Source organism: Panicum virgatum, chromosome 6K, assembly GCF_016808335.1.
Source record: "Panicum virgatum strain AP13 chromosome 6K, P.virgatum_v5, whole genome shotgun sequence".
Lineage (NCBI taxonomy): Eukaryota > Viridiplantae > Streptophyta > Magnoliopsida > Poales > Poaceae > Panicum > Panicum virgatum.
The window spans coordinates 13,295,498-13,439,676 of record NC_053141.1 but is presented as its reverse complement, the minus strand read 5'-3'; the positions used below and the strand labels follow the sequence as shown (position 1 = coordinate 13,439,676).

The 144,179-nt window shown below is 46.8% G+C and overlaps 5 protein-coding genes and 2 pseudogenes across 10 annotated transcripts; 5 read left to right on the top strand and 2 right to left on the bottom strand.

Annotated features, from left to right (window-relative positions):
- The first annotated feature begins 7,760 nt into the window (after positions 1-7,760).
- Positions 7,761-9,263, top strand: LOC120713934 (BTB/POZ and MATH domain-containing protein 1-like). The gene is made up of 2 exons (XM_039999888.1): positions 7,761-7,850; positions 7,944-9,263. The coding sequence occupies exon 2, from the start codon at positions 8,038-8,040 to the stop codon at positions 9,106-9,108; it is 1,071 nt and encodes a 356-aa protein (XP_039855822.1). The 5' UTR covers positions 7,761-7,850; positions 7,944-8,037; the 3' UTR covers positions 9,109-9,263.
- A 25,397-nt stretch (positions 9,264-34,660) lies between these two features.
- Positions 34,661-37,868, top strand: LOC120713255 (annotated as a pseudogene).
- Positions 37,869-54,101: 16,233 nt separating this feature from the next.
- On the top strand, positions 54,102-54,808 carry LOC120713254 (BTB/POZ and MATH domain-containing protein 2-like). The gene is made up of 2 exons (XM_039999247.1): positions 54,102-54,131; positions 54,461-54,808. Exons 1-2 carry the CDS (start codon positions 54,102-54,104, stop codon positions 54,806-54,808), a joined length of 378 nt encoding a protein of 125 aa, XP_039855181.1.
- A 651-nt stretch (positions 54,809-55,459) lies between these two features.
- On the bottom strand, positions 55,460-124,847 carry LOC120711821. 5 transcript variants are annotated; one of them, XM_039997478.1, is made up of 19 exons: positions 124,503-124,847; positions 123,843-123,997; positions 123,482-123,737; positions 122,867-123,089; positions 122,653-122,773; positions 79,072-79,327; positions 78,504-78,726; positions 78,290-78,410; positions 77,681-77,911; positions 70,874-70,926; positions 59,363-59,519; positions 59,001-59,256; positions 58,618-58,840; positions 58,381-58,504; positions 57,709-58,050; positions 57,381-57,627; positions 57,016-57,292; positions 56,757-56,874; positions 55,460-55,890 (listed from the first exon to the last, which is right to left on the bottom strand). In XM_039997478.1, the coding sequence occupies exons 3-19, from the start codon at positions 123,717-123,719 to the stop codon at positions 55,708-55,710; spliced, it is 3,393 nt and encodes a 1,130-aa protein (XP_039853412.1). In that variant the 5' UTR covers positions 123,720-123,737; positions 123,843-123,997; positions 124,503-124,847; the 3' UTR covers positions 55,460-55,707. The 5 variants fall into 5 exon arrangements, with proteins under 5 accessions (XP_039853412.1, XP_039853416.1, XP_039853414.1 ...); XM_039997482.1 differs by lacking the exons at positions 122,653-122,773; positions 122,867-123,089; positions 123,482-123,737; positions 123,843-123,997; positions 124,503-124,847 and adding exons at positions 79,434-79,605; positions 80,984-81,245 and having other exon boundaries at positions 55,506-55,890; XM_039997480.1 differs by lacking the exons at positions 122,653-122,773; positions 122,867-123,089; positions 123,482-123,737; positions 123,843-123,997; positions 124,503-124,847 and adding exons at positions 79,434-79,605; positions 80,276-80,937 and having other exon boundaries at positions 55,506-55,890.
- LOC120711823 lies at positions 87,428-89,416 on the top strand (annotated as a pseudogene).
- Positions 108,596-109,925, top strand: LOC120711824 (BTB/POZ and MATH domain-containing protein 2-like). Its single transcript, XM_039997486.1, has one exon. The coding sequence runs from the start codon at positions 108,665-108,667 to the stop codon at positions 109,769-109,771; it is 1,107 nt and encodes a 368-aa protein (XP_039853420.1). The 5' UTR covers positions 108,596-108,664; the 3' UTR covers positions 109,772-109,925.
- LOC120711822 (probable serine/threonine-protein kinase PBL11) lies at positions 110,250-121,945 on the bottom strand. 2 transcript variants are annotated; one of them, XM_039997485.1, is made up of 11 exons: positions 121,169-121,945; positions 114,355-114,511; positions 113,993-114,248; positions 113,634-113,832; positions 113,428-113,499; positions 113,168-113,297; positions 112,498-112,839; positions 112,180-112,426; positions 111,818-112,091; positions 111,555-111,672; positions 110,250-110,702 (listed from the first exon to the last, which is right to left on the bottom strand). In XM_039997485.1, exons 3-11 carry the CDS (start codon positions 114,216-114,218, stop codon positions 110,520-110,522), a joined length of 1,791 nt encoding a protein of 596 aa, XP_039853419.1. In that variant the 5' UTR covers positions 114,219-114,248; positions 114,355-114,511; positions 121,169-121,945; the 3' UTR covers positions 110,250-110,519. The 2 variants fall into 2 exon arrangements, with proteins under 2 accessions (XP_039853419.1, XP_039853418.1); XM_039997484.1 differs by lacking the exon at positions 121,169-121,945 and adding an exon at positions 114,705-117,854.
- Positions 124,848-144,179: the final 19,332 nt, after the last annotated feature.

The following is a 144,179-nucleotide window of genomic DNA, read 5'->3' as shown; positions in this document are numbered from 1 at the left end:
CTACAATTGTGAGTGAATTTCTTATTTTTCCAATGCACATCATGCTTATTTCTCTACAGAAGTATACATATATAAATTAACGGTCCATTTCTTTCATTTTAAAATAGGGCTTAGGTTCTACATTCATAAAGGAGGAGCTCATCCCGCCGAGAAACCAAGGGAAATGACTATGCGCTCAAGGTTCCTGTGCCACAAGCAACCCGTGGGTTCCGTATTCTGTGGGTACTACATGTGCGACCATATGAGGGTGCAAGGGAGATATACTACTGATACCGAATGGGTAAAGGGTTACTCTTTATTAAGGATAGATGCATATGCGTTCATTGATACCGAATGGGTAAAGGGCTACTCTTTATTAAGGATAGATGCATATGCGTTCATTGTTTTTACTGTAACTAGCACTTTGCTTAATTTTACCATTGATTCAATAATTGCATATTCACGCGGAGAAACACAATGGCTAGCTCCATGAGAAAAAACTTCAAAATGTAGTCGACAATTTGTGTCGTTTCATTATGCATGTGAGGGGCAAAGTTTTTCATGAAGCACAAGAATTGGAAACAGAAGATAAATATATTTGACTTCGTGAGTGGGACAATCAAGTGCACTGTGCCGCTTCTAGTAGCATTCCTAGAGAGGAATAGGAGAAAAACATATATTCAATATGCATTTTAATAATGTACTCTAATGATATTTTATTTCCATATAATTTAATTTTGTATGCGTAAGTATTTTTATCGAACATATTCAATGTCTCGATCGCGAACAAGCTTGATAGATCAAAATTGGTGGGAATCCAAATTTTAAAAAATAGCGGAAAACAAAATTGAAAATTTCAAATTTGAATCGGTGAATTTTTTGGCGAGCTGGGAATCCATTTTTAGGGGCGGGCCACCCCCTCACCTGCCCCTGAAAATCCATTTTCACAGAGGCGGGTGAGGGGATGACCCGCCCCTACAAATGCATTTCCATGGGCGGGTCAGGAAATGAATTTTCAGGAGGCGGGTACGTTATCTGCTCCTGGAAAAAGTATTTTTAGTTGCGAAAACTAGGGGCGGGTGCGCAACCCGCCCCTAAAAATGCTTTGTGTAGTAGTGTCCATCGTTTCCATGGACGCTTAAGGTAGTAGTGTAAAAACGTGCACTAATTCTCACTGTCTTTAGCTAGCTCGATTAATATAATCCTCGTGTGTTTTAAAAAGCAAAAAGGTAGCTGGATCTCATTTGAAAGCTGTCTATTACTCTCTTTATTCGCGCTGCGCTGCGCTCATGAATTTCGTGCGCTTTTGCTTTATTCTTTTCTTTTGGTGAAGAGAATATAAGCACATGATGTTCAGATTTAGCTCTTTTGGGATTTTCATACTAATGATGCCAGGCCATGTGCGTCTCAAATATACATTTTGTTATCGACAGACAAAGACAATCATATGCTGGCAGCAATATAGGAGTATCGCATAAGTAGAGAACGAACGAACGCGGATTTTACGCCCAACCGCCAGCAGGCACTCACGGGAGGAGAAGACTGCAGCAGCGTGTGCAAGACCGGCTCATCTGGGTTCCGGTGGCTATGCTTGGCGCGCTCTGCGCTGGCACTGGTGGTCACCATGCTCGCCGCGGTCGTCCTCGTCATGGGGCTGCTCCTGGTACTCCAGCCGGGGACGACGATCGAGCTCAACATCGCTCAGAGCGACGTGTTCGTGCAGAGGTACGGTACCACCACCTACAGCTACAGTTTCAGATTCTACCTGGAGGCGAACAACCCCAGCAAGGCCGTGTTCATCAGCTAGAGCAACATCACCTCAAGCTCTACGACACGTCGCCGCCGATGAACGAGTCGCTCCTGGCCGAGTTCGACCTGGATCCGCCTTCCTTATCCCTGTCACAGATGGAGGAGCAGGAGTATTTCGTGCACTCGTACGATGTTAATGTGACCAGCAAGCACGCCGAGGAGAAACTCTCCAATGTCGCGACAGTAGAGGGCGTGGTCGTTGAAGGCGTGGTCATGGTGCTGAGCGGCGAGCTGTCCGTAGCCAACTACATCAAGCTGGGCACCGCAACCTCCCCCGTTAAGTTCATGTGCGAGCCGGTGAACGTCAAAATTAAGTAGCGCCCAGCTGGCGCAACCGTCGTCTGGGAACTTCAAGGTGTACTGCCTGAAAGCATGAATTTTTATGTTATTATTGGCTGTATGTATGTACTCGTTCGTATTAATTTCTCATCACACGAATTAGTGTTAATCATCGTATCTCGATGTAAACTAAAACCAGTCACGTTGTGTTAAAAAAATGCAATTGCACGCACAATTATCAATCAATAATATTGCATGGTTTTCAGTCCGTCACAACTGATCCATCAGCTAGCAATATATATCCCTAGTTTTTACGGCGCATTTGGTTCACGGAGGCGAGACGGTTCAAAATTTAATCCCTATTCTGATCCGTGCTATTTCTAAAGCAAAAAATGTTTTCTTGGTTCATCAAATCTGAATCCTTATCGGAACCCGAGTAAACCAATCGGAATTCTAATAGGAACCCGAACAAATTAATTGGAATTCCAATCGGAACCGGATAATCAATGCCTCCTGCGGTCATGGCATGACTTGTACATAAAGTGAAAGTGCATAAAATTGATAGCCCTATATAGATCCTGATAAAATTTATTCTCACAGAACACTATATAGACCGATAAATTGATAGATATTACCGTAGCAATGCACCGGCACCATGCTAGTAATCATCCAAAAACTCAACCTGACCGATCCAGGTATATATCCTCCACCAACTAGAAAGCAAGTAAAAGCTCATCACCTACACGTTTCACCAAAATCATATCGGACGACGCCGTCGTCCCTTTCTCGTTCTCAACTCCGAGGCAGCAAACCTGTTCTAGCTCTCTATCACTTTCTTTCTCTCTCTCAGTTGACTCGAACTTTTCTCTGCTGGCCCATGATCCCTTCCCCTTCCAACAGCTCCCTTCCACGCTCATCCAAGGGAGGCAATGTTAGAAAACCAAACCCCTCAGCAAGATATGTTGTCTGCCAATCATTCCAGAGACAATCACCGACCGAAAACCACTAGACAACCCTGCACCTCAGCGCTCGCCCCTCTACACACACATTCAGATCCCAAGCACCAATGCAAATTCTCCCTTTCAAATTCTTGTTTTGTTTCAAACCGTTGCTCCGCTCTAGAATGGTGATTGAGCTACTGTGCACCAACCATTTACACCAAAAAGATTAAATCGATGGGAAATAAAGGATAATTCACTTATACTTCAATAGTGTCCTCATGTGGACGTTCTCTGAAGGCGCATACGAGGAATAGGAGCCAGATATAATTTAATTTAATGGAAAATATTATACTTTTTTAGGTAAAATTCACTTGTACTTTATTAACGGGGATGGTTATAATGAATGGAGTATTATCCATGCATGCAAAATACGTACCTGAACAAATAATGAATATTGTTAGAAATCATGACAGCTGGAATTACACAAGAATCAATTAAGCTTTTAATTGGATGGTATTACACATACGCATGACCCTCTCTGATGCATGCCACAATGCAAGCACACACACTGAAATCCACATCATCATCAGGTAGTAAAATAGTAAATACAACACACGATATATAAATGCTAATTATATCTGTTTCACACTGAAATAATCAAACCACCGCGCGCACACATGCTTCTGAATTCATGGATTGATCGAGGAATAATCAACGCGAGGGAACAAAGCAAGCTGGAGGTGGATCAATTCACGCAGCAGAGCAATCGGCAATTTTTTGGAGATGGTCTGCGCAGTGGCCGTAGTGGCGTTATTGGACGATCAGTTCTACAGATTCTACAGTATCAACGCGTCTGCGACGATCATGCTCTTTGCGCAGGCCAGGTTCAAGGTTGGGAGTTCCTCTCCGGTTGGAGCTCCGATCCGTAGTTCTGCACGCGCGCTGGCACCGACGTCTTCCTCACGCTCGGGTTCCCGTTGTGCTGCAGCTGTACGCTCACCGAGATGTAGCGATACACCAACCCGGCTCGGTGGCTGGGGTTGTGGGACGTCAGGTTGAAGGCAAAGACGTTATTACTGTTGTCTGTAGCCTTCTGGAAGGAGAAGTCGGAGGCGGAGGAGGAGATGATCGCGGGCTGGAGGATGATGGAGGTGATGACAATCAGGGCGCTCGCGCCGAGGATGACGCCCATGCCGACCAGGACATACTTCCTTGGCCTCCATGGCGCGCTTGCTTGTTTGCTGCTGCTGCTCTCCATGGTATCTCTCTCTAGGCTCTAGCTAGCTGCAGAAAGGAAATGGAGACGAAGGGTTCATTTCCTTCGTGTGTGTGCACAAACCCTGGCCCCATATATCAGCATGTGTAGGATCACATATTAGTACAAGTGAGTTAAAGCCACTGTCAGAGCTAGGATTAAAATCTACCTATATGGCCAATCTACTACTATTCATTTATATAAAACACATAATATGATGAACGGTCACAATTCAATAAAAATATGCATAAATTTACTATACATCAGCTCATGAGTCGCAATTGTATGAAAATATTAGGCACAGTAAGTAGACGATTAGATGAGCATACTGTACAAGCATTAAGTGCGGCAAGCTGGCGAGGAAGATTCATCCTCCAAATTGGCCTGCTACCGAATTGCAGCAGGGAATACTTGAAGGAAACGCATACCGCGTGGGGGCAGTCTCAAAGCACCCCATCAGCTTTCGTTCCCCTTTAGCTTTCGTTTGGCAAAGAGAAGAACATGATCCCTCCATCTTTAGCTTTAATTTGCCTGTTTCATATATAACTAAAAAAGGTATAGATGAGATGCTCATCGTGGCCAGCAAAATGCAAAACTCTCATTCATGCATGGCAAGCCAAAGTATAATTGGAAGGAATCGGAAGCTTGTAGCCTACGAGGAGAGTGGTGAACTAGGCAACTTAAAACGTTAACCTAAAGCTACAACTAGTTAGCACATAAATTTAAACTAGAAAATGCTATCTAGATATGCAACTACATTTCGTCTAGTGTGAAACCCTCATCCCCAAAAGAATTTTGTAACATATAGACAATCCTAGTTTGATCTACACTAAGAAAGTAAAAGCACACAAGATGCAATACAAAATATGAAAAATGTAAGGAGGTGATGAAGGGAAGCAAACTCTTAACACAAGGATGTATCCGGTGGTATCAGTAGGCACTAAGCCACCCATAGTCCACGTTGTTGAAGCACTCAATCAAGAGTATTGCTTCTCGGCCACCAAGTCTCTTCTGGAGACACCTTGACCTGCCACTAAGGCTAGGCCACCAAGGCTCATGCCAAGTTCCCGATCACATTGATCCTGCTTTCCACTAAGGAGTTTCTCCACAAAGGATGGGGCAGTCCATGTCCCCCGAACAAAGCCATCGGTGCCGCTGCACACTAAACCGGAGGGTCATTGACTTGCCGGCGAGTCACCAAGACTCCAAGGGGCCGGCACACCAAGATACAAGCTTGAGTAGCTCTCAAGCATAGCACACAAGGTACAACACCTTGCTCTCACACTCAATCTTGAGCTAGCCTAGCTCTCCCACTCACAAAGCATGTGCTAAACCTAAGTATTTGATCAATATGCTCTTCCATGGCTTGGAGACGTTCTTCAATGTGTATGCGGTTTCTCTGGACTCCAGCAACCTTGAAATGCACGGGGTGAGGCCCTTATATATGATTCCAACTCAATAGAGCCGTTACTAGCCGTTATCCACTTTTCTGTGCATAGCGTCGGTTTAACCGGTGGCTAGTGGTGGTTCAACCGGTCACACTGAGTTCCGAGCTAGCCATTGGACCTCTGACAACTGCCTGGAGCTCACGTGCCAACCGTTGGTTTAACCGACACTTGAGTAGCGGTTTAACCATTCCTATAGGCATGCTACATTGCTATTTCACTTTGTCTTCTTTTGTTGACGTCATTGCACCGACGCCTTGTACCGACACACCGTCGGTTTAACCAGTGCTGAAGACTTTGCTCCTGATCTCTTGACATGCTCTCTATACAATACCAAGGTCAATGCACCAACGCTTGCTGATGTACCGTCGATTTAACCTGAAGGTGTTTCTTCACTTGTTATCCATATGCACTGTCCAATGCACCGACACATTGTTTTTCCATAGCGTCGGTTTAACTGGTTCTATGACTTCAACTTATACTTATCCAATTCATTGCGGCTGTGAATTGAACTCGACTTTTTTCACTATGCTTTGGATATCTCGGCGGCGAATTGGACACATTTGATTATATACATGGGACCTAAAAATTCTACAAACTTGAGCTTGCAACTTATTAGTCCCATTGATTATGTTGTCACACAATCAGTAAAATCACAAACTATGGTTTGATGGGGCCATGTTCCTTACACTAATCATACCTGCATGTAGTCATTCATCAGTTTGGGGATTCGCGCTCAGTAAAGGACGACCCTGAGCCTGCAATACACCCGGCCTATTTACCCGCTTGAGAATAGACATAGGGTGTCCTAAAATAGTAAAATACTGACAGGCATTTCCCACAAGCAGGCCCCACAAGTGGAAACAGACCGAGGAAGATGAACATTGGTTTGGAACGGAAAAAGGACAACTGCCAGTACGGATTGATCTATGGTTTCGCAAGGTTCGGTTGATCTTATTAGGACTAGGGTTTTAGAGAGATAGTGCTGGTCACCAGAGCTGGCAGTGATGACAAAACAGTATCATTGAAAAACATCAAAACTGAGATAAGGCTCTGTTTCGAGCATGATTTGATCGAGGTGAATGGTTAGATAGTAGAGAACTCGATGGGGGGCAAAACCGGTTCAATCCAGTTCGGGGAGAAAAGAGAAAGTATTTCAATTGCTCAGAATATATTTTGACTTAAAATAAATCTAGAAAAGTCTAGATGAATCCTTTTATCCAAAAAACATATATACCAAAAATCCAAAAAATAATTCCAAGGAAAATCTTGGAGATAGTTTGGGATACAAGGAGTCCAAATAAAATACTTGAAGCTCCCGAAAAAAATTCTAGAACACTCCATTAAATGGATTTAGCTCACTATAGGATACAGGCTATTTGCCGAGTGTATAATGTTTTCCATAAGTTTTTTATGCTAAACTTGGCAAATTGATTGTTTGTTGAGTGCCCAAAGGATTGCACTAGGAAAAGAGACAGTTTCCGATAGTGGCTGTAGGGAAAATGAGAATAATTGCCAGAAAATTCTAGAAAATTCTTAAAATATTCAGAAGATGGACAATTATATTCAAAAGAATATTCACAACCCAAAATTGAAATTTTGGTGTGTGACACATATATACTGGAAGGAGTAGTTGTGCTGCACGAGACAGTTGGTGAACTTAAAAGGAGTAGTTTATAAAAGCTGTTGAATCTAATGTTAAAATATTTTTCAAAAAATATTGAATCTAATTTAGATCTAGTGGATTTTATAGATGCACTAGGCAATTATGCCCGTGCATTGCTACGGATAAAGTTAGTATAACTATCGGATACGTATTGGTGACCGCTCATTAATTTGTAGGTATTTGCGTTATCAAGTTGTGGGCGGAGGGGGTTGGCTCGACTCGCATACAGAATGGATTAAGGCCTAACTATCAATAATACAAGACGGACCAAATCAAACTTAGATGAAAACTTTATTCGCTTTAAAAATAAATAAAGATATAGATAGATTATCCATCTTCCGGAAGTTACATAAGAACCACTTTGTAAACGATCCCGTGGAGTCCTGGTGGAATCCTCCTGGCGTCGTCTCTTCGTCTTCTCCCGGCCCCGCGATTTCTCCGCCGCCACCGCCGCCTTCTGCTGCCATCTGCTGAAGGTTGGTCGCATCCGACAAGATTTCTTCTCTCACTCTCGCATTCCCGTCTGAAACATGGCTTTTCTTTTTTCCTTGTTCCAATCGGATATCTAGGGCACGCCGGCACTGGAGGCTTGCCGCCGCCACCGCGCCGATTCCTCCGCTCGGGCCTCCCACCTTGTCGCAGTCCCGACACCTCGCCGGCCACATGACGGCTCCCACGACAGTGTCGACGTGCACCGCGGTGACGGAGCAAGGCAAACATGTCTTCGAGATCTTTGATTACAGCAAGCATCGGGGTATAGGTAACGGGGAGTTCATCATGTCAGGAACATTCTCCGTCGGTGGATTCGACTGGGCCATCCGCTTCTACCCCGACGGATTCCACACGGCCAGCATGAATTACATCTCAGTTTACCTCGAGCTCCTGAGCAAGGACACCAGAGCGCGGGCCAGCTGCGACCTGAGCCTGGTCGACCAGACCACCGGGCTGCCGACGTCAGTGAGCAAGACGGATCTGAGGGTGTTCAATTCCGGTGATCTTAGCAGATTTTCTCCACAGACTGCCTCTTTCATGCAGCGGGGCGTGTTCGAAGCATCGCCGTACCTTCGGGATGATCACCTCACCATCCAATGCATTACAACTGTAAGGAGAGGACCACATGTATCTGCGCCTGTGTTACTGAATGAAATTGAGGTCCCGCCATCCAACATAGGGGAGCATCTTTGGAACTTTTTGGATGCAGAGGAGGGAGTGGATGTCAGATTCATTGTTGGGGGAGAGACATTTGCAGCGCACAAGCTGGTGCTTGCGATGAGGTCACCAGTTTTCAAAGCGCGGCTGTTTGGGCGAATGAGGGAGGCGAAGGAACAGCTAGTGACCATCGAAGAGATGCAACCGGAAGTTTTTAGAGCCCTGCTGCATTTCATCTATACCGATTCTTTACCTGACATGGATGCTCTGGATGGAGATGTCGAGAGAGAAATGATCCAGCATTTGCTCGTGGCTGCTGATAGATATGCTGTCGACAGGCTCAAATTGGTATGCCAAAGCATTCTTCGTAAGAATATTGATGTGGAGACTGTATCAGCTACAATGGCATTGGCTTATCAGCATAACTGCGACAGGCTTAAAGATATTTGCCTAGAGTTTATCACCAGCTCATCAAGTGTGATGGATTCAGTGGTAGCAACCCAAGGTTATAAGAATCTGAAGACAACCTGCCCTTCTGCACTAGTAGATTTATTTGAGAAGTCAAGGAAGCTACATAAAGCATAAGGAGCTCATATCTTGCTGCGCTGCGCATCAGTGTTAGTTAGTTCTTATATTACACCAAATAGTTTGAGAGATTCTGCCATAGACGTTTGTTATAATTTTAGCATTGAGCAACTCAGCATTAGATGAATCTAAAAATGATCAAGTTTGATAGACAACTTCATCCTGTGCTCTATCCATATTTAAGTTTTCTAAGCAGTCTGCTTGCATTGCTTTATCTGTTGAACGGCTTGATCTGCGAATTGCTTACTTTTCTCCATATATACTTGGTATTCCCACTGTATAACGTCACTATTTGTGTGCAAAATCTCTCTGTTCTTTGTACATACCCTTTCACGAATAATGGACACATGCAGACAGTAGTCTATTTGCTTCTAATGCTATGGTGCACTAATCATCCATTATAATTCAGTGTTAGCATAATGATAGAATATTATTAATTATTGATGGCTACAATCATTGCTAGGAGAACTTTGACACTCTTAAGGCGTTTATTTTGCCTCCAATATTTGCCGGTACAAGTCTGCGGTATACACTCCTGTTCATAATTCTAGAATGTGTATACACTGAAACGAGAAGTATGTTCATATTTTCAGTTAATGAAACAAACTTCTCGTGATGAATCTATTACGAAAATGAGAATAATTGCCAGAAAATTGTGGAAAATTCTTAAAATATTCAGAAGATGGACAATTATATTCAAAAGAATATTCACAACCCAAAATTGAAATTTTGGTGTGTGACACATATATACTGGAAGGAGTAGTTGTGCTGCACGAGACAATTGGTGAACTTAAAAGGAGTAGTTTATAAAAGCTGTTGAATCTATTATGTCAAAATGTTAAAATATTTCTCAAAAAATATTGAATCTAATTTAGATCTAGTGGGTTTTATAGATGCACTAGGCAATTATGCCCGTGCGTTGCTACAGATAAAGTTAGTATAACTATCGGATACGTATTGGTGACCACGCATTAATTTGTAGGGATTTGCATTATCAAGTTGTGGCCGGAGGGGGTTGGCTCGACTCGCATACGGAATGGACTAAGGCCTAACTATCAATAATACAAGACGGACGAAATCAAACTTAGGTGAAAACTTTATTCGCCTTAAAAATAAATAAAGATATAGAAAGATTATCCATCTTCCGGAAGTTACCCAAAATTTTCGTGCTCCTCCACCCGCTTCCGCTCCAGCGTACCGCTACCACTCCGGCCCCCCGCACGACACCGGTGCCGCTGCTCCGGCTCATGCACCGACCTCCCTGTGCCTCCGCCACGTCCCGCCGCCGCCACCCGGCCTCCCCTCACCTCCGCCTCAGCCCCCCACCGCCTCCACCCGGGCCCGCCACTGCCACCCCGGGACCGCCCCCCTCCCTGCCGGTGCCGCCACCATCTCGTCCTCCCCAACCTCCCCTCCGTGCACCATCACCGGATCCGAGCTCGAGTTTGGCGCCGGCCCTGCTCGCCATGGGCCGCCCGTCTCTGGCCACCTCCGCCCGCCCCGAAACCGCGTACAGGTTCAACTTGACCTCCTCTTGCTCCTCCCTCAGTTGTTCATCGCCACCGGCGAGCCTAGCAACCGGATTGTGGCCGGCCATGACCTCCCCCACCATGAAATCTAGCAAAGGGCCACATTGTAATGATTCAGATCTTTGTAGGGGCTTAAACACAAAACCTAGGGACCCATTTGTAAAACCTGAGTTCAAATTTGTAAAATCAATATAAAATTGTAGAAAAAATATAAAATTGCAAACTAGAATTTGCTAGCTTCTTTGTGACGAGATCTACTACTTTTATAAAGGATGTTTGCTAGTTTTAGGCATGTACTGGTGGTGAATGTTATTTTCATTATAGTAGTTATTTCTTTTTTTCCATTTGAATTTGAGAATGTTATAAAGTTTTATATAATTTTGGAGACACTCTAATGATGTATATATTGAATGTATACTTCCTATTTATTTTGTATTATTAATGAATCACATTCTACTTTATAATGTGTGTATTTCTAGCATTTCTAATTCAAAATAATTGTAATTTTGATGTGAAATTTATATAAGTGGACACTGGGGATTCTTTTTCTAGTTTATAATTGCTAAGTGTTGCAGATTCTTTTTTATAACAAAGTAAGAGGTCTGCACAGTGGCTTAAATGTGAAATTGTTAATGTGTATTCGCAGCATTTCTATTCAAAATAATTCTAATTTAAATGTGAAATGTTCATGAAATTAAATGTTCATTTATCTCTCATTCAAATTATCTTCGATGGCTTTGTAATGTAGAAGTCGGAAATGGATCCTCCATCATCATCTTCCCCACGAACGGATGATGCCGCACATCAAGATGATGATATCGAGCAAATTGCATCCCACATGGAGTGGGACAACGAGCACGACGTCGGCAAAAAATCTAGGGATGCGGAGTCCAACGACATCAGTGTCGAATCTGGGGACGAGCAGGGCCCTAGGATTGGACAAGGGTGCTTGGGTAGGAAACAGGTGGCACGATCCGCTTGATCCACACCCTGTTCCGGCAAGAGAAAGACAGTCAGGGGAGGCGTTTGATTAATTAAAACAAGGAACCACCTCAGGTAATGAATACATGATTAATTAAAACGAGGCAGATTGTACTTCAAAGACTGCGTAATGACCTGCCGATACGTATGATCTGTGTAGGCGGCACCGATAGGAAGGAGTAAGCGTCGACGCCGACCCCCTAGCCCCACAGAGGAAAAAAATGAAAGGTCGGGTTTGGATCCTGCAAGTACAGCCTTTGACAGCCAAAACAAGAGGAAACGAGGTCAGCGAGGAAGAAACCAATACCCCGAATGGCAGTTTACGGTCCATGCAATTAGCATGGCAGGAGAGCCCATAGATCCCCGGAGATTATAGCAAAGTTTTGTAATGCCATCGATGCTATAATTAAAACAAAGGTGGTTTTGGATCCAACGATCCCTAGTTGGACGTTGGTTCCAATGATCCCCAGTTGGATGTTGGTTCCTGAGGGGAAGAAAGAAGCGATGTGGCAATTGTTGAGCAGAACTTTTATTCTGCCCAACTAAAGATCAAGCAAAGAATTATTCTCGAAAGATGTTGTGTGGAACATTTCGCCGATGGTGGAGCCAGCTGAATACCCAGTACGTCCAGAGGGGTCTAACGCCATTTGCTGTTTTCGGCGACATCACACCAGCACAATAGGAAGAGTTTGTTCGATAAAAGACCATTGAAGAAGCTCTAGCCCTAAGTCAGAAGCAAAGTGAACTAGCAAAGAGCAGCATACATAAAGTCCACCTTGGGCCAGGTGGGTACCAAAGGAAGGTCGACCAGTGGTAGCGTGAAAGGGAGGTGGCAATAGCTGCCGGGCAGCCCGATCCATTTGAAGGCTTGGACGAATGTAGCCGGTAGTGGATTCAAGTAAGGAAGCTAAAGCTAGTTGAAGGAAAACCAAAGTTTGATCGACCCATGACCGAAGCAGTGGCAGAAAAGATGTTAGAACTTACCAAGCTTCAGAAACAAGGAAGGTACAAGTGAGTTAAAGCCACTATCAGAGCTAGGATTAAAATCTACCTATATAGCGAATCTACTACTATTCATTTATATAAAACACATAATATGATGAACGGTCACAATTCAATAAAAATATATATAATCATCGAATATGCATAAATTTACTACACATCAGCTCATGAGTCGCAATTGTATGAAAATATTAGGCACACTAAGTAGACGATTAGATGAGCATACTGTACAAGCATTAAGTGCAGCCAGCTACTGTACAAGCATTAAGTGCGGCAAGCTGGCGAGGAAGATTCATCCTCCAAATTGGCCTGCTACCGAATTGCAGCAGGGAATACTTGAAGGAAACGCATACCGCGTGGGGGCAGTCTCAAAGCACCCCATCAGCTTTCGTTACCCTTTAGCTTTCGTTTGGCAAAGAGAACATGATCCCTCCATCTTTAGCTTTAATTTGCCCGTTTCATATATAACTGAAAAAGGTATAGATGAGATGCTCATCGTGGCCAGCAAAATGCAAAACTCTCATTCATGCACGGCAAGCCAAAGTATAATTGGAAGGAATCGGGTGCTTGTAGCCTAAGAGGAGAGAGGTGAACTAGGGAACTTAAAACTTTAACCTAAAGCTCCAACTCTTTAGCACATAAATTTAAATTAGAAAATGCTATCTAGATGTGCAACTACAGTTCATCTAGTACATATAGTGTGAAACCCTCATCCTCAAAAGAATTTTACAACCTATAGCCAATCTTAGCTTGAACTACACTAAGAAAGTAAAAACACACAAGATGCAATATGAAATATAGAAATGTAAGGAGGTGATGAAGGGAAGCAAACTCTTAACACAAGGATGTATCCGGTGGTATCAGAAGGCACTAAGCCACCCCTAGTCCACATTGTTGAAGCACTCAATCAAGAGTATTGCTTCTCGGCCACCAAGTCTCTTGTGGAGACACCTTGACCTGCCACTAAGGCTAGGCCACCAAGGCTCATGCCAAGTTCCCGATCACATTGATCCTGCTTTCCACTAAGGAGTTTCTCCACAAAGGATGGGGCACTCCATGTCCCACGAACAAAGCCATCGGCGCCGCTCCACACCAAGCCGGAGGGTCATTGACTTGCCGGCGAGTCACCAAGACTCCAAGGGGCCGGCACACCAAGATACAAGCTTGAGTAGCTCTCAAGCATAGCACACAAGGTACAACACCTTGCTCTCACACTCAATCTTGAGCTAGCCTAGCTCTCTCACTCACAAAGCATGTGCTAAACCTAAGTGTTTGATCAATATGCTCTTCCATAGCTTGGAGACACTTCTTCAATGTGTATGTGGTTTCTCTGGACTCCAGCAACCTTGAAATGCCCGGGGTGAGGCCCTTATATAGGATTCCAACTCAATAGAGCCGTTACTAGCCGTTATCCACTTTTCTGTGCAAAGCGTCGGTTTAACCGGTGGCTAGTGGCGGTTCAACCAGTCACACTGAGCTCCGAGCTAACTGTTGGACCTCTGACAACTGCCTGGAGCTCACGTGCCAACCGCCGGTTTAACCGACACATGGGTAGCGGTTTAACCGTTCCTATAGGCATGCTACATTGCTATTTCATTTAGTCTTCTTTTGTTGACGTTATTTCACCGTCGCCTTGTACCGACACACTATCGGTTTAACCAGTGCTGAAGACTTTGCTCCTGATCTCTTGACATGCTCTCTATACAATACGAAGGTCAATGCACCGACGCCTGCTGATGTACTATCGATTTGACTTGAAGGTGTTTCTTCACTTGGTATCCATATGCACTGTCCAATGCACTGACACATTATTTTTCCAAAGTGTCAGTTTAACTGGTTCTATGACTTCAGCTTATACTTATCCAATTCATCGCGGCTGTGAATTGAACTCAATTTTTTTCACTATGCTTTGGATATCTCGGCGGCGAATTGGACACATTTGATTATATTCATGGGACCAAAAAATTCTACAAACTTGAGCTTGCAACTTGTTAGTCCCATTGATTATGTTGGCACACAATCACTAAAATCACAAACTATGGCTTGATGGGGCCATGTTCCTTACACTAATCATACCTGCATGCAGTCATTCATCAGTTTGGGGATTCGCGCTCAGTAAAGGATAACCCTAAGCATGCAATACACCCGGCCAGTTTACCCGCTTCAGAATAGACATACGGTGTCCTAAGATAGTAAAATACTGACAGGCATCTCCCACAAGCGGGCCCCACAAGTGGAAACAGACCGAGGAAGATGAACATTGGTTTGGACCGGAAAAACGACAACTGCCAATACAGATTGATCTAGGGTTTCGCAAGGTTCGGGTTGATCTTATTAGAATTAGGGTTTTAGAGAGATAGTGCCGGTCATCAGAGCTGGCAGTGATGACAAAGCAGTATCACTGAAAAACATCAAAACTGAGATAAGGCTCTGTTTCGAGCATGATTTGATCAAGGTGAAAGGTTAGAGAGTAGGGAACTCGATGGGTGCAAAACCGGTTCAATCCAGTTCGGGGAGAAAGGACTAGGGTTTGGAGGGTTTTGTTGGAGTGGAGGCTGGAGTGGGCCGGGCCGAGAGGGAGTGCGGGGGAGGTGCTAGGCTAAATGGTTATGTGGGCTGAATACGAGGTTTAGGTCTATATATATAGGAACAACCGGCAGGAATTCCTGGATGAAATACAGTAACTACGAAAACGGTCGGGAAACGCCCTCTCCTATTTCCGTTCCCGTTTTTCCTGTTTTTTTTTTCTGTTCTCATTTTTCCATGCCGAAACGGTACACGATCGGTTTATATGGGATTCGGTGCTGGTCAGAATGGGAAAATCCTGTTCCGTTTTCAACCCTACTAGGATCTGAGGGGAGGGAGGGAGCCGCAGCGCTCGCACTGCTGGCAGCGCTAGATTCTCTGCCCGAGCGCCGCCGCTCGCTCTTGCCAGCAAGGAGCGCCGGATTTAGGGGGAGAAAGGAAAAGGAGAGGAGATGGGACTCGAACCGCGTCCGATGATGTGGACATCGCGCGGGAGAGAGGTCGGGAAGGGATGCGTTGAAGCCAGGGATGATCCAAACAAGACTAGCCATTGGATCGAGTGCACATCATACAAGGATTATGAACCATAGATTTTGGTAGAGTTTTATTCGTCGGTACACTTTTGGTAGAGTGCACATCATACTTTTGGGTACATAGCGCTTTAGCTACTTAGCGGGGGACGTTTAGTTGGGTGGATCTAGAAAAACTTAATCCGTACTCTAGAGGATATAATAATATATAAATATAATAAATATAATATAAATAAAATAATAAGAATAGATAGAAAAACGAAAAGATGCACGCCAAGAATCAAAGTTAAAGATACCTAGTTCCAACGCCAATAAATGCATGGATAGAACCAATTCTAACGTGACTGTTCCCTTTCTAAATTTTGTTTATTTTATTTTTAAAAAGTGAAAGGTAGTTAGATCTCATTTGAAAGCTCAGGGCTGGTACTCTCTACTCCCTCCATCCCAAAAAACAAGTTATTCTAGGATTCAAAATTTGTCCAAAAAACAAGTCATCCTACCCTATTTAGAAATTCTATGTGCATGCAAGAATCAATTAGCGCTAAATATGGATAATAAATAGGGGCAAACATGATCATTTTACTTTCTTGTTAATTTGTCCTAGAATTTTTAGGATGACTTGTTTTTTGAGACGGAGGGAGTATTTACTTAGGCTGCACATGCCAACAATTGGTTTGCATCGGGTTCTCTCATCTCTCCTAAATAGATTAGCAAAATTGGAAGAAAAGTAAAGAAAGTGACGGTAGGAAGAAAATGGAAGGTAAAGAAAAGTACGAGAAACCAAATTAACAAAACCAACGTATACAAGAAACGGAAGAAAATTGAGGATTTCCCGTCCGCCATGAATGAGAAAGGCAAGCTTGCACCAACCAACAGAGGCTTCAAAAAGAAGCAAACAATCAGCAGAACAGAAAGAAAAAAAAAAGACCTGGAGGCTTGGGGTACCCTCAAGATGAATATATCTGGGCTGACCATATTGGTCCATGGGAAATATTAGTACATTGGGCCGCATATTGAGTTTGCTTATAATAGATCCATTCACTCTATAACCAAGTTAAGTCCATTTATGGTAGTGTATGGTATTAATCCTAGTGCTCCAATTGATTTGCAACCTCTACACAAACTCGACTTTGACTATATTTTGGATTCTAGGACCAGCGTTCACTAAACTAGTCGCCCAGGCCACAAACGGGCTCCGAATTTGGTGATCCACATATGTATGGAAACTTAAAAACGTAAGGCTTCCAATGGCATTGGTTTCAACCCATTTGGACTTCTGAGTCAATGGGAATTCGCATCGCAAGATGATGGACAGAATCTGTCCAGGGTGCTGCGCCACCTAAACAGGCCGTTGGCCCAATTATCGTGTTGGAGTCCCTTAAGGACGCGTCTCTAGGGTTAGCCACGCCCAAAACTCTATTTATACTCAGCCGTCGCTGCGAGATAGAGTTGGGTTTTGCTTAGATTATTTCTGTCATCGAACAATGTCGCCGTTCATCGGTTTGTGAGACCCCAACTCGTAATCAAGTCTGTTTTGATTGCAACTACTGTTCTTGCTTGTGTTCTTGATTGCGCTTGCAGGGATAAGCCTTCATGGAGAGGTCATTCGTGTGACACTGACGATAACCAACGGAGCAGTGGTGTAGTGATTACGAGGAACCGATCGCTCGGAGCCTTGGATCATCAACGTCGAGATCTCCACCCAATCAAGTTTATCATACCTCTCGGAAGATCGGGACACAACCCCTTATCAGTCCTTATACAGGGCCCCAAGCATCCTGGCATCGATATAGATGTTTTTCTGGAGCCTCTGATGCAAGAGATAGAAACTTTATGGAAGGAGGGTATCGATATCTTTGATGGTTTTGCACGGCAGCCTTTTAATTAGGATAGATCAAAGGTAGGACGGGATGCATGGTGTGCGTGGATGGTACCGTATCGTCTTTCCTGGAAGGTTCTCCAAAGGTAGTTTACGTTGGGTACAGGCGCTTCTTGGTGGAAGGAGATAGGCACCGAAGTAAGTTCTATAGTTCTTTTGATGGCAAGTTTGAATTACATTCTGCTCTAGTACAAAGGGACATGCACTATGTTTTCAATATGGTCCGGACCATCCAGGTCACTTATGGAAAGAAGAAGAATGATGGGAAGAAGAGAAAGAGAGATAAGTCACCTATCGATGGCGTACTATTCAAGAAATAGTCCATGTTCTATAAATACTTGCCGTATTGGGCGGATCTTGAGGTCCGCCATGCAATCGATGGTATGCACCTGAAGAAGAATGTGTTTAGTAACACAATTGGGCTCCTTTTGGAGACATTGGCTAAAACAAAGGATACCTTGAAGTCGCATCAAGACTTGGTAGCCATGAATATAAGACAAGATCTTCACCCTATGCATAAATGGAATGACAGATATGAACTCCCTTAGCTAGCTACAACTTGACACATGATGAGAAGAAGGCAATGTACGATAGCTTAAGAGGGATCAGAGTCCCGAGTCGTTTCACGTCGAACATAAGGAAACTAGTCTCGATGAAAGATCTCTCACTATGCGGCTATAACTGTCATGATTGTCATGTGCTGCTGACAGTGTTCCTCCCGATTGCAATCAGAGCGATCAAGCCAGTATATGTAAAGATGGTAATCACTCGGTTGTGTTACTTCTTCAATAGGATTTCACAAAAGGTAATCGATGAAGATGAATTGTAGGATCTCCAAGAATTCATTAGGGAGACTATGGTGCAACTCAAGATGTGCTTTCCTCTAGGATTTTTTGATATAACAGAATACCTAATGATTCATATGGTCGATCAGATATGGGCAGTTGGTCCACTTTACCTACACAAAATGTGGACATATGAGCATTTCATATGCATTCTCAACCAGTACGTACTGAATCGAGCTCATCCAGAGGGGTCCTTTATAGAGGGATACGATACTGAGGAAGTCATCGAGTCTTGCCTAGGTTACCTAAAGGATAATGTGTCCCTTGGTTTGCCTATTCTACGCTTTTTGGGGAGGTTGGAAGGTGTGGGCACAGTTGGAAGAAAAATCTTCATCGACAAAGAACTCAAAGATGTGCAACCAGCATATTATAGCATCTTGCAGCACCTCATGATAATGACACCTTTAGTCAACGAACACTTGAGCACAATTCATGCAGAAAGTAACGACCGCTCGGATGATTGGATCATAAGAGAGCACAAGCATCGACTGACTGGTTGAAGGACCTGGATCTACCAGATGGGGAGATCGTGGAGGAGCGAATGATCAAAAGATTGGCAGCTAGTCCATCTAGCCAGGTCACATCATGTCAAGGATATGATATTAATGGATATCTATTCTATACCGCCACCAAGAACAAGAAGACCGTGTCGCAGAACAGTGGTGCTCATATTGAGGCCTTAGACGAGAGAACTAGGAAAAGTACAATATATTTCGGTATCACAGATGATATATGGAAAGTGCACAATGGTTCCAATATACAAATCCTAGTCTTTCAGTGTCGTTGGGTCAAACACCCAAAAGGTGTTGAGGTAGACGGCTATAGGCTCACGATTGTCGACCTCAACAATATTGGTTATAAAGATGACACATGGGTACTTGCTTCACAGGTCGCACAGATACTCTACATAGCTGATCCTGCAAAGAAGACAAAACACATTGTCATCCCTGGAAAATAAGATATCATAGGAGTTGAGGGTATCGACGATGTGGAAGAATATAATCAGTATGATGAGATGAACCTCTTAACAGACCTACCTCAGAAGATGAAGATTATAGAAGCAGGCATAAGAAAAGAAAACAAGCCTTGGGCACGAAAAGATGGCGAATCGAGAATTGTTAACACTTAAATATATCTTATGCGTTCATGTATTCTGAAATAATTATAAGTATGAGAACTATTAATGTGCGAAAGTAATTGTAGAATATCAGGCTTACTATAATGACACTTGTACTCATTATTTATATTGAAATATATGCTTGTTATTTTTTTAATGTGTTTTCTATATTTTATGTTAGTACATATAATAATTGCGATCAGTACATATAAATTGATATTAATAACATACACTTCAATTCGATTATGATATTTTTCTTATGTTTTATATATCACAATATGATTATGATATTAATGTACAAATTCATTTTTAGGGGGTGGGTGAGGCCCGCACCCGCTCCTACAAATAGTTTTCTAAATTTATTTTAAAAATTTATTTAATTAAAATAAAATAACAAAATACATAAAAAATGTGAAATTTTTACCATAAGCATATATTGACCTATAGAACTAGAGAAAAATACGAAAAATATAATTCAACACCTTTAGTGTTCAAGATTGTGGAAAACATAAAGTTAGTCTTGAGTTGTATAAGATAATAATGTGACATTGGTACACATTGTGGTTTCAACACTTTTATTACTTATATACACTGCAATTTGATTTTGATATTTTTTATGTTCTACATATCTCAATATGCTTATGGTAAAAATTTCGCAAAAAAATGGAAAATTATTTGTAGGGGCCGGGTGGGGGTGTCATCCACCCCTACAAATGACTCTCTATATATACCCTCTTCCTTCCAACACTTAGCAAAATTTTCGAGTTCGTGGCTGAGTACACCGTCAGGCTGGCCAAAATTTTCGTGCTCCACCGCCTGCTTCTGGTCCAGCCTGCCGCTGCCATCCGGGCCCCCGCTCGACACCGGTGCTGCTGCTCCAGCTCATGCACCGACCTCCCTGTGCCTCCACCCCGTCCCGCCGCCGCCACCCGGCCTCCCTTCACCTCCGCCTCAGCCCCCCACCGCCTCCACCCTGTCCCGCCGCTGCCACCCCGGGATCGCCCCCCACCCTGCCGGTGCCGCCACCATCTCGTCCTCCCCAACCTCCCCTGCGGCGCCTCCTCTGCGCACCCTCACCGGATCCGAGCCGCCACCCCAGATTCGCACGCCCTCGGCGACCCACGCCGAGCTGGAGTTTGGCGCCGGCCCTACTCGCCATGGGCCGCCCGTCTCTGGCCACCTCCGCCCGCCCCGAATCCGTGTACAGGTTCATCTTGACCTCCTCTTGCTCCTCCCTCAGTTGTCCATTGCCACCGGCGATCCTAGCAACCAGATTGTGGCCGGCCATGACCTCCCCCACCATGAAGTCCAGCCAAGGGCCACATTGTAATGATTCAGATCTTTGTAGGGGCTTAAACACAAAACCTAGGGACCCATTTGTAAAACCTGAGTTCAAATTTGTAAAATCAATATAAAATTATAGAAAAATTATAAAAAATGCAAACTAGAATTTGTTAGCTTCTTTGTGACGAGATCTACTACTTTTGTAAAGGATGTTTGCTAGTTTTAGGCATGCACCGGTGGTGAATGTTATTTTCATTATAGAAGTTATTTCTTTTTTTCCATTTGAATTTGAGAATGTTAGAAAGTTTTATATAATTTTGGAGACACTCTAATGATGTATATATTGAATGTATACTTCCTATTTATTTTGTATTATTAATGAATCACATTCTACTTTATAATGTGTGTATTTCTAGCATTTCTTATTCAAAATAATTGTAATTTAGATGTGAAATTTATATAAGTGGACATTGGGGATTCTTTTTCTACTTTATAATTGTAAAGTGTTGCGGAATCTTTTTTATAACAAAGTAAGAGGTCTGCATAGTGGCTTAAATGTGAAATTCTTCATGTGTAATCGCAGCATTTCTATTCAAAATAATTCTAATTTAAATGTGAAATGCTCATGAAATTAAATGTGAAATGTTCGTTTATCTCTCATTCAAATTATCTTCGATGGCTTTGTAATGTAGAAATCGGAAATAGATCCTCCGTCGTCATCTTCCCCACGAAGGGATGATACCGCACCTCAAGACGATGATATCGAGCAAATTGCATTCCAGATGGAGTGGGACAATGAGCACGACGTCGGCAAAAAATCTAGGGACGAGGAGTCCGATGACGTCGGTGTCGAATCTGGGGATGAGCAGGGCCCTAGGATTGGACAAGGGTGCTTGGGTAGGAAACAGGTGGCAGCAAGAGAAAGATAGTCAGGGGAGGCGTTTGATTAATTAAAACAAGGAACCACCTTAGGTAATGAATACATGATTAATTAAAACGAGGCAGAATGTACTTCAAAGACTATGCGTAATGACCTATCGATACGTATGATCTGTGTAGGCGGCACCGATAGGAAGGAGTAAGCGTCAACGCCGACCCCTAGCCCAACAGAGGAAAAAAATGAAAGGTCGGGTTCGGATCCTGCAAGTACAGCCTTTGACAGCCAAAACAAGAGGAAACGAGGTCAGCGAGGAAGAAACCAATACCCCGAATGGCAGTTTATTGTCCATGCAATTAGTGCGGCAGGGGAGCCCATAGATCCCCCGGACATTATAGCAAAGTTTTGTAATGCCATCGATGCTATAATCAGAACAAAGGTGGTTTTGGATCCAATGATCCCCAATTGGACGTTGGTTCCTGAGGGGAAGAAAGAAGCGATGTTGGGTGAAACATTTCGCTGATGGAAGAGCCAGCTGAATACCCAGTACGTCAAGAGGGGTCTAACGCCATTTGTAGTTTTCAGCGACATCAGCACAATAGGAAGAGTTTGTTCGACAAAAGACCACTGAAGAAGATCTAGCCCTAAGTCCGAAGAAAAGTGAACTAGCAAGGAGCAACATACGTAAAGTCCACCTTGGGCTAGGTGGGTACCAAAGGAAGGTCGACCAGTGGCGGTGTGAAAGGGAGGTGGCAATAGCTGCCGGGCAGCCCGACCCGTTTGAAGGCTTGGACGAATGTGGTTGGTAGTTGATTCAAGTAAGGAAGCTAAAGCTAGTTGAAGGAAAACCAAAGTTTGATCGACCCATGACCGAAGCAATGGCAGAAAAGATGTTAGAACTAGCCGAGCTTTAGAAACAAGGAAAGTTCAAACCCCATAGGGAGAAGGATGCGCTCAGTACAACCATTGGATCCAAAGAACATGGAGGCTGAGTCAGAGCCCTATCCTCTAAGTTGAGCATCAAGGATGGGTTCGAGAAGGACCGGGCTAGGTACAGGAGCCATGACCACTATAAAGAAGAAATCATGGTAGTAGCAGAGAATGCAATGCACGCAAAGTTTAAAGATTTGTTCATAGCAACATTTGCAGAGCAGCAGTAGATAGGGCTACTTTGGTTCAACCCGTCGCAAGAGGTGGGGCAGCAACAGATGGTGTTCATGCCTCCTCATGTACTTGGCCAAACGAGTGCGGCATGTGCTTAGAGCAGTGCTACCTCGTCCACAGCATAGCCATACCCAATGGATACTATAATGAATATTACTCTCTGCTTGTTGCTGTATCCGATAGGCAGAGCTGGGAAGACAAAGGAAGTTGCCAAGGCCAAAGTGCATCCGACTAGGGGGTTATTTGAGGGAAAACCGATCCCGGCCCTATATGCATGTGCACAAGCGGAGCAACTCTTGAAATCAAGCTACGAGGATACTGAGATAGACACCCCAACAGTAGATGGGAAGAATTGCCTTGGAGAATATGTCGGCAACACCATTCTGTGGCATAAACGATATATCTTACTGGTTGGTTAGGTACCTTTCTCTGCTCCAGACCTTATCTCTCCTGCACCATAACAACAAGAGCAGGGGCAGCACTAGAGCATTCACTACCGGCTCTGCCATCACCACAACCACAAGATGCATCACGAGCGGCTCCAGTGTCACGAGAGCCATCACCACAGGCTTCGCCATCACCAACGGCTCCAGTATCACGAGAGCCATCACCAACGGCCTCGTGATCACCACTACCATGAGAGCCATCCCCATAGGCCCCGGTATCACCACTAGCTCTGCCACTGGCCCGATCACGAGAGCATACTTTACTGGCCCCAGCTCTGCTGGCCCGATCAGAGCTGCCTCGAGTGTTACGGCCTTACCAAAACTACAAGGAAGATTTAGAAATTGTGAATAGATGGCACGCTGCATACAAGAAGTCTGATGGAAGGGCAAAGAAGGATAATCAAAGGATAATCAAGGAAATTCGAACGCCAGTAGACGGTCGGGCATTTCCATGCCCCACAGTGACACGGAGCCCAAAAGGGACATTGCTGTTGATGACATTCAAGACTTAGACGATGCTCCTATAAAGTTTTAGTACGGAAAAGACTTGCTATCGTACTGGGCACTAAGGGATTGTCCTATTTTTATGCAGAGGATGCATAATTGCTACAACAGGGTACATAGATTTGGGCTCAAAACTATATATGCTCCGCACCCTCCGGATGCATTTGGAGTTAAGGAGCAACAAGTCTTTGATATCACGCTCGATTTTGAAGACCTCCAACACATATTCTGCCTCCAAAAACTTGGTGTTGAAATGGTTCAACTCTGGTGCATGTAAGTGTCTCATTGATACTAATTTGTTTTATATTACGGCCTAAAGTACTGTATATGCATAAATATTTAATTGTCATACATTATATTCTACATGATGCAAACAAACGATGCCATTATTTTAAAGAAAAATATCTGGTACCTTGACCCCCTAGCGATTTGCGAGGCTAGGCATGTCGGGCCAAAATGGATGAAGGACAATGATGACTACCTAAAGCCATTTGAAACAAAGAAGGAAAAACAAAAGGAACGAAAAAAATTTCACGAAAAGGCCATGAAGAAGGTTGCAACCTACATATCACTTATGATGGCACGATGGGAAGATATGGATGTCATATTTGCACCATAGCACATCCAGTAAGTCTAATATCAACCATTTGATATAATAAACCATTGCTCTGATACATGCCTACAAATTGTACATAATATTTTTTTTCTGAAATCACTGGATTCTATTCCATCTATAGACAAAGCTTTCAAAAATCCTCGTATTCGACTCCTTGGATTGGTCAACCAAGAGATACAAAGAATTGATAGAAATTCTACAATTGTGAGTGAATTTCTTATTTTTCCAATGCACATCATGCTTATTTCTCTACAGAAGTATACATATATAAATTAACGGTCCATTTCTTTCATTTTAAAATAGGGCTTAGGTTCTACATTCATAAAGGAGGAGCTCATCCCGCCGAGAAACCAAGGGAAATGACTATGCGCTCAAGGTTCCTGTGCCACAAGCAACCCGTGGGTTCCGTATTCTGTGGGTACTACATGTGCGACCATATGAGGGTGCAAGGGAGATATACTACTGATACCGAATGGGTAAAGGGTTACTCTTTATTAAGGATAGATGCATATGCGTTCATTGATACCGAATGGGTAAAGGGCTACTCTTTATTAAGGATAGATGCATATGCGTTCATTGTTTTTACTGTAACTAGCACTTTGCTTAATTTTACCATTGATTCAATAATTGCATATTCACGCGGAGAAACACAATGGCTAGCTCCACGAGAAAAAACTTCAAAATGTAGTCGACAATTTGTGTCGTTTCATTATGCATGTGAGGGGCAAAGTTTTTCATGAAGCACAAGAATTGGAAACAGAAGATAAATATATTTGACTTCGTGAGTGGGACAATCAAGTGCACTGTGCCGCTTCTAGTAGCATTCCTAGAGAGGAATAGGAGAAAAACATATATTCAATATGCATTTTAATAATGTACTCTAATGATATTTTATTTCCATATAATTTAATTTTGTATGCGTAAGTATTTTTATTGAACATATTCAATGTCTCGATCGCGAACAAGCTTGATAGATCAAAATTGGTGGGAATCCAAATTTTAAAAAATAGCGGAAAACAAAATTGAAAATTTCAAATTTGAATCGGTGAATTTTTTGGCGAGCTGGGAATCCATTTTTAGGGGCGGGCCACCCCCTCACCTGCCCCTGAAAATCCATTTTCACAGAGGCGGGTGAGGGGATGACCCGCCCCTACAAATGCATTTCCATGGGCGGGTCAGGAAATGAATTTTCAGGAGGCGGGTACGTTATCTGCTCCTGGAAAAAGTATTTTTAGTTGCGAAAACTAGGGGCGGGTGCGCAACCCGCCCCTAAAAATGCTTTGTGTAGTAGTGTCCATCGTTTCCATGGACGCTTAAGGTAGTAGTGTAAAAACGTGCACTAATTCTCACTGTCTTTAGCTAGCTCGATTAATATAATCCTCGTGTGTTTTAAAAAGCAAAAAGGTAGCTGGATCTCATTTGAAAGCTGTCTATTACTCTCTTTATTCGCGCTGCGCTGCGCTCATGAATTTCGTGCGCTTTAGCTTTATTCTTTTCTTTTGGTGAAGAGAATATAAGCACATGATGTTCAGATTTAGCTCTTTTGGGATTTTCATACTAATGATGCCAGGCCATGTGCGTCTCAAATATACATTTTGTTATCGACAGACAAAGACAATCATATGCTGGCAGCAATATAGGAGTATCGCACAAGTAGAGAACGAACGCACGCGGATTTTATGCCCAACCGCCAGCAGGCACTCATGGGAGGAGAAGACTGCAGCAGCGTGTGCAAGACCGGCTCATCCGGGTTCCGGTGGCTATGCTTGGCGCGCTCCGCGCTGGCACTGGTGGTCACCGTGCTCGCCGCGGTCGTCCTCGTCATGGGGCTGCGCCTGGTACTCCAGCCGGGGACGACGATCGAGCTCAACATCGCTCAGAGCGACGTGTTCGTGCAGAGGTACGAGTACAACAGTACCACCGCCTATTACAGTTTCAGATTCTACCTGGAGGCGAACAACCCCAGCAAGGCCGTGTTCATCAGCTACCGCAACATCGCTGTCAAGCTCTACGACATGTCGCCGCCGATGAACGGGTTGCTCCTCGCCGAGTTCGCCCTGGATCCGCCTTCCTTATCCCTGCCGCAGATGGAGGAGCAGGAGTACCTCGTGCACTCGTTGTTGTACCATGCCAATGTGCCCACCAAGCAAGCCGAGGAGAAACTCAATGTCGTCACGACAGTAGCGGGCGGGGTCGTTGAAGGCGCAATCATGGTGCTGAGCGGCGAGCTGTCCGTAGCCAACTACATCCAGCCGGGCACCGCAACTTCCCGCGTTATGTTGAGCGGATCGGAATTGCTTATTGTTATTTCAACTCCAATTTTCAACCATACATCTCCCAATCACACGTTTGGATTTTTGATCCATTCGATCATATCTGTTTCGTTCACATGTTTGGCCGTGTTTAGATGCCAAAAATTTTTGGCAAAAAATATCACATCATATGTTTGTACACATGCATGGAGTCCTAAACAAAGTCAATTTACTAAACTTTTCACACGAATGGGTGGTAAATCACGAGACGAATCTAATGAACCTACTTAATTTATGATTTACAACAGTGATGCTACAGTAATTATCCGTTAATTATGGATTAATTATGCTCGTTAGATTCGTCTTGCGATTTACAACTAATCTATGCAAAAAGTTTTGTAAATAGAATTCATTAAGTACTCCGAAATAGCAAAATTTCCTTTAAAAAATTTTACCCCTAAACATCTAAACACACCCTGAGTTCCAAAATAGCTAGGACTATCATAAAATTTTAGATGAAATATATATTGTGTGTTTTATAAAGTACATAAATATCCGTTCCATCAATTTTGGCTCGACACTCTTGAGGCCGTCTAAAGCTAAGGGACAGATGCATGGTGATTAAATTAATCAAGTTCCCCACAACGAAGCAGGTTCTAAAGCAAAGGAGTCTAAAGGAAAAGTTCTTTAACTCATGAGACAGAACGAATCGATAGGGACTGGTAATGGAAAAGATGTACTATGTTATCCCAAAGCAAACTCGGTTGGAAAAAGAAAAAGACGTTGTCTTCTTTACCAAAGCACTATATAATAAAGTGATTAGACCGAATGAACCAACCAACGAAAACGAAAAGATGCACGCCAAGAATCAAAGTTAAAGATACCAACGCCAATAAATGCATGGATGGAACCGCAATTCTAATGTTATTACTGTTCCCTTTCTAAATTTTGTTTATTTTGTTTTAAAGAGTAAAGGGTAGTTAGGCGGGAGCAAGGACGCGGACGCGAGAGAGGAATAAACACCGAAATGGAGTAAAATTTTGGGTTTGGAATCTAGTAGAGGTAACGGGCATTTAACATGGTCAGTTACCGATGACATTGGTAACGGGCTTTGTTTAGTGCCCGTTACGAATAACTGATTGGTTATGGGCATTAAAGAGACTAGGTCGGGAATGGGTCTAGAGACCTTATTAGTAACAGACATGGACAAATGCCCGCTACCAGTTAGTGATTTTGTAACGGACTTCAGGCGCCCGTTATCAATGTTGTATTAACTATTTGAGGTTTTCACGTAGTAAAAGAAGTATGCATGCTAGCCGTCAGTTGATTGGCTAAAGCGATGCTGCTGCAGCCATTTGCATGCATGCTAGTCTGCAGTTGCATGTGCGTTCTTTTTTTTCTTTTCCACATTCATTTCTTTTTCTTCTCTATATTTTATTTTATTTTCTTTTTCTTCTTATTTATTTTTTAAGTAACATGGCCCCATTATGCTATTGTTTGTGATTTTGGTGATTATGTGACAACACAATCCATGAGACTATAAATTTGTGAGATCATATTTGTACGATTTTTAGGTCCCATGGATGTTATTCAATGTATCCAATGCGCCATAAAGATGTGTCTAATTCACAGTTGAAACGCCAAACCATAGTGAAAAAGCAGAAATGATTGCACCGGTTAAACTGACGGCCTGGAAGTTACAAGCGTCGATGCATTGGATAGTGCATTGCTGAATCAACTGAAGAAACTCAAGACACACCGGTTAAATACGATACAAGATGAAGGCGTTAGTGCATTGATCTTGGCATTGTCTAGGGAGCATATCAAGCGACCAGGAGCAAAGACTTTAGCACCGATTAAGCCGACGATGCATCGGTACAAGGCATCGGTGCAATGACGTTAGCAGAAAAAGACAGGTTCAATGGCTAGCTCGAAGCTAAGTGTGACCAGTGTGACCGGTTAAACCGGAACCCAAGTGTCGGTTTAACCAACGACTAATGAGTCAGCAGCAGCACCTGTCAAAAGCTTCAACGGCTAGTATCAAACCATTAGTGACTGGTTCGACCGACGGTCCATCACCGGTTGAACCGATGCTTTATGTAGAAAGTCCCCCGGCTACCTTGAGTTGGTGGGTTATTTATATGCCATCCCCCGGCCATTTTCGAGTTGCTGAAGTCAAGTCACACCCACATCAACGAACGTCTCAAAGCAATTCAAGTGATCAAATCCTTAAGCTTAGCACAAACTTTGTGAGTGTTAGTGCTAGGATTAGCTTTTGAGAGAGTGTGAGAGCGCCACGCCCACGCCACTGCCATGCCCGCACGCACCTGCCCCACCCGCACCCGCGCCACCGCGATGAGAGGGAGTGGAGGGAGTGGAGGGAGGGAGGGAGTGAAGGAAGGGAGTTGGCTGCGCGAGAGGGAAATGAAGAGAGAAGTGGATGAGGCTGAGAAACCCTAGCTATTGTTTTATATAACCCTAGACTATCGGGCTTCGTTTGGGTCGACAAATAGTAGCAGACTGGACCTGATTTTAGGTGTCGATCTTAAAAATAACCACCCGGGTTAATTGATTTACCAAGGCAGTCTAATTATCATGACCGCCTTGGTAAATAGAAATTAACCGAGACGGTTATATAACAATGTCTGCCTCGGTAAATCAATTTTAGGAGGCGGTTATTTTCATCCGCCTCGGTTAATAAAAATAAACACCTCAGTTAATTCGCGGCATTAACCGAGGCAGTTGCCTCTGGCTATTTTAAAGGTCATGGTTAATAGTTTTTTTTGTAGTAGTGAGTGTTGGTTATTCCTACTTATCACCATAAGTTATGTTACACTGTTGGTGAAATATTTAACCATTGGCTATTCGGTACATAAGCCAACAGGTAAAATAGTTACCGTCGGCCATGGTTCATTGAATAGCCATGTGTAGTTATAACACCGTTGGTAATTATCTAACCATTCGCTATAACTACTATTTGCCATGTGTAATATTGAGACTAAGTTGCCAACAGGGCACCAACTAACCGTCGGAAATACTTTCTACTGTTGGCCATTGCATACAAAGCCAAGAGGTTAATATGTAACTCTTGGAAACATCATAACTGTTGGCCATACATAATTTTCCCAACTGTTTGTTGGCTACTAGTAGGGTGCATGTGCGGCACACACGTGTTTCAGGAATGATGTTGTCAAAAATGTGATTCACAATAAAATTTAGTTGGAACAAGCACTTTTAAGAAAGTATTTATATTTATATGGTGAAAACAAGCAACGCGAAGTAGACAAAATATTTTGCTTGTATCTTATCATTTTTTTAAGAAAATTCACCTATACATGACACAGCTGTCTAACATCCAATTTATGCAGAAAGTTCAGTCCGTGTCGCAATAAATTGACTTTCAACTAATATCCCATTGACGATGGACTCCAGTGTGATGGCAAACAATCAAAGTACCATAAAAAAAATTAGATTGGCACATCTTCTATTTACAGATAATTCACATGTGACTGCGACAAATATCATACATATTATATTATATTATATAAATTAAATGTTGCAGAATCTTCACACCATACGCATGAATTTGATTTTCAACTCGAATCAATTCGAATCAATCAACACATTAAAAAAACACCGAACTACTGGTAAATGCTAAGAACATATTTTATTATATATCTAATAGAGGTCTGCCCTAATAAATTTCTGGTGGTCTGGATTGGACTACCAATCTAGTCGCATACTCTCAATTTTCACATACATATCCATTATCCATTACTGGAAAAGCCTTCCACCATGAAAGAATATATTAAAAACATCATTGCGGATCTGCATAATATAGCAGTAATACTCCCTCACACTGACATGCAAATGTGAACCCCCACCATCTATTTTTTAAATAATAACAACAGAATGAGAGCACTAATAAAAAATTGACCATTATATTTAAACTATGGGAAAATTCATAAATTTACATTGGACAACATGTTAATATGTAGTTTACCTCCATCACCATCCTCATCCATGATGTTGTCCCGGTCGTCTTCCTCCTCATCCTCACAAACATAAGGAGCTGTAAATTTACAGGGGCATAATAAGTGCTATTGTAAATGCTAAAAAATGTTTAATGATTAATGAATCAAAAGTGATCATATATTGCAACCTGAATGCGTCGTCTGAATGATTGGTTGTACTTGTTTCTGCCTAACACCTGATTTTCTTGCCCTTTTTGAAGGAGCAATATGACTATCTGTTAATAAGTGCATTGCCATCTACTTAAGAAATGTTTAAAATAATTTTACCAACAAGTAATAATCGAGAAGGACATGTAGATGTCATACCATCAGTTTTGCGCTTTGTATACTTTCTTCTAGTTTGCGGAAAGTATATTGTCGGTGTTTCCTCCAGCGATATGCTTTTGTCTTTCCATCCAATCTCACCACCGGAATACAGGATATGGTAAGCTAACAGATCATAATAACCATGGTACGCCCGAATAAATTCTGGACGACCAAAATTTGGATAAATCATAATACTATGTTTAAATTTATTTCTTTCATCAGAGCCATCCTGCCAGATAGACGCAACTTGATCTATAGCAGGTGCGTTATATCTTCTTTGATCAACCGAAATACTGGTGCTCAATTCAATTTTCAACTCGTCCAAATTTTGCATTTGTCCAACATTCCTGAAGACACGAACATACGGATTATTCTCAAGGATTCGAAGAATAGTCCGAATTAATCTTGAATCAAGATGGGGGTGATCTTTTGCTTCTGTGTGATAGGGTCTCATCCGTGTCATAGAAGTACAATTTCATATGACACAGACCGTCTTTTTCAGGTCTCAGCTGGTCCAATCTGTGATAAATCTGACCATGCACTTTGAAAGTATAGATACCAGTTCCTACATATATACATAAATAATCAAGGTCAATTCTTTATTAGAATTTATAAAACACAAATAGCAATGTGCATAAACACCAAATGTATTTCGGCACGAAATAGTCACCAGCTGCAGTAGCGACCCGACGATCCACGGTAGCTCCAAAGCTTGTGAAAGAGAAATGAGAGTTGAAATACTGAATATTTTTTTTCTAAAATACAGGGCATCCCTATCCGTCTGGCTTGTAAACAAGCGTTGCAGATCGTCGGGAACTGGTGTATTCACTATATTAACTTTTCCTTGTCTGCAACAAAAACCGGGACCTTCACTTGGAAACCTTATAGCACCACAATACTCGCATATTGGCACTTTCCTCAACACAAGATGTTCAGCAGGCAGATCGTTGTATACTCTTCCGTAAGGATCACTGTCCAAGATAACCACTTCTGGTTCTCTGATTGTACTGAACTGCACATCTGGAGCAATAAACACGTGTGTGTTTAGATTTTAATAATACATATATTTTAGAATAATAAATCATCTGCTCGATAGACAATCATACCATTACTATGGTAGACTCTTGCTTCGTCATCCGTGAGAACATCAAGATCAAATTCACAATCATCTGGCGCTTTGCAATCCAGATCCTCCTCTGTGTCACATCAAACATATAATTAATTTACATGAAAGAACTATATATATAATATTATACTCATAAATGTGTTTCATGTTAGAAAAAATAAATAATAAAAAGTACCTTCTTGCGCGGCCAACATCTCATCATCGGGTTCCCAAATACCAGAGTCATAGTTTGGTTTCCCAACGTTTACACCTGGTCGCATGAACAAAACAAAACGTTGGCCCACACTATATTTTATTTATTTATTACTGGTAAAAAAGCAATATAAAATATTTATATAATGGCACAAAGGAAAACGCGAGCACTGTACTAATGATTACAAATGTGTATTGCAATATAATAATTATTACAAATGGAACATACAGACCTTTTTTGTTACTATTGTATCTTTCCCTCTGTTTGATATTCCGTTCAGTTCTTTTCTCACTTGACATTGTTGCAAACCTAATCCGCTCCATGTCTCTTTTCCTTTTTTTTCTTGCACTTAGAGGTGAGACAGTAGCACCATCATCTGTCAAAAACAATAAATTAAATGGCATGGGACGCAAGAAATAACAAGCTAACTTTACCTGTGTTATCGGTGTTTCCTTCGAGCATAGCAGGATTGGTACTGGTGTGAGATGTTCTTATATATGAATTGTTGCGAGCAAGACAATCTGACACATCATGGCAATAGAAGAATTTTGTAGGACATCTGCACACCAAGGCCATATAGTATGTTGCAACATTCGAACACGGTCTCTAGTACTTGATCAAATATAATTTAACTATTATAATTACTGGACAAACCAGATTCATGTCGATTAATGGGCACATGCATGGTGGCATTTGTACCAACATAAGCAGTTCCATTAAAAACTGCAGTTTCGTCCACACGCAACAGCGATGAAGGTGGGTTGCCCGACATTCCTGCCACAATGCCACAGTATCAATAATCCATCCAAATAACAAATTATGTAAAAAATAATACACTAACCTGCCCTCTGAGGTGTTTCCATGAAAGATAAGATTCTATCAAGTTGTATCACTCCTGACGGGGGTGTATTTGTCAACCCTGATATCAACAACTTTCATTATTCATTATTTAACTACCACACATTGGAATAAGCTAGAAATATAACATTATCCAAACCTGCTGGATGTTGACTACTGAGCACGTGTTCTTGCTCACTTGCAGCAACACTCATATGAGCACGTGTTCTTGCTCACTTGCAGCAACACTCATAGTCCGACTGAAAATTGTAGTTCCATCCACATGCAACAACACCGAAGATGGAGTGCATGACATTCCTATCACCATCAAAAAGCATTAATCAACCTTTCACCAACCAAATCACAAAAAAATATGACTAACCAGCACTCCCAGAAATGTGGAACACTGCCGACGGAGGTGTATCCATCAAACAAGGAACTTCATGAACATGCACTACTACAGATCGGGCCATTTGTCCCGGTTCCAAAGAGCTATTTGTCCCCGTTTTGGAACCGGGATTCGGCCGCCGGGACAAAAGCCCCCGGGTGGTAGAATCGGGACAAAATGTCCCTCGCGCTAAAAAAATCTTGGCGCCCTGCAGGATTCGAACCCAAGACTTATTGCCTAGCGCATGGCTTTCTTGCCAACTCACCTAAGTAGTACATGTGACTCAGTAAAGAATAACTCCCTTTTGAACTATCACGTGGAGGGGCCTTTTGTCCGGGCTGGTAACACCAACCGGGACAAAAGAGTCCTTTTGTCTAGGTTGGTACCACTAACCGGGATAAAAGGGTCACCCTTTTGTCCGAAAAGGGTTGAGCCTTTTGTCCCGGGTGGAGCCACCAACCGGGATAAAAGGGGGACCTTTTGTCCGGGTTGGTACCTCCAACCGGGACAAAAGGTCCCTGTCCCCTCCCCCCCCCCCCCCTCCCCGCTGGCCTGGCTAGCCTTTGGACCCGGGACAAAAGCCACCTATTATCCCGGGCCCAAAGGCAACCGGGACAAATGGCCTGGAACAAAGGACTATTCTGTAGTAGTGATGTAACACTCCAGACGGGTGTATCTGTCATATCTGCCATTAACATCTCCCATAGTTTAAGCATCACACAATATCTTTGGGCATTTAAATTTCATAATTAATTTAACAACATGTAGCTGACCTATTGATCGTTTCTCTGCTTGCCGTCGATGATAATTTTCTCTTTTCTTTGCATTAATTTCTGCTTTCTTCTCTGGCGGCATATTCGCATAGCGTTCTCTTGCCTTTTGCCGCCTAACAGCTGTTAGATCAGCATCTAACAGACAGAGGTGGACAATTAGTGGTTTGGACAATTATGGACATGGACAAGTAGTCATACAATACTCACCGCCTTCCAATTCCCTTGACCTTTTATTAGAACCAGTTTTCCGATTATATGTGTTGGTTATATCCCCAAGAGGAACACGATGCTCGCCGCCGCCGCATCGCGCCATCGACGTAGACTGTGTTCGTCGGCGTGGTCGATGGCGTGGACGTCCGTCTTCCGGAGAACGGCGCAGCCGCCGCAATTGATTGCTCCCTGGTCCAAGAGCGCGAGGTCGCACAGCGTCCGTCCTAGAGCATGTTCAGCCGGTGATGGCGAATGAAACGCGTAGGCCTGTTGCAGAAAAAAACATGAGGTTAGGGTTTACGACCTCCACTCACCAAGGGCAAGTATGGCTTACCTCTGCACGTTAGGATCCGTGAGCGAGGTACCCCCGCACCGATGCTAGGTGCGGCCTCCATTTGCGCTGCGTCCGACGTGCCGACGCTCGGCGCAGCGACCCGTCGCGAGGGTGGAGCCCGACACGCCGACGCTAGACGGGGCGATCTGCGCGGGTTAGGCGGCGGTCGGGACGCGGGTTTGGAGCTCGACCAGGGAGGAGGCTCGGCGGCGTACGCAAGCGAGGAAGGGAGGACGCTCGGCGGCGGTCGCAAGCGAGGGAGGGCGGACGCTCAGCGGCTGCTCCGCGATCAGGGAGAGAAACCCGGTGTGAAGGACTCCGAAAAAAAATTGCGTGAACGCAAGAGAGGGAGGGCGGACGCTCGGCGGTGGCTCCGCGATCTGGGAGAAACAACCGGCGCCTCCGCAAGAAAAACCGGGCGAAAAAACCGCAGTGTGGGTACAGAACGCACGGTGAGAAAAAAACATCGGGGGGAGGGACGCGCGCTCACGATAGAACTGGCGGGGGCGACGATTTGGGTTTGGCTGGTTACCTGTCAAACATTTGGTGTTTACACGTGCTCCTCAAAGTAGGGTTTGTGAGGTTGGTATGGGGGCTAATTTTGGTGGAAAGTGTTTCAATTTTCATGGATCCTTATAGTATATATTAGTCCTTCCCTGTTGGCCTAGGTTAGATTTCTAGTACTTAGAAATAGAGGAAAAGGAAAATAAATAGAAAAATAAAATAAGACTAAAAAGATTTGTACAATAGATAAAAGAGAAGGCGTGTGACAGAAGGGGAAAATAGATGGGAGAAACCAAACTATTATTGGATGAAAAAAAAGTGCAGAAAAAATGAAACTTGAAACAACAAGATTTACTTCTTGCATGTTAACGTGTGATGGCAGCCTAGCTCCAGCGTGTGCGCAGCACATCGACTGGCAGCCTGTAGCAGACAATCGTGAGGCTCTAGGCTCTGGCTGATAGTACTTTGGCCACGAGAAATAAAAGAGAAAAGCGTATGGTAACCAGTGCAAACATAGTAATGGGCCGAATTTGCCTCCTGACATACGCCATAGATGGCTCCTTATTTTGCCGCATGATATATAGCCTCCGCGCACCAGTACCATGAATGAACTGCCTTTTTTTTAGGAGGCCATGGATGAACTGCCTGGAGCATGAAAAATTAAGAGGGTTATAAGAGGCTTTTTGGGCTACGCCTAGGACCACCAAGATGGACTTGAGAAATAAAATAGGTAAAGATAATAAAGCTTATATGAACTTAACATCTATTTTGTATTTGTTAGCTTTAAAAAATATAATCTGGATTAAAATGTATCTAGCAGGAAGGACTTTGTCAGCTTATATAAGAGAGCGTGTTGTTTCTCAAGTATGATACTTAATCCGTTCAAAATTATTGGTTGTCTAACTTTTTTACCTCAAATTTGACCACTTGTCTTATTCAAAAATTCATGCAAAATATCACTTCTTTTGTTGCGGCTTATTGTTTTAGCAATACAAGTTCATCAATAATAACTTAAATTTAATTATGTTGGCATAAATTTTTTAAACAAGACGAGTAATCAAATTTGATGCCAAAAAAAGTCAAACGGTCTATAATTTGGAACGAAACGAATAACTCACACAGTTCTTTCAGAAACATAAAACATTTGGCAGATTATTGCCCCCATCACATCTTTAATCTTTTGTCGAAAGACAGTCCTGATGCAGATTCTCATATACACACCCCTAATCGATTTGCTCTACCCGCACTTTACCCGACCCGTTGCCATCCCTAAAAGATTCAGTAAATAAAGCTGTAATGAAATAATATATTTGAAACAAGTTCGTTCATATAATCATATACGTATTTGTAAAGCCCAAAAAGGCACCCCGGGGACGGCGCAGGGAAGGCACGTGTTTGAGATCAACGGTTACAGCAAGCACAGAGCGATGGGGATGGGCGACGCCGACGACAACTTCGTCAGGTCCGGCACCTTCTCCGTCGGCGGCCACGATTGGTCCATCCGTTTCTACCCTGATGGGTTGGGGAAAGAAAACGGTCAGATCTCAGTTCATCTCGAGCTCATGACGAAAGGCGCCAAAGTGCGAGCGTCCTGCGACCTGAGCCTGATCAACCAGAGCACCGGGTTGCCATCTTTGGTGCACCGGACAAAGCCGAGGATGTTCAACTACAGTGACGTCAGCAGGTACGCTAGCTCCTTCCAGAAACGGAGCGAGCTTGAAGCCTCAGGGTGCCTTCAGGATGATCGCCTCGTGATCGAATGCGTCGTCACCGTTGTGCAAGAACCGAGGGTGTCTGAATCCAAATTCCTCAGGAAAGTCGAGGTGCCTCCATCAGACATGGGGAGGCATCTTGGCGAGTTGTTGGAAGCGGACGAGGGGGCAGATGTCAGATTCAGCGTTGGGGGGACAAACTTTTGCAGCACATAGGCTTGTGCTCGCTATGCGGTCATCTGTCTTCAAAGCGGAGCTCTATGGTCCGATGAGGGAGGGGAGCACGCAGCAGATGGTTACCATCGAGGACATGCAACCTGCTGTGTTCAAGGCCCTGCTGCGCTTTATCTACACTGACTCTTTGCTCGACAACGACGATCATGGTGGAGATGTTCACATTGACATGATCCGGAATTTAGTTGTAGCTGCAGACAGATATGCTGTGGATAGGCTCAAGTTGATATGTCAAAGCATCCTTTGCCAGAAAATTGATGTGCAGTCTGTGGCAACAACATTGGCTTTGGCTTATCAATATAACTGTCCGAGGCTTATGGAGGCTTGCCTTGAATTTATCACCAGCTCAAATGTGATGGATGCAGTAGCGGCAACCCAAGGTTATAAGGATCTCAAGACAACCTGCCCTTCTGCACTCGCAGATGCATTTGCAAAGGTCATTAAGTTAAACATAAGCAGCTCATGATAGTTTGAACTCAGGGATGAGGACCCAACGTTAGATGAATCTAAGAATTTCGTTTTAGACTAATTTAAGAATGGTTAAATTGGTCTGTTCTTACTTGACTGTGAACTGTGAAGTATCAAGTACCGTAGTTAATCCTAGACTCAATATATTATTGTCCGCAAAACTTGCTATACCTGCTATGCACCATTTACTTTTCATCGAGTACAAAGTTTCTGTTTCTTTTCGGGTTTTGCACACAATGCTACGTTGGACTGATCTATATCCATTACCAAATAGCTTTAACCATAACGCCACAATGCTGTTGAGGGCTATCATCAGAAAGATGAAATAGCTATGTAAATCGCTGTTTGAACCTCCTTCTTTAGTCATTAATTTAGCATTTATATGTGCTGGCAGCAGTCTTCTGTCTCAATATTGTGCTTAATTTTGGAGGTCCGTTTGCTTTAAATAGGATGACTAAATAAAATTAGTACCTTGATTCCTGTTTTCTGGTAATGAAACAAACAGATATTAAATCACAGGAAACTAGGAGTGATTGCTTGTCTTAGATGTTATTTGGATGCCCTGTTGATAAGCAACAATTGATCGACACCCGTGATACTCTGTTAAATGCATTATTTCATAGAAGTTCTTTAGGACTGGCTCCAAATTTAGTTTATCACCCTGACTTGAGATCTTTACATGGCGAGGTACTAGTGACTATCTATGCTGCTGTTTTTGTGTTAGAATAATTAATGTTGATAATTTAGGAAGAACCACACAAAATGAGATGAATTGGCAAGTAAAATATTGGCACTCTATACACCAAGTATTTCTTTTGCGACGGTTTACATTCTTACAGATGTGATTGTAGTAAAAACATAAGCTGAAATCTCTATGTATGTGTATAAAGATTGAGATCTGTTATGCTTCTTCATTTCACTTAGGTGGCTCTGTTTTCTCCATTCAGCACTGTCAGATAAGACCATCCTCACCTTTTTACCCACTGGTACTCGGTGTCGGTGTGTCCTTGATATTTTCCATAAATTACCATCTTATGTTTGGAGTTGTGTTATATTGCCTTTTGGCATTACAGATAATATAACAATTTACATATTTCTGTACTAGGATCTTTAGTGTTCGCGGTTGTGTATATCATACCTATGTAAAATGTATGTACTTGATCTTTGGATTTTACTGTGTGGATTGTTAATCACAATCGATTCTTGCATTCCTGTTATGTAATATGTGGCAGACAACTTGTGTTGCTATGCATTTTTCAGCTTATGGATGGATGCAGACATACTGAGGCTTTGACTTTGGCTTACCAATATAACTGTCCGAGGCTTACGGAGGCTAGCTTGCCTTGAATTTATCACCACCTTCAAATGTGATTGATGCAGTGGCGGAAGCCCATGGTTATAAGGATCTCAAAACAACCTGCCCTTCTGCACTCGCACATGCATTCGCGAAGGGAATCTCATTAAATTAAAATACATAAGCAGCTCATAAATAAAATGATTACCTTGGTTCCTGTTTTCTGGCAATGGGACAAACAGATATTAAATCATCATATATAAGAAACTAGGAGAAATTGCAGGTCTTACTTGTGATTTTGGATGCCCTTTTCATAATCAGCAGTTGATCGACACCCATGATACCTGTTAAATGTAGTACATCATAACCAAATTTGGTTTGATTGTCCTGACTTGAGATCTTTGCATGGCGAGATCTTTGCATGGCGAGGTACTAATTTGCACAAAACTTAAACTAAAACAAGCTATCTAGATGTGCAACTACGGTTCACCTTAGTGTGAAACCCTCATCCCAAAAGAGTTTTGCAACCTATAGCCAATTCTAGCAAGATACTACATTAGGAAAGTAAAAACACACAAGTTGCAATATGAAATGCGGAAGCTTAAAGAGAGGGATGAGAGGAAGCGAACTCTCAACAAGAGAATTTATCCCGTGGTTCGGATTGCCACAAAGGCGTTCCTACGTCCACATTGTTGAAGCACTCACGAAGAGTATCGCTTCTCGGCAATCAAGTCTCTTCCATGGACACAATCACGGTCACCTTGATCCCGATCTTCACTAAGGGAGATTTCCCATGAAGGAGGGGTCTCCGTCCCCCGCACAATATTGTTGACGCCGCTCCACACCAAGCTGGAGAGTCGTTGACTTGCCAGCGAGTCACCAATTGCTCCAAGGGGCCGGCGCACCGTAATACAAGTGTGGTTCACTCTAGAACCAGCCACAAGGATCTCAACCTTGCTTGTTCACTCACTCAAGAGCTAATCTAGCACTCACACTTTACAAAGCTAGTGCTAAAACCTAAGGATATAATCAATGAGCTCTTGTATGGCTTGGAGGTGTTCTTGGGTGTGTGTATGATTTCTAGCAACTCCAGCAAACTCAAAATGGCCGGGGGAGCTCATATATATAGGCCTCCAAGTCGAACTAGCCGTTTGTAGCCGTTAACAGCTTTTCTGCGTGGGCATCGAAACTTCCGGTGCTTCTGCATCGGTTCTTCCGGTCACTCACAAGCTGAAACTAGCCGTTGGCTTCTCTGACGCTTCTGCAGCTGAGTTGGCACCCATCGGTTGAACCAATGCTATGGTGTCGGTTCAACAGGTGACTCTTAATCATCTTGTAGCCATTGCCCTTGCTGACGTCATTGCTCCGACGCCTTGCTCCGACGCACCGCCGGTTCAACCGGTGCTGAAGGCTTGGCTCCTGCGTGCTTGACATCGTCTCTGGAACATAGTACATCCAATGCACCGATGCCTAGCTTGACGCCGTCGATTCGACCGGTGACCTGGCTATCTTGACTTGGTCTTTGCTTAATGTCCATTTGGTGCTCAGACTTGCACCAATGCCAGGGTGTCGCAACTTCCGACAACCATCGGATGCACCGATGCTACAGGCATTGGTTCTTCCGGTGCTCTTGTTTTCTGTAGAACTCATCCAATTCAGCATTTATTTGAGTTCTTTCTTCGTGTTTTACTTTGTATAGCCTTTTTACTTCATCCCTGGGATCTAGATATGTTCACTTAACAAAACCATTAGTCCCATTGATTGCGTTGTCATACGATCACCAAAATCACTCAAAATGGCATAAATGGTGCCATGTTCGTTACCATCTCCCCCTTTTTGGTGATTGATGACAACACAATCAAAGTAAGCATAAAATTTGCACGAATTGACAAATTGAACCACTTACACTTACTTGGATGCTTACCATCATCCAATGATGGTTTGGCCTCCCCCTAAAACCATGATCCCCCTTTGTTCCTCTCCCTATTTGCTACTCTTCTCTCATATGTTGACTTGATCCAATCGGCATGTTTCCCCCTTTGGAATATACTTTCCCTTCTTGGGAACATCTCTCCCCCTTTGTTGGGAATATACCTCGCTTTGATCCACATTTCTCCCCCTTTGGAATCAAATCACCTAAAAGGTCTTGCACCTAAAAGGTCTTGCAGAACAATATAGCTCAAGAGAAGATTAGTAGCCTAGGGAGTTGGTTCCATGATTCATGATCCAATAGTATGATATCAATGAAGATACCAATTGCAAATTTACTACGGTGGATCACAAAATCACGAAACTAGCATGACATGAGCTAAGCTTTCCACAAGTGTGTGCACAAAATGATAATGTGAAAGTCAAGTGTACAACTAGATGTTCCAATAAGAAAGCTTAGATCATATCATGCTCGAAGGTAGCTATAAAATAATAAAGGTTTGACAAATGATATCAATTGAATGAGTTTAGAACCTTGCATACCACCGGGGGTATTTCTTTGTTTACCTTGCATGTACCAATTGAAAGTGACTTGCAATCAATTGAAAGTCTTTAGAAAAAGAGCACTTGATACACCAAGATTAAGCAAATATATGAGCACATATTCTATGAACTTAGATATGAGCATTTAAGTTCAATAGAGCATGGCTCAATATGCATGAATCACAATTTATCTAATCACTCTTATAGAGTTGTTTGTTCACATTGAGCGTGAATAACATTCTCTTAGAGTGTTAACTCCATCGTGAGACTACAAAAGATAAACTAGCAAATATGTTAGTCTCAAAATCACAAACCATAGGATGAACTCCCCCTAAATGTGTGCATTTAGTATTTGAATCATCAAGCAAATGTATACACATAGTTTTTGACAACAATGGGAATTTTATCCTATAGCTTGTGCTTATGGTATACATATGAAATACATACCTCATGAAGTCCATGTACCATGAACGGTAACATTGTGTAGCTTTCTACACACTTATCAAACCATGTAGGTTGCTCATGGGTTAGAGTCATGACACAAGTAACCTACCATATATAACACTAGGAGATGCAAAACTTGCAACCATCCTAGCAAAAGCAATGGAGCTACATGATGCTTGAATTGAAATCTAGCTACCATTACCTTATGGGGGACTTGGGCAACGAATGTCCAAGTTGTGAGCTTAGCTTGTTTTGGCTTGAACCTTCACTTCAACTTGTAAGCTAAGCCTCTAAATCCCCCGAAGCCATTCTTGGCCTTCAAGTCTCCTTTGGAACCCACACCATTTGAGTCCCCTTCATGTTAGTAATGATTTCCTTGGGCACCCAAATGTGGCGGTTCCAACTCCTTTTCTTCTTTCCAACCTTGTGAGCAACCACCTTGCCATTGGTCTTCTTTTTGATCACATAGGAGGTGTTATTGCTTTTGTTCCTCCGATTGGGCTTGGTGTAGATGAGAGAACTCTTGATTGTGAGTTTCTTCTTGTTCTTATCATCCGGAAGCTTCTTCCTTGGTTGAGGACACTAGTTGGACTTGTGGCCTTCTTTGTGGCACTTGGAGCAATTCACGGTGGACCCCTTCTCAAGCTTCTTCACCATGTCTTCACGGTTATCTTGAGAAGGTTGGACATTGCTCTCTATACCTTTGCCCTTCAGTCTATACAAGTTCTTCCTGAGCCTTTCTACTTCTTGCTTGAGCTCATCATTCTCCTTAGCAATGAGATCATTACATGATTCTACAACAACATTCTCATTGCATTTCTCATTGCAAGAGTTAGAGCAAGATTCATCAATTAAATCAATGCAAGAAGTTGAAGCATCTATCCTAGAGATTGGAATTGCACAAGGGATAGTTTGCTTCAATTCCAAAGAGTCATTAATATCATTAATGCTCTCAAATTTTAATTTTAGCTCTTCATGCTCCTTGCTAAGCAATTTGAATTTGCACATTAAATCTTCAAAATTTGTAGCAAGAGAAGCATTTAGATCATTGAGTGCATTAAGATTTTTTATTTCCTTTGATTGCTTCTTAATGACTTTTTAGTGCTCATGAACTAAGTCAAGAAGTTCATCAATTGAAGGAGAGTCGGAGTCATCATCACTTACATCGTTATCCATACCTTTGGCCATGAAGCAAGTGTTGGATGATGATCCCATGCGGGTGGTGAATTTCTTGTTTGATTCATCACTCTAACTTGCACTTGATTCTTCACCACCGCTTACCCATTCACCAAATACGGCATATGATTCATGCTTGGGCTTCTTCTCCTTCTTTTGCTCGTTCTTCTTGAACTTCTTCTCAACCTTCATAAGTTGATGGTGAGGCCCATCTTTGAGGAAGACCATATACCCCATTGAGTTGATTTCCTTCAAGTATTTGTTCATCTTCTTTACTTGCTTGTAGAGGTTGGGGTTCATTGGCTCTATTTCATCATTTGAGGAGCTTCTTGCATCCTCTTCTTCCTCATCACTTGAGCTACCTTTGATGGCCATCTTCTTCAACTTCTTGAGGTGTTTGCATGCAAGTGTGCTATGTGTTGGTGAAGAAGATGGCGCTTTTGCCTTGATGTCATTGCGTAGCTCATGGGCGATCACCTTGTTGAGGACTTGATTTGGTGTTATTGTGTCAAGCTCTTTCTCATATAGAATTGTGGTCACCAAATCATAGTCCGGCCTTCGGAGTGAGTGAAGGATCTTGGGAATGAGTTCCAAATCTTCAATTTGCTTCACACCTAAGAAATTAATCTCATTCACAAGAGTATTCAATCGTGAGTACATTGATTCGGCATTCTCATCATCAAGTTGCTTAAAGCTGTTAAGCTTATCAATGAGAACATAATATCTTTCATTGGCAACATCCTCCGTGCCCTCATGGTTCTCAATGATTGTCTACCATAGCTCTTTAGCATTTTCACAAGAATAAACACAATTGAACACATTGTCATTAAGAGAAGACAAGATTATGCACCGCCCCTCCCCGACCCCAACCAACAACAGGAATCGGTCCCCCACCACCCACTGAAGCCTCCCAACCCAGCCTCGCCCTCTCTCCCTCGCCGGAGCACCGCCACCGCAGCCTACCGTCGCCGCTGCCCACTGCTCGCCGCGGGGAGCACACCTCTGGCCATCCCCAACCTCGTTTCAGCCCACAAACGGGTAGAGCTCAGTCTCCTCTAGCTCCTCCCCCACTTCCCCCTCGCCGCCGGCGAGCTCCCTCGTTGGGAAACAGACCGCCGCCGCCTCCTCTGTTCCTGGGCCGGTCAGGGGTCTCCCATAAAAAGAAACAAAAGAGTCAAGGGTTAAAGTGCAAAATGTACATGAACTTTAGAAAAGAAATCAGTGAACTTAGAAAATGCATAGAAATTTGTAGAAAAATTGGAAAAATGCAAACTCAAGTTTTCTGGAATCCTTGTGACTACATCTACAACTTTTGTTACATGAACTTTTTCATTTGATCACTAGTTTTTGCTTCATTTAAAATACAAAGAATATGTAGCTTTTATTGTATCTCAAGTTATATGCATGTTCTGGTTCTGATTTTTGGACAGTATTGTATTACCAAATAGTATGGCTCTGTGTAAAAGTTTCATGACCATAGGAGAAATCTAGCTATAGATTTAATAGATCTTGATTTATGCCAAGGTTAAATAATTTTATTTATCCAAGTTGTTCTGATATGATTCATGAGCTGAAACTTTTATAGCTGCTCTATTTCGATACAAGTATTCTTCATAAAAAGTTTGGAAATTTTTAGTTAAGTCAGACTAGTCCAAATAAATTATGGTAAGAAGGAATGTACTAAATCATGAAAAATAGTTTCTTTCCCTGGAAAAATCTAATATTTTTACTACAGTCTTTACTTATGTTGGGAACCACTCCTTTAAATTTTGAGGCCCAGAATCTTGGTATAACAGTTTGTGGAATTTAGTTTTCATCCATGCAGCTATATATTGCGCTATTTTTCATGCCTTGTGTAATGCTTAGTTAAATCTGAAATTTTTACAGTAGGTTCATCATCATATCCCCAACACTAAATTAAAATTTCGTTACTAGTACTCGCATGGTTTCGTCTGTACAATTTGATCTTAATTCTAATAGTAGCAGATTAGGCTATTTTTAGTGATTAATCTGCTTGACGAAAATGTCTGAAATTTTGACAATAGGTTTGTGTCTAAGCAAAGTACTCTGTATTAAAAATCTCAGCACCAGAAACTATATTCAACAGCAGTTATGAATAATCCATGTTTGCTATTGAAAAATAGCTTTTTCGAAAAGGCAAAACCCTCACTTACTTAATGAGAAATAGTTAATCTAGATAATATTCTATAAACGATTGCCCAAGTAGATGTAAAGGAAATATTGTACAACTCTATAGTGAATTAAATTAAGTTTGTTACCATCACCACAACTCATGCATGTGCATTTCATACAGATTTGACTACTCTCGCCGATGGTACGTACGAGCTAGTGCCGGAGTCGGAGAGTGAGCAGCGTGAAGCTCAAGTTAATCTAACTGAAATTGCTGAAGACCTGAACCAAAGTTCAGAAGAGCCCAAGGCTAGCTCCGCTCAGGAAGGCAAGCCCCGGAGCATGTCCCGTCTATTTTAAATTTATGCAACTTATTGTTATTCCTATTGACTTGTGCATTTAAGTTTACAAGGGTTGATTGGAACCTTAGTTGCATAATCCTAGGTACCTATGCTTGAACACTAGTATGTGTAGGTCGCTAGTTAGCTATGCTAATGGTTCGGTAGAAGTCGAGTGATTTCCTGTCACTCGCGAGAATTATAGGAGTTGGATGTTTACAACATGCTGCAACTATAAGGTCTACAGGCGGGGCTGTGGTACTTGTGATGCCCATCTGTTTAGTGAAATTTGATAAGGCCGCAGTGTGTGGTAGTGGTGGTTAAGCGTTTGAACGTACTAACCATATGCCGAGAAATATGGTAATCGGTAAGCATAAGTACCTGATTGGCCCGACAAGTGGACTTTACTTTCACCTTCTTTGAACGTCGTTTCTCATGCGCGCACATGCGGGTGCAGAGTCGTCGTACTCTGTAGTCGAGAATGGTGACCCTGATCTACAACCCGGAAAGAAAGGGGAAATGTTTCACGTGTGACTCTGGGAGTAACCACGTGACGTGTGTTTAGGTCTGCCTTGCAAGGTCAACAAATTCGATTCGAATCGTCCGCCTCTCACTGATATTGGGACTGCTTAACCCTTTTGCCACATAGAGTAAGAAGTGGAACAATGAGGATGATGAATATGGTTAAATGATGAAAAATAATTGTTTTCCACCATGTATGCTATTGGATAGATGTTCACTTAGAATGGTCAATTGAACTAGAATTTTGAAGCTAAAATTGAAAATTAAGGATTTACTCTTAGTTGCTTTTCGGTGAAACAAACCCCTCCAGCTAGAAACCTTGCATGTATAGGTAGTGGGCTAAGTATACCCATAGTCGGGTAAGCCTTGCTAAGTATTAGTATACTCAGCCTTGCTTGTGGCTCAACTTTGTTTTCAGGTGATACGTTTGAAGATCAGATAGCTAGCTTGACTTGGCCGTGTACTTTACCTCCTGGTTAGTCGGTGGAGTGGGATACGACTCTGGCCAACGATGACAATGCTGAGTGATGTCATGTACGGGCTTCATCATAACATCTTGTATCATCATTTAGAACTCGCTTTATTTTCGCTGCAGTTGAACTCTGAACCACTTTCAATTTGAATTTCAAGTACCTTTCTGAGATTTTGAACTTGGTTTGTAATAATTAAGTTAAGACCCGGTAATGTAATATATTTGTGAAATATTGTACTCTCTGGACTCACCTTCGTGTGAGTTGCATGTAAGCTTTGGGTTCGATCGACGCTCAGGTGGATTCTTTGGGACTTTACCCGACAGCACTGCCGGATTACTCCATTTGAAGTGCGTGTTAGCCGGGATTACTTTTAGGGTGACGGTTAGCGCACTTGAGCCGGATTAATTTGGGCGGTTCTGCCACAGCTGGTATCAAAGCCGAACAAAGCGCACACCTGAGAGTGCGACAAGATTTCAAAAGTTTTCCTTAAATCTTAGCCACACAATCACGTTTGGAAAATTTGTTGGTTTGCTAAGGATCGTGCATAGTACGTAAAGCCCTAGGGAAAATTATGGGAGTTACTAGGTGGCTATCTAACTTATGGTTTATTTATAACTGACGCACCTACGCGAAGGTAAGATGGTAAGGATCCTCAGTCAACTAAGAGAGCTTGACCTTCCCGTCGGTGATGCGAGCCGAACGCTGCCCTCAAGCAGTGGCTTGCTTGAGGTGCTGCCAATATACCAACTATTATTTGACTATATTGGGAGTAAAGTATACTCAGTCAGCTGAGGGAGTCTGACCTTCCCGTCGGTGATGCGAACCGAACGATGCGCTCAAGCAGTGGCATACTTGAGCTGCTGCCAATATACCGACCATCGGTCGATTATATTGGGAGTAAAAGAAACCGTGAATATGTCACCTCGGTAGCGTATGAGCGTTGTCCATGCAGTGCTGGATGCATGGATGCCGCTTCTATAGTGAGCGGTAATGTATGGGAATGCTTTCATGAGTGCGGGCATGAAAGGTTTAATGAATATATATGCTCTGTCAATTTTCTGCAGGTACACTAACCACTAATATGTAAGTTAAGAAACGGTTAGATATTCGATTAGATATATATAGGGAAAGCCGTAAATTGTGCCATGCCACCGGTGCTAACCCCGTAAGTCCAAAGCTATTTGGCAATTGTTTTCCTTGTGAGGACGAATAGGACCTGCATGCATCCTGATCATAAACAAAAAGCCAATAGAAATGGATGTGGATTAGTTGGGAATATTAAGGTTTGCATCTGAGCACGGTTCTTTTCTCTCGATCAAGGTCTATCTAGAAATCTGTCTTTTCTGCCATATCTAGAGAGATGGGACTTATTGGATATATCAAGGACCTTATATGCAGAAGTGCACGAGGAGAAATTTTCTCCAAAACTTGTCTACTACCTGTTGTTAAAATTTGAGAATTTTTGGACATCGACTCCTTGAGTTATGGCTACTTAGTGCACTGTTCAGAATCTATTTTTATCGTCTTGGTTCACCTGTTTCCCCATATCACACACCATATCATTGCTTCAGATGGCCGACCCCGTCTAAGGGAAAATGTGTTACCTGCCTCTTATATAATTTTGAGCATTTATTGCTTTCTCCGCTTCGAGCTATGGTCAATTTTGTGCGCCTCATTTTTCTGAAATTTCAAAACAAGCACCTGCCAGCCCACACACTTTGTAGCCTAGCTTTGAGTTTGAATCTATTAAGAAGAATATGAGGGAATTATTGGACAACAAGTGGGTAAGATATATATGACTTTTCCTTGGAAGTTGAGATGGAATTTGAGAAGGATATTTGCGGGGATCCCAGGATCCAGCCTGGCTCCCTAGTGAGCCCATCAAGGATGAGTAATGGTATCTCCCTTGGACAAGATTGAGGAAATCTCAATTGCCCTTCTTGCTCATATAATTCTTTTGAAAACTAAAAATGCTGCATACAAATACGAGAATATCATGTAGGATCATTACATGCATGGTTGTGGCATTGCCATTGCCAAATCACCTGCATTTTTGGGGCTCCGTCTCCATTAACATCATATGCATCTAGGAAAGACTTCTGATTATCACCTGGCTCTATCTTCCTTCCTGGCCATGCACATTATTTGGGTTGCTATATTTTCATCTTGTCGTGGTGTTTGTCACTGACATATGGTGCCGCGACGGAACCTAGGGCCTCGTATGCGCTACAGCCATATGCTTGTGTCACTAGGTGCGCGCTGGTATCATAGTCCGCAATAGCAACTCCACGACAATCTAATTTTTCGCAACCTGCATAATGTGTTGACTCAGGTTCTGTTTCGGGCCAACAACAATAGTGAATGCTTGCATAACTTTATGGGCCGCTAACCTGCATTGCAACATGTGCACCATCAGTTATACATCATGAAATGCACATCATCAAGCTGACTCCATGACAAATGCATCATACCATGTGCATCATTTCATCAATGCATGGGTGATCTCATCCATGTATTGTGTCATTGCAAATATACATCCCATGGGTGCATTACCTTATTGCAACAACATTTTTGCACCATAAGTTGCCACATTGTATCATCGACCTCATGGCATGTTTGCATTTCCATAATACATTAGTTTTCTCAAAACAAATATCAACTCCATTAAAATAAAAGCAACTTTGAGCAAGAATGTCTTGAGAAAACCTTGCTTATGCCACAAAATAAGATCTCGGGTTAAAAATGCCTCAAGTAGTAGTAGAGTTGATCCCGTTGTTTTCCATGCTACGCATGTGCCAGTGCAACTATTCAATTATGTACATGTAAGATCCTCAGGAGTCACCATACCGAAGTTGAAGTCACGTGGGACACCGAAAGTTATCTAAACCAAAATTTTCGTGTTTCCCCAATCTCACTCCAAGGCACACGCACGTTCCCCTCTAATTTTACTCACCCGAATCTCGGGACGAGATTCTTTTTAAGAGGGGCAGGCTGTAACACCCCGGGTGTTTAAAATACTAAACATAAGATATTAGACATAGCATCATGCATAATCATCAAGATTGAATTAAATAATTCATTTCTTGTATGTATACAAATGCATGTGTATGTATGTATGTGTGCAAAATGTGTAAAATAGAGTGCTCATGTACCTTTCACACTCACCATGAAATTATAAACAAATTGCATCACTATACACTCTAAGTGATGTTTATAATTTTGCACGAAGAATCAAATTCAAATAAAAGGTGGACACATGGAATAAGGAATAAACTCAAATTAAAGAAAACATGCTTTGAAAATAACTTTTAAATTCTTGATCAAATAAACTTTTGCCCAAAACAAGAGTTGTAGAGTTTTAAATGCGGAACAACTTTCATGTTCAAAGTTTTTCAAGCTGCTACACAAAAATTTAAGAAAAAATTGAATTTGGATTCAAATAGAGCAATAATGCACATTTGTCAAGAATTTAAATTTAACTCTTTAACTACGTTTCAAATGAGTTTGTGCCTGATACAAAAGTTGTAGGATTTGAAATTTTGAACAACTTTTGTTTTTGGAGATTTTCAAGTTCATGTGAAATTTTTTGAGAAAACTTAAGGTCAAATCTCTTTCTCTCTCTACTCTCTCTCTCCCCCCTCCTTTCTCCCTCCTCTGCTCTGCTTCCCTGCTTCCCGAGCGCAGGGCTGAGCAGGGCATCACTGCCGCCTGCCGCTGCTGCCTCGCTTCCTGGCCACGGCCTGCGCCGTCGCTTTGCCCCCGCCTGCTGCCACCGCGCTTGCACCGCCGCTGCGATTTGCTCCGTTGAGCACGCCGCGTCACGACGGCCGATCGGCGACAACCGCGTCCGGTCGAGCGCCGCGGCCGCTGCCCGAGCTGCCCGGCCTCCCTGCCCACGCCATCCACTCCTCCTTCACCATGCCGCCTATAAAAGCCGAGCAAGCCTCTGCTCGCGCGCCCGCGAGCCACAGCCGCCGCCATTGCCGTGCCGCCACTCGACCTCGCCGTCGAGCTGCCCCCTCCGCTCGGCCTCCACCCCTGCCCACCCCGGAGCGGCTTCACCACTGCCCACTCCACCTCCCAAGGCCGCCAAACTGCCCGCTCCTTGCCCCCACCGAGCCAGAACGCCGGCGCCACCGCTGGTGCCGCGCCATTGCCGCCACGCTTAAGCTCGCCATGGAGCTCGACCTCCGGCCCCTCCCGACCCCAACCAACAACAGGAATTGGTCCCCCACCACCCACCGAAGCCTCCCAGCCCGGCCTCGCCCTCTCTCCCTCGCCGGAGCACCGCCGCCGCTGCCTGCCGTCGCTGCCGCCCACTGCTCGCTGCGGGGAGCACACCTCTGGCCATCCCCAACCTCGTTTGTGCCCACAAACGGGTAGAGCTCAGTCTCCTCTAGCTCCTCCCCCACTTCCCCCTCGCCGCCGGCGAGCTCCCTTGCTGGGAAACGGACCGCCGCCGCCTCCTCTGTTCCTGGGCCGGCCAGGGGTCTCCCGTAAAAAGAAACAAAAGAGTCAAGGGTTAAAGTGCAAAATGTACATGAACTTTAGAAAAGAAATCAGTGAACTTAGAAAATGCATAGAAATTCGTCGAAAAATCGAAAAAAATGCAAACTCAAATTTTCTGGAATCCTTGTGACTAGATCTACAACTTTTGTTACATGCACTTTTTCATTTCCTCACTAGTTTTTGCTTCATTTAAAATACAAAGAATAGGTAGCTTTTATTGTATCTCAAGTTATATGCATGTTCTGGTTCTGATTTTTGGACAGTGTTGTATTACCAAATAGTATGGCTCTATGTAAAAATTTCATGACCATAGGAGAGTTCTAGCTATAGATTTAATAGATCTTGATTTATGCCTATGTTAAATAGTTTTATTTATCCAAGTTGTTCTGATATGATTCATGAGCTGAAACTTTTATAGGTGTTCTATTTCCATACATGTATTCTTCATAAAAAGTTTGGAAATTTTTAGTTAAGTCAGACTAGTCCAAATAATTTATGGTAGGAAGGAATGTACTAAATCATGAAAAATAGTTCCTGTACCTGGAAAAATCTAATATTTTTACTACAGTCTTTACTGATGTTGGGAACCATTCCTGTAAATTTTGAGGCTCAAAATCTTGGTATAACAATCTTTGGAATTTAGTTTTGATCCATGCAGCTATATATTGCGCTATTTTTCATGCCTTGTATAATGCTTAGTTAAATATTAAATTTTTACAGTAGGTTCAACATCATATTCCCAACACTCGGTTAAAGTTTCGTTACTAGTACTCACATTGTTTCGTATGTACAATTTGATCTTAATTCTAGTAGTAGCAGCTTACGCTATTTTTAGTGATTAATCTGCTTGACGAAAATGTCTAAAATTTTGACAGTAGGTTTGTGTCTAAGCAAAGTACTCTGTATAAAAAATCTCAGCACCAGAAACTATATTTAACAGCAGTTATGAATAATCCATGTTTGCTATTGAAAAATAGCTTTTTCGAAAAGGCAAAACCCTCACTTACTTAATGAGAAATAGTTAATCTAGATAATATTCTATAAACGATTGCCCAAGTAGATGTAAAGGGAATATTGTACAACTCTATAGTGAATTAAATTAAGTTTGTTACCATCACCACAACTCATGCATGTGCATTTCATATAGATTTGACTACTCTCGCCGACGGTACGTACGAGCTAGTGCCGGAGTCGGAGAGTGAGCAGCGTGAAGCTCAAGTTAATCTAACTGAAATTGCTGAAGACCTGAACCAAAGTTCAGAAGAGCCCAAGGCTAGCTCCGCTCAGGAAGGCAAGCCCCGGAGCATGTCCCGTCTATTTTAAATTTATGCAACTTATTGTTATTCCTATTGACTTGTGCATTTAAATTTACAAGGGTTGATTGGAACCTTAGTTGCATGATCCTAGGTACCTATGCTTGAACACTAGTATGTGTAGGTCGCTAGTTGGCTATGCTAATGGTTCGGTAGAAGTCGAGTGATTTCATGTCACTCGCGAGAATTATAGGAGTTGGATGTTTACTACATGCTGCAACTATAAGGTCTACAGGCGGGGCTGTGGTACTTGTGATGCCCGTCTGTTTAGTGAAATTTGATAAGGCCGCAGTGTGTGGTAGTGGTGGTTAAGCGTTTGAACGTACTAACCACATGCCGAGAAATATGGTATTCGGTAAGCATAAGTACCTGATTGGCCCGGCAAGTGGACTTTACTTTCACCTTCTTTGAACGCCGTTTCTCATGCGCGCACATGCGGGTGTATAGTCGTCGTACTCTGTAGTCGAGGACGGTGACCCTGATCCACGACCCGGAAAGAAAGGGGAAATGTTGCACGTGCGACTCTGGGAGTAACCACGTGACGTGTGTTTAGGTCTGCCTTGCAAGGTCAACAAATTCGATTCGAATCGTCCGCCTCTCACGGATATTGGGACTGCTTAACCCTTTTACCACATAGAGTAAGAAGTGGAACAATGAGGATGATGAATATTGTTGAATGATGAAAAATAATTGTTTTCCACCATGTATGCTATTGGATAGATGTTCACTTAGACTGGTCAATTGAACTAGAATTTTGAAGCTAAAATTGAAAATTAAGGATTTACTCTTAGTTGCTTTTCGGCGAAACAAACCCCTCCAGCCAGAAACCTTGCATGTCTAGGTAGTGGGCTAAGTATACCCATAGTCGGGTAAGCCTTGCTGAATATTAGTATACTCAGCCTTGCTTGTGGCTCAACTTTGTTTTCAGGTGATACGTTTGAAGATCAGATAGCTAGCTTGACTTGGCCGTGTACTTTACTTCTTGGTTGGTCGGTGGAGTGGGATACGACTCCGGCCAACGATGACAATGTTGAGTGATGTCATGTACGGGCTTCATCATGACATCTTGTATCGTCGTTTAGAACTCGCTTTATTTCCGCTACAGTTGAACTCTGAACCACTTTCAATTTGAATTTCAAGTACCTTTCTGAGATTTCGAACTTGGTTTGTAATAATTAAGTTAAGACTCAGTAATGTAATATATTTGTGAAATGTTGTACTCTTTGGACTCACCTTCGTGTGAGTTGCATGTAAGCTTTGGGTTCGATCGACGCTCAGGTGGATTCTTCGGGACTTTACCCAACAGCACTACCGGATTACTCTGTTTGAAGTGCGTGTTAGCCGGGATTACCTTTAGGTTGAAGGTTAGCACACTTGAGCCGGATTAATTTGGGCGGTTCTGCCACACTCACAAGCTGAAACTAGCCGTTGGCTTCTCTGACACTTCTGTAGCTGAGTTGGCACCCATCGGTTGAACCGATGCTATGGTGTCGGTTCAACCAGTGACTCTTGATCATCTTGTAGCCGTTGCCCTTGCTGATGTCATTGCTCCGACGCCTTGCTCCGACGCACCGCCGGTTCAACCGGTGCTGAAGGCTTGGCTCCTGCGTGCTTGATATCGTCTCTGGAACATAGTACATCCAATGCACCGATGCCTTGCTTGATGCCGTCGGTTCGACCGGTAACCTGGCTATCTTGACTTGGTCTTCGCTTGATCTCCATTTGGTGCTCAGACTTGCACCGATGCCAGGGCGTCGGAACTTCTGACAACCATCGGATGCACCGATGCTACAGGCATCGGTTCTTCCGGTGCTCTTGTTTTCTGCAGAACTCATCCAATTCAGCGTTTCTTTGAGTTCTTTCTTCGTGTTTTGCTTTGTATAGCCTTTTTACTTCATCCCTGGGATCTAGAAATGTTCACTTAACAAAACCATTAGTCCCATTGATTGTGTTGTCATACGATCACCAAAATCACTCGAAATGGTATAAATAGTGCCATGTTCGTTACAGACGTTCGCCGCGCACTGCCTCGTGCTCGCCCTGCGCTCGCCGGTCTTCAAGGCGGAGCTCTGCGGCCCCATGCGGGAGCTCGGCGGGGCAGCGCAGCCCATCGCCGTCGAGGACATGCAGCCGGAGGTGTTCCGGGCCATGCTCCACTTCATCTACACCGACTCCATGGATCGCAGCGACGACGACCTCGGGAGGGACTACCACGGCAGGAACTGCGACATGGTCCGGCACCTGCTGATGGCGGCGGACAGGTACGCCATTGAGAGGCTCAAGCTGACCTGCCAGAGCATCCTCTGCCGCAACCTGGACGTCAAGAACGTGGCGACGACGCTTGCCTTGGCCGATTAGCATCACTGCGACAGGCTGAAGCAGGCGTGCGTCGAGTTCATGTGCTTTGCGAATAACATGGAAGCGGTTGTGGACACGCAAGGGTACAAGGATCTCGCCGCAACTTCGCCTTCTGTCTTGGCGGAAGCGATGGTGAGGATGAGCAAGGTCGGCAAAAAGTTAACCAAAAAAGGCCTAGCTAGAGTTTAGATAGATGACTTAATTTAGTGCTAGTAAGCTTTATCTATCAATTTTTGGTTTAGTATTAAGAGTTCGTAACAAGATGTGACTCAACCCGGCCTGATAATAAATCAGTTGTTTCTGTTTTAAATTTTAGTCATTTGCACAATTTATGGATGGTAGGTTCTATTGCAGCACACTTAAGTTTCTACAAGTTTTTTTTTCAGTGCCACAAGTCAAGGATAATCAATGCTCTGCCTTTGTTTTTTTTTATAATGAGCATAGTCAAACTGTAGTGCAAAGAAGGGTTCAGTCTTAATGTATCATTGTATCGTCAGTTCTCACTTGTGAACGAGTACTTCGATATACATTGGCAAGGCTGAAGCACACATGTGTCACCGGTACACGTTTAAGTTATGCCAAATGTTTGAGGGAAATAACTATCCTAAGCTTATTGCAATCCAGAGAACAAAATACAACACCAGAAAATTGGGGATTTTTTCAGTTGTAATAGTCAGCATACTAAAATGATGCAACAGAAACAATGTAACATTCCCATAACATGTAAGCGATAAATGTTGCCACAATCAACAATGCCTCGGTCAGTTGCACTATGTATTTGTGGATTACATGTACACCACAGCATATACTGGTTTGAGCAGCAAATAATCTAGGAACAAAGGTATCCTACTCGAATACAAAGCACAATCAACTCGCCCACTTGTTCTTGTATAGCATGGCTACTGCTCTGCTGGTTCCTCACATTCTGTTTCATCTAGCATCTCGATTATACACTGCATATCTGGCCTCCTTTCTGGGTTAGGGTTTATGCAAGCGATGCTTATCTCTGCGCATACTCTGACTTGTTCCAAGAGTATGTCTGTCAATGATGTACCCAGTCTGGTCCTCCAGCTTTCAAGTACCTGTCAAATAGCAATACTTGGGATTTCAGAGTTCTGTATATGCAAATCACATATTGATGCTAGAGTGCTTCCATGCACGTTAATTGTTTCATCAAAACCATCCGAGTTAATAGCATAAAGTACCCTTGGGAAGAAATCCCATGTCAGACATTAGTTGGTTTTGTAGGAGCAGTGTTTGGAGTTCGAGGAATCATCTCAACCTATGATCTGGCCTTTACTGGTTGGGTCATGGAGTTCGAGGAGCACATGTCATTTTCTTATTGGAGGCATTGTATTTAGGAAGGCTTTCTTGCAGGGCATGTGTCTACGGTGGTGTACAGAACAGAAGATAGGCCATGTGTTGTAATTTGCCAAGGCATGATATGCTTTTCATGTCGTCTTTTGGACAGAACAGAAGATAGGCCATGTGTTGTAATTTGCCAAGGCATGATATGCTTTTCATGTCGTCTTTTGGTCTCTAATAAATTTCATATGTTTTGTATCCTAACTATACAGAGGCCGGGATGGATCTTAGTATGATTCAAGTACCTTAATGTAATTGTCAAAGATTAATAAAGCTTCCCTTGTTGAAATTTTCTTTTCTAGAGCTATTGTAAGCCTCTTTTGGTTCTTTCTCTGTTCTTCTCCCCTAATATTTTTATTTAATTACGACCTCTGTAATAACTATCATGACCTGATTAGTTATCCTTGTTATCCTACGAGATTTTACTGTTAACTTGGAACTCAGAAAACATATATAATTCGACTTCTTCCGAAACAATTTTACTTTGCACTACTGTACGTGCTCTCCCCAGACTAAATTATATGTGCTATATTGCAGCAAGAGGCTCTATTTATCTAGGGAGAGTGGTATAAATTATTCTTACATTCTCTTTTGCTATGTCCTTGCGTCCTGTCAGTATCTCTGTGATTATGATCCCAAGGCTATATATGTCAGACGTGAATGTGATACATCCGGCAAAGACTTCCGGTGCCATATATCCCCTGTAGAAAACAAAAAAATCATACATATTCGTTTTTTAATCACGGTACAAACCTAGAGTCATTGGTTTTCAAAGGAAATGCAGGACAACTCATAACTAAGCAAAGGAAAAGAAAAGCTATGAAGAGGACAAGCTAGCTTACATTGATTCGATTTTGTTTGGCATAATAACGCTGCGTTGGTGTTCGACAAAGCATCTTGATAGACAGAAATAAGCAATTTTTGGATCCATGTTGTCATCCAGCAGCACATTGCTAAGTCTGAGTTCTCCGTGAACAATGTTATTTCCGTGAAGATAGTGTACACCCTCACAGATTCCCTTGATTATTTGATACCTCGCTCTCCATCCAAGACCGCGAGATGCAACTGGAGGCCACAGAAATGTTCTATTTTGTGTCGAGATGGTTGGTTTTCCTATGACTTTAGATGGAAATTCTTGTAGCATTCATGAATCAAATGACGAAACAGAATAAAATAGCTTATCTTGTAGGTAACACCAAATTTATACCTGAAACATGGTCCTTAAGGCTCCCTTTGCTTAAATATTCGAAACAGAGCAGTCTTTCCCGTGTGTCTGGCATGATGAGTTCTCCCTGATACTCCCTCGGCTCTTCTTGGGTATAACCAAGAAACCGTACAATATTTTTGTGCTGAACCAAGATCAATGTATTAATTTCATTATTAAAGAGCCGATCATCAAATTCTTTGGTCGTGGATAGCCTTTTCACAGCAACTCTCGGTTGTAGCAGGGTACCCTGTTTAAATCCACTAGGTACTTGTTAGCATGGCCAATATGAAGTTCAGCTTGGTTGTCAGAAAACTTACAAGAACATTACCCTGTAAGTGACTGCAAATTCACTCCGGCCAATCTCTTGCTGACGAGAAAATTTACCAGTGATCAACGATAAAAGTTGATGCGATAGTATACCCGGCTTCTTGGCTCCCTTCAGTATGCACTCAAGTTCATTAAATTCCATATATAACAAATTTCCCTGTGCTCCAGCTCCGTCTGTCTCTGTTTCAAGCAACATCTCGATTATACGTCCCGTATCTGGCCTTTTGTCGGGGTCATAAGCTGTGCAAGCTCTGCTTATCTCAGCGCATACTCTTACTTGTTCCAATAAGATCAGGTCTGCCGAGGACGTATGCAATAATCCCTTCTTCCAGCTTTCAAGTAGCTACAAAACAGCAACACTTGGGATTAGAGAGGAGAGTATATACGAGACACATATCGACGCTAGTGTGCAAACCTTGAACGTCAGTTCATCCATCACCATCAAGGCATGGCAACATGTAGGTGAGCCAACAGTTTCTATTGAGACGTTAATAACACCTTGCTAAATTGCACGCTTGAGTTAAATTGCATTTGTCTTCTGGAGCTGTTGCTTTCTTCTTTATTTTCATTTCTCCTAATTTTAGTGCAATTATCTCTTTATAAACACTTTGTTGTCTATTATCCTGCGTTAATTCTATCTTCAAGAAACAGAATTAGGCCAGATTATTCTTACCAGATCATTAGCAAAGCGTTTCTTCTTTCCTGTCAGTATCTCGGTGATTACAATCCCAAGACTATATATGTCAATCTTGTACGAGACAACTCCATCAGACAAGAAGTATTCCGGTGCTATATATCTGGTGCAAAAAAAAAGTAGCATATTATGATTGATTATGTGCGAAAGAAATGCAGATAATTCTTATCTAACCAATGAAAACGAAAAGCCATGAAGAGGCCAGCCTCAGCTTACCGTGTTCCAATTTTCTTTCGTATAAGAGTCGTCTTTTGGCATTCGGCAAAGACCCTCGGTAGACAGAAATCAGCAATTTTTGGTACCATATTATCATCCAGCAGTATATTGGTAGAGTTGAGATCCATGTGAACAATATGGTTTCCATGAAGATAGTGCAAGCCATCACAAATTCCCTTGATTATTTGATACCGCAGTCTCCATTCAAGTCCACAAGATGCATCTGGGGCAACAGAAATGTTTCATTTTGGGTTGTGATAGTTGTTTTTTTTTCATCATTAGTTAAACTAAAGGATGAAAAATAAAAGAAAATAGCTTCTCAAAAGGAAATGGAGTTCCAGTTCTACACTTATGTAGGTAACACCAAATTTATCTTGCCATACCCGAAACATATCGATCAAGGCTCCCGTTGCTTAAATATTCGAAACAGAGCAGCCTTTCCCGTATGTCAGCCATGACGAGTTCTCCCAGATGTTCTGTCACCGTTTCTTCGGTATTACTACAGTAGCCTAGAAACTGTACTATATTTTTGTGCTGAGTCAACATCATGGTTTTAATTTGATTCTGAAACATCTTATCATTAAAGCCAATGGTCATCAATAGCCTCATAACAGCAACACTCCGCTGTCGCATGAGACCCTGTATAAATCCACTCGGTACTTGTTAGCACATCAAGTTCAGCTTTGCTGCTGTGAAAGAAACTTCAAGGAACATAACGGTACAAAGGAAAACAAAAGAACATTACCCTGAATAAGCGTCCAAATCTAGTCTGACCAATTTCTCGCTTTTCAGAAAAGTTTTCAGTAATGCACTGTAAAAGTTGAAATGGTACTCTGCCCGGCTTCTTGCTTCCCTCAAGTAAGCATTCTGGGACAATAAGTTCCGCAAATACAGTATCCACCCTGAGTAAACAATGTACGTAAAGTATATTTCAAAATTAGGCTATTGGTAAACTAACTTTGCTTCGTATTAGTCAGAAGAGACGGGAACTGGACTTCACATGGTTTCAGCGCAAATATTTATAGATATTGGTGGAGACCCGTTAGTTATTTTTTTATAAATATAATATGATATATATTAGAGCAGCAGTTTTACAGATAGGCCCTCAATAGAGATGCCAACAATCCACTCCTCAAGAGAGACGCACGCCATCACGTGTCGTGGATCCGGCGATAGAGAAGACCACGCTTTAGGGCAAGTACATTGGTGTCGTCTTAACGGTGGTCTCATGCAATGATATGTAATCTTGAGACGACCTACCAGACAACTTCTACAATAGCTTATCTTTTTAGTCGTCTCATAGTTATACCATACCCATTGATTTGTGGATGAAATAAAGAAATAGTTTGAGTTGCATGACAACAACTCGTATAATGGTGGGACGACCTAAATTTCAGCCTATAAGACAGTTGTTTCGCGAGGCAACTACCTCTTTCTGTCACCTTTCTCTCTCTCTCTCCTCCACATCAACAAAAATCCTATATGGCATTGCATGAGACGACCTCTGAAACCGCTAACTTGTAGCAATGTACCTGCCCTTAGTTATGTGTCAGGAGCAGTTCTACTTGGGACAAGGTGTAGAAATGTACATTCAATAATTTCTACAAAACTCGAGTGTACCCTCCATACTCGTAAAGGAAGTCATTTAGGATAAGATTTGAGTCAAATCTTGGAAATATAAATTATGAATAACTTTCAAGTTGTTGAATTTGAAAACGTGAAAATTATATAAATAGATTTTTCTTAAAAAATACTTTCATAAAAGTATACATATATCATTTTTTGATAAATATTTTTATAGAAACAAGAAGTCAAAGTTGTGTTTTGGAGACTGTATCGCTGTCTAAAACGACTTTCTTTATGAGTACGGAGAGAGTATAAGCTATTTATAGACATACATCAGATCGAACTAGTGTATGCAAACACGGATGCACTCAGACGGTCAATCCACCTCTGGGTATGGACACCCGTGCAGCAATAGGTGCAGCTTGTTTTTTTTTTCTCGCACACGCATGAGAGCAACGTATCATTATATTAAGGTTGCAACACTACTACAGAATAGTACATGACAAATACGTTATCACCGCCGGTTCCATTTGGAACCGTTGGTGATAGTTGACATCACCGCCGTGATAAGTGTTGGCGCCTACCAACGTCACGACTAAGTGAACAGCGATGACGCTCGCAGACGCCAAGGGGTAGCAGGTATTTCGTGAACCACGAATAAATCCTCAAGCGTACGGAATACCGCTGCAGCATTTTACCCGGGAGTATACATGGGTGTTATTTATATTTCCGCAGGAAAGACAGCGAATGGAAGTACATATGCTAGTTAATGAACTGTTCTAGATTGGATATTCAATTGCATAAACAGGGATAAGATAAATAACATGGTAGGAGGTAGTGTGACACACACATAAACTACCCTAAATGATAAAAGAATAAAAACACTAGCAGGGAGAAAGACAGAAGTTAGAGCTCGATGGTTGATGGATAAGTCTTTGCTGTTGCTCTTTGTGGTCCCTTGTACCCCTGCAGCATCTTGTAGTCCTTAGCATCTTGGACTGCGGCATCTTGGACTGCAGGACAGCAGTTAGTGTCCTCTCTAGGACAGCAGTTATACTAGTGTTAGACTAGCATTATTGGCTTCGTTTGCTGCCCAGCAGCCTGCTGTATATATATGTGGTCACCCCTCCCGTTGGAAGGCATGGCATTGTGAGTGTGAATGAAGAAAAACCCAGAAAACTTCCCCAACTTGAGTGTCATCCTCTCAGCTCAATGAGAGTGAAAATTGAGCTTCTAACATCTGGTATCAGAGTCGTACTTTCCTGTAGGTTGGATATCTCTTGCTCCTCCCCTTCCCAAGCCGCTGTAGCAGCCCAGCCACCACCACCAGCAGCTAGCGCAGCAGCAGTTGCACCAGCCACTGCAGCAGCAGCAGCTGCACCAGCCACTGCAGCAGCAGCTGCTGCACCAGCCGCTGCAACAGCAGCAGCAGCTCCGGCTGCCTCTTCTTCCCCGTTCCCTTCCCCCTCTCCACGCAACAGCCCCTTAGAGGCGCGCCATGTCCGACGCACCGTCTCAGCGCTCGGTCGCCTCGAGCGCACGGCGCCAGCGAGACGCCGAGCTCGCCGCGGCAGAGGAGCGCAGGCGAGCGACGGCTCAAGCCGCTGCAGCAGCGGCGAGGGCGGTCAGGCTGGCTGCAGCGGAGCTGGCAGCGGCCAGGGCGGAGGTGGAAGCAGAGGAGGCGGAGGATGCAGCGCGTGCGGCGGAGGTCGAGGTTGAGACCTTGCGCGGCAGCCTCAGCGGCTCCATCGCCGGCGACGCCACTGCCGACGAGGACCTTGAGGAGTTGGAGAGGGAGAGAGCGCCGGAGCGGACCACGCGGTGGGCAGCAGCCCACCCCGGCGGCGGCGGCCTGGACGGCGGCGCGCCCGGCGGCGGTCCAGGGGCCCGCGCGCCTGGCGGCGGCCTGGACGGCGGGGCGCCCGGCGACGGTCCAGGGGGCCGCGCACCCAGCGGCGGCCGCCGCGCCCCTGGCGGCGGCGCGCAGGGCGGAGGCGGCGCTCCTGGATGGGGTGCGCGCGGCGGTGCCCCCGGCTACCACGGCCTCCAGGCGGTGATTAGGGACGTCGGTCCCGGCGGTGGGTGGCCCACCCTCACCAAGACCAACTACGTCGAGTGGGCCGCAGTCATGGAGTTGAAGCTCTAGGTGCGGCACATGTGGGAGGCAGTCCGGTACGGCGACGTCGGCAACGATGAGGATCGACGGGCGCTGGATGCTCTCATCGCAGCAGCCCCGCCCGAGATTCAGTTCACGCTTTCCAAGAAGCGAACTGCCAAGGAGGCCTGGGACTCCATCGCTGCGGCACGTATCGGCAGCGACCGCGCCCGCAAGACCACTCTCCAGGCACTTCACAAGGAGTGGGAGAACCTGGCCTTCAAGCCAGGTGAGGATGTTGATGACTTCGCCCTCCGTCTCAACACTCTGCTGCAGAAGGTGGTGCAGTTCGGCGACGACACCTACGACGAGGAGAGAGCCGTCGAGAAGCTCTTCCGCTGCGTCCCTGAGAGGTACAGGCAGACCGCTCGCTCGATCGAGTCTCTGTTGGACCTCTCCACCATGACGATCGAGGAGGCGATAGGTCGCCTCAAGGTCGTCGACAGCGACGAGCCACAGCCTCCCTCGGGAGGCATCTCCATCGGTGGGAAGCTCCACCTCACTCAGGAGCAGTGGGAGGCTCGGCGCGGTGACAGGAGGAGGGGGGAGCCCTCTTCCTCGACTGGTGGCCGCAAGCGCGGCAAGCCGCGAAAGGGGCGCGGAGGTGCCCAAGCCGGGGCACGAGGGCGCGCCGAGGGTGGCGCCCGCGGAGATGCTCAGGGCGGCGCCGCTGACAGGCCCAAGGCGGCACGAGACGACGCCTGCCACAATTGTGGCAGGCCCGGCCACTGGGCCAGGGACTGCCCGCAGCGGAGGCGTGGGGGCCAAGCCCACGTCGCGGAGGCCCAGCCGGATGACGAGCCGGCTCTGTTCCTACTCCACGAGGACATGGAGCCGCACCCGGCGGCACCGCCTGTCACCGCTCTACTCCACCTCGACGAGCCGCGTGCCCGAGTTCTCCTCGGCAACGGCTCCGACGACGACAAGGTCGATGGCTGGTACCTCGACTCCGGCGCCACGCACCACATGACCGGGCGGCGGGAGTTCTTCTCCGACCTGGACGTCGACGTAGGTGGCTCCGTCAGGTTCGGGGACTCCTCCGCCGTGGAGATCAAGGGTGTGGGCTCCGTGATCTTCACCGCCAAGTCCGAAGAGCACCGGATGCTCACCGGAGTCTACTACATCCCGGCGCTGCGGAACTCCATCAGCCTTGGGCAGCTCGATGAGAGCGGCTCCCGTGTGGTGATCGACAGCGGGGTCCTCCGCATCTGGGACCACCGTCGCCAGCTTCTCGCCAGGGTGGTTCGAGGGAAGAACCGCCTCTACATCCTCCATGTCGGGGTGGCCCAGCCTCTTTGTCTTGCAGCTCGCAGGGACGACGAGGCATGGCAGTGGCACGAGCGCTTTGGGCACCTCCACTTTGAGGCCCTGAAGCGGCTCGGCGCCAAGGAGATGGTGCGAGGCCTCCCGTGCCTTGACCACGTGGAGCAGCTCTGCGACGTCTGCGTGCTGACGAAGCAGAGACGGCACTCCTTCCCCCAGCAGGCGAGCTTCCGAGCCAAAGAGCGGCTCGAGCTCGTACACGGGGACTTGTGTGGCCCGGTGACACCAGTCACACTAGGAGGACGGCACTACTTCCTGCTGCTCGTCGGCGACCTCTCCCACTTCATGTGGGTGATGATCCTCGGCAGCAAGGGAGAGGCTGCAGACGCCATCAGGCGTGCTCAGGCTGCTGCGGAGGCGGAGAGCGGCCGCAAGTTGCGCGTGCTGCGCACCGACAACGGCGGCGAGTTCACGGCGGCCGAGTTCGCGGCGTACTGCGTGGATGAGGGCATCCAGCGCCACTACTCCGCGTCGTACAGCCCGCAGCAGAACGACGTCGTCGAGCGGCGCAACCAGACGGTTGTGGGGATGGCCCGGGCCCTCCTCAAGCAGAGGGGGATGCCGGCTGTCTTCTGGGGAGAGGCGGTGGTGACGGCCGTCTACATCCTCAACTGCTCGCCCACCAAGGCACTCGACGGCATGACGCCGTATGAGGCTTGGCATGGGCGCAAGCCGGCGGTCTCCCACCTGCGGGTCTTCGGCTGCCTCGCGTTCGCCAAGGAGCTTGGCCACATCGGCAAGCTCGACGACAGGAGCACTCCGGGAGTGTTCATCGGCTACGCGGAGGGTTCGAAGGCCTACCGCATACTCGACCCGGAGACACAGCGTGTGCGCACGGCGCGCGACGTTGTGTTCGACGAAGGGCGAGGATGGGCGTGGGACAAGGCGGTGGACGACGGCTCGGCTCCGACGTACGACGACTTCACCGTCGAGTACGTCCACTTCGAGGGAGCTGGGGAGTAGGCAGCTCTTCTTCGCCGAGCGTGCCTACACCGGTCCCCGAGCCTCCACCGACTCCGGCGCCCGCCACACCGGCGGCACCACGCCCTTCAGCTACGACTCCGGCTGCGCCGAGTTCCTCGGCTGCACCACCACAGCCGGCGACGCCGCGCACTCCAGTACCGATAGCCACTCCTCCGGGCCCGTTTACTTCGACACCTGCTCGTGCTGAGCACAGTCCGGTGGAGTTCGCTACTCCGCTCTCTCACGACGAGGAGCGCGTCGACGCGTACCATGATGGCGAGCCGTTGCGGTACCGTACGATGGAGGACCTTCTCGGTGATCAGCCGGTGCCGGGACTGGTGCCTCACGATCTGGAGGCACAGTTGCACCTCGCGTGCGACGACGGCGAGCCTCGGTCTTTCGCAGAGGCCGAGGGACACGCGGCATGGCGTGCCGCGATGCAGTCGGAGATGGACGCGGTTGAGAAGAACCGCACTTGGGAGCTTGCTGATCTCCCTCGCGGTCACCGCGCGATCACCCTTAAGTGGGTGTTCAAGCTGAAGAGGGATGAGGCCGGCACCGTCGTCAAGCACAAGGCTCGCCTGGTGGCACGAGGTTTCGTGCAGCAGGAGGGAGTCGACTTCGACGATGCCTTCGCTCCCGTGGCACGGATGGAGTCCGTGCGACTCCTTGCGCTAGCTGCCCAGGAGGGCTGGCGTGTCCATCACATGGACGTCAAGTCGGCGTTTCTCAATGGCAACTTGAAGGAGGAGGTCTACGTGCACCAGCCGCCGGGGTTTGCAATCCCCGGCAAGGAGGGTAAGGTGCTACGTCTGCGCAAGGCCCTCTATGGCTTGCGGCAGGCCCCAAGGGCGTGGAACGCCAAGCTGGACTCCATGCTCAAGGGGATGGGCTTCGAGCAAAGCCCGCACGAGGCGGCCATCTACCGGCGGGGCAAAGGAGGCAATGCCCTGCTGGTGGGTGTCTACGTCGACGACTTGGTGATCACCGGCACTAAGGATGCGGAGGTGGTGATGTTCAAGGAGGAGATGAAGGTCACCTTCCAGATGAGCGACCTGGGGCCTCTCTCCTTCTACCTGGGGATTGAGGTGCACCAGGACGACTCCGGGATCACACTTCGACAGACCGCCTACGCCAAGCGCGTCGTCGAGCTCGCTGGGCTCACCGACTGCAACCCAGCTCTCACTCCGATGGAGGAGAGGCTGAAGCTGAGCCGTGACAGCACGGCGGAGGAGGTGGACGCTACTCAGTACCGGCGTCTTGTGGGGAGCCTCCGCTACCTCGCCCACACACGGCCGGACTTGGCGTTCTCCGTCGGCTACGTCAGTCGGTTCATGCAGCGACCGACGACGGAGCACCAGCAGGCCGTGAAGAGGATCATCCGCTATGTTGCGGGGACTCTCGACCACGGTCTCCACTACCCGAGGTGCCCTGGGGCGGCACACTTCGTCGGGTACAGCGACAGCGACCACGCTGGCGACATCGACACCAGCAAGAGTACGAGCGGGATCCTCTTCTTCCTCGGCGAGTGCCTCGTTAGCTGGCAGTCGGTCAAGCAGCAGGTGGTGGCCTTGTCCAGCTGCGAGGCCGAGTACATAGCGGCCTCAACCGTGTCGACTCAGGCGCTCTGGCTCGCTCGACTGCTTGGTGATCTACTCGGCAGAGACACTGGAGCAGTGGAGCTCAGGGTGGACAGCAAGTCCGCTCTGGCCTTGGCGAAGAACCCCGTTTTCCACGAACGGAGCAAGCACATCCGGGTGAGGTATCACTTCATCCGAGGCTGCTTGGAGGAAGGAAGCATCAAGGCGAGCTACATCAACACCAAGGATTAGCTTGCGGATCTGCTCACCAAGCCCCTTGGGAGGATCAAGTTCCTTGAGCTTTGCTCCAGGACTGGGATGGTCCAATCTTCCCACAAGACGACGCACAAGACTTAGGGGAGAATGATGGATAAGTCTTTGCTGTTGGTCTTTGTGGTCCCTTGTACCCCTGCAGCATCTTGTAGTCCTTAGCATCTTGGACTGCAGCATCTTGGACTGCAGGACAGCAGTTAGTGTCCTCTCTAGGACAGCAGTTATACTAGTGTTAAACTAGCATTATTGGCTTCGTTTGCTGCCCAGCAGCCTGCTGTATATATATGTGGCCACCCCTCCCGTTGGAAGGCATGGCATTGTGAGTGTGAATGAAGAAAAACCCAGAAAACTTCCCCAACTTGAGTGTCATCCTCTCAGCTCAATGAGAGTGAAAATTGAGCTTCTAACAATGGTTAGATCAACAGAAGATTAAACTGATATAACTGGGAGACCGCTCCTATAGCTGACGGGAGAAGCCTGACCAACTATGCGGCTTTATGTACCTCCTACCCCCAATCCGAACGTGGAGGATTACTGGGCACGGACAGGGCTGTCACCACCTGCCGGCTACCTCTACAAACTGTGAGAAAGGGCGACATTCAGCAACACTTAACTAGTCTAGACACCACGTCTACATTAGCAAGCAATACTCTAGCATCCCGCGCGGAGCCCCCACCCTCTGGATGGAGAGACATCACATTAAAGCAAACATACGAATATTAGAGCAGTTGCCAGAGTTCTAAAGCCAATATATTAACCATCGCAAGTACAGGGCGATCATGCAATGCAAACATCGAATGATAACGCAACCAGATCACGAAGTATATATCCGATAACTCAGAATATACTTCAAGCAGATATCGGTAATCATAGTCTAATTTTATAACAAATGACCGAGAATTACAAGAGAGAACTAGAGATGAACCCAAACCAGACGATGAGGATAAAAATAATGGATACCCCTAACACCATTCACCCAAATGGTTAACCTAGGTGACGACGCAAGGAGGTACAGAATAGTAAGACTCAGGCCCAGCTATCCGGGACGGCCCAACATGGAGGAAACGGCCCACTTCCTTGACCAAGAGTACCGCCTCACCCGACCCCCGACCCTCGCGGGAGGAGGCCCGCCGTGGCCGACCTTTGCGAGGGAGTTCCGCCTCGCCCGACCCTCGCGAAGGAGTTCCGCCTCGCCCAACCCTCGAAAGGGGGCCGCCGCCTTCCCCGGAGGGGCCCACTCGGCCCGCAGCGACAGGACTCCAAGAAACGGGCAGCGCCCCCGGTCAAAAAGTGGTCACCGGACGTGGCCCCAGGAAGCCATGGACATGGCCGTCCCACGTCCCTGTACGGGGCACAGTGGGCGACGGGACAGCCCGCGCCGCTCGGGCGGAGACGTGGCTTGCCCACTCCGCCTGACGCCATCAACAGTGGATATTCAGACGTGCGCCGCGTCGAGACGTGACAGGTCGTCATGTCCCACAGTGGAGGACGTGGCGGCGAGGCGGGAATCCCGCGCCCCCATGCCGCTACGGTTGATCCAGTACCAGTACAGAAGACAAAGCGCTTCAACAGTTTAGTCAAGATAGGTCAACGGGACCCACGTAGGGTATGGGTCAGATGGTAGGTAGGGATCGGGATTCGCCCGACCCTCACACCTTTCTTCTCCCTTTGTGTAAACGCTCACCACTTGGACTATAAAAGTGGGGAACGTACCCCTCGCAGGGCATCCGCTCAACACACTCACGAACACACATGTACCCACACTCACTCACGAACCAGAGACTTGGGACCCTCGCTCCCTCTCTCGCCCGTTTGTAACCCCTACTGCAAACTTGAATGCAAGAGCATGAGAGCTCGAACTGAACGTAGGGACATTCCGCCCGAACCAGTATAAATCTTGTGTCCACTCCTTGCATTACCATCCGATCCTGTGACACATACAAATTTACTAGCCGGTGATTTCGGAACACCGACACCAGAACTCCCGAGCAACTCCGGAGACTAGATGACTCCTAGACTTCTCCTAAACTCCACTAACCTATAGACTAAGCAAGAGAGCTCCTTGAGGAGTGTGAGAGGTGTGGGGTGTGTGTGTCATATTCTCACCCCCTCCCCTTGTATTTATAGGAGGGAGCCACGGCCGAGCAGCAGCTCTTCCTCGCAGAACCGACATAAGGAGCCAATGTGACATCTCCCAGTGCCACCAACCGCCCCCAGCTTCGGCTGGTGGGTTGTTCTAGATCTCCTGTTGTCCAAAAGTTGAGGTAGGGCCTGTCCTAACTGGATTTGACTTGGTTCTTGGGCTACACTTGGTCCATTTGAGCCTGAATCTACGCTCTGATTTTATCTGTGATTTTATGTCGGGCCCAAGTGTGCTTGCAACCTGCATATTAGCTTAAAAGCACATCTTGCAATTTTCTAGAGGTAAAGTGTGATTAGGGGGTTTATTTGAGTAAAGATGCGTGCAAGGAATGCAAACTCTTATAATTTTCTAATCAAGTTGACGCCTAGAAATGGTCATTAGTGAGTATCAACACTAGGCTCGATGGCCATCACCGCTGGGTTGTAACACGAACCAATGATGATAGGTAGCCAACACCGCCAGATCGTAACACAACCTGGCAGTGATACCCTCACCACTCATTTATTACCGACTCACTCCTCTTGTCTCCTATGCCGTATCCTTCTCTCTCCCACGCCGCTCCTCTTCTGCCCACAGCTCCTTCCCTCTCCTCCCCGCCTCCCTCTCTTCCCATCCCCTCTTCTTCTCGTCCTTCCTCCTCTTGATTCCCCGGCCCTCTCCTCCACTACCTCCCTCCTAGACCCTCCCTCCCTTTGTTGCTCAGTGTGCCAAGCGCCACGAGGGGCAGCAGGGCATGCGGTTCTACGGCGAGTGGGGCAAGCTGCCGCCGGCGCGGAGCTTCCCCTCCCCCACACGAGCGGGGAGGCGTTTAGCGGCGGCACCTGGGGCCCATACGCCGGCTGGTGGAATGGCCACGCGAGCGGGGAGGCGTGGAGCTGCGGCAAGCCAACAGCGGCGTGGAGATGTGGGCGGAGCGGCGCCGCGAGCGGTGCAGAGGCGCGACGAGGCGGAGACGCGATGTGGGGTAGCAACATGAGTGATGCAGCAGCAGCGGGGCTTTCGCCCTACCTTTTTTTTCTTGTTTGGTGGCAAGAGCAATATTTTGAACCGGCATAAATCCAACGCTCCCCTAAACCGGTAGTGATGACTATTTTGAATTGACAGTGATGGGGTGCTGGAGTAGTGCAGTTTTGCATTGAGATGGAAAAGCACTTGAAAAAGATTAATAGTAATAATTTGGTTGCTTTGCTAGAGTTCAAATCACTACTATAGAATCTGCCATTGCAAAACCCCATCACCATGGATGGTGATAGGTTCGATGAGCATCACCATCAGCTCGCATTGCAACCCGGCAGTGATGCAAACATCACTCTTATTACTTTTTCCTCTCCATCTCACTCTCACTCCTCTCATTCCTATCCATCTACTCTCTCACGCTGCTGCTCTTATCCCCTGCCTCCCCTCGACCCTTCCCAACCCCCACTACCCTTTCCCTCATCTCCCCAACCGCCCTCCCCCGCCACCACTCCCTTGCCTCCCCTCCCCTCCCCCGCCGCCACCTCCCACACCGCACCTCACTTCCCCCACCACCTCTCCCCTATTGTGCGAAGCCACCCCTACCTACCCCCGCCAGCCCCTCCCTTCCCCATCTCCCGATGGAGGGGTGGCGGTGGTGGCAGCAGCAAAACGGAGCCACCATAGCGAGTAGGGTGGCAGCGCGAAGCCGTGGTTAGCAGGTTGGCGGGAACCAAGGCATAGCCTATTTTTATTTTTACTTTTTCTTTTAAAAAAGGGCATCACTGCCGATCCTGATCTGACGGATCTAGAAAATCGACGGTGCTGGCATTTTTAACCTGGCAGTGATGGGGGTGCTCTGTAATAGTGAATAGAGTTGACCAAGCCCATCTCAATGTAACTCCATCTTTGTTTTCTATGTCTTTAAATAACAAGCAAAGGAGATATGTTTTGAGATGCAAACTTAATCTTTATCGTTAACCTCAATTGAATTATCATCCGAAAAATACTGCAGAACTATCGTAACACAATCTAATCCTAAACCAAACTCTAATGCCTTAGTTAAATAAGGCTATATTATTGAGGAACGAAAATGCATAGTTAAATGATGGCATTTACGTAGGAATCCCTATAATCCACTCAGTTTCTAGATTCAATTCCATGTCCTCGCTTTTGTGATGGTATTCCCCAAAATGATGAGCTCTTTTGCAATTGTATATTCATACTACCTTTAATATCCACGTCATTCAGAAATGCGATAGGTCAGAAATAATAATAATGACTCCCATTTGTGTGTACCTCGAATGTTCCCGAAGAGTCAGTATTGGCAGCGCTCTGAATCTCTGTACAACCTGCAACTCAGAGTGCAAACATTCTCCTAATGTATTTTCATGTAACATATAAAACACAAGAAAGAGAGAGCAAAATATATGTATTATGTGATTTGTACTAGCAGTATAGCGTGATCAATATTAATTTGTACGGCTGAGCCGCAAATTAAACCATGCATTTGTTAGTTTTTTGAACTGATTAGCCGTTACCCATTACTACTTTGGAGGTATGACCATCCATGTTTTAGTGGTCCAAAGTGAGAGGGCATAAGCTTCCATAATGGGGCGTAGCGGTGCAGGGGCACTTGGGCCAAGTGGTGTTTTGGTTGTTGGTGTTGTCTCTGTTACAGCTCCACGTTGAGGCTTGAGAAGACCAGGATGGCGCTGTGAGTTGCGGTCCTGAAGCCGGAGGGGAGGTTGCAACTTGCAAAAGTACCGGAAGCGATGGCGGCACATTTTTTATAAGCACACATTCTAGCACCAGCAATTCCATACTGGCGGTAGGCATGATGTTGGAATTTATCAATAATTCAATGAAAAGGAATTAAAGCCCACTACTAATGCTATGGAGTCCTGAGGAGATAAATGTTGGTAATAGAGAAGAGTGATGACTGGGTTGTAATTGGTGATTAAAAGAGGATTGATGGTACAAATTGATGGCCATTGTTGCACCTAGAGGTGTCCAGGTTCATCCTCCCTTCCTCTAGGATCAACCATATATGGAGACCAGCCCCCTCTCATTCGAACACACCTCAAGCACTCTCTTAGGTACTCCTGCTAAGAAGACATCTCCCTTTTCCCTCTGTTGCTTTCTGCATTCCCATCGCTAGCACTGCGCGCACAGTTCTAGCGAGAGCAGGCCTCCAGAACCTCTACACGCTGAAGATCCTGCTCGGAATAGCGGGCAATTAGGTTTTTGGGGAGCATCTTGACGCGACTGCTCGCTCCTTGAATGACTACGTCGTCTACATCCTGGTAGCGTGAACGACTACTTCATCTACTTCCTGGTGGCCGTTCGTGGGACTGCACTGCGAACCACTTCTTGCATCAATTTTGTACGGCTACATCAAACAAGGCCAGTCGAATAGTATGACTATTCCAGCTACTAATGACGGAACTAGTGCCTCCGGCATTAGTCCCATCTCGGGGTACATTCTAAACCATCTGTGGTTTATTATCTTGTTCATGTTTTTCAGTGATATTAACATGAACATATTTTGTCATCACGGGATCACTAAGTTATGTCATGGAATTGTTAATAATATTTAAAATTAAAATATACCAAAATCTGCCTATTTTTCTAACAATTCAAAAACCTGATCGTGTTAATAGGCTTTTGGTAGCTAGCTTCGCTGTAACAATCAAACCACCTCCTTTTGATGGTTCCAACTGCAAATGTTGGCATGAGCGGCTTATATTGTGGTCGACATCGATGAGATTGATGCATGTAATAGAGGGGAAGCCCAAACAGTTCACTCCGGAAGGAGGGAGTGCATTCGATGCTTCTAATAACCTCTTTCGATGCTGCCTCATAAGTGTTCTAATTGAAAATTTTGTGGACACATATATGACTCACGACTGAGAAGGATATGTGGGATATTGTTGAGGCTCAATATGGAGTTTCTGATGCTGGCAGTGAATTGTATATCATGAAATAGTTCCTTGAGTATAGGATGATTGAAGATCGTTCTGTGGTAGAACAAGCCCTTGAAATACATACGCTAGCAAAAGATCTCAAAAATTGTAACAAAGAGACTCCATATGTGTTACCCAACAAGTTTGTGGCCGGATGTATTATCTTTAAGTTGCCACCTTCTTGGAGGGATTTTGCTACTTCACTAAAACACAAGAGACAAAAGTTCACCAACGATGGACTCATTGGGACTCTTGATGTTGAAGAGAAGGCGAGAGCAAAAGATACACGTCGAAAAGGAATTGTTGGAGCTTCCAGCGCCAACTTTGTTCAGAAAAACAATTCCCACAAGAATAAGAAGCCACCGCAGAACCAAACAAAGGCTAAGCAGACAACCATGTTCAAGAAGAAGAGAGCTTGCTTTGTGTGTGACAGTCCGGATCACTTTGCTGCTAAGTGTATGAATCGCAAAGGCAAGAAATCAGCCAACATGGTAATTAGCGAGACTAGAGGAACATCGGGGTACGGTAATTTATTACCTACAGTTCTTTTAGTATTTTGTTCACCCAAGTGGTAGATTGACACTGGGGCTAATATTCATGTGTGTGCAGTTCTTTGTTTTTTTCTTACTAGGTCGGAAGGACTTGCTCCTTGTTGATGGAGAACGGATCACATGCGTATGTTTTTGGTGTTGGTACGGTAAATCTGAAGCCTACTTCGGAGAAGACCGTGCAGTTGAAGAATGTGCATCAAGAAGAATCCAGTCAGCGGCTCTCTACTGTGTAGAGATGGTTATAAATTAGTCTTTGAGTTCAATAAATATATTTTATCTAAATTTGGGATGTTTAGTGGGAAAGGTTATGATAGCGGAGGCTTGTTCCGTTTATCTTTATCAGATGATTGTAATAAAGTTGTGAACAATATTATTAATGTTGATGAATCAAATGTTTGGCATTCGAGGCTTTGTCATGTTAATTTTGATTGTATGATGCGGTTGGCTGATTGGTTGATTTAAGTTTAATTCCAAAATGTACCTTTGTCAAAATTCTGTGTCATGTATGTGTTGAATCTAAACAGACTCGCAAGCCACACAAGCTTGCGGAGGCGAGAAACTTGGCACCATTAGAAATAATTCATCCGATTTGTGCGAAATGAATGGCGTGTTGACAAAAGGTGGTAAAAAATATTTCATGACATTAATCGATGACTGCACTAGATTTTGTTACATCTATTTATTGAAGTCAAAAGATGAAGCTTTGCACTACTTTAAAATCCATAAAGCTGAAGTAGAAAACCAACTTGAGAAAAAGATCAAAAGAGTTAGATCATATTGTGGTGGCGAGTACTTCTCAAATCTTTTCACTTCATTCTGCTACGAACATGGTATAATTCATGAGAGGACGCCTCCCTATTCACCTCAGTCAAATTGGGTTGCCGAAAGAAAGAACCGCACTCTAACTGATTTGGTTAATGCCATATTAGATACTGCGAGACTTTTCAAGGTATGTTGGGGAGAGGATATATTGACTCCATGTCATGTCCTAAACCGTGTTCCTACAAAGAATAAAGCGATAACACCATTCGAGAAATGGGAGAAGAAAAGGCCAATACTTTCATACTAATGAACATGGGGTTGTTTAGCAAAGGTCAGTGTGCCAATAACGAAGAAACATACGCTTAGACCTAAAACTATGGATTGTGTCTTTGTAGGTTATGTTATTCACAGTGTTGGTTATAGATTTTTAATAGTTAAATCTGGAGTACCTGACATGCATGTTGGTACAATTATGGAGTCCAGAGATGCTATATTTTTTTAAAATATTTTTTCATGAGAGACTAAACAAGTTCATCTAGGCAAGAGTTTATGAAGGACGATAGCTCTATTGAGCCGATAGAACACAATGAACCTACACTTGTAGAAAATTCTGAGGAGTATAACAATGAGGCTCCTAGAAAGAGCAAGTAACAAAGGACTTCAAAGTCTTTTGGTGATGACTTCATTGTATACTTTGTGGATGATACACCTAGAACCATTGAAGAGACATATTCATCTCCTGATGCTGAGTATTGGAAGGAAGCAGTGAGAAGTTAGATGGATTCTATTATGTCTAATGGTATCTAGGAGGTTGTTGAACGTCCTTATGGGTGCAAACCTGTAGGATGCAAATGGGTGTTCAAGAAAAAGCATAGGCCTGATGGTACTATTGAAAAGTACAAGGCTGGGCTTGTGGCCAAAGGTTATACCCAAAAAGAAAAAGATTTCTTTGACACTTACTCACCTGTTGCCCGGTTGACCACAATTCGAGTGTTACTTTTGGCAACCTCTTATGGTCTACTCATCCATCAAATGGACATTAAGACAGCTTTCCTTAATGGAGAGTTGGAGGAGGAGATCTATATGGATCAGTCAGATGAATTTGTATCAAAAGGTCAAGAGGGAATGGTGTGTAAGTTGCTGAAATCTTTATATGGTCTCAAGCAAGCGCCTAGGCAGTGGCATGAAAAGTTTGACAGAACTTTAACATCTGCTGGCTTTGTTGTGAACGAAGCTAACAAATGTGTGTACTATCGCTTTGGTAGTGTTGAAGGACTGATTCTGTGCTTGTATGTGGATGACATACTGATCTTTGGGACAAGTCTTAATGTGATTAAAGAAGTTAAAGATTTTTTGTCTCAAAGTTTTGAGATGAAAGATCTAGGAGAAGCCGATGTTATCCTTAACATAAAGCTGGTAAAAGAAAAATAGTGGGGTGACTCTTACACAGTCTCAAAATGTGGAGAAGGTTTTAAGTCGCTTTGGTTATAGTGACTATAAACCTGCCTCGACACTATACGATGCCAGTGTGATTTTGAAGAAGAACAAAAGGATAATGAGGGATCAGCTGAGATATTCTCAGATTATTGGTTCGTTGATGTATATAGCTAGTGCAACAAGGCCTGACATCTCATATGCTGTGAGCAAATTGAGCCTGTTTGTTTCAAACCCGGGAGATGATCATTGGAAGGCTCTTAAAAGAGTTATGCGCTATCTAAAAGATACAATGGATTATGGTATTCACAACACCGAGTACCCTAAGATACTAGAAGGGTATAGTGATTCAAACTAGATTTCTGATGCTGATGAGATAAAAGCCACAAGTGGATATGTATTCGCACTTGAAGGGGGCGCTGTTTCATAGAAGTCTTGCAAGCCGACCATCTTAACGAGGTCAACAATGGAAGCAGAACTCACAGCATTAGATACCGCCACTGCTGAGGCCGAGTGGCTTCGCGAGCTCCTAATGGATTTGCCGATAATTGAAAAACCAATACCGGCTATCCTAATGAATAGTGATAAGCAAACTGTGTTTGTCAAAGTGAACAGCTCAAAGGATAGCATGAAGTCATCAAGGCATGTGAAAAAGCAGTTAAAATCGGTCAGGAAACTGAGAAACTCCGAAGTTATAGCCTTGGACTATGTTCAGACAGCTAAGAACCTGACAGATCAATTCACAAAGGGTCTTTCACGGAATGTAATAGACAATGCATCCTTGGAATTGGGCATGAGACCCATGTGAGTTATTCTATAGCGGTAACTTGTTCTACGTGATCAGAGATCGCGTGAAGTAGGATGGTAAAACAAACTATAGAAGAGAACTTTTGTAAAAGGCTCGTTCCATGTGAAAGGTGCATTTCTCTTCTAAAACTGTATGGCAGGTTGATCTATACATCAATGTGTTTCAAGTGGTTTCTTTTAAACAAATGAGTTTCTTTTTGAAACAAAGATGTTGTCCTACAGAACATCTATGAGAAACACACCTATATGAGTCTGACTACTAGTCAGTGTCTATGAGAAGTGGGTAATCTCTAAAAACTCATGAAAGGCCTAGAGTATGACTTATAAGCTTCAAACAGCGGGGATGCTTATGCAGCCTAGTACCAGTATAGGGCTCTGGTCAAACTTATTTGCACAAGACTAGCAATTCAAGGCATAGTTCATTGTATAGTTGTGAATAAGTGTAGTCTTAGTTCTAGATAGAAGTTCAACTTAACAATGTTTGTCAAATACTGGTATATCAAAGAGGGAATCAGAGCATTTCTAGTGTGGCTTAAAAATTCTTGGTGGGGATTGTTGGAATTTATCAATAATTCAATGGAAAAGAATTAAAGCCTACTACTAATGTTATGGAGTCATGAGAAGATAAATGTTGGTAATAGAGGAGAGTGATGGCTAGGTTGTAATTGGTGATTAAAAGAGGATTGATGACTGGTTAATTGTGCAAATTGATTGTCATTATTGCATCTAGAGGTGTCCAGGTTCATCCCCCTTCCTCTAGGATCAACTATATAAGGAGACCAGCCCCCTCGCATTCGAACACACCTCAAGCACTCTCTTAGGTACTCCTGCTAAGGAGACCTCTCTCTTCTCACTCTGTTGCTTTCTGCATTCCCATCGCTAGCACTGCGCGCACAGTTCTAGCGAGAGCAGGCCTCTGGAACCTCTGGACGCTAAAGATCCTGTGCTCGAAATAGCGGGCAATCAGGTTTTTGGGAAGCGTCTTGACGCGACTGCTCGCTCCTTGAACGACTACGTCTTCAACACCCTAGTGGCGTGAACGACTACTTCGTCTACTTCCTGGTGGTTGTTCGTGGGACTGCACTGTGAACCACTTCCTGCATCAATTTTATACGGCTACATCGAACAAGGCCAACTGATAACGACGCAACTAGTCCCGTCTCGGGTACATTCTAAACCATCTGTGGTTTATTATTTTATTCATGTTTTTTAGTGAGATTAACATGACCACCAGCACATATTTTGTTACTACAGGATCACTAAGTTATGTCATGAAATTGCTAATAATATTTGAAATTAAAATATACCGAAATCTGCCTATTTTTGTAACACATGAAACATATGATTTTTCATGGACTGCATGAATAATACATACGTGGCCGGTGGGCAGGTTGCAGGTCCGCATCGTATGAATAATGCAAGACACTTAATTAGTTAGAGCCAATTGCTTAGGGAAATATATAGAACATTGTGATGTCGTTATGCACTCGTATGCATTGTGCACTATTACAGAGCTGTAATTAAAAGCCGAACATCTAAAGCTAACATGGATGTTTGGCTTCAAATGATATATCGATCATACCTACCTGGTGCAGTGAAGATCCTGGGTCATTTCTCGGTTCATAAATAGGTTTTTTTTTGCGAGGCGGTTCATCAATAGTTGGAAGATCCTTTTCAATTATTATTTCTGTCTCCTTCAGATAATCAATTATCTCACCCGCAGTAGGCCTCTTATGTGGGTCTGTGTCGACACAACGTTGTGCTATTTCAATGCACCTCTTCATTTGTGGGCAGGGTGCATCTATACTCTCATGCCACTGCAAAGTTAAACAACATATATAGCAATGATGAGAGCATGCATATGTTAGTAGGACACGTAAAGCAATTTCCAATATACTTATACATGCCATAAAAGAGAAGTGTTTACTGAGAAGACTCTACAAAGATCCAATTTATTTTAACTGCTGCTTGGCATATGATTTCGAGACTCTTAGATAAACATATGATCCCTAACAATCCCTCTTGTGGTCCTTGTATGTTTGAATTTCTTTTGAATGAAATGACATATTCAAACAAGGTGTCTTGCACACATGATATTTCCTATATATATAATCCCGTTTGAACTAGTAAAAGTTTGTTGTAGAAAAGAAACACTAATAAGGATTGTTAATAAGGATTGTTAAAAATATCCTTACCTTTTCGGGAATACACCCATTATGTCCTGATAATAAATTTATTATGATAACACCCAAACTGAATATATCAGACTTGAATGATATTTGTTGCTTATCAATGAATTCTGGCGCAATGTATCCCCTGCAGGAAATAATCTGGTTTGACTCATTGCGAATGAAACTAATTGATTCCACTTATTTTACTTCAAGAAGGTGGAAAAGGTATTGAACTTACAGTGTTCCAAAAAAAATTTTAGTGACCATCGTGCCCTGCTCTTCACTGATGCACCTTGACACACCAAAATCTGTGATTTTTGGCTCCATGTTGGCACCCAGCAGCACATTAGCAGGTTTGAGATCCAAATGATTTATGCGTTCTTGATGAATATAGTGCAAACCCTGGCAGATTCCCTGAATTATTTTATAACGCACATTCCATTCATATCCATGAGTTTTCTCTGTAGAAGTGAACACTCAAAAGATTAGTGCATTCATTCATGGATATTCGGAAAACAAAATTGTTTATTATGATGGAAACTTTAATAGTCATGATGTTTGAATATGCTAAACACTAGAGATGAATTTAGTTAATTTCTGCTTTATAATGTTTTAGTTGCAGTTTAAGGAATGCTAGTAATATTATCCATGTCGGAGCACCATTGTTCAAGATCAAAATCATAGGTAAATTAGATAATGCAGGGACATGTATTCTACGATCAGGTGCCTGGATAGCTGAAATTGTTGTTACTACTAGTTCCTACTTCTAGTACAAATGGGGAGGAGTTAAGTTGCAAACTTCTTACCTTTAATGTAATGATGAAGGTTTCCATTAGGCACGTACTCAAAGCAGAGCAATCTCTTCTGCACCTCAACTATCCTATGTTTTCCTTCTATTTCCATGATTTCACCTTCTGTATCTGCACAATAGCCTAGAAATCTTACAATATTATGGTGGTTTACCTTCTTTAGACAGATAACTTCATCCAAAAATTGCTTATCAGAAAGATCCTTTGAATGGAAAAGATTCTTCACAGCAACCATCCTGTTTTGAAGTCCACCCTGTTTACCACGCCCTTTTAGCATTTATAGATGAACATTGTCCTCAACTCAAGAAATTGTATGAAAATTAAATATTTGTCAGGCGATTGTCAAGAATGAACTTTACCAGGTAAACCACACCAAACCCACCATCACCTATCTTTACGGCGAAATTTTTGGTTATATATTTAATAGCTGCATACGATATCTTGATGGGCTCCGCACTTGTATCAGTAAATATGCGCTCCAGGTCTTTGACTTCGTTTATTTGATCAACCATGCTTGTAAGTCACTAAATCCTGTTGAACAGGGCCATATCAGTAACAATTTCTTTCTTTCCATGAAAGGGTAAATTATATTGTCTTGATTGGACACAAAGTTCTTAAGCTGAAGTCCGAAAGGGGGCTTAGGAGGGTCTCCATGTGTCCAGCGGCACCACAGCTGGATCCGCCCTGAGTGAGATTCTAGAGGTTGTGACTTAATTTGCCTCAGCCTGTGCTGGCTTTGTTGTATAGGCTAGGAAAGCTTCTTTGTTTTTCTGCGCCTTTGAAACTGTAAAGCTGGTATCCTCATTCCTCGGCATAACACATCTTGCTTTCAGTAAAGCAGGGCCCCAAGAAAGTCTTTGGTCTAAAAGCTATTGTGGAATAATTCTTGTTTAGACATCACTAACCTGGAAATCCTGAAGGGATAGCCGCTCATAGCTTGCACACAGCAAAACTAAGTAGAAGACTGGCCGCAGGCAAGTAGAAACTGGCCCTACGTCCCTACCTCTCTATGGGTGCGTATGAATGAACAAAACCTATCTTCTGAACTATGCGCAAGACTCATTCACTCCTGCTGAGATCCAGATGTGTGTTCCCTCTTCCTTGTCAGCCCATCCCAGCCCCGGGATGAGAAAAATACTTGGACAGAATGAAAATGACATGACTGCAGCTTCACGCGTGGAAAGATGAGACCAGTTATTACCAGCCAACCAGGTCGGAGTCGGGCGATTGTCAATGGTTATCAATAAAGTTTGACCCCTTCGCATAAGCATATCAACAACACGACATCAACGACCCCGCGCTTGGTCGTCGGCTCTGGCAGGTGCGTCAAGTCCAGGGAATGGGTTTATGGCATCTACCAAACGAGATAATGCAACTTCTTATAACTCCAAAAGCTTTTCGCAAGTCACGAGAACAATAGGCAACACTGGAATTTGTTATTTTCAGTTAAACTTATAGTAGGTCAATATACTATGTTGCATCAATATGTGTTTGTCGATACATGAACGTGGAAGATACAAGATTCTTTAATTTGCACAGTGAGGAGTCTAGAAGATAGTATAGAACGGTGATCCTACGAAAAGATCACACCCATAAAATAGCCATTGATTTCTGTGATGAACTAATGATTTAGATAAATCTAAAGAATCCATACCAAATACGACTGATAAATATAGCTAAATTCAGAATTAAAAATTAAACTGGGCGAATAAAAAGTTGCTACTAGAGACACTTCCGATGCTTGCATCGATGTCAGGGCATATTCTAGTGAAATGGGTGGTGATGCGGTGAGAAGCACTGGAGCAGGCCGGTGAGTATTGTCCTCCTTTCCCCTCTAGTCACACAAAGATCCAATCATATAAAAATATCCCAAATCAATTATGAGGTGCAAGGTGCTAGTCTGCTACACCTTGACGCTGCTATCCAGAGAAGCCCCTTGCCCCTTGGCCCTGCACGCTTGCATCTGATTGAAGCGCCGTCGAGCGCCGGATGCTGATGGCGATGGGGAAGATGAGGTGCATCTGGTCTGCAGCCGCTGCAGCTCGACGAGGAGGGTGGGGGTAAGGACAGTGACGTCGTCCGCCATCTCACACTCGCGCTGCCGGTGGCCGGTGGGGGCAGGCCTGGCGTCTGTCGAGATGCGCCGTCACGGGAGATCAGGAGCAGCGGCCTGCGGCTGGAAGCTGGCTGGTGGTCTTGTGCTGCAAAGGGGCTAGGGTTATTGGGGATACGGTAGTGGGCTGGGCCGAAAATATTTGGGCTGTTGGCCAGGCTGGAAGTTCGGGTTTTTTCTAGAATTCGGATACTGGGGTTCTAAACCTGAATTACTCATAATAATTTCGGACACTCAAACTTGCTATTCGAAATATTGATCGGGTTTTTCGGGCTTGGATTTTTCAAGTTCGGACTTGGGTTTCTCGGGTTCAAGGTTCGGATTTCAGGTAACATGCCCAGCCATATGCACAGGCTGTTGCTGCTGCTGGTCGCGCGCTGCCTGGACTAGCGGCTGTGTGCTGCTCGCTCGGTCGGATCGAGCACACCTGCTCGATCGATCTGCCTTCCATGTCCCTGCGCAATAACAAAACAAAAGCAAAAGGAAAGAGCCAAGAACAAAACCGAACCTTCCAATGCTCAATAAACAACGAAACAAGATGAAACTTCATCCATAGATGCGCAATCAAAGGTCCTAAAAGATCCACGAAGAAGCTCGCAAAAGAGTAAGAATTCAACGTGAATCAAACGAAAAAACGAACGCAATCCTACCTTTCTCTGTCCACAAGAGCATCTGACCACTCCACTCTACCTTGCTCTGTCCACAAAATCATAGCAGAGTGCCAACATTGTACTTGGGATTGTAACCAGCATATAATTCTGGGGAATCACATCAAAGATGTTCACAAGGATGCTAGCAACGAAACCCCCCCCCCCCCCCAACAAATTTCACGAGATTCGGACTGAAACGCGAAGAACGAAAATTCCTCCAAAATTCACCTGAAAATCCGGAAAAAGAAAAGCACAGATTCAAAATGGGGATGAACAATTTGGCATGAAATTGATTCGTGGATTACTTCACTACGTCCCATTCCTAGCCACTCTTGATCACACACAAAATCAAGATGGCAAAAAGATCAAACCAAAGATCCACTCTTTCCTCTCTCTAACCCTAGCTCTTACAAAAAAATGAGAGGACCCCAAATGAGAGATGCCCAAAAGGTTACTTCCCTCAACCATCCCACTCTCTATATATAGACGCCCTGCCAAAGACCAAAACACTCTCCATTAAGTATACAACTCAAATACCCCTCAGGGGTAAAACCGTCCAACTTTTTCTCAGAGTCCCGGACGGACACGCCGCCTTCACGACTTCGCTTTGTCTTGACGCAAGCTTTGCGATCACGTCACGTGCCCTCCATCGTTGCCATCCGGCGACACCTAACGCGCCCCCGGTTTTGAGGCTCTAAACTTGCAAACCTACCTCCACCTGGTTTTGAGGCCCAAACCGGTAAACCTATCGCCTCTGATGTCAACATGTGTTTGACCTCCCGCCATGTGCCACGATGCCTTCAAGATCTTTCGCGCTCCCGCCGCATGGGCAGCCTACTCGAAATCGCCATCGCCTTCCTCCTTGACTTGGCCGACGCTGTCTTCATCACGTCCATGTACTCTTGCTCTTCCGCACACCACGAGGATCGCCCATGACTCCGCCCAGACTCTTCGGGTCTCTAAGTCCAAGCCTACTCGAATTCACCCTTCACCACCTTAGTCCATTAGCATGAATCTTTGGCTTGACTTTCACCGCATGTTGTCGACCGTCACGTCGCATCCTATGCCTGCACATCACAGGCCAAGAGATACATCAAATCCACACAATATTATCAATCACTCATCATATAAGGGTGACCATCATTGGTCCTCAAAAGGAAACTGACTAAATAGATTAGTAAAATTGGAAGAAAAGTAAAGAAAGTGACTGTAGGAAGAAAACGGAAGGTAAAGAAAAGTACTAGAAACCAAACTAAACCAACTTATACAGGAAACAGAAGAAAATTGTGGATTTTCCGTCCGCCATGAATGTGAAAGGTGCCCGGCAAGCTTGCACCAACTAACAGAGGCTTCAAAAAGAAGAAAACAATCAGAAGAACAGCACAAAAAAAAACAACGAACTGGAGCCTTCGGGTACCCTCAAGATGAATATATCTGGGCCTGACCATATTGGTCCTTGGAAAATATTCATACATTGGACCGAATTAGAATTTTCAATCCACATAAATTGCTTCAAGCGATGGATGATGCTTATTTTGTAGCACGAGCGATATATAGTCGCCGCGGATTATCACCCCATCACATTCTTTTATGTTTTCTCGAAATACAGTCCAGACGCGGATTCTCATATACACACCCCTAATTGATTTGCACATATTCACTTCACTACTACGAAAAGTATTTGTAGGGGCGGGTAAAAGTATATTTTTAGGGGCGGGTAGAAAATCTGTTATTAGTTCTCGCTGCTAAAAATACATCTTTTTTAGGGACGGGCAACGAAACTGCCCCTAAAAAACCATTTCCAGGGGCGGGCCACCCCCTCAACCGCCCCTGAAAATGCATTTGTAGGGGCTATCCACAAGCCCACCCACAACTACAAATGGATTTTCAAGGGCGGGCAGGGCGGTGACCCGCCCCTGAAAATGAATTTGCAGGGGCGGGTGGGGAGTGGCCCGCCCCTGAAAATGAATTTCAGGCCCAACAAAATAATTAGTAATTTGTTTTTAATTTGTTTCGCAGTGTTTTAAAATTTGAATTCCCACTTTGTAAATCTACCGAGCTAAGTCTATATTGACCCATTCTGACCAAACACTCAAATAACAGTGCAATCAAATAAAATTTTAGAAGATAAAGGAGTAGCAATACAAGCTGTTCAATGACAATAGTAGCTATACATCCATGCATATAACAAATTTGTATCTACTGCATTGCTCGCATCTGTAGATAGATAAGATAGTTGCGGTCTTCAATCGTCCACCCTAGAACTTCATCAAAATATGCTAGTGCATGAACAAGTGCACTCTCTTCCGCTTCCCATTCGTTGCCACAGATAGAACTACAAATATCAAACAATGGAGTGTTCGGCTGACTTGCCCTGCAGAAGGAAAGCTTTGCTTGAAACCTGCAACTTCTTGTAAAATATGGCTCTCCACCCATGCAAGTCAAACCTAGGGTGTCCATGACTTGATTCAGAATAGCCCGAAAGCTAACTGATGCAATGATATATTGATGATCAATGAGATCCAGCAGAAAGGTGATAATAACGTTATGAAAGTTGAAAGAACAATGCAACATTACTAAAGTTAACAATGACTAAAAAAAATCTCATACTCTGTCTTGTTGATTAAGACGACAAAGCCTCTCTGTAGTCAGAATAACATTGGATTCTCTCGCTTGTAGCTGCTTAACTCGAAAATATGAAAAGTCGAGCATAAAGTACCCATGATTCTTAAGCTGCTCTAGGCATGCCTCCACCGCTAGCCTCTCATAAGTTGTCCAAATAGGTGTCTCTCCACCCACTACGATAATTGAAACCATGGGTATCATTGAGGATGGATCCTGTCCTGGTACCATCGAGGAACACTCTATATGTCGAACAGGTATTTGAAAAGAAATATGTACCCTTTTAATATTCGGTTGCCGAACAAGCTCTTGTCGAGCCACAAAAGTAGTACCACCCAAACCTTCGACAACATCTTGGAGCCATCTAACAAGGTTGATAAGCTGCGTTGATGTGAGGAAATTTAGAATTATTTGAAGCTGCATTGTATGTGAGCAAAAGTATATGAAACTAACAAATGAAACTTACAACATTTGGAATTGATCTGCGCATTCGATCACCAAGTGGCAAGCCAACCTCTTGATGGAAGTGTATGCCTGGTTGCTGAGCATCACCATCGTCCATAAGTGCACGACCACCGCCACAACCCCTACCACGGCCGCCACCACGGAACATCTAATAATATTCACATTGATTAAATATGGATAACGAAATTCATAGTCTAACCCTATTCCCTTACCCTAAGCCTAACCCTAACTGTAAGGGTTGTAACCCTAACCCTAACCGTACAGGTTCTAACCCTAACCCTAATCGTAGGGGAAGGCAATGGCACCTACCGTGTGGCTTGGAGAGGACCGAGGGCGGCGCTTTGACGAGTCGTGGCTGAGGACAGCTAGCGGCGGCATCGACGGCGCGGGTCCTCCTCCTCGGTGAGCTCCAAGCGTTTCGGCGGCAGAGGTTGGGGCGGCGGATCCTGGCGTTGGCGAGAAGGAGGTGGTGACGGATCCGGTCGGCGGCAGATCCCGGCGTCGGTGGAGGAGGAGGCGACGGCAGATCTCGGCGTCGGTGGAGGAGGAGGAGGCGGCGGATCCCGGCGTCGGTGGAGGAGGTGGCACGGAGGAGGAGGTGGCGGCTGCGGCGGCGGTGAGGAGGAGAACGAGGAGGGGGTGGCGGCGGCGAGGCGGAGGACGAGGTGGTGGCGGCGGTTGCGAGGAGGAGAAGGGAAGGAGGAGGGAGCGGAGGGGGAGGTGGCGCACGGCTGCGAGGAGGGAGCGGACGGGGAGGTGGCACGGAGGAGGTGGTGGCGGCTGCAGCGGCGGCGAGGAGGAGGACGAGGAGGGGGTGGCGGTGGCGGTGGCGGTGGCGAGGAGGAGGAGGTGGTGGTGGCGGCGGTTGCGAGGAGGAGGAGGAAAGGAGGAGGGAGCGGAGGGGGAGGTGGCGCGCGGCTGCGAGGAGGTGGCGCGGAGGACGAGGTGGCGGCGGCGGCGGCGAGGAGGAGGACGAGGAGGGGGTGGCGGCGGCTATGAGGAGGAGGTGCGGCTACGGGGGGCATATATAGGGCCGGTTTGTAGGGGCGGGTGGCGGCCCGGCCCGCCCAAACAAATATTTTTGTAAATTATTCAGAAAAATGGATTAATACAAAAAAATAGTAAAACACACGATAAAATCATAAAATTTTTACCATTGGAAAATAAGATATGTGTAACATAAGAAAAATATCAAAATCATATTTCATAGCATATAATGAATAAATGTTTTGAAACAACAATGTATACCTATGTCACACTACTATGTCATACAACTTAAGCCTAACTTTGTGTTTTCAACACTCTTTGACACTAAACGTGTTGAATTGTATTTTTTATATTTTTTTTACAATTCTACATGACAGTACATGGTTATGGTAAAAATTCCACATTGTTTTAAAAGTATTTTGCATCCACATTTGAAATAAATGAATTTTTCGAATAAATTGAAAAATAATTTGTAAGGGCGGCTCACCCCCTCAGCCGCCCCTGAAAATGAGGGCATTTTCAGGGGTGGATGGGGGGTGAGCCGCCCCTAAAAATTATTGTTTGTAGGGGCGGCTGACCCCCGCCCCACCTGCCCCTAAAAATGGCACCCATTTTCAGGGGCGGCAAGGGGGTCAGCCGCCCCTACAGATGCCATCTTTAGGGGCGGACTATTTCTACAGTACCCTCGCTCCATTTATAGGAACGGGTGACTTTTTGGTCCGCCCCTAAAAAACGAGGCGTTGCTACAAATTGTTTTTGTAGTAGTGCTTCTCTCGCGGACCTCAAGAATATATGTAAGATTCAGTAAAGCTACAATAATATACTAGGCAATTATACATATACATTGCTACGGACAAAGTTGGTATAAGTATCGGATACATATTGATGCCCCTGTGTTAATTTGTAGCGATCTACGTGATCGAGTCGTGGACTGAGGGGTTGGTGCGACTCACATACGAGATGTACCAAGCCCCACCTGTCAATAACATAGACGGACCGAACCAACATACCAAACCAAAAGTTTGGGTGAAAATTTTACTGGTTTTAGTAATAGACTAGGCAATTATGCCCGTGCATTGCTACGGACAAAATTGGTATAAATATCGGATACGTATTAGTGCCCGTGTGTTAATTTGTAGTGATCTACGTGATCGAGTCGTGAACGAAGAGGGTTGGTCCGACTCGCATACGAGATGGACTAAGGCCTACCTGTCGATAATACATACGGACCAAATCAACGTACCAAACCAAAAATTTGGGTGGAAACCTTACTCGGTTTAGTAAATATATATATATATATATATATATTAAACTAGTTCATTCATATAATCTTATATGTATCTGTGAAGCCCAAAAAGGAAGGTCCGGCCACAGCGGGCTTGGTTATGGGCCTCCAGGGCTCCAGGTCACCTGTCAGTTATCTGGGCCCACGCGCCAGGTGTCCGTCACGTCATCTTCATTTTGCCCAGGCACCCGGCGCCCTTGCGTCTCCTCGCCTCCTTCCCGCAGCCGCCGCCGCCGGCCATCTACAGAAGGTTCGATTTGCCTCCACGACCTCCTGTTCGCTCCCTTTGTATCTCAAATTCTGAATTTCTGATGTGCGCATTATTTTCCCCACACTCCTCCTTGCCGTCGGAAGTCCAGGTCACGCGATGCCGCCGTCGCGTCGATTCTTTCGGCGGCTCTGGCCATCCTCCTCGTCGTCGAGTCCTCGCCGTGCGGCGCCACCGACGACGACGACGGTGTCGACGAGCACCCCGGGGACGGCGCAGGGGAGGCACGTGTTTGAGATCAACGGTTACAGCAAGCACAGAGGGATGGGGATGGGCGACGCCGACGCCAACTTCGTCAGGTCCGGCACCTTCTCCGTCGGCGGCCACGATTGGTCCATCCTTTTCTGTTCGCGAAAGAAGACGGTCACATCTCAGTTTTTCTCGAGCTCATGGAGGAAGGCTCCAACGTGCGAGCGTCCTGCGACCTGAGTCTGATCAACCAGCGCACCGGGTTGCCGTCTTTGGTGCACCGGACAGAGCTGAGGATGTTCAACTGCAGTGACGACAGCAGGTACGCTCCGCAGACCGGCTCCTTCAAGAAACGAAGCGAACTTGAAGCCTCAGGGTGCCTTGAGGATGATCGCCTCGTGATCGAGTGCATCGTCACCGTAGTGAACGAACCGAGGGTTTCTGAATCCAAATTCCTCAGGACAATCGAGGTGCCTCCATCAGACATTGGGAGGCATCTTGGGAAGTTGTTGGAAGCAGAGGAGGGGGCAGATGTCAGATTCAGCGTTGGGGGGACAAACTTTTGCAGCACATAGGCTTGTGCTCGCTATGCGGTCATCTGTCTTCAAAGCGGAGCTCTATGGTCCGATGAGGGAGGGGAGCACGCAGCAGATGGTTACCATCGAGGACATGCAACCTGCTGTGTTCAAGGCCCTGCTGCGCTTTATCTACACCGACTCTTTGCTCGACAACGACGATCATGGTGGAGATGTTCACATTGACATGATCCGGCATTTAGTTGTAGCTGCAGACAGATATGCTGTGGATAGGCTCAAGTTGATATGTCAAAGCATCCTTTGCCAGAAAATTGATGTGCAGTCTGTGGCAACGACATTGGCTTTGGCTTATCAATATAACTGTCCGAGGCTTATGGAGGCTTGCCTTGAATTTATCACCAGCTCAAATGTGATGGATGCAGTAGCGGCAACCCAAGGTTATAAGGATCTCAAAACAACCTGCCCTTCTGCACTCGCAGATGCGTTTGCAAAGGTCATTATGTTAAACATAAGCAGCTCATGATAGTTTGAACTCAGGGATGAGGACCCAACGTTAGATGAATCTAAGAATTTCGTTTTAGACTAATTTAAGAATGGTTAAATTGGTCTGTTCTTACTTGATTGTGAACTGTGAAGTATCAAGTACCGTAGTTAATCCTAGACTCAATATATTATTGTCTGCAAAACTTTCTATACCTGCTATGCACCATTTTCTGTTCATCGAGTACAAAATTTCTGCTTCTTTTCGGGTTTTGCACACAATGCTACGTTGGACTGATCTATATCCATTACCAAATAGCTTTAACCATAATGCCAGAATGCTGTTGAGAGCTATCATCAAAGAGATGAAATAGCTTTGTAAATCGCTGTTTGAACCTCCTTCCTTAGTCATTAATTTTACATTTATATGTGCTGGCAGCAGTCGTCTGTCTCAATATTGTGCTTAATTTTGGAGGTCCGTGTGCTTTAAATAATATGACTACATAAAATTATTACCTTGATTATTGTTTTCTGGTAATGAAACAAACAGATATTAAATCATAAGAAACTAGGACTGATTGCTTGTCTTAGTTGTTATTTGGATGCCCTGTTGATAAGCAACAATTGATCAAACCCAAGATACTCTGTTAAATGCAGTATTTCATAAAAGTTCTTTAGGACTGGCTCCAAATTTAGTTTATCACCCTGACTTGAGATCTTTACATGGCGAGGTACTAGTGACTATCTATGCTGCTGTTTTTGTGTTAGAATAATTAATGTTGATAATTTAGGAAGAACCACACAAAATGAGATGCGCATTGGCAAGTAAAGTATTGGCACTCTATACACCAAGTATTTCTTTTGCGACGGTTTACATTCTTACAGATGTGATTGTAGTAAAAACATAAGCTGAAATCTCTATGTATGTGTATAAAGATTGAGATCTGTTATGCTTCTTCAGTTCAGTTAGGTGGCTCTGTTTTCTCTATTCAGCACTGTCAGATAAGACCATCCTCACCTTTTTACCCACTGGTACTCTGTGTCGGTGTGTCCTTGATATTTTCCATAAATTACCATCTTATGTTTGGAGTTGTGTTACATTGCCTTTTGGCATGACAGATAATATAACAATTTACATATTTCTGAACTGGGATCTTTAGTGTTCGCGGTTGTGTATATCATAACTATGTAAAATGTATGTACTTGATCTTTGGATTTTTACTGTGTGGATTGTTAATCACAATCGATTCTCGCATTCCTTTTATGTGATACTTCCTCCATCCAATTTTGATAGATATATTTCTATATGGCACAATGACTAAGGGTATCAAGTGTGTTTATCTATACTATAAAGATCAAAAACTTTTGAAAACCTTTTTCACCCAAATCGGGCCCACCGTACCCGCGTGTCAGGGCCGAGGGAGGTGGGAAGGGGTGGAGACCCATAAAAATCGCATATTAGAGAGTGTTTCTGCCAAACACGAATTATTTTTTCACCTTGCAATTTCTACACCCGCCGCCATACCCGCCTTAATATTTCCGCACGGGACTTCTCTTCCACGCAGCCGCGTCGCGGCATCTGACGAGAACCCCCGCAAATGCCGAGTCCCCGAGCCGCATCTGGCAGTCCACGACGGAGCGCGCCTACGCTGGAAGTCGTCGCCGTCGGGGACCAGCGGCGCTGCTTTACCAATGGTCGCGCCCTTCCTCTTCTTCTTCAGCAGCTCCGTCTCGACGCCCTCGAACTCCCCGTCGAGCCCCTATGACTCCATGGAGTATTCGGTCGCGGCAGTGGGGAGGCTCCTATCGCCGCTTCTCGGCAGCCTGGGCGACCGGATCCACTCAACCGCCGACAACCTCTTCCGCTGCCATGGTTGATAGGTATTTATTTTAGGTTTGAATTTTTTATTTGATTTACGCACTGAAATGGTGGAGGAGGATTCTTATCTTTGGGCATGCCTCTGGGATAGGAGGCAGCTGCGGTGGCACGAGGGTTGAAGGGGAGCGAGTAGAAGGGCCCACGATGGAGGTAAAAAAGAGGAATGTTTTATATTTTTACATTTGTCGTCCCAGGCCATGATGAGATTGTTTTGATTTACTTGCTTTCTGGATGTTGATTTATAGCTTAAAAAATAGAGGATCTCATTGGGTTTTTAGGTGTGGAGTGGATTGAGATTTAGCGTCACAGTTTACACCCATTTAGCATAGAGCTTCAGTTGCTTCAATTTGCTTATCTCGGTAGTGAAGTACTGTTTGTTAAGCATTTGCATTTATAAAAAAGTCGTGCTGGATTTATAACTATTTGTGCTTGTTGGTAGATATTTTTTCTCATGCCGAATTTTATTCATAGCCACTAATCCCATGAGGTTGCTATTATCAATTTTAGAAAAATATGATTTTTGGGCATGTTTTTTTTATACGAGATATGAGATATTTTCGCATGCTTTTTAATCAAGGTGACATTTTTGGCCGAGGTAAACTATTCTACTTATTCTTTTTCTTTGTATATACCTAGCAATGCTATAAACAATGAGATATTGAAATATTAAACTATGTGGGAGAGATGTCAAATAAAAATTTAATACTACTACATGTGTTTTATGAATATAACATATGTGATCAATAGTTTTTTAAAACACGTGTGTGCCGCACGTGCTTCTCTGCTAGTCAATCTAATAAATGCAACACAGACTTTTTGTTGGTCCTCCAATGTTTTAACTCGAAACTCCTCGTTACTGGTGTTATTTATTGCCACAACCCATGCCAATAACAAATATAGCTATCATTTTTGAACATTTGAGTTTTTAAAATATATCTATCGAAATTGGATGGAGGGAGTATGTGGCAGACAACTTGTGTTGCTATGCATTTTTCAGCTTATGGATGGATGGATGCAGACAACTTGTGGCTTTGGCTTATCAATATAACTGTCCGAGGCTTACGGAGGCTTGCCTTGAATTTATCACCACCTTCAAATGTGATGGATGCAGTGGCGGAAACCCAAGGTTATAAGGATCTCAAGACAACCAGCCCTTCTGCACTCGCAGATGCATTTGCGAAGGGAATCTCATTCAGTTAAAATACATAAGCAGCTCATAAATAAAATGATTACCATAGTTCCTGTTTTCTGGCAATGGAACAAACAGATATTAAATCATCATATATAAGAAACAAGGAGAAATTGCAGGTCTTAGTTGTAATTTTGGATGCCCTTTTCACAATCAACAGTTGATCGACACCCATGATACCTATTAATTGTAGTATGTCATAAAAGGTCCTTAGAGCATCTCCAGCTGATTTGGTAAAATTTGATATCTAAATTTGCCTTTAGGTATAAGAGAGAGAAGATTTAGATTATAGTTTTGTGCTCCTCTCCAGCAGATTTGGTATAACTGGATACCTATAAAGCTTTCTCAAAATACACTAATGCTGCAGGAGGTTTTCGTAAAATATCCAAGACATGGAAAAACTATAAAAAATTATATATTGGGAAAATTGGTCTCATAGCATCAAAAGATCACGATATTCGGAAAATACCATCAAACTTTCGCCGTTCCGTAAAATACCATCGAAAGAATACAACTTTACCGGGATATCGCATTCCGTCACATTTGGAGGAGACGCCGTCGCTTCCGTCGTCTTGGTCTCAAATCACTGCTCCCAAATCGCAGATGGGCGTCGTTTCCCCAACGCGGCTCAAGATGTCGGGCTCGGAAGCCGTCGCCGGGGCCGAGTCGGCAGGCGAGCTACTGCTCCGCACGGCGGCGATGGTGCCCGCGGAGCGCTACGCGCTCGCCGCTGCTGCAGTCGTCTCGGTGCTGGTGCTGCTCCCGGCGCCATCGGCCCGAGGAGCCCTCCGTGACATGCCGAGCGGCGCCGGCCACCGGCCACCGACCACCCGTAGCTGGGCCTCGACCTGTCCATGAGCATCGTCTTAGGGTCTGGTTGTGCCGCGTAGGTGCCGTAGATGGTGTAGCATCCGCTTGTTGGCCTGGAGCACAAACGGGTGAGCACGATGGCCATCCTGCTGCGCTCGAGCTCGGCTCGAACCGCCGCCGCTCACCCGATGCTCACTGGCCAAATTCGTCAGCCATGGTGACTTTCGATTCAATCGCTCGTGCTAGAAGCTTCCTTGATTTGTTGTGAATCGATTTTACTACCCACCTTTACAAATCTATTGAAGCAAAAGTTGGAATTTTATTTTTCCCATCCGCCTGTCTCCATGGAAGCAGCGGAAAGGGAAGCTCAGCCAGCGCAGCACCCCGGCCAACCGGCCCCCGCAGAATCGAAGCGTGGACGGTACGGGCGAGCTCCTCCGACGGTCCGCGTGGCTCGGTGCTCGGAGCGACAGGGCTCGGAGCTTCCCTGTGCCGCTTCTCCTCGCCGCGACCACCGCTGCCACCAGCGCCGCACCACCGATCCTCCCTCCGCCCCTGCCCCACCGCTCCTGGCCGTCCCCGCCCTGCACCTTAGGCCCGCCACGTCGCTCGGCCGCCAGTCCCCGTCCCGTGCTGCCCCTTTTGTGCCCCCATCCTACACTCCCCGCCCACCATGGTGCCATGGCTGAGGGGAGGAGCTTGATAGAAGCGAGCGGCGGTGGCAGCAGCAGGTCGTCTCGGAGGGAAGGAGTTTGACGGAAGCGACAGTGTCTCCTCCAAATGTGACGGAATGTGATATCCCGGTAACGTTGTATTGTTTCGATGGTATTTTACGGAACACAAAAGTTTGATGGTATTTTCCGAATATCGTGATCTTTTGATGCTATGAGACCAATTTTCCCTTATATATTTCACTGAGAGCCTTTTTACAAAATGTCCCCTACACATCAAAAATCCTCTCTTCTTCCTCTCTTCACATGCTGGCCGCCTCCTTCGTTCTCCCCCTCCCCAACCCCTCCACCTCCTCCTCCTCCTCTCCGACGTCCCGCACCACCTCCGGCATCCCACGCCGCCTCCTCCTCCCCTTCCGGCGAGGACAATGCGGTGGTGGAGGTCCACAAGGGTGGCGGGTGGGCGCCGCCTCCTCCTCCCCTCCCCGGCCCTTCCTCCCCCACCACCTCTTCCTCTCCGGCATCCGTGCCAGATCCACGGCGAGAAGGGAGGCGTCGCGGAGCGGATTTGTAGGGTAACGGTGGTGCAGGGCCGCGGCGCTGCGCCGACATCTCAGGGCGGTGGGTGCTCCGCCTCCTCTCCGACACCTCCACCATGCCACCGTTCCTCCACCACGCCCCGCGCACTACTTCGCCGCGCCACTCCTCCGCATGAGGCGCCTCGATCTGGGAGTGGTGGCCGGCGGGTTGCGGGAGCGGCCGCATGGCGGGCTCATGGGAGTGGCAGTCTGCGGCCTCGCGGGAGCGGTGGCCCCGTGAGAGTGGCGGCCGCGGCCTCGCGGGAGCGGGCGGTGGGCAGCCGGAGGCCATGTGAAAGCTCCAGCCGGGGTGGTGAGGACTAGGCCTGATCTTCCGAGAGGTAAGGGCACGTTCGATTGGTGGAGATCTCGTCGTTGACGATCCGGCTTCAAATCAGCAAGATTCGAACCCTGCAACCGCTACACCACTGCTCCATTAGTTATCAACCAAGCACAACTTGATTGACCTCGCCAAGAAGGGTTTTGCTGCAAGCGAATCAAAGAACACAAGCAAGAAAGGGTAAACACGCAATCTGATAATTGCAAGTATGAATGAAGCGAATCATAAGAGGGATTCAAGAACTCGATTCTAAAGGACTAATCGACACAGTGGAGTAGATCAAGAACGGGGCCCTGGATCAATGTATAAGGACTTGTCGCCACAGATACAACGATGCAATGTCTGTTCCTCGAAGGAAAACACAAAACTAAACAAAACCCAAGTCTAAACAGCGGCGGCTACTGAGTTTATGGGAGAACCAGGGGCGTCCTAGGGTTGGGGGCGACCAAGGGGGTGCCCACAACATGGGCTTAAGGCCCAACACGATACAAAGCCTGAAAAGGCCCAAAACAGGTGATGCAACACCTTTTAGTGGTCACACAGAATGATCCACGTATCTTCTGGAGCTAGCACTAGAAGCATCTCGTCGTTAGCTTTCCAACGCATCCAAGATCACCTCAATTGGACGTCGTATGAGGGAGATATCGCCGAAACCGTGCAGGGGTGTCGGCTGAATCCGAGACGAACGCGATGACCGAGTTGGTGACGACTTGTTGTAACACCTGGTTTATAAAAGGACATAAACCGAGCAATCATATACGTGCCAGGATCAAGTCACACGTGTATACAACAGAATGAACAGTATATCATAGCACATATCACGTAAAAAGATATAATAAAGCGAATACAAATGTTATTTATTATATTAATGACAAAATGTCTGATACAGCGGAAGCGTATAATACATATACGAAGAACTCTCGGAAGCAGGGCACCACAGGGACGTCGACTGGGAGGCGAACGCCTAGAAGTCCTCGTAGTCCTGGTAGCGCTGAGCGAACTCCCTCGCGTCGGCAGGAACTGAGCAGCAGTAGCGTATCCAAGAGGAAAAAGTAGAGAAGAGGCAAGGGTGAGTACACAACTTGTACTCAACAAGTATAACACAAACTATGAGGCTCTAAAGTTGGCTGACTCAACTGCATTAGCTTTTAAGTCTTGGCAGAATTTTATTACAGCTATTTACTACGAGTTGATGTATTACCATTAACCCAGTTACATAGTAATTAATCAAAATTAATCATGTTGCTACTGAGAACCAAACCACAACCATACCAAAACCCCGAGAGGCACCCCCTCGTCGGAAGGAGCTAACGCCACTAATCAAAAGGAGAATCTGGGCCTTTCATGACCGTGAGCACGGCTAGTATGCCAGTTTTACACTCTGCAGAGGTTGCACATCTTTACCCACAAGTCGTGAGCTACGCTAGTTGTTCATCACACTTCCTTAGGTGAGATGACTAGCGACTCACTACGAGGCCGTTACAAAGGACACGTTGGTAAGGTGTAACCGCTAAGGAATCAGGCTCCGCAACGATGGTAACCACCTCGAGGGGTACGCACACCAAGCCTCGTAGCCTGGCCACCATTGAAGCTCACCACCCCCCATGCCCCGTCGGTAAGTTACTCCCAAACCAAAATGACCTAATTAGTAAGCCAAGACCGTCCCATTCCAGTCTTGTGGTAGCGCTGTTGTCCCAGGTTGTCGCTCTATGAACCGGTCCTTATGGAGAGTGGCCAACCAGGCAGTAAGCACCGTGCTGGCCCCCTAAACCATGTTTCTAACAAAACCAATTTTAACGAGACGTGAGCCACTCAAGCCACACAGAGGGCCACTCTCAGAATTAAGTTGCATATACCATTAATCAAATTAATTAAAAAGGACCGAGTGTGTTATAGCGCGGCACCTAGCACAACTAACCAAAATGCAACCCAAAGGATATATATAAAGGATATAAAGTGGCTAGGAAAGTCTTTATAGGCATACAGTATTAAAATGCAGTATGAAATTGTATTAAAAGTGATAGGTTGTTCATGTTATACTTGCCTTCCTCGTACTGCTCCTGCTGCTGCTCAAACTGGTCAGAAGATGGCTGCTCCGGGTACTGGTACTGGGGCTCCTCCGGTAGCTCAACGTCTACTCACGAACACATGGCCAAAAACAAGGCACAACAATAAGCATACAAGCAAACACTAACAAAAGCTAAGAAACAGTACATCAATACATAAGAATAGCACACTAAACTAGTCTAAAACTATTCTACGCGTTACAACGATCGCGTGGACATAAAGAACGCCTAAAACGGAGCTAAAACGCATAATCTAGGCCAAAAACAAGTTCTAGGGGCTTATCTGCGATAAAAACTAAGTTCCAGGGGGTTTTCTGCAAAAACCGAGGGCCTAAACATAATTAAACTAAAACTCTGGGGTCTAACTCGTGAAAAAGCCAACTGTGGACGGCGGGTTATATATCTAAAAAGATCAGGGGGGTCTGTGCAAGATTTTGGGCCAAATTGTAATTAGTTTTCTATACAGATGGACCGCGGGTTAAATATGGAAAAGTTGGGGGGCTCTTTAACAAAATGGCCGGGGTGAAGGGGTACGGGTGGATTTCAGCCGTTGGATCGAGATCTGGTGGCTTGGATCTAAAGGATCCAAGATCTAATCTGGATCATTCACTCACGATCGGATGGCTGTGGTGGAGTGGGAGCGTGACCGGCGGCGGAACTCGCCGGAGGGCGTTTCCCGCGGCGGCGCGCGTCTGGGTCTCGCCGGCGTCGGCCGAAAATGGCCGCCGGGCATGAAATCGAGCGCGGATTGGCTCTAGAGCATGCTCGTGGCACGCGTAATGCACTGGTGGCGATGGGGTGGTGGTTCGGGCCTCCGAGCGTGACTCTCGTCGGAGATGGCGGCTCGGCGGCGGCAGGGAACGCCGGTGAGCTTGCGCTGGGCGGTTTTGAGGCTAGGGTCTGGGTCTGCGGGTTCGGCGTGCGTGCGCAGGGCCAGCGCAGGCCATGGCAGGGCACGGTGGGGCTAGGCAGCGCTGCAGCGAGGTCCGCCGCGGCGGAGCAGGGCGTGTGCGGCAGCGGGAGCGCCGGCGTGTGGTGCCTGGGCACCGATGTGGGTCACGGGCTACGACATCTCGTGCAAAAGGAAGAGGGGGCCGGGGTGTAGCTCACCAAGCACTGGATGGGACGGTGGCGTGACGCAGCGGCGCCGACGGCGAGATCCGGCGTCGGGTCGCGGGCGGAGCTTCGCGGTCCGGGCATTGCAGGGCTCCTCCGAGCGCCTGGATCCCTCGGGCTGGCTCACGGGCAACCCAAGGACCACCGACGGCGAGCAATTGCTCGGGAGCGGACTCACCAGCGGGGATGGCTTCGGGTTGAAAACCTGGCGCGGGTGTGGCGCAACCTCGGAGCTAAGGTCCCAAGGAGGGTCACGGGCCTTGGCGAAGCTGCGGCACGGCTAGTGGTGGACTGGGGTGTGGCGGGGCGGCACAGGCGCGGCGGCGCAGAGGAGCGGCGCGGGATGAGGCAACACTAGGGTTCGCGATGGCGGAATGGGAGGAGGAGGGGGCACGGGGCTCCTATTTGTAGGGCGGCGGGTTGCCTTGGCGTGCGGGTCTGGCGCGGGGGCTCGCCGGGGATCTCGGCCGGAGATCGAGGCGGGGCGTTACGCGCGCGTGGAAGGTGCGGGAGGAGGGAGAAGGAGGAGCTGACCAGCGGGCCCGGGCGGTCAGTGGCAGGGCGAGGAGCGCGTGCGGGCGACGCGGCTGAGAGCGAGTGTGCTGGGCGTTGGCAGATGGGCCCGGGAAGTGGGGCGCGGGGTGGGCTGCCAGTGCGGGGAGAGGGGAAAGAGCTGGGCCGCGCTGGGCCGTGCGGAAGGAAAGGAAGGGGGACGGCCTGGGCCGGCTTGGGTTCTTGGGCTGGGTTGGTTTTCTATTTATCTGGGTTTTCCTCTTTTCTATTTCTAATTCAAACAAAGTTTGAATTCAAATACAAATTTGAATTCAAACCACACTCAAATATTCAAAACTATGCACCAGCATGAATGCAACACCAAAATTTAAACCTATGATAAAATTTTAATCACTTAAGGAGCAAAATTTTAGATTAAATGCAAGTCTAACACAATAAACCTTAGAAAATTAAATAAAGCCAATTAAATTTATTATTAAATGCTGGAATTTAAATTAGGGTGTTACAGACCCTACCCCCTTAAAGAAATCTCGTCCCCGAGATTTAGCTGGGCTGGCTAGTAAAGAGATCTGGATATGTCTTCTTTAGCTCATCTTCTCGCTCTCATGTAGCCTCAGCTTCACTGTGGTGACTCCACTGAACTCTGCACATCTTGATGCGCTTGTTCCGAGTAACCCTTTCTGATGTCCCCAGAATCTTCACCGGATGCTCAGTATAAGTCAGATCTTCCTGCACATCTACTCCATCCAGTGGTGCCTGCTCCTCGGGTACTCGCAGACACCTCTTCAGCTGAGATATATGGAAGACATCGTGAACTCCTGAGAGGCTGGTGGGCAACTCCAGGCGATAAGCAACTTCGCCTTTTCTCTCTAGCACCTTGAATGGACCAACATACCGAGGTGCTAACTTCCCCTTGACATTAAACCTGCGGATTCCTCTCATCGAAGACACCTTCAGGTATACATGATCACCAACACTGAAAGTCAGGTCTCTCCGTTTGCCATCTGCATAGCTCTTTTGTCTGCTCTGTGCAATCCTCAGATTTTCTCGCACAGCCTGAACCATCTGCTCTGCATCATCTATGATCTCAGGGCCAAAGAGCTGCTTCTCACCAATCTGATCCCAATAGAGAGGAGTCCTACACTTTCTGACATACAATGCCTCGAAGGGGGACTTCTTCAGACTGGCCTGATAGCTGTTGTTATATGAGAACTCAGCATAAGACAGGCACTTATCCCAACTAGTACCGTACTGAATGGCACAAGCTCTCAGCATATCCTCCAACACTTGGTTGGTTCTCTCTGTCTGCCCATCTGTCTGAGGATGATAAGCAGTGCTGAACCGTAGCTTCGTATCCAAGGAATCATGAAGCTGCTCCCAGAACCGTGAAGTGAACTGAGATCCTCTGTCAGATATGATCTTCTTGGGCACACCATGCAAGCAGACAATCCGAGAGTTGTACAACTCTACAAGTCTAGCACCGGAGTAAGTAGTGTTCACTGGAATGAAGTGAGCAACCTTCGTCAATCGATCCACTACTACCCAAATGGAGTTGTACCCTTTCTGAGTACGAGGCAATCCAACAATGAAGTCCATAGTGATCTCCTCCCATTTCCACTCTGGAATCTTCAAAGGCTGCAACAGACCTGCTGGTCTTTGATGCTCAGCCTTGACACGCTGACAAGTGTCACAAATAGCCACGTACTCTGCCACTGAACGCTTCATACCATACCACCAGAAACGTTCCTTCAGATCATAATACATCTTCGTGCTGTCCGGATGAATAGAATAAGCTGTATCATGGGCCTCACTCAGAATCAACTTCCGGAGATCATTCACATCAGGCACACAGATCCGGTTCTTGTACCACAAGGTACCCTGATCATCCTCTCTGAAGTGTGGAGCCTTGCCCTTCTTGAGCAACTCATGGATCTCCTGCAGCTTCTCATCTTCCTTCTGATGCTGCCTGATCTCTGACTCTAGAGTCGGTACTGCCTCAAACGCTGCACTGGAGGTATGATGCAAGAAGCCCAGACTCAACTGCTCGAACTCCTCACATAACTCTGGAGGCATCTGGAAAGCCACGGCCATGTTGACATAACTTCTTCTGCTCAGAGCATCTGCTACAACATTGGCCTTGCCCGGATGATAGTGAATCTCCAGGTCATAGTCCTTGACCAACTCTAGCCATCTTCTCTGCCGCATGTTCAGCTCATTCTGCGTGAAAATGTACTTGAGGCTCTTGTGATCAGTGTAGATATCACAACGCTGTCCATACAAGTAATGCCTCCAAATCTTCAGAGCATGCACAACTGCGGCTAACTCAAGATCATGAGTAGGATAGTTCAGCTCATGCCGGCGTAGCTGCCGTGAAGCATAAGCTATCACTCTGCCTTCTTGCATCAGAACACACCCAAGACCATCCTTCGAAGCATCACAATATACCGTGAACCTCTTGGTCTGGTCTGGCAGAGTCAGGACTGGCGCCGTAGTCAACCTTTTCTTCAGCTCATCAAAGGCCTTCTGAAGCTCATCAGTCCACACGAAAGCCACATTTTTCTCCAGCAAAGAAGTCAAAGGCTTCGCGATCTTGGAGAAATTCTCAATGAACCTCCGATAATATCCTGCTAAGCCCAAGAATGACCTGACTTCCTTTACTGTCTGCGGTGTCTCCCACTCGAGCACATCCTTCACCTTCCTCAGATCAACAGCAATGCCTCCCTGAGAGATAACATGACCGAGGAATGGAACCTCGTCAATCTAGAATTCGCACTTGCTGAACTTGGCATACAACTGATGCTCCCTCAGTCTCTGCAATACGAGTCTCAAATGCTCCTCATGCTCTTCTTCTGTCTTGGAGAAGATCAGAATATCATCAATGAAGATCACCACGAAGACATCCAGATAGTCCATGAAAACCATGTTCATCAGATGCATGAAGAAAGCCGGGGCATTAGTCAAGCCGAAGGACATGACCGTGTACTCATATAGCCCGTACTTGCATGTGAATGCCATCTTCGGAATATCCCCAGGACGGATCCTCAGCTAAAAATAACCCGAGCGAAGATCAATCTTCGAGAATATACGAGCACCTCGAAGCAGATCGAAGAGATCCTCAATACGGGGCAGTGGATGCTTGTTCTTGATAGTAACTGCATTCAGCTCCCGATAATCAACACACATTCTCTTCGAGCCATCCTTCTTATCTACCAGCAACAATGGAAAAGCCCAAGGAGAGAAGCTGCGACGGATATAGCCCTTGGCTAGCAACTCATCAATAGTTTTCTTGACTTCTTCATGCTCTATAGGAGCCATACGGTAGGGCCGCTTTGCAATAGGAGCTGTGCAAGGCAAAAGATCAATAGAAAACTCGATGTCGCGTTCAGGCGGCATACCTGGCAAATCATCCGGAAAGACATCCGGGAATTCAGACACCACGCGAATACCATCCGTGGGTCTAGCCTCCATCTGATGAAGAAATCCCGAGGGCTCTGAAGCACTAACTGTCACCTCTTGGCCATCAGATGCTGTCAAGTGAACTGCCCGATGAGCACAATCAATTCTGACTCCCCACTTGGCAAGAGTATCCATTCCCAGAAATACATCAATACCCTTGGTGTCTAGCACCCTCAGATCAGCACTGAACGTTGCCCCCCTTATGGCTATACTGACTCGAGGGCTAACAATATGGGATCTCAACTCCCCTCCCGGTGAAGAGACTAGCAGATACTTCTTTAATGGGGTGGTAAAGAAACTATGCTGCTCAACATATGACTTGGTGATGAATGAGTGAGTAGCACCAGTATCGAAAAGCACTGTAGCTGGATGGGAGTTGACCATGAACGTACCAATAACCACGTTGGGAGCCTCGGCCGCTGACTCGGCCGTCACGTGGTTCACTCTGCCCTGAAGTGGCGCCCTGGGCTGAGCTGGGCGCCCCTGCTGTCCCGCCTGCGCCTTCCGGGGGCAAGCGTTGGCGTAGTGTCCCGGCTGGCCGTAGTGAAAGCACGTGCGAGGAGGTGCCTGCTGTCCGGCAGGAGGAGCTGCCTGCCGTGGAGCCTGCGGTACTGGCGGAGCTGGTAGAGCAGCACGAGCCGGAGGTGCCGGTAACCTCGGGCCCTGACCGGCCTGCTGCTGCTGCCGAGGCGGGTACTGCTGCGGCCTCTGCTGGTACTGCTGGGGAGGCCGGTACTGCTGCTGGTGGTACTGCTGGGGCGGCTGAAGGCGAGGACGAGTGTTGCTGCCGGAGGCAACAGGGACAATCTTCCTCTTCTTGTCCTCCATCTCCAGGTACTTGCACTCCGTGTTGAGCGCGCTGTCAACCAGATGGTTGAAGTCGTCGAAGCGGAGGTTGAGCAGCGCGTACTGGAGGTAGTCCTCAAGGCCCTCCATGAAGTGCTCCTGCTTCTTGTGGTCATCCGCAACATCGGCATGGCGTAGCGAGCAAGCTGCAGAAAATGATCACGATACTCCATGACCGTCATAGTCCCCTGAAGTGAAAAAGACAGATATATATATATATCGAAGGATTAATTCATGACTCAGAAAGATAGAACAAGGCGGTATTAGCTCAAAAGGAAACGCTGAATGATTATATCTGGATTACCTGCTTCAGTGCAAGGAACTCCTTCGGCTTCATCTTCATAACGCCCACGGGGATGTTGTGGCTACGGAACCGCTCCCGGAACTGAAGCCAGGTGAGAGCCTCGCGGTCCTGAACTGGGTGGGACTCCCACCAGTCCAAAGCTGCCCCTCGCAGCTGTCCTGCTACGTACAAGACGCGCTCACGATCATCGCACTGGGCGATGTCCAGCTGGCGCTCCACTGCACGGAGCCAGTCGTCAGCCTGAAGAGGGTCGGACGTGTGAGAGAACGTCGGCGGGTGACCCCTCAGGAACTCAGCACGCCTGTCACGAGGCTGCGGCGGTGGAGGAGGCTGAGTGTGAGCCTGCTGAAGTGCCTGAACAGTGTTGTTCAGGGTAGCCATCATCTGCATCTAGAGCTGGAAGTACTGCTCCGGGGTCAAAGGCGGAGGCATCAGGATCCCGGTCCCCTGGTTGTTCTGCCCCTGGTTGTTCTGCCCCTGCTGGTCAGAACCACGCCTGGTGTTCACCATCTGATTTTGGATAAAAGATTTCACGAGTAAGGATATTGCAGGAATAAATTCAGATGAATATGATAACTCTTTGTGGAAAAAGACTCAGCCATGATAAAGTAGACAGGATAGAGTGGACTGTTTTACCCCCAACGATCTAATCCATTTTATTAATTAGTTAACTTAACATAAGAGTGATTTTCTTTAAACAAATTTAAACTACTAAGCTATGCAATCATTCAAAAATCCAAATCAAACATGTAGCATAATAACAAGCATACAAATTTCACAACTTAGCCGAGTTTAACATCCGACTCGACTAACACAATGCGTCGCAGAACGTACTACCGTATTATTATAAAGTGCCACCTAGCTGATACTCATGGTGGTCAGATGACTGCTTCAGGCCAAAATCTACGAAAACTATTCTTTAGAGAGAGAAATCAAGGCAAGACGGATAAAAGTCATAGAATTCAAGGGGTATAATAGTAAAATAGTTTCAGTAGGCAAGAATTGGAGAGAAGAAGACTTAAAACTCGACCAGTTCTATCTAGGCTTCGTCCTACAGTCGATACGGCTCTGATACCACTCTGTAACACCCGGTTTATAAAAGGACATAAACCGAGCAATCATATATGTGCCAGGATCAAGTCACACGTATATACAACAGAATGAACAGTATATCATAGCACATATCACGTAAAAAGATATAATAAAGCGAATACGAATGTTATTTATTATATTAATGACAAAATGTCTGATACAGCGGAAGCGTAGAATACATATACGAAGAACTCTCGGAAGCAGGGCGCCACAGGGACGTCGACTGGGAGACGAACGCCTAGAAGTCCTCGTAGTCCTGGTAGCGCTGAGCGAACTCCCTCGCGTCTGCAGGAACTGAGCAGCAGTAGCGTATCCAAGAGGAAAAAGTAGAGAAGAGGCAAGGGTGAGTACACAACTTGTACTCAACAAGTATAACACAAACTATGAGGCTCTAAGGTTGGCTGACTCAACTGCATTAGCTTTTAAGTCTTGGCAGAATTTTATTACAGCTATTTACTACGAGTTGATGTATTACCATTAACCCAGTTACATAGTAATTAATCAAAATTAATCATGTTGCTACTGAGAACCAAACCACAACCATACCAAAACCCCGAGAGGCACCCCCTCGTCGGAAGGAGCTAACACCACTAATCAAAAGGAGGATCTGGGCCGCTCATGACCGTGAGCACGGCTAGTATGCCAGTTTTACACTCTGCAGAGGTTGCACATCTTTACCCACAAGTCGTGAGCTACGCTAGTTGTTCATCACACTTCCTTAGGTGAGATGACTAGCGACTCACTACGAGGCCGTTACAAAGGACACGTTGGTAAGGTGTAACCGCTAAGGAATCAGGCTCCGCAACGATGGTAACCACCTCGAGGGGTACGCACACCAAGCCTCGTAGCCTGGCCACCATTGAAGCTCACCACCCCCCATGCCCCGTCGGTAAGTTACTCCTAGACCAAAATGACCTAATTAGTAAGCCAAGACCGTCCCATTCCAGTCTTGTGGTAGCGCTGTTGTCCCAGGTTGTCGCTCTATGAACCGGTCCTTATGGAGAGTGGCCAACCAGGCAGTAAGCACCGTGCTGGCCCCCTAAACCATGTTTCTAACAAAACCAATTTTAACGAGACGTGAGCCACTCAAGCCACACAGAGGGCCACTCTCAGAATTAAGTTGCATATACCATTAATCAAATTAATTAAAAAGGACCGAGTGTGTTATAGCGCAGCACCTAGCACAACTAACCAAAATGCAACCCAAAGGATATATATAAAGGATATAAAGTGGCTAGGAAAGTCTTTATAGGCATACAGTATTAAAATGCAGTATGAAATTGTATTAAAAGTGATAGGTTGTTCATGTTATACTTGCCTTCCTCGTACTTCTCCTGCTGCTGCTCAAACTGGTCAGAAGACGGCTGCTCCGGGTACTGGTACTGGGGCTCCTCCGGTAGCTCAACGTCTACTCACGAACACACGGCCAAAAACAAGGCACAACAATAAGCATACAAACAAACACTAACAAAAGCTAAGAAACAGTACATCAATACATAAGAATAGCACACTAAACTAGTCTAAAACTATTCTACACGTTACAACGATCGCGTGGACATAAAGAACGCCTAAAACGGAGCTAAAACGCATAATCTAGGCCAAAAACAAGTTCTAGGGGCTTATCTGCGATAAAAACTAAGTTCCAGGGGGTTTTCTACAAAAACCGAGGGCCTAAATGTAATTAAACTAAAACTCTGGGGTCTAACTCGTGAAAAAGCCAGCTGTGGACAGCGGGTTATATATCTAAAAAGATCAGGGGGGTCTGTGCAAGATTTTGGGCCAAACTGTAATTAGTTTTCTATACAGATGGACCGCGGGTTAAATATGGAAAAGTTGGGGGGCTCTTTAACAAAATGGCCAGGGCGAAGGGGTACGGGTGGATTTCAGCCGTTGGATCGAGATCTGGTGGCTTGGATCTAAAGGATCCTAGATCTAATCTGGATCATTCACTCACGATCGGATGGCTGTGGTGGAGTGGGAGCGTGACCAGCGGCGGCGCGCGTCTGGGTCTCGCCGGCGTCGGCCGAAAATGGCCGTTCGGGCATGAAATCGAGCGCGGATTGGCTCTAGAGCATGCTCGTGGCACGCGTAATGCACTGGTGGCGATGGGGTGGTGGTTCGGGCCTCCGAGCGTGACTCTCGTCGGAGATGGCGGCTCGGCGGCGGCAGGGAACGCCGGTGAGCTCGCGCTGGGCGGTTCTGAGGCTGGGGTCTGGGTCTGCGGGTTCGGCGTGCATGCGCAGGGCCAGCGCAGGCCATGGCAGGGCACGGTGGGGCTAGTGGTGGACTGGGGTGCGGCGGGGCGGCGCGGCCGCGGCGGCGCAGAGGAGCGGCGCGGGATGAGGCAACACTAGGGTTCGCGATGGCGGAATGGGAGGAGGAGGGGGCACGGGGCTCCTATTTGTAGGGCGGCGGGTTGCCTTGGCGTGCGGGTCTGGCGCGGGGGCTCGCCGGGGATCTCGGCCGGAGATCGCGGCGGGGCGTTACGCGCGCGTGGAATGTGCGGGAGGAGGGAGAAGGAGGAGCTGACCAGCGGGCCGGGCGGTCAGTGGCGGGGCGGGGAGCGCGTGCGGGCGACGCGGCTGAGAGCGAGTGTGCTGGGCGTTGGCAGATGGGCCCGGGAAGTGGGGCGCGGGGTGGGCTGCCAGTGCGGGGAGAGGGGAAAGAGCTGGGCCACGCTGGGCCGTGCGGAAGGAAAGGAAGGGGGGACGGCCTGGGCCGGCTTGGGTTCTTGGGCTGGGTTGGTTTTCTATTTATCTGGGTTTTCCTCTTTTCTATTTCTAATTCAAACAAAGTTTGAATTCAAATACAAATTTGAATTCAAACCACACTCAAATATTCAAAACTATGCACCAGCATGAATGCAACACCAAAATTTAAACCTATGATAAAATTTTAATCACTTAAGGAGCAAAATTTAAAATTTTAGATTAAATGCAAGTCTAACACAATAAACCTTAGAAAATTAAATAAAGCCAATTAAATTTATTATTAAATGCTGGAATTTAAATTAGGGTGTTACACTTGTAACTTGGAGAAGACCATGGCATGATCGTGTCCAGCATGGCGATGTCCTCATCGGAGGGCAGTTGGCTTCTCCCACCACACGCCTTCAGTTTTAGCGATCCACAGTTTGGTTTGGTATATTTGGGTCAAGGAGAGAGAAATTCAGGTAATTTTGTAAAAAAAAATTTAGGGATAGATATCCATATACTAAATTTGCTGGAGCCATTTTCAGTGGATTTTAGGTATCCTGGCAGTTTTTAGAGATATGTATTCATTATAGCAAATCTGCTGGAGATGCTCTTTGGACTTACTCCAAATTTTGTTTGATTGCCCTGACTTGAGATCTTCGCATGGCGAGGTACTTGTGACTATCTATGCTGCTGTTTTTGTATTAGAATAATTAATGTCCCTGATTTATGAAGAACCATACAAAAATCAAATGCATTAGCTTGTAAAATATTACGCACCACTCTATACACCAAGTATTTCTTTTGCAAGGGTTTACATGAGCTGAATCGGAATCGCTATGTATAAAGATTCTGTTTTCTCTATTCAGTACCCTCTGTGTCCTTGAAATTTCCCATAAGGTTACCATCCTATGTTTGCATTTGTGTAAAATTAACATAACAAGCTTTGCTAGTGCTGATCATTCATGGGGCTATTTTTTCTCAACTGTGATCTTTAGTCACTATGGAAGACAGCAACTTTGCCGTGTGCCAGGGGAGGGAGCTCGAGGCCACGCTGCCGGAGGAAGCTCGAGGCTGATGCGTCGCCGCCAGGGCTTGGAGGGGAGGCAGCGGAGGGCAAGGAGGGAGGCAGCGGAGGTAGAAAGGAGGAGGATAGAGGGAGGCGGCAGAGGCGGAGGGAGAGGGAGGAGGCGGCAGGGGCGGGGGAGGGAGGCGGCAAGGGAAGGGGGGAGGGGTGTTAATATAAGTAGAGTTTTGATAGGGAGCTGGCCGGCGATGGGTTTAATGGGGCGGATTTGGGCTGACTTCGCCTTGTGCCAAACTCTGGCACACGGTAAAGTTTTATTTTTCAAAAATTATTTGAAATATATTTAATTAGTTAAATATAAAAAAATAAATACAAAATATATCAAATTTTAACATGGAGTACCACATGTTGTATGTGAAGAGTGGAAAAACTTTCGAAGTCGAACTCAAATTCGACCGTCACTTTCACTCCAAATCTAACCGCATCCTTTTTAACTCTCTGAGTCTTATACGGAGATGTTTCTGTTTGTAAGCATCGTACGTGAAAAAATTATGAAAACTACTCATTTTTACCACTTCCTCCACATATGTTATAACGAGGTATTGACAAATCTCATGATTTTCAGACTTCATTTGCTTTTTGAGAATTTTAAAATTATTATGATACACGTTCGTGGGCGTGTTTTTTGACAATATGTTGAAAATTTCTTTTCATTTCACGTGTAAGGTCTCAAAACTGTACTAAATAACATGAATATCATTTTTCACTCACTTTATTCTATTATTTGAATCAAAATTTGGCTTGATTCAAAAAGTTGCTTGAAATGCAATTAATTAGTTAAATATAGCAAAAAAATTAAAAATGTACCAAATTTTAACATGGAGTACTACATGTTGTATGTGGAGGGTAGAAAAAGTTTCGAGATGAGAAGAGAAAAAAAATTATGACTTTGCCGTGTGCCGAAAATAACATACAACAAACTATTGACTTTGCCGTGTGAAAAAAAAAGCGCACGGCAAACTATTGATTTTGACATGTGCAAAAAAAAGGTACACGACAAAGTCTTTGCCGTGTACCAACACACGGCAAAGTCTTTTCCGTGGTGGCATTCTAGAGATTTCCGGCGGTGAGTGTTTGCGCAACTTTGCGGTAGTGTAAAAAAAAGAAAAAGGAATATGATGCGCAGTAGATTATGGGCTTCGACATAACTGTTTATAGCCCATTTGCGCAGTAGATTTTGGACGAACGGTTCCATTCCTACGGCCGGTTCCTCATCTGATCCCCCCCTTGTTCGCCGTCACCGTCGCCGCCTCCTACGGCCCGGGGGGGGGGGGGGGGGGGGGGGGGCATCTCCCGATCCGATCTCCTCCCTCCCTCCACGACCTCCCATCCCCACCCGACCAATCCAGTCCAGCATGCCGATGACGACCCAGGTGAAGACGGCGTCGACGTGCCTCCCACCGGAGACGGTGCAGGGCACGCACGTGTTCGACATCCGCTCGGGCGTCTTCGACGTCGCCGGCTACAGCTGGGTCCTCTTCGTCTACCCCGATGGCTACGGCGCCGAGGCCGCCGCCGGCCTCGACTTCGTCTCCGCCTACCTCCGCCTCCTCAGCACCGGCTGTGGCAAGGTGCGCGCCTCCTGCGACCTCCGCCTCGTCAACCCCGCCACGGGCGCCGCGGTATCCGTGCACCCCTCGCTCGTCGCCGTGCGCGAGCTCGACCCCGACGCCGACGGCGGCGCCAGGGTCTGCCACTGCATGTGCATCGGCCGCGGCGAGCTCGAGGGCCCCTACCTCCGCGACGACCGCCTCACCATCGAGTGCGTGGTCACCGTCCGGAAGGAGCCCCGGGTGAGCCGGACCCGGGCACTCCCCAGCATCCGGGTGCCGGGCTCCAACCTCAAGCGCCAGCTCGCCGGCCTGCTGGAGAGCGGGGACGGCGCCGACGTCGCGTTCGCCGTCGCCGGCGAGACGTTCGCCGCGCACCGCCTCGTGCTCGCCCTGCGCTCGCCGGTCTTCAAGGCGGAGCTCTGCGGCCCCATGCGGGAGCTCGGCGGGGCAGCGCAGCCCATCGCCGTCGAGGACATGCAGCCGGAGGTGTTCCGGGCCATGCTCCACTTCATCTACACCGACTCCATGGATCGCAGCGACGACGACCTCGGGAGGGACTACCACGGCAGGAACTGCGACATGGTCCGGCACCTGCTGGTGGCGGCGGACAGGTACGCCATTGAGAGGCTCAAGCTGACCTGCCAGAGCATCCTCTGCCGCAACCTGGACGTCAAGAACGTGGCGACGACGCTTGCCTTGGCCGATCAGCATCACTGCGACAGGCTGAAGCAGGCGTGCGTCGAGTTCATGTGCTTTGCGAATAACATGGAAGCGGTTGTGGACACGCAAGGGTACAAGGATCTCGCCGCAACTTCGCCTTCTGTCTTGGCGGAAGCGATGGTGAGGATGAGCAAGGTCGGCAAAAAGTTAACCAAAAAAGCACTGGGAGATGCGCCACCTAAATCCTAATAAGAGTGCCTAGCTAGAGTTTAGATAGATGACTTAATTTAGTGCTAGTAAGCTTTATCTATCATTTTTTGGTTTAGTATTAAGAGTTCGTAACAAGATGTGACTCAACCCGGCCTGATAATAAATCAGTTGTTTCTGTTTTAAATTTTAGTCATTTGCACAATTTATGGATGGTAGGTTCTATTGCAGCACACTTAAGTTTCTACAAGTTTTTTTTTCAGTGCCACAAGTCAAGGATAATCAATGCTCTGCCTTTGTTTTTTTTTATAATGAGCATAGTCAAACTGTAGTGCAAAGAAGGGTTCAGTCTTAATGTATCATTGTATCGTCAGTTCTCACTTGTGAACGAGTACTTCGATATAAATTGGCAAGGCTGAAGCACACATGTGTCACCGGTACACCGTTCGAGTTTAAGTTATGCCAAATGTTTGAGGGAAATAACTATCCTAAGCTTATTGCAATCCAGAGAACAAAATACAATACCAGAAAATTTGGGATTTTTTCAGTTGTAATAGTCAGCATACTAAAATGATGCAACAGAAACAATGTAACATTCCCATAACATGTAAGCGATAAATGTTGCCACAATCAACAATGCCTCAGTCAGTTGCACTATGTATTTGTGGATTACATGTACACCACAGCATATACTGGTTTGAGCAGCAAATAATCTAGGAGATATATACAAAGGTATCCTACTCGAATACAAAGCACAATCAACTCGCCCACTTGTTCTTGTATAGCATGGCTACTGCTCTGCTGGTTCCTCACATTCTGTTTCATCTAGCATCTCGATTATACGCTGCATATCTGGCCTCCTTTCTGGGTTAGGGTTTATGCAAGCGATTCTTATCTCTGTGCATACTCTGACTTGTTCCAAGAGTATGTCTGTCAATGATGTACCCAGTCTGGTCCTCCAGCTTTCAAGTACCTGTCAAATAGCAATACTTGGGATTTCAGAGAAGTTCTGTATATGCAAATCACATATTGATGCTAGAGTGCTTCCATGCACGTTAATTGTTTCATCAAAACCATCCGAGTTAATAGCATAAAGTACCCTTGGGAAGAAATCCCATGTCAGACATTAGTTGGTTTTGTAGGAGCAGTGTTTGGAGTTCGAGGAATCATCTCAACCTATGATCTGGCCTTTACTGGTTGGGTCATGGAGTTCGAGGAGCACATGTCATTTTCTTATTGGAGGCATTGTATTTAGGAAGCCTTTCTTGCAGGGCATGCGTCGCAACGGTGGTGTAGAACAGAAGATGAGGCCATGTGTTGTAATTTGCCAAGGCATGATATGCTTTTCATGTCGTCTTTTGGTCTCTAATAAATTTCATATGTTCTGTATGCTAACTATACAGAGGCCGGGATGGATCTTAGTATGATTCAAGTACCTTAATGTAATTGTCAAAGATTAATAAAGCTTCCCTTGTTGAAATTTTCTTTTCTAGAGCTATTGTAAGCCTCTTTTGGTTCTTTCTCTGTTCTTCTCCCCTAATATTTTTATTTAATTACGACCTCTGTAATAACTATCATGACCTGATTAGTTATCCTTGTTATCCTACGAGATTTTACTGTTAACTTGGAACTCAGAAAACATATATAATTCGACTTCTTCCGAAACAATTTTACTTTGCACTACTGTACGTGCTCTCCCCAGACTAAATTATATGTGCTATATTGCAGCAAGAGGCTCTATTTATCTAGGGAGACTAAATTATATGTGCTATATTGCAGCAAGAGGCTCTATTTATCTAGGGAGAGTGGTATAAATTATTCTTACATTCTCTTTTGCTATGTCCTTGCGTCCTGTCAGTATCTCTGCGATTATGATCCCAAGGCTATATATGTCAGACGTGAATGTGATACATCCGGCAAAGACTTCCGGTGCCATATATCCCCTGCAGAAAACAAAAAAAAAAATCATACATATTCGTTTTTTAATCACGATACAAACCTAGAGTCATTGGTTTTCAAAGGAAATGCAGGACAACTCATAACTAAGCAAAGGAAAAGAAAAGCTATGAAGAGGACAAGCTAGCTTACATTGATTTGATTTTGTTTGGCATTATAACGCTGCGTTGGTGTTCGACAAAGCATCTTGATAGACAGAAATAAGCAATTTTTGGATCCATGTCATCCAGCAGCACATTGCTAAGTCTGAGTTCTCCGTGAACAATGTTATTTCCGTGAAGATAGTGTACACCCTCACAGATTCCCTTGATTATTTGATACCTCGCTCCCCATTCAAGACCGCGAGATGCAACTGGAGGCCACAGAAATGTTCTATTTTGTGTAGAGATGGTTGGTTTTCCTATGACTTTAGATAGAAATTCTTGTAACATTCATGAATCAAATGACGAAATGGAATAAAATACCTTATCTTGTAGGTAACACCAAATTTATACCTGAAACATGGTCCTTAAGGCTCCCGTTGCTTAAATATTCGAAACAGAGCAGTCTTTCCCGTGTGTCAGGCATGATGAGTTCTCCCTGATACTCCCTCGCCTCTTCTTGGGTATAACCAACAAACCGTACTATATTTTTGTGCTGAGCCAAGATCAATGTATTAATTTCATTATTAAAGAGCCGATCATCAAATTCTTTGGTCGTGGATAGCCTCTTCACAGTAATTCTTGGGTTTAGCAGGATACCCTGTTTAATACTTGTCAGCATGGCCAATATGAAGTTCAGCTTGGTTGTCAGAAAACTTACAAGAACATTACCCTGTAAGTGACTGCAAATTCACTCCGGCCAATCTCTTGCTGACAAGAAAATTTACCAGTGATCAACGATAAAAGTTGATGCGATAGTATACCCGGCTTCTTGGCTCCCTTCAGTATGCACTCAAGTTCATTAAATTCCATATATAACAAATTTCCTTGTGCTCCCGCTCCGTTCGTCTCTGTTTCAAGCAACATCTTGATTATACGTCCCGTATCTGGCCATTCGTCGGGGTCATCAGCTCTGCAAGCTCTGCTTATCTCCGCGCATACTCTTACTTGTTCCAATAAGATCAGGTCTGCCGAGGACGTATGCAATAATCTGTTCTTCCAGCTTTCAAGTAGCTACGAAACAGAAACACTTAGGATTTGAGAGGAGAGTATATACGAGACATGTATCCACGTTAGTGTGCAAACCTTGCACGTTAGTTCATCCATCACCATCAAGGCATGACAACATGTAGGTGAGCCAACAGTTTCTATTGAGATGTTAATAACACCTTGCTAAATTGCACGCTTCCGTTAAATTGCATTTATCTTCTGGAGCTGTTGCTTGCTTTTTTATTTTCATTTCTCCTAATTTTAGTGCAATTATCTCTATGTAAACACTGTTGCCTATTGTCCTGAGTTAATTATATCTTCAAGAAACAGAATTAGGCACGATTATTCTTACCTTCTCATTGTTAGCAAAGTATACCTTCTGTCCTGTCAGTATCTCGGTGATTATGATCCCAAGACAATATATGTCAAACTTGTACGAGAGAACTCCATCAAACAAGTATTCCGGTACCATATAATTGCAGCTGCAAAAAAAAAAGTGGAGAAATTTACAATGGTTGAAACAAATGAGGATCGTTCATCAGGCTGAAATGAACGGCGGAGAGGTACCAAGAGGTACCTAGAAAAAGATACCAAAATAGGTGAGATCCATACCGAAATTGGAAAGCTACCTCCCGGTACCTATCGGTACCTCCTAGTTTCTTAAAAAAAGAGGAAAGGTGGTACCTCCAGTTTCCAATCACCGGAACATGTCACAAAAAAGTAACATATTATGATTGATTATGTGTGGAAGAAATGCCAGACAATTCTTATCTAACAAATGAAAACGAAAAGCCATGAAGACGCCAGCCTCAACTTACCATGTTCTAATTTTCTCTTTGGCAAAGACCCTCAATAGACAGAAATTAGCAATTTTTGGTACCATATTATCATCCAGCAGTATATTGGTAGAGTTGAGATCCATGGTAACAATATGGTTTCCGTGAAGATAGTGCAAGCCATCACAAATTCCCTTGATTATTTGATACCGCAGTCTCCATTCAAGTCCACAAGATGCATCTGGGGGGCAACAGAAATGTTTCATTTTGGGTTGTGACAGTTGTTTTTTTCATCATTAGTTAAATTAAAGGATGAAAAATAAAAGAAAATAGCTTCTCAAAAGGAAATGGAATTCCAGTTCTACACTTATGTGGGTAACACCAAATTTATCTTACCATACCTGAAACATATCGATCAAGGCTCCCGTTGCTTAAATATTCGAAACAGAGCAGCCTTTCCCGTATGTCAGCCATGATGAGTTCTCCCAGATGTTCTGTCACCGTTTCTTCGGTATTACTACAGAAGCCTAGAAACTGTACTATATTTTTGTGCTGAGTCAACATCATGGTTTTAATTTGATTCTGAAACATCTTATCATTAAAGCCAGTGGTCATCAATAGCCTCATAACAGCAACGCTCCGCTGTCGCACGAGACCCTGTATAAATCCACTCGGTACTTGTTAGCACATCAAGTTCAGCTTTGCTGCTGTGAAAGAAACTTCAAGGAACATAACAGTACAAAGGAAAACAAGAGAACATTACCCTGAATAAGCGTCCAAATCTAGTCCAACCAATTTCTCGCTTTTCAGAAAAGTTTTCAGTAATGCACTGTAAAAGTTGAAATGGTACTCTGCCCGGCTTCTTGCTTCCCTCAAGTAAGCATTCCGGGACAGTAAGTTCCGCAAATACAGTATCCACCCTGAGTAAACAATGTATGTAAAGTATATTTCAAAATTAGGCTATTGGTAAACTAGCTTTGCTTCGTATTAGTCAGAAGAGACGGGAACTGGACTTCACATGGTTTCAGCGCAAATATTTATAGATATTGATGGAGACACGTTAGTTATTTTTTTATAAATATAATATGATATATATTAGAGCAGCAGTTTTACCGATAGGCCCTCAATAGAGATGCCAACAATCCACTCCTCAAGAGAGACGCACGCCATCACGCGTCGTGGATCCGGCAATAGAGAAGACCACGCATTAGGGCAAGTACATTGGTGTTGTCTTAACGGTGGTCTCATGCAATGACACGTAATCTTGAGACGACCTACCAGACAACTTCTACAATAGCTTGTCTTTTTAGTCGTCTCATAGTTATACCATACCCCTTGATTTGTGGATGAAATAAAGAAATAGTTTGAGTTGCATGACAACAACAACTCGTATAATGGTGAGAAGTAGTCTCATACTCCTAAATTTCAGCCTATAAGACGGCTGTTTCGAGAGGCAACTACCTCTTTCTCTCACCTTACTCTCTCTCCTCCACATCAACAAAATCCTATATGGCATTGCATGAGACGACCTATGAAACCGCTAACATGTAGCAATGTACCTGCCCTTAGTTATGTGTCAGGAGTAGTTCTACTTGGGACAAGGTGTAGAAATGTACATTCAATAATTTCTACAAAACTCGAGTGTACCCTCCATACTTGTAAAGGAAGTCATTTAGGATAAGATTTGAGTCAAATCTTGGAAATATAAATCATGAATAACTTTCAAGTTGTTGAGTTTGAAAACGTGAAAATTATATGAACAGATTTTTCTCACTAGCTTTGCTTGCTGCTGCTGTACGGACAGAGCTAGGAAATGGAAACAACACTCTCTTTTGGACAGACAATTGGGTGCATGGATGTTCGGTTGAAAACCTTGCACCAAATGTCTTTGCAAGTGTGCCTACAAGAATCCGTAGAAGGCAAACAGTGGCTGAAGCTTTAACTAATAATGGCTGGGTTTCAGCAATACGTGGAGGGCTTAACTGGAATGGAATCATAGAATATCTGCAGCTCTGGGACTGTGTCCAAGGTTTTGAGTTATCAGAGCAAGAAGATAAGGACATTTGGAAATTGGAAGCTGGAGGATGCTATTCCTCTAAATCTGCATACAGAGCTTACTTCCTTGGTTCAGTAACCTTTGAACCATGGAGAAGGCTTTGGAAGTCCTGGGCACCAAACAAATGCAAAGTGTTCCTATGGCTAGCAATCCGAAACAGGTGCTGGACTGCGGATAGGCTTGAAAAAAGAGGATTGCCTCATCCAGAAAAATGCCTGCTATGCGATCAAGAGGAGGAGACAGTGCAACATTTGTTGGCTTCATGTGTGGTGGCAAGACAGGTCTGGTTCAACTTACTACACCCGCTAAACCTAGAAACTTATGTGCCTAAGCAGCGGGAACGAAGCTTTGCTGATTGGTGGCGAAAAGTAATCAAGAAAGTGCAAAAGGATCATAGAAAAAGGGGTGAATTCCCTAATAATTCTGGGTGCTTGGATGATATGGAAGCACCGGAATGCTTGTGTGTTTGAAGGCATTGCTCCCTCAGTCAACTCTATCATGAGAGAACTTAAGGATGAGCATAGCCTTTGGTGCCTGGCCGGCGCTAAGAAGCTGCACGGCCTGGGTTTAGCCACTGTAATCTAGAGGACTAGGTCAAGGTGCTGGTCATGTTTTTTTCCTTTTTCTTAAGCTAGTCACTTTGTAACTTGTTAACCCTACTCTCATATTCGGTCCCCATATGAGAGAGGGGAGTGTGCGGGACCTTTTTATTCTCTATAATACAAAGGAGCGCAGCTCTCCTGCGTTTTTGGAAAAAAAATGTTTTCATAAAAGTATACATATATCACTTTTTGATAAATATTTTTATAGAAACAAGAAGTCAAAGTTGTGTTTTGGAGACTATATCACTGTCTAAAACGACTTCCTTTATGAGTACGGAGAGAGTATAAGCTATTTATAGACATACATCAGATCGAACTAGTGTATGCAAACACGGATGCACTCAGATGGTCAATCTACCTCTGGGTATGGACACCCGTGCAGCAATAGGTGCAGCTTGTTTTTTTTCTTGCACACCCATGAGAGCTACGTATCATTATATTAAGGTTGCAACACTACTACAGAATAGTACATCACAAATACGTTATCACCGCCGGTTCCATTTGGAACCGTTGGTGATAGTTGACATCACCGCCGTGATAGGTCTTGGTGCCTGCCAACGTCACCACTGAGTGAACAGCGATGACGCTCGTAGACGCCAAGGGGGTGGCAGGTATTTCATGAACCACGAATAAATCCGCAAGCGTACAGAATACCGCTGCAGCATTTTACCAGAGAGTATACCGGAGTGTCATTTATATTTCCGCAGAGAAGGCGGCGAATGGAAGTACATATGCTAGTTAATGAACTGATCTAGATTGGATATTCAATTGCATAAACATGGGTAAAATAAATAACATGGTAGGAGGTAGTGTGACACACACAAACAACCCTAAATAATAAAAGAATAAAAACGCTAGCAGGGAGAAAGACAGAAGTTAGAGCTCGAGTTAGAGGTGCTAGGCTAACTATATCTATGCTATCTAATGGTTAGATCAACAGAAGATTAAACTGATACAACAGGGAGGCCGCTCCTATAGCTGACGGGAGAAGACTGACCAACTATGCGGCTTTATGTACCTCTTACCCCCGAATCCGAACGTGGAGGATTACTGGGCACGGACAGGGCTGTCACCACCTGCCGGCTTCCTCTACAAATCGTGAGAAAGGGCGACATTCAGCAACACTTAACTAGTCTGGACACCACGTCTACATTAGCAAGCGATACTCTAGCATCCCGCGCGGAGCCCCCACCCTCCAAATGGACAGACATCACATTAGAGCAAACATACGAATATTAGAGCAGTTGCCAGAGTTCTAAAGCCAATATATTAATCATCACAAGCACAGGGCGATCATGCAATGCAAGCATCGAATGATAACGCAACCAGATCACGAAATATATATCCGATAACTCAGAATATACATCAAGCAGATATCGGTAATCATAGTCTAATTTTATTACAAACGACCGAGAATTACAAGAGAGAATTAGAGATGAACCCATACCAGATGATGAGGATAAAAATAACGGATACCCCTAACACCGTTCACCCAAATGGTTAACCTAGGTGACGACGCAAGGAGGTACAGAATAGTAAGACTCAAAGCAAGGCCCAGATATCCAGGACGGCCCAACATGGAGGAAACGGACCACTACCTCTCCAAGAGTATCGCCTCACCCGACCCCGACCATCGCGGGAGGGGGCCCGCCATGGCCGACCTCTGCGAGGGAGTTCCGCCTCGCGCGACCCTCGCGAAGGAGTTCCGCCTCGCCCAACCCTCGAAAGGGGGCCGCCGCCTTCCTCGGAGGGGCCCACTCGGCCCGCAGCGACAGGAATCCAGGAAACGGGCAGCGCCCCCGGTCAAAAGGTGGTCGCCGGACGTGGCCCTAGGAAGCCAGGGACGTGGCCGTCCCACGTCCCTGTACGGGGCAGAGTGGGCGACGGGACAGCCCGCGCCGCCCGGGCAGAGACATGGCCTGCCCACTCCGCCTGACGCCATTAACAGTGGATACAGAGACGTGCGCCGCGTCAAGACGTGACAGGTCGCCATGTCCCACAGTGGAGGATGTGGCGGCGAGGCGGGAATCCTGCGCCCCCACGCCGCTACGGTTGATACAGTACCAGTACGGAAGACAAAGCGCTTCAACGGTTTAGTCAAGATAGGTCAACGGGACCCACGTAGGGTATGGGTCAGATGGTAGGCAGGGGTCGGGCGAATCCCGACCCCCACACCTTTCTTCTCCCTCTGTGGAAACGCTCACCACTTGGACAATAAAAGGGGGGAAACGTACCCCTCGCAGGGCATCCGCTCAACACACTCACGAACACACACATACCCACACTCACGAACCAGAGACTTGGGACCCTCGCTCCCTCTCTTGCCCGTTTGTAACCCCTACTACAAACTTGAATGCACGAGCACGAGAGCTCGAACTGGACGTAGAGACATTCCGCCCGAATCAGTACAAATCTTGTGTCCACTCCTTGCATTACCATCCGATCCTATGACACGCATACAAATTTACTAGCCGGTGATTTCGAAACACCGATACCAGAACTCCCGAGCAACTCTGGAGACTAGATGACTCCTAGACTTCTTCTAAACTCCACTAACCTATAGACTAAGCAAGAGAGCTCATTGAGGAGTGTGAGAGGTGTGGTGTGTGTGTCATATTCTCACCCCCTCCCCTTGTATTTATAGGAGGGAGCCACGGCCGAGCAGCAGCTCTTCCTCACAGAACTGACATAAGGAGTCAATGTGACATCTCCACGTGGCTGAGTTAACGCGGTGGGGCCCACTGGCCGGTCGGCCGACCGGGCTAGTCGGCCGACGGCCCAGTGCCGCCAACCGCCCCCAGCTTCGGCTGGTGGGTTGTCCCGGATCTCCTGTTGTCCAAAAGCTGAGGTATGGCCTATCCTAACTGGATTTGACTTAGTTCTTGGGCTACCCTTGATCCATTTGAGTCTGAATCTGCGCTCTGATTTTATCTGTGATTTTATGTCAAGCCCAAGTGTGCTTGCATATTAGCTTAAAAGCACGTCTTGCAATGTTCTAGAGGTAAAGTGTGGTTAGGGGGGTTTATTTGAGTAAAGATGCGTGTAAGGAATGCAAACTCTCATAATTTTCTAATCAAGTTGACGCCTAGAAATGGTCATTAGTGAGCGTCAACACTAGGCTCGATGGCCATCACCGCCGGGTTGTAACACGAACCAACGATGATAGGTAGCCAACACGGCCAGATCGTAACACAACCTGGCGGTGATACCCTCACCAATCATTTATCACCGACTCACTCCTCTTGTTCTCTCCGATGCCATATTATTCTCTCTCCCACGCCGCTCCTCTTCTGCCCACAGCTCCTTCCCTCTCCTCCCCGCCTCCCTCTCTTCCCATCCCCTCTTCTTATCGTCCTTCCTCCTCTTGATGCCCCGGCCCTCTCCTCCACTACCTCCCTCCCGGACCCTCCCTCCCTTTGTTGCTCAGTGTGTCGAGTGCCGCGAGGGGCAGCAGGGCGTGCGGAGGCGCGACGAGGCGGAGACGCGATGTGGGGTAGCAACGCGAGTGATGCAGCGGTGTGCGAGGTGGCGGCGCAACAGGAACCAGCGCAGCAGCGGGGCTTTCGCCCTACTTTTTTTTCTTGTTTGGTGGCAAGAGCAATATTTTGAACCGGCATAAATCCAACGCTCCCCAAAACCGGTAGTGATGACTATTTTGAATCGACGGTGATGGGGTGCTGGAGTAGTGCAGTTTCGCATTGAGATGGAAAAGCACTTGAAAAAGATTAATAGAAATAATTTGGCTGCTTTGCTAGAGTTCAAATCACTACTATAGAATTTGCCATTGCAAAACCCCATCACCATGGATGGTCATAGGTTCGACGAGCATCACCATCGGCTCGCATTGCAACCAGGCAGTGATGCGAACATCACTCTTATTACTTTTTCCTCTCCATCTCACTCTCACTCCTCTCATTCCTATCCCATCTCCTCTCACACGCTGCTGCTCCTATCCCCTGCCTCCCCTTGACCCTTCCCAACCCCCACTACCCTTTCCCTCATCTCCCCTACCGCCCTCCCCCGCCACCACTCCCTTGCCTCCCCTCCCCTCCCCCGCCGCCACCTCCCACACTGCACCTCACTTCCCCCACCACCTCTCCCCTATTGTGCGAAGCCACCCCTACCTACCCCCGCCAGCCCCTCACTTCCCCATCTCCAGATGGAGGGGTGGCGGCGGTGGCAGCTGCAAAACGGAGCCACCATGGCGAGCAGGGTGGCAGTGCGAAGCCGCGGTGAGCAGGTTGGCAGGAACCAAGGCGCAGCCTATTTTTCTTTTTACTTTTTCTTTTAAAGGACATCACCGCCGATCCTGATCTGACGGATCTAGAAAATCGACGGTGCTGGCATTTTTAACCTGGCAGTGACGGGGGTGCTCTGTAATAGTGAATAGAGTTGACCAAGCCCATCTCAATATAACTGTTGGTGTATATTGAGCCTATGTATAGAGCCCCATGTATGGGAATTATATATCCCACCCTTCTAGGGTTTGGAGGAAGACATCTCATTATTCTCTCCTACAATAACTCCATCTTTGTTTTCTGTCTTTAAATAACAAGCAAAGGAGATATGTTTTGAGATGCAAACTTAATCTTTATCGTTAACATCAATTGAATTATCATCCGAAAAATACTGCAGAACTATCGTAACACAATCTAATCCTAAACCAAACTCTAATGCCTTAGTTAAATAAGGCTATATTATTGAGGAACGAAAATGCATAGTTAAATGATGACATTTACGTAGGAATCCCTATAATCCACTATGTTTCTAGATTCAATTCCATGTTCTCGCTTTTGTGATGGTATTCCCCGAAATGATGAGCTCTTTTGCAATTGTATATTCATACTACCTTTAATATCCACGTCATTCAGAAATGAGATAGGTCAGAAATAATAATAATGACTCCCATTTGTGTGTACCTCGAATGTTCCCGAAGAGTCAGTATTGGCAGTGCTCTGAATCTCTGTACAACCTGCAACTCAGAGTGCAAACATTCTCCTAATGTATTTTCATGTTACATATAAAACACAAGAAAGAGAAAGCAAAGTATATGTATTATGTGATTTGTACTAGCAGTATAGAGTGATCAATATTAATTTGTACGGCTGAGCCGCAAACCATGCATTTGTTAGTTTTTTGAACTAATTAGCTGTTACCCATTACCACTTTGGAGGTATGACCATCCATGTTTTAGTGGCCCAAAGTCAGAGGGCATACTGCCAAGGAGCAGCTTCCATAATGGGGCGCAGCGGTGCAGGGGCACTTGGGGCAAGTGGTGTTTTGGTTATTGGTGTTGTCTCTGTTACAGCTCCATGTTGAGGCTTGAGCAGAAGACCAGGATGGCGCTGTGAGTGGGGGTCTTGAAGCCGGAGGGGAGGTTGCAACTTGCAAAAGTACCGGAAGCGGTGGCGGCACATTTTTTATCAGCACAGATTCTAGCACCAGCAATTCCATACTGGCGGTAGGCATGAGACACGATGAATTTTCATGGACTGCATGAATAATACATACGGGGCCGGTGGGCAGGTTGCAGGTCCGCATCGTATGAATAATGCAAGACACTTAATTAGCTAGAGCCAATTGCTTAGGGAAATATATAGAACATTGTGATGTCGTTATGCACTCATATGCATTGTACACTATTACAGAGCTGTAATTAAAAACCGAACATCTAAAGCTAACATGGATGTTTGGCTTCAAATGATATATCGATCATACCTACCTGGTGTAGTGAAGATCCTGGGTCATTTCTCGGTTCATAAATAGGTTTTTTTTGCGAGGCGGTTCATCAATAGTTGGAAGATCCTTTTCAATTATTGTTTCTGTCTCCTTCAGATAATGAATTATCTCACCCGCAGTAGGCCTCTTATGTGGGTCTGTGTCGACACAATGTTGTGCTATTTCAATGCACCTCTTCATTTGTGGGCAGGGTGCATCTATACTGTCATGCCACTGCAAAGTTGAACGACATATACAGCAATGATGAGAGCATGCATATGTTAGTAGGACACATAAAGAAATTTCCAATATACTTATACATGCCATAAAAGAAAAGTGTTTACTGAGAATACTCTACAAAGATCCAATTTATTTTAACTGCTGCTTGGCATATGATTTCGAGACTCTTTAATAAACATATGATAATCCCTCCTTGTTCTCTACTTTTCTTTTTCAATACCAATGCTCCATCTTCCATCAGATCCTACTCGACCCATACTCGACCCATACATATCTGCATTATACTGAAAGATTTCCTACTGTATGTTGAGTTTCTTTTGAATGAAGACAATCAAACAAGGTGTCATGCACACATGATATTTCCTATATATATAATCCCGTTTGAACTAGAAAAATTTGTTGTAGAAAAGAAACACAAATAAGGATTTGTTAAAAATATCCTTACCTTTTCAGGAATACACCCATTATGTCCTGATAATAAATTTATCATGATGACACCCAAACTGAATATATCAGACTTGAATGATATTTGTTGCTTATCAATGAATTCTGGTGCAATGTATCCCCTGCAGGTAATAATATGGTTTGACTCGTTGCACATGAAACTAATTAATTCCATTTCTTTTACTTCAAGAAGCCAGAAAAGATATTGAACTTACAGTGTTCCAAAAAAGTTTTTAGTGACCATGGTGCACTGCTCTTCACTGATGAACCTTGACACACCAAAATCTGTGATTTTTGGCTCCATGTTGACACCAAGAAGCACATTAGCAGGTTTGAGATCCAAATGATTTATGCGTTGTTGATGAATATAGTGCAAACCCTCGCAAATTCCCTGAATTATTTTATAATGCACGTTCCATTCGTATCCATGAGTTTTTTCTGTAGAAGTGAACACTCAAAAGATTAGTGCATTCATTCATGAATGCTCGGAAAACAAATTGTTTATTATGGTGGAAACCTTTAGTGGTCGTAATGTATGGATATACTAAATATACAACTGGATGAATTTAGTTAATTTCTGCTTTATAATGTTTTAGTTGCAGTTGAAGGAATGCTAGTAATATTATGCATGTCAGAGCGCCATAGTTCAAGATCAAAATTATAGGTACATTAGATAATGCAGGGACATGTTCAAATATTCTAACAAATTAATAACTTAGTATTGTGCATAAACCTTAAAATTTAACTAGATCAGGTGCATGGATAGCTGAAAGTATTGTGAGGTTTACTTTTAGTACAAATGGGGAGGAGTAAAGTTGCAGACTTCGTACCTTTAATGTAATGGTGAAGGTTTCCATTAGGTACATACTCAAAACAGAGCAACCTTTTCTGCACCTCAACTATCCTATGTTTTCCTTCTACTTCCATGATTTCACCTTCTGTATCTGCACAGTAGTCTAGAAATCTTACAATATTTCTGTGGTTTACCTTCTTTAGACAGATAGCTTCATCCAAAAATTGCTTATCAGATAAATCCTTCGAATGGAAAAGCTTCTTCACAGCAACCATCCCATTTTGAAGACCACCCTGTTTAACACGCCCTTTTAACATTGACATGAACATTGTCCCCAACTCAGGAAATTGTATGAAAATTAACTATTTTGTAAGGCAATCGTCAAGAATGAATCTTACCAGGTAAACCACACCAAACCCACCATCACCTATCTCTACGGCGAAATTCTTAGTGATATATTTAATAGCTGCATATGATATCTTGATGGGCTCCGCACTTGTATCAGTAAATATGCGCTCTAGGTCTTCGACTTCACTTCTTTGATCACCTATTCCTGTAAGTCACTAAATCCTGTTGAACATGACCATATCCGCAACTTTTTTTTCTTTTCATGAAAGAGTAAATCATATTGTCTCGGTTGCAAAATATATGACTTTTCCAGATGATATAGCTCTAAATTATACAGTTACCAATTACTTGAAAGTAACAGGATCCTTTTGATGTAACCACTCTAAACTGTTTTGTGCATACTAATGGTTGAGTAAGTCGAGGAAGTTTCACAGATGGAGTTCAGAATCTGCACTAACTTGGTAATGTGACCTTATTTTTAATAATAACCGAAGGATGGTTTAAAAAATCCAAAATTGAAAAGAGGAATCTATCCAATTTCAAGAGAATTCAACTGATAAGTGGAAAGAAAACCAAATTGTACATAATAATAATAAATTATGAAGGCACAACCTAACAAATAAAAAAAATCCCCATCTGTGGAGCACAAACAATGAAACAGCATCAGGAAGGAACAAGCTAGAGAAAAACAGCAAGCCGACCAAAATGACCTTGATGTTGCTGCGCCTGCTGTCGTTGTCCTTTTAATCTGCTTCACATCGCCGTGTTCTTCTTTCTCAGATCCAGGGAAAAGTTGCAAAGATGGACTTGACCGAAGGAGAGGGAAGCATGAAGCCGGACTAGAGCGCGCGGGTTGCTCCGGTCTGCCGCGCGCGAGCAAAAGCTGACAAGGAGGGGATGCTCGGCCACGCCGAGGTTTTGGAGGGGGGGACTCCTAGCGGCGGCTCCCCTGGCCGTGCGCCCCTTGTCGCTCGGAGCAGAGGAGAGCCGGAGAGTGAGCCCAGAGGACGGAGGGAGGACCGAGGTGGAGCGGGTCAACGGGCGATTGACATGAGATGGGGGCTATATATATCTTTTGATTAGTATACATGCCGGACAGAATCACCGGCGGCGTCAAAAAAAAAAGGAAAAGAAATAGATGTATCGCCCCAGTCTCAATGAGTGTGAGGACAGTCTCAATGCTAAAAACTAAGTTCAGTAATTTTACTCTACGATGTTAGTTTTTGTGGTTGGACACTACTTAATTTTTTCTTTGCTGCTTGGCGCTCTTGAAATATACATCTTTCCTAATGGACATCTTAGATAGTATAATATTTATTTAAAGAAGAAAAGAAGGAGAAACATTTCTAAATGGCCAAATTACCCGTGGCTCCTAACCCTATCCCGTTCAACCCAGCGCCCAACCCGGCCGCTTCGTTCCCCGGCCCCACTCATCCGATACCCCCACGGCTTCACCCGCCCGACCCCACTCGCTCCATAGCCAGCGCCGCCTCCCTCGAATACACTGCTCGAGCCATCGATCTGCAGCAACAGGAAGCCGCCGCCTCCGTCGAAGCCGTCGTGTCCCAAAAGCCGCCGCTGGAGCCGTTGATCTGCACCAACAGGCCCCAAGAACGCTGCTTCCGGGGAGGGGAGCATGCTGCGGCGCCCGCGAAGAGCGGAGGTGCTCCGCTCAAACTAGAACCACTTGCATACGCCCAGTTTGTTCGTGCGGATTAATCCCACTCAAAGCTGTCTGTGCTCTGTCATGATAAACCTCCAGCTTCGGGTTGCGGGATATATCAGTCCCAACTGGACTGGTGCCCGAACAAGGGTCCGGCTGCTCCTGCAGTGGGTGCATGTCCTACATAACCATGAAAAGCTTGTGGTTGTGGTAGCGGCATATCCATCGCAGCATTCCAAGACCTGCTTCTGGTCATCCTTCCCGACACACTACTCCTACGAGGTGCTTCTGCGGGCTGCAACTCAAAAGTATAACCACGGCTTTTGTACAAATGAAGTCCCGGATTAGGAACCCGGATCTCGTTTACATAGCCGGGAAAGAAAAATATGATAGAGCCATCTGGAGCACTTTTCAGAGTGTGTCCTTGAACCAAATAAGCCAAATCAATTGATGGGCATGGTGTAGTGATAAAAGAAAACTGAGCCCAATTCAACACACCCAAACTTGTGGCAATTCTAGTGACCAAAGAAGTGCACTCAACTGGTCCGAACATTCGAAAATTTCCAAGCCATTGACGAACCATTTCTTGCATAGGGGCAATTTTTATTTTGTTCACCATGGCATAAAGAATACGAAATTCATCCATACTGTCGGTACCCTGTAGCAGGGATACCCACTCTTACTGGGGCAAGGCAGGACCCGCGTAGTTATCCGTAACTGCGCGGAAAGGACGGAGAAGCCAGGCCCCACGGGTCAGGCTCTTCCCTCACCAGGCCAACGGCCCCGAACCTGTTCCCCGCCTGGGGATGGGTCCGGAGACGCCACGTGTCTCTAAGGAAGGGAAGCTCCGGACTGACAGCCGAGGCTTCGGACCCCCGTAGGGGTCCGGGACCTCCTGCGTCCGTCCAGACCCCCCATACCGCGTGGGGGTCCGGAGCCGCCACGTGTTCCGGAGGCGCGGGCTCGTGCGCGAGTCTTCCGCTGGGAGACTCTCCCACCCACCGCATTTAATGCGGATGGTTGAGGCGTGCTCTGTCGCCGCGACACGCGGGACAGCCTTTGTCAGGCCTCACTGTGCACCGCGTATTACCAAGGTGCACAGTGCAGCCGCCTGTGCCGCACCCGCGCAGAGCCCATCTGCATCATTAAATGGATACGACGGCACGGCACTTTTTCATCATGCCGCCTACGCCGCAAGCTACACAGCCTGTTTAGCTACGTGGCAGGCGACGCCACTAGCTACGTCTGGCATCGTCCCGATAAGACAGCGCCTGGACATGATGAGCGAGGGACTCCAGGAGCAGGCAAGGGAATCCAGGAGAGAGATCTCCTTTGCCTGCGACGCCATAATGTATGAACAGTACGTTATTTATATACTACATCGTTGGGCCCACCTGTCGGGGACCCAACAGCCATGTACGCGCCTCCCTTGAGATATAAAAGGGAGGCGCTCGCTGTGCACTACAAGCCCTCCAGACACACAAGCTCTCGCGAACTCTGTCGAGAGAAGGTAATACAACACACAGTGGACGTAGGGTATTACGCTCCGGCGGCCCGAACCACTCTAATCCCGCTGTGTTCATCGTGTTCGTAAGGGAGATCGAACTAGGACTAGCTAACCCCCGAGTACACACCCTCTGGGCTAGGGCGGGTGCCTTCCGCCACCCGGCTGTGGTTTGCAGCACCATGACATTTGGCGCGCCAGGTAGGGGCAGCTTTAACTGGTTGCAGATCATCTCTTCCTCGTCTCGATGGTTCGTGTGGACAATGTGGAGATGACAGAGGGTGTGGCGTCCTCCACACCACACGCCTCTCGCGTTCCTGCTCCAGGGGCAACTGTGCCTATGGAGCAGCCACCATCGGCAGCGGCGCGCGCTGCTCACCGGCAAGAGTCAGGGCGCCCATCAAGGGCCCCCTCACAAGCTGCGAGCGGCGGAGCGCTGGCAGCGGCTAAGGAGTTGCTTCGCAACCCCCCGGCTGAGGCAGCCTCGCCAGACGCCCAGAGGCAGTGGCGGGACGACGTTGACCGTCTCCTCCACCTGGCTCAGGCCTCCCCCAGTTCTGCAAGGACTGGGCAACGACCTCCGCCCGGCAATGTGGTGGTACCTTACCGCCAGCGTCAGGGCGGGGCATCGGCATCCGTGCGCTCCCCCATCATGAGGGGTGCACGAACAGAAGACCTGCGGGCGGAGCTCAACCACCGGCGCGCGGGAGAGGATGCCCGCATCTCCATCGAGAGGGCGCGAGAGCGCCGTCTTAACATTGAGGGCCACAACCTCAACGCCGACTTGGACGTGGTGGCGCCCAAGCCCCCGGTGAACGCCCGGATACAGCCAGGCGCACCGGTGGCTGGGGTGGGCTGTGCTGCACTGGCGGAGCACCTCCGCGCCGTGGCATGGCCGTCCAAGTTCCGCCCGCACCTGCCGAAGAAGTACGACGGTACCACTAACCCGTCGGAATTCCTGCAGGTGTACGTTACCGCCATCACAGCGGCTGGTGGTAATGGCGCCGTCATGGCGAGCTACTTTCATGTAGCCTTGTCTGGGCCAGCCCGGACCTGGCTCATGAACCTCACACCTGGGACGATCCAGTCCTGGGAGGAGCTCTGTGCGAGGTTCATAGCGAACTTCGCCAGCGCATACCAGCAGCATGGTATGGAGGCACACCTTCACGCCGTGAGGCAAAGACCCGGAGAGACGCTCCGGGCCTTCATCTCGCGCTTCACCAAGGTATGGGGTACTATTCTTCGTATCTCCGATGCATCTATTATCACTACCTTCCGCCAGGGGGTGCGTGACGAGAAGATGCTCGAGAAGCTGGCGACGCACGAGGTGGAAAGCGTTACTACGCTTTTCACCCTGGCAGACAAGTGTGCCAGGGCCGCTGAGGGCCGTGCATGGCACTCAGCCCCCCAAGACGGAGACACCAAAGCTGGTGGCTCCGGTGCTACCGCCCAGGGCGGTGGCAAGAAGAAGAAGAACAAGAACTGGAGCCGTGGGGAACCGCATTCTAGCGGACCATCGTTGCAGCAACAGCGCCAGCAGTGGCTGGGGGCCAGAATGCACATGGCAAACGCCCTCGCCCGCAAGGTGGGAGCGGAGGTTCATGCCCAGTGCATCCCACCGCTCGCCACAGCGCCGCTGACTGCCGCGAGATCCAGAAGCTCGCGAAGCGGGTCAGTGGGCGGCGTGAGCAGTCCTCCAAGGACGGATCACCCCCTCCTCGCCAGCGGCCTGGCTAGGAGAAGGCCTCCGACAGCGGAGCCGCTGCAGGGGAGAAGGAGCTGGGGTACCAGTCCCCCGCTCGGGAGCTGAAGGGCGTCTACCACGATGACGACTCCGATTTCGACAACGGCGACCGCCGCAAGAAGCTGTACGTAATGTACGGCGGGAGCTGGGAGCTTGTCTCCCGGCGGGACGTGAAGACCCTTCGCCGAGAGGTCCTTTCGGTGAAGCCGGGGGTCCCGAAGGCGGCGCCTCACCAGAGGTGGATGAACACCACCATCTCTTTTGGGCCATCCGACTGCCCGGAGAATATGGCCGGAGCTGGTGTACTACCCCTAGTCACCGCTCCTGTCATATCCAACGTGAGGCTCTACCACGTGCTGATCGACGGTGGGGCTGGCCTCAACGTCATCAGCTATGCAGCATTCAAGCAGCTGCAGATCCCGGAGTCCAAGCTGACTCCCTCTCGCCCATTCTCTGGAGTGGGCCCACATCCGGTGTTCCCTCTGGGGAGCATCACATTGCCGGTCACGTTCGGGACCGAGGAGAACTTCCGCACAGAGAGCGTTCTGTTCGATGTTGCGGAGGTGAACCTCCCGTTCAACGCCATCATTGGTCGACCGGCACTCTACCGCTTCATGGCCATTGCTCATTACGGGTATTTGGTCTTGAAGATGCCTTCCCCTGCTGGAGTCCTCACCGTGCAGGGCGACCGCACCGCTGCCGTCGCTGCAGTTGAGAGACTGCATGCTCTGGCGGCAGAGGTTGCACGTTCCGAGGAGGATCCATCCACCACGCAACCCAGGGTGCCTGCAAAGGCTCCCAAGGTCCAACCGTCCGATCCGGACCATGTTCCCGTGAAGACGGTGCAGATTGGAGCGGACTCCGCCAGGACCACCCGCATTGCGGGGAACCTGGAGGAGAAATAGGAAGACGCGCTCATCGCTTTCCTCCGGGCAAATGTCGACGTGTTCGCCTGGGAACCGTCACAGATGCCCGGGATCCCCAGGGAAGTGATCGAGCACAATCTGAGGATCTACCCCGACGCCACGCCAGTGCGCCAAAAGCCTCGGAAGCAGTCCGTGGAGCGGCAGAACTTCATCCGCGAAGAAGTCCGCAAGCTCCTTCACGCTGGCTTCATCGAGAAGGTCCACTACCCCGAGTGGTTGGCCAATCCGGTCGTCGTCCCAAAGGCCAACGGGAAGCTTCGGATGTGCATCGACTACACCAGCCTCAACAAGGCATGTCCTAGAGACCCCTATCCTCTTCCACGTATCGATCAGATCGTGGACTCCACCTCCGGGTGTGACCTTTTGTCTTTCCTAGATGCATACTCTGGTTTCCACCAGATTCAGATGTCTAGAGGGGATAGGAAGCATACTGCCTTTGTAACCGTAGATGGGCTTTATTGCTACATTGTCATGCCATATGGTCTAAGAAATGCCTTACCCACGTTTGTACGAGCTATGAACAAAACCTTCTGTAATCTAATTAGAGACATTGTTGAGGTTTATGTCGATGACATTGTGGTCAAGACTAAGGTAGGGTCAACACTAGTGGAGGACCTATCCCTCGTCTTCGACCGGCTCCGCGCCACGCGCACGAAGCTGAACCCCGAGAAGTGCATCTTCGGCATCTCAGCAGGGAAGCTGCTGGGTTTCCTGGTCTCACATCGAGGCATCGAGGCAAACCCAGCCAAGATCAAGGCGATCGAAGTGATGAGGCCTCCTGGCTGCATCAAGGACGTCCAGAAGCTTACTGGATCTCTCGCTGCTCTTAGTCGCTTCATATCGAGGCTGGCTGAGAGGGCCCTTCCCTTCTTTAAGCTATTAAGGAGGTCCGGTCCATTTTCTTGGACCGAAGAGGCTGAATAGGCATTCCAGGAACTGAAGCAGCACCTCACCTCGCTGCCAGTATTGGTGGCTCCAGAGCCCGGTGAGCCGTTGTTTCTGTATCTTGCTGCGTCTGCGGAGGCAGTCAGCATGGTGCTGGTCGCCGAAAGGACGGAGCAAGCTCGCCAGGGGAACACCAGGGTCTCCCCAGCCAAGGATGGTGAGCCGGACCCCGGACACGGGGGCTCGTCAGCCTCACCCCAGCTTGAAGGTCCAGACCCCGCACAGGCGGGTCCGGAGGAGCCTCGTCCCAGTGGGAACCCAGGACCGATGGGGGCCCAAGGACCTGATGTGGTGGATAAGGGCGAGCCGGACCTGGTAACTAGGGTCCGGACCGTCCAAAAGCCAGTTTACTACGTCAGCGAAGTCCTCCACGAGGCGAAGGTCAGGTATCGTGAGACGCATAAGCTTATCTATGCGATACTTATTGCGTCCAGGAAACTGCGCCACTACTTTCAGGCACACCGAGTTGTCGTAGTGACCTCTTACCCGCTAAGAGCGATCCTGCACAACTCCAACGCCACAGGCAATATCGCCAAGTGGGCGGCAGAGCTGGCTGAGTTCCAACTGGACTTCCAGCCTCGCCATGCAGTCAAGAGCTAGATCCTGGCTGATTTCATAGCAGAGTGGACTCCTTCCCCAAGCAATTCTGGGGTCCAGACATCAACGCCGGACCCCCGGAGCTGGAAATCAGGACACCAATCTTCACCGAGCCCCACTGGACACTCTTCTTCGACGGGTCCGCCCGCGAGAAGTGGGCCGGAGCTGGTGTGGTCCTCATCGACCCAACCGGGGATCAGCTGAAGTACATGGTGCACCTTGAGTTCGAGGCCACCAACAACATGGCGGAGTACGAAGCTCTGATTTTTGACCTGACGCAAGCCCTCTCATTGGGGGTCCGGCAGCTTCTGGTGAAGGGGGATTCCCTGCTAATCATCAAGCAGGTCCGAGGTGATTGCAGCTGCAACAATCCCCAGCTCGCGGCATACCTCATGCACGTGAGGAAGCTCGAGAAGGACTTCGACGCCTTGGAACTGCAACATGTTCCCCGCGAACTCAACTCAGCAGCAGATGATCTCTCCGCAAGAGCATCTACCTAGGCATCCGTGCCCGAGGGCGTCTTCGAAAGACGGCTGCTGAGACCTACCGCCCGGCCTGCCGAACTGGGTGAAGGGGATCAGGCTAGCACCTCGAAGCTAGCAATCCCGGCAGCATCCCACCTGTGGTGCCAAACCTGGGCTGTGTGCTCTGTTGAGGATCCTGGTGACCTCGTAGAGCCACTCCCACCTGCTCAGGAAGCTCCCGGTGCATGGATCTCCGAGATCAGGGGCTACCTGAAAGATAACATCCTCCCTAATGACGATGTGTCCGCTGAGCGCATAGTCCGATTGGCTAAACGCTACGCGGTGGTAGAAGGGGATCTCTACCGCCGTGGCGCCAATGGTGTCCTCATGTGGTGCATTTCCCAGGGAGAGGGCCGCGAGTTGCTCGCGGAGATCCATGGAGGCGAGTGTGGAAGTCATTCCTCATCTCGCACGCTTGTTGGCAAGGCCTTTCGGCATGGCTTCTACTGGCCAACAGCACTCCAGGATGCGGCTGAGCTGGTGAAGTCCTGCAAAGCATGCCAATTCCATGCAAAGCAAATACACACACCGGCTCAAGCTCTGCAGATGATTTCGCCCTCATGGCCATTCGCTGTGTGGGGTGTGGATATCCTGGGGCCATTCCCCCGGGCCGTCGGTGGGTACCGGTTCCTCTACGTCGCCATCGACAAGTTCACAAAGTGGCCGGAGGTTACCCCTGTGGTGAATATCACAAAGAAATCAGCAGTCGCATTCCTCAAGTCCATTGTGTGCAGATTTGGCGTCCCAAACCGCATCATCGCGGACAACGGGACCCAATTCAAAAGCAGACTCTTCCAAGAGTACTGCGAGGACATCGGCATCTAGCTATGCTTTGCGTCCGTGGCACATCCCCGCAGCAATGGGCAGGTTGAGAGAGCGAATGCAGAGATCCTCAGGGGACTCAAGACCCGCACCTACAACTGCTTGAAGAAGCATGGTGCCAAATGGGTTGACGAGCTTCCGTGCATACTATGGGGCAACCGGACGACACCCAACCGAGCCACCGGGGAGACTCCATTCTTCCTGGTCTACGGGGCTGAAGCATGCCTTCCCCCAGAAATTCACCTAGGCTCACCACGGGTCCAGACTTTTGACGAATCCATGCAGGAGCAGCTGCGGTGTGACGACATGGACTTCGTTGACGAACGAAGATGGCGGGCAGCAATCCGAAACGCACGCTACAACCAGGCGCTCCGGCGCTATCACCAACGGTTCGTGCACAGTAGGGAGCTCCGGGCTGGCGACCTCGTCCTCAGACGGATCCTGAACCGAGCAGGGCTCCACAAACTTTCCCCCAGCTAGGAGGAGCCCTTCAAGGTCACAGAGGTATGCCAGCCCGGATGTGTTCGCCTCGCCACAGAAGATGGAGTGCCGCTGCCCAACCCATGGAACATAGAGCACCTGCGTAAGTTTTACACCTAGGCAGAGTAGGGAAATAAACTTTTCCTTTGTAATAAGATAGAGTTAGCGTGCGGCCCAGAGCGGTTGGGGGCCACCCTCGTAAACCCGACCTCTGGCATCCATCGCACCGTCGGCTAACGCGCGGCTCAGAGCGGTAGAGGTCCGACCTCGTAAACCCGGCATCTGGCATCCATCGCGCAAGCCATGTACATCAAGATTGCAAAAGAAAGATTTCCTCCTAGTTCTGTCTTTGTGTCAAAGTTAATTTTCGCATTTCGATTCTTGAAGATTTCGCTTTTCTAACCCCCGCGGGGACCTCTACTCTTGTTGCTACAACTAAGATCTGCATTGAGCTGCTGGACTGCCGTACAGATCCAGACCCTCTTGCTGCTGGAGAGGGGTCTGGACCCCTAGGGACCTACTCTGGAGAGCGGGTGCTTGTTTCTTGGGGTGGTTCGGAGCCCTGTGTAGCTGCTTAGCTGGTTCCCTACCCAAAAGCCTACACACTCCACCACCCTGTAACGAGTGCTCCAGTACCTGGAGCCAGGTAATTAGGGGCCCGGACCTCCTTCCAACTCAAGAGTTGGCTTCCTAAGTCCTACACGACATGTCTAGCCCTATATCTCAAAGGATCGAGTACAACAAAGTGACCTCACCCACTGCTGCGAAGGGTCTGGGACGATGAAGCCAGGTCCGGAAAGTTCGTGCTGTTCCTGGAGTGGTTCGGAGCCCTGTATAGCGCCTTAGCCTGGTTCTGTACCCTAAGCCTATGCACTCCACCACCCGGTAACAAGTACTGAGCTACCTGGACCTGTGCAACTAGAGCCCCGGACCTGGTACCAGCCTGGGACCGGTCCAGGATGAGTCCCGCGGGCCTGCTACTAAGCTGTAACTTTGAAGTGGTACACAGGCCAAACCTTGAATGGTGGTAGCCAGTCTCAACCATTGAGCCTACCTACCAGGGGGTCCTGGCATCCGCTTTAAAGTTTCATGCAGATCAAGGTCCAGTCTCGGTGGTAGACAGGCTCAAAAACAACTGAGACTATCTCCCAGGGGGCCGGGGCATTCGCTTTATGCTACGACATCTGCATACGTCAAGCAGCTAAGTCGCAGTATCATTTCTAGCATGCGAGCAAGTTGATTCTTCTCTGTAGATTTTTTTGCTACGCAGGGAAAGGCATAAAACACTCGCTCAGTCTGCAAACTATGCGGCACCTATGCCCAAGGAGGTCCGAAGCATCTTCTTCAGCTCAGGTGGCAGACAGGTCCAATCAACTAAACCTATCTGCCAGGGCGCCAGGGCGGCGGGGTGCTGCATACCGCAAATCAACAACTGACAAACAGCTAAGTTGAAGTTTCTTCTATTTCAAAAATTTCAACTAATACAATGTTTGCTACATAATGCAAAAGATACAAAGATACAATCCCCAGCTCAAGGGTCTGCAGGCTCCCGCTTGAAGTAGGCGGCGACGAAGTCGACGACCTCTCGCACGCTGTCCCGAGCGGCGGCCTCCGTCTCCGCTGCAGGACCATCGACCACGGGCGTCAGCGAGATGGCCGGGTCGTGGCTCCGGAGGCAGGTCAGGATGTGCTCCGCCACCATCCGGATCATCTCGCGACCCTCGGCTTCGAGCTGACCAGCAAGGACCGGCTCCAGACGACGGAGTCTATCCGAAGCAGAACTCAGCACTGGGAGGGCGTCAGCTATCGAAGCGGGCGGCTCCGCCACCTGGATTGGGTTCATTCCAAATGGCACCAGTGCTAGGCTCACTTCGGCCGCCCAGTCGGCAATCTGAGGGGCCCCCACGCACTGATCCTCCTGGTGCTTCCGGACCGCCTCCTGTACCGCCTCTTGCACCCGGGTGTCCAGGGCCGCCTTGGCCACCTCCACCTGGCGGGACCTCTCCTCGAGCTCGCGGGACTCCTCCTCAAGCTCGGCCTTCCTCTTCTCCGACCACTCTTTCAGCTTCTTGAGGGAGTCCCGCTGATGCCCGAGTTCCTTCTCTATACCGGTGGCGTGGGCCTCCCGCTTATAGAGGGACTTCCGGTCCTCCTCTAGCTCCGCCTCGGCAACAGTCAGCTTGCCTGCTCTCTCCTGCAGTTGCTCGCGCAATCCCTGCAGAGTCACAGAGAAGACGTCAAGCTCCTGCCCCCAGACCTCGAGACCCTGGCTGCGAGTCTCCAGCTCGGTCTGCTGGGCCGCGAGGCAAGTCTCGAGGTCGGACTGCTGAGCCGCGAAGGCAACAACCTCCAGGGCGAAATCCTTCTCCCGCTGTGCCAGGGTTTTCTCTCGGTTCGACACTGTGAACTCCTGGTCAAACACCTTCTTAAGGTTGGCTCGGTAGGCCTCTTGGTCCGCCTTGAGCTTCGACCGGGCTTCCGCAGCGTGGGAGGCTTCAGCTTTCGTGTGCGCTTCCAGGCGGGTGTGCCAGTCGGCGAGGCGCTGGCGCTCGCTCTCCAGAGCAGACCACTCCCGCCGGAAGGCTGCCTCGGCGGAGGAGGTTGCCTCCTCGATCGACCGCCGGACCTGAAACAGCACCTGGGGAAGGGGAGTTACTTCCTCCTCCGGGAGTTGGAGCTGCAGAAGCCGCCTGCCAAAGACCACCTCCAACTCCTCCTCTGCAACAGGACCGGAGCTGGAGGTGGGGGCTTCCGCTACAGCACTTGTCACCGGCACCTCCGCCGCCGCCGCATCAGGAGCGGCTGCGCTCAGCACCGGCGCCTCCGCCGCCGCAGTGTCGGGTGCGGCTGCCCCCAGCACCGGCGCCTCCGCCGCCGCCGCGTCGGGAGCGGCTGCGCCCAGCACCGGCGCCTCCGCAGCCACAGTGTCGGGGGCGGCAGCGCCCAGAGCCGGCATCTCAGCCGCCGCAGCGTCGGGTGCGGCAGCGCCCGGCACTGGCGCCTCTACCACCGCCACGTCGGGTGCGGCTGCGCCCAGCACCGGCGCCTCCGCCGCTGCTGCGTCTGCTGCGCCCGCTACAGGTGCCCCCGCCGCCGCAGCGTTGTGTGCTGCTGAGTCTGGTAATGACGCGCCTGTCAGCATCACATCGCGCATCACCGGGCTTGCAGAGGTCGCTGTACCTGAGGATTTTGCACCCGCCGTCGCCGCTGCTGTCGCCGCCGAGGCCGCAGCCGCCTGGGCACCAGCCGACGAGCCGGCGATGATGGAAGAACTGCTGGGGCGAGGAGCCCTGGCAACAAAGCGGAGAAGCCTTCAGCAAAAAGCAGGGCACCTGGCACAGGGGAAGAAAGCAGAATAACACTAACCCGGAGGTGCCGGGTACCCAACGTCCTCGGAGGCCCGGCCTCCGCTCCTCCTGCTGCTGCTCCCGCAGCTGCGATGCAGGCGCAACTCGGGCTTGCTCCTGATGCTGCTGCTGTTCCCGTGGCTGCGGCGCGGGCACAACCCGGGGTTGCACCTGTTGCTACTGCCGCTGTTGCTGCTGGCGGGAGGAATCTCTCGGCGGCGATGGTGGCGGCGCAGTCGCCCCGGAGGACCCGCGAGGGCCGGCGGCCCGGGAGCTACCCTGGCCCGCGCCCTCAGAGGTCCTCTGACGCTTCGTGGCGGGCTCCGAGACCAGGGTCCCGTCGCCCCTGAGTAGCCTGCGCCGGCCTGCATCCCCCGACGATGCACCGGAGCTGCTCTGTACCCGGCTGGAACCGGCTGTAGCGGCGCTACTGGCCACGGCCTGCTTTCCCTTCGTGGTGGCGCCGGAACCCGCGGTGCTCTGTGTACCTTGGTTCCCTGATGCGCCAGGGATCCGGAGCCCACGATTCGGATCGCGGAGTCCTCGCAGAGGGGGACAATACCCTGAGGAAGGATCAGGTTCTCCGGGATGAATGCATCTCCCGTCACGGCCCGCACTAGGACCTCCAAGGCTTCCTGGGTCAGGTCGCTCCCCTCTCCGCGGTGGGTCCTGCTGCAGTCGTTGTGGCCGGTGAAGCTCCAAGCGGGGCGCGGGCGCTACTTCAGGGGGGCGATCCGGCGCTTCAGGAAGTCTCCGAGCACGTGCCACGTGGTGAGGCCGCTCTCCGCCAGCGACCTGATCTTGCCCAACACGGAGTCAAATTCCGGCTGCAGGGACGGCTTGGCCCTCCAGGATCCACGGTCAGTGGCAGGTCCCTCGGTCGGCAGGGCGAGGCGCTCGTTGGCTTCGGTGATGGCGATCACCCAATCCCTGCGCCACTCCTCCCACTTCCCGCCAGTAAGGCCGGGAATGTAAGGAGTCGGCAGGTCACTCCTTATCTGGAAATAGTACCCCCCCCCACTTCGTCCTTGCTCCTTCCGGACCTCACCAAGACGAAGAAGTAGCGGAAGAGGATGACGCAGGGCCGCACTCCCGCGAACATCTCGCACAAATGCGCGAAGATGGATGTCAGGAGGAGGGAGTGGGGCGTCAGGTGCTGAAGTTGGAGGCCGAAGTCTTCCAGCAGCAGTAGCAGGAACGAAGAAATTGGCAGCCCCACGCCGGTGGAGATGTGCGAGGTGAATAGCACAAACTCCCCGAAGCGGAGGTTGCCAATGGGAACTGAACCTGCTCGGACCCCCCAGCCGGTCTCCTGAGCACTCCACCCAAGCAGGCGGCGCACCGTGTTCAGCTCCTCCTCGGACTGGAAACGGCGGGGATGAGAAAGGGATGCCATCTCTCTGTGGAGGTGAGGAGCAGCCTGCGTGGGGGTGAAAGGCACAGGAAAAGCTCGAAGGCAAAGGGGCGCAAAGGTTGGAAGGAAGAAGGCGAATGCGGGAAAGTAACCGCGATATGCGGTTCACCCCATTATAAAAGCCTGACTCAACCGGCGCACCCCGAAGCCGTCGCTGGAACCCAAGCGACGCCCGCACCTGGTGTTAACCACCGGCCCATGACAAGGGGGCCCAGGCCCATCTGTCAGGGAGAGCGGATAACCAACAAAGGTGTGAAAAGGCGGGATCTGAACCGTCGCCCACGCGCGAAGCGAGGCGGAAGCTGAGCTGGCGTGCGCGTATTAAGCGCTGGCATGGCCGAGCTTTTCGGGAACTGCGCCGGTGGTAAATGATCCGTTTACTCCGGCCGCAACAATGCCGAGCGTCGCGCGCGTGACTAGGTGAACCACTGTGCGTGGGGGCCGTGAGTCAGTAAGCCGTTGCGATGTGATGAGGCAGGAAACAACCCGATGGATGGTCAAAGCCGGTCAAGACCCCTGCAGTAAGAAGCTTCAAGCTATGCAGAGCCAAATCGCAGTAGTGGCCCCACCTGCGGGTTCGTACCTCCCCAAGGTGGGCCCGGGGGCCACTGTCGGTACCCTGTAGCAGGGATACCCACTCTTACTGGGGCAAGACAGGACCCGCGTAGTTATCCGTAATTGCGCGGAAAGGACGGAGAAGCCAGGCCCCACGGGTCAGGCTCTTCCCTCACCAGGCCAACGGCCCCGGACCCGTTCCCCGCCTGGGGATGGGTCCGGAGACGCCACGTGTCTCTAAGGAAGGGAAGCTCCGGGCTGACAGCCGAGGCTTCGGACCCCCGTAGGGGTCCGGGACCTCCTGCGTCCGTCCGGACCCCCCTTACCGCGTGGGGGTCCGGAGCCGCCACGTGTTCCGAAGGCGCGGGCTCGTGCGCGAGTCTTCCGCTGGGAGACTCTCCCACCCACCGCATTTAATGTGGATGGTTGAGGCGTGCTCTGTCGCCGCGGCACAGCCTTTGTCAGGCCTCACTGTGCACCGCGTATTACCAAGGTGCACAGTGCAGCCGCCTGTGCCGTACCCGCGCAGAGCCCGTCTACAGCATTAAATGGATACGACGGCACGACACTTTTCCATCATGCCGCCTACGCCGCAAGCTACACAGCCTGTTTAGCTACGTGGCAGGCGACGCCACTAGCTACGTCTGGCATCGTCCCGACAAGACAGCGCCTGGACATGATGAGCGAGGGACTCCAGGAGCAGGCAAGGGAATCCAGGAGAGAGATCTCCTTTGCCTGCGACGCCATAATGTATGAACAGTACGCTATTTATATACTACATCGTTGGGCCCACCTGTCGGGGACCCAACAGCCATGTACGCGCCTCCCTTGAGATATAAAAGGGAGGCGCTCGCTGTGCACTACAAGCTCTCCAGACACACAAGCTCTCGCGAACTCTGTCGAGAGAAGCTAATACAACACACAGTGGACGTAGGGTATTACGCTCCGGTGGCCCGAACCACTCTAATCCCGCTGTGTTCATCGTGTTCGTGAGGGAGATCGAACTAGGACTAGCTAACCCCCGAGTACACACCCTCTGGGCTAGGGCGGGTGCCTTCCGCCACCCGGCCGTGGTTTGCAGCACCACGACACATACGAACGGTCCAGACATCATCTCTAGGAAAACATGTGAGAGCAACCCATTTATGCATCGAACGTAAAGTTGGATGCTGAATATCATTACAATGGGGTTGCGTGTATGTGTTTAACCCAGAGATGGTGTGCCAAAAACTTTCTCGGTGATAACCCTTAGTCGCGTGCTCAACCTCAAGACTACACTTTTGGTGAAAACCCAAAACAGTGCTCAACTCTTTCCAAGACAAAGAAAATTCCTCCCCGAAGAATCGGAATGAAATCCCATTGTTTGTTTCCACAAGAGTGCAGAGGAACTGAATGGTCAAATCTCTTGAACCCAACTCAGAAATTTCAGCAAATGAAGACCAACCCACGGTTTTCCAAACACTCGCAAATTTAGCTTTCATACATGTCTTTCCCAGCAGGTCATCATCGAACTCCCATGTATGCCCAAAGGTCCGAGCCTTCTGGATGTTGTAGGCTTGGAGTTCTCGCTCCCCTCGAATATCGAGGTGAGAGTCATCAGGCGCCTCCTCTTCTTCTTGTTGTGCTAGCTGCTCTTCTGGCGCTTGGGACTCTGCCTGCTCATCTTGATGAATGTAGCTCGGCGTCGGGGTGGACGAACGATGCGAGCTTGATCGGCTTGAGCCCGACCCGGTCACCTTCTTAAGTGCTCCCGACATCTTCCTTCTGATGTTCCTAAAAGACATTGCAGCAAACAAACAAGCAGACACTCGAAAGGATTATGTGAGAGTTAGTGAAAACCAAGTCAGCTGTCCAAAGAGTTAGTAGTCCTTGTGGGGCATGGTTGCCTCTCACAAAAATCATTCTTGTGGGTGATAACACTCCACAAAACCGTTCTTGTGGGCGATAACGCACCACAAAACCGTTCTTGTGGGGTAGTGGTACCACCACAAACACGTTCTTGCAAAGAAAAGAAGGTAAACACGAAATGCAAATGAGGATGCAAAAGAGGGAAATCTTTTTCTTCTTTTTCTTATGAACTTGGAGAGAAACAAGAGCAAAGAGAGCAAAGGAAGGAAGAACACAAAGTGGGACTGGTGGAACTCGGGCAAGGGGAGTGCCATGGGCTCCCTATGCACCGGGTTAAATAGAGGGGTGCCACCCCTGACTCCGCCGACCAAGGGGTCGGCCGGCCTGTAGCTGGCCCCAATTTCTCCCTCCTTTTTTCAGTGATCCATAATGACTGCCACATGGTCCAAAAATGAGTGAATTGGTGCAGGGGTAGGCCGGTGCAGGCCAAGGAGTGGCCCCAAATGCACTTGGACATGAAAATCATCCAAGTTCATGCATGCACTACACTCCAAATTTTTGTGGCTGCCATTTTCTTCCAAAATTGCCCCTTGGGCACTTGTCTAATTCCAAGATTTATGGGGGTTTATGATGCAAAAGATGGGAAAACAAAATATGCAAGGGTTTTCATGCAAAAGATGTAATGCTCATGCAAGAATCAAATGGAAATGAGGGAAATTCAAACATGCAATGGTTGAAATCAAATATGAAATAACTACCGATTTACCTGTCGGCAAGGGCTCAAGATTTAGAGTCTTTTGAACGAGACATTTTATTTCGTCGACCTTGATTAGCTTGACGAAATAATTCCAAAGTGTGACACCGCTTCATAAAAATTATCGAAAAAATCCGTACCTTGGTGTGGTGTCTGGGGTACTCGGGATTATCATTTGGTCCTCTTTGATCGGGTTGAACTTCTCATGATACATATCATCCCATGGTACTGCCCCTGAAGTGTTAGAAATTACTTATCTTGATTGCATCGTGATGTGGTCGCTTTCTCGGTTGATGCCGTGTTCATTGTTGTTGGTGATCAGGCAACAGCAATAGAGCACTTCATGCAAACAGCGAATTCGAGCCTTTTCCAAGGTTGGATGCAATTATGATCAATCCAATTGCCGAAGTGTTGACTTCTCGAAGTCAAGAGTGCCAAGTCACGCTTGTCTTGAAGTGGACTTAGGTCCGTCATGAAATCCATTGGCGAATTGAAATCGATCGGAGACTACCCCTGTCTTCACACAAAGAAGAAGACAGCATGGTTGTCCTGCCAGATCACTGGCCACTAACCATAGAGATTTTTCTTTCTTAAATGAATTCATTTAACCAATGCCTTCCCCGGCAACGGCGAAAAAAATGCTTGTTGGCGCCTACCAACGTCACCACTAGGAATCAGCGATGACGCCCGCAGACGCCAATTGGGGTGGTAGGTATTTCATGGGCCACGAATAAATCCGCAAGCGCACGGAGTACCGCCGTAGCATTTTACCCTAGAGTAACCCGGGGTGTCATTTACATTTCCGCAAGGAAGGCGGCGGTGTATAGAATTTAATTAAGTTAGGAGGACCCACTATGGATTAATATCAATGATCTGAACAGGGGAATAATATTCATGGTAAAAGGGGGTAGTGATCACACAAGCACAACTAGATAACTTGCTTAGAACATCGGAGAGGAAGGAGCAAGATCAAAGGTAACTAGAGCCAAACTCTATTGTACTCTCACGAGCAAACTGAACTGAGTCGTTCATAAGCAAAGAAAAAGCCTGATCAATGGACTAGGGAGACCGCATCGAAATGTACAGGAGGAGCCTGAATATCTGATGGCTTTATGTACCTCCTACTCCTCTATCCGAACGTGGAGGATTACTCGGGCTCGGACAGGGCTGTCACCACCTGCCAGCTACCTCTACAAACTGTGGGATAGAGTCGCATTCAAACGTGGTCATCAACCGAGGCACCACGCCTGCGCTAACGAGCACCACTCTAGCCTTGCGCAAGGACACCCTTGTCTATCCGAGGCCTTAGTTCTAGAGTGCCCAATTATGGAAGATGAAACAAAGCCATGATACATGAACTAGTCTATGCATAAGAATCACTCTAGACAATCATAACTCACAGGAAGGATCACATACACACAAGAGCATATGAACCAAAGTACTGAATAGAATAAATAAGCATCTAGTACAAACTCAGAGAATTACATAAAGAGAAGGTAAAAGACATACCAGACTCTCCACGAAGACTCTAAGACCTCGAACTACGACTCGAACCTGAACTCCTCTAGTCCTAAGACTTGAGAAAGAACTACATCTTGAGAGAGTAACTTGATTGCTTGGATGCTTGGTGATGCTTGAAATGGAGCCCCTCCCCTCATATATATAGAGGGGAGCCACCCTCTCCTCGGCCGTGAATTCTGCAAGGAACCTTTGGAACTGACTTCACCATCCAATGAGGAGCTGCCACGTCGAAGACTTAAGGTGGTGGGGCCCATGGGCAGGTCGGCCGGCCTCCCAGTGGGCCCACCGACCTTCTCCTTTGTCCTATGGGCTGCTCTCGGGGCCCACTTGTCATTGGTGTGTGGCTCAGCCTTGTTCCTTCTGGATTTCTGCTCTGGTGGCCTTTTGATCCATGTGTGGCGATGTCTGATTAGTCGGTATTTGCTCCTTGGCCAAAAGTGTGTGATTGCCCTCCATTTTCAGCTAAATCCTGCACTCATAGAAATCTAGAGGGACATGTGGAATTCGGTGATTTATTAGTGGCATGAGTGTAAGAAATGCAAGTCCATCCATTTATTATGGCAATATTGACGCTCAAAAATGGTCGTTAGTGAGCGTCAACAGCCTTCCGAAGACACTTTCTCAAGCATCGATAACATCGATAAGAAGATCGCACACTGCCTTTAGCTAGCGGAAGATACATTCAATAAGAAGAAGTCATATGATCACGAAGTGTTCATCAATCCTTGGGCATCCAGCCCTGCAGAACTAGTACAGGATCAAGCATTCATCAGATACCTCGAAGAACTTGACGAACCAATTTCCGAAGATGAACTACCTGAATGGTCAAACGACATCGACTTGTTTATGGAAGGACTGTCAAATCCTGATAAACTTGAAGCACTATGGGAACAATCCAAAGCAAAGAAGTTGTGGGATGAATCCCAATGCAAGTCACCAAGTTAATTGGATCAGTACTTGTCAAAAACTCATCCTACAGAAGACTCTGTTCCAATCGAAAATTACATGGGTGGGTGGTGCAACACTATCCAAATTCTAAATTCTCCTACTCCACAAGAAAGTCACCGCATGCCGCAATTATTTTCCCCGGAAGAACACGACAATTTGGACAAATATAACAAATTCATGAACAAATTCTCCGTCCGATCCGAAGGAGCATGGTTCCCGCCAAACTCCCTACCATACGACGAAGACCTTCTACGACACACATTCGAATTGTCTCCCCGAGTCAAAACAAGCAATGAATTCTACCCAGACTCAGGTCAAGCCCAAGGCAGAAACCGATTCACGACAAAGTCCGCCTCGGACAAGACAACAGAATACGATAAGGAGTCAATTTCTACCACCAGTACAAAAAGGAAGTTCCAACCCACGAATCGAAGGGGGAACGGGAGACAGTCCTCAGATTGCAAAGAATTACTGTTCCTACAAGGTACTCCGCTAAAAGAGGACAACAAGCCGAAGATTCCCAATCACGATCGCGAGATTCTCATGGCCACACTATCGGAACCCACAAATCGAAAGGTCAATCCTACAGCACTAGAAGACCTCGATTACGACGATTTCCTCTCGGAGGCGGAAGCAGAAGAAACAGTAGCAATCAGCTACAAAGTCCCTCCACCGCCACCAGGAATCACGATCACCGTTCACCTGGACAACAAGCTGAAGAAGACTCAACATCAAAAGAGAAACATCAATCTCACGACAGAGCACCATCAATAGCTTGGTGACTCGTTCGACTAC

Excerpts from the sequence above, each read along its gene's own strand:
- LOC120713934 (XM_039999888.1), top strand. The coding sequence starts at position 8,038 with ATGACGGCTCCCACGACAGTGTCGACGTGCACCGCGGTGACGGAGCAA.
- LOC120713254 (XM_039999247.1), top strand. The coding sequence starts at position 54,102 with ATGCCTTGCTTGATGCCGTCGGTTCGACCG. Across the intron at positions 54,132-54,460 it reads TGATGCCGTCGGTTCGACCG|ACGTTCGCCGCGCACTGCCT; the intron begins GTAACCTGGCTA and ends TGTTCGTTACAG.
- LOC120711824 (XM_039997486.1), top strand. The coding sequence starts at position 108,665 with ATGCCGATGACGACCCAGGTGAAGACGGCGTCGACGTGCCTCCCACCG.
- LOC120711822 (XM_039997485.1), bottom strand. The coding sequence starts at position 114,218 with ATGAGGCTATTGATGACCACTGGCTTTAATGATAAGATGTTTCAGAAT. Across the intron at positions 112,840-113,167 it reads ACTTTGCTAACAATGAGAAG|CTACTTGAAAGCTGGAAGAA; the intron begins GTAAGAATAATC and ends TCTGTTTCGTAG. Across the intron at positions 112,427-112,497 it reads AATTTGCAGTCACTTACAGG|GGTATCCTGCTAAACCCAAG; the intron begins GTAATGTTCTTG and ends AGTATTAAACAG.
- LOC120711821 (XM_039997478.1), bottom strand. The coding sequence starts at position 123,719 with ATGGTTGCTGTGAAGAAGCTTTTCCATTCGAAGGATTTATCTGATAAG. Across the intron at positions 58,051-58,380 it reads AACGCTTTGCTAATGATCTG|CTACTTGAAAGCTGGAAGAA; the intron begins GTAAGAATAATC and ends GCTGTTTTGTAG. Across the intron at positions 56,875-57,015 it reads CCAAACAAAATCGAATCAAT|GGGATATATGGCACCGGAAG; the intron begins GTAAGCTAGCTT and ends TGTTTTCTACAG.